This window comes from Bos indicus, chromosome 22 (genome assembly GCF_029378745.1).
Source record: "Bos indicus isolate NIAB-ARS_2022 breed Sahiwal x Tharparkar chromosome 22, NIAB-ARS_B.indTharparkar_mat_pri_1.0, whole genome shotgun sequence".
NCBI classification, from domain to species: Eukaryota; Metazoa; Chordata; class Mammalia; order Artiodactyla; family Bovidae; genus Bos; species Bos indicus.
Window position 1 is genome coordinate 4,994,911 of NC_091781.1, and position 121,896 is coordinate 5,116,806.

Genomic DNA, 121,896 nt, shown 5'->3' on the forward strand with positions numbered 1-121,896 from the left:
CAGGAGCACTGGTGTATCACTGGTAGTTACTGTGTTGGCAGCAGCATCCTCGAACACTAAAAAGCACGTTGTGTGTGTAAACACAGGAGTGAGGTTATTTATCTCTCTTTATCATTAGAATCAGACCTGCATACTCATTGGCTATTTTTCATTTCATATACGCTTAAGAACCTGAAAGTTAAATGCTTGAAAATGCACTGAATGCAACAGACTGAAAAAAATGTCACATTCATATGCCTGCAAAGAAATGTTTAATACGTGTGTTATTTTGATATTAATATATATATCGATATTGATAATATTGATATTATATAGACACACATGCATATGGGCTTCCCAGGTGGCTCCTGCAGTGCAGGAGACACGGGTTTGACCCCTGGGTGGGGAAGATCCCCTGGAGAAGAAAATGGTAACCCACTGCAGTATTCTTGCCTGGGAAATTCCATGGAGAGAAGAGCCTAGAGGGCTACAGTCCATAGGGTCGTAAAAGTCGGACACGACTTAGTGACTGAGGCACCACTACCGCCACACAGACACATCAGATCAGATCAGATCAGATCAGTCACTCAGTCGTGTCCGACTCTTTGTGACCCCATGAATCGCCGCACGCCAGGCCTCCCTGTCCATCACCAATTCCCGGAGTTCACTCAGACTCACGTCCATTGAGTCAGTGATGCCATCCAGCCATTCCATCCTCTGTCGTCCCCTTCTCCTCCTGCCCCCAATCCCTCCCAGCATCAGAGTCTTTTCCAATGAGTCAACTCTTCGCATGAGGTGGCCAAAGTACTGCAGTTTCAGCTTTAGCATCATTCCTTCCAAAGAAATCCCAGGGCTGATCTCCTTCAGAATGGACTGGTTGGATCTCCTTGCAGTCCAAGGGACTCTCAAGAGTCTTCTCCAACACCACAGTTCAAAAGCATCAATTCTTCAGCACCCAGCCTTCTTCACAGTCCAACTCTCACATCCATACATGACCACTGGAAAAACCATAGCCTTGACACAGACACATACATACATATATATGTTATAAAGGGCTTTCATAGACACGATCACATTTGATTCTCATGGTATAGATAGACACGGTTTTTTAATTAAACTTTTAAGGTAATTATAGATCCACATGCAGATATAAAAAATAAGGCAGACAGATTCCATGTATTCCAAACCCAGTTTTCCACTGGTGGTAACTAGCAGTTCAAATCTATACAGTATTTCAACTATGACACTGACTCTCATGCAGAAGCTGCAGAACATTTCTATCATCACCAGTCCCCAAATGTTGCCTCTTACTGGCCACATCCGTTTCATATAATGAAACCGGCCACATCCATTCCCCACTACCTTCCACCCTCCTTAACACCTGGCAACCACTAATCTGTTCTCCAGTTTTACACTTTTCTCATTTCAGGAATGTTATCCACAGATTTCCCCTGTTCTCTGAAAGCAAGGCATTCCTATGAAATGCTTATAGGCTGAAATGTTGTGACGAAAAGAGGCAATTACCTTAGGACACATGTTGCTAAGCATGCACAAGATAAATCAAGATAAAGCCCAGGGGTTCCTGGGCAAAGGGAACAGTAGCCTTTTCAACAAATGGTGCCAGAGTGTTTGGATTTCGTATGCAAAAAACAAAACAAAACTTTGACCTAACTCTCTTATAGGGCTTTCCTGGTAGCTCAGATGGTAAAAGAATTTGCCTGCAATGCAGGAGACCCCAGTATGATTCCTGGGGCAGGAAGATCCAATGAGAAGGGATAGACTACCCACTCTAGTATTCTTGGGCTTCCCCTGGTGGCTCAGCTGGAACTCTCTTATAAGAAAATTAACTCAAAATGAATCACAGACTTAAATGTAGAACATAAAACTACAAGAACTTTAGAAAAGTAAACAGAGGAGGAAAAATCATTGACAGCTAGCTGTAGATTAAAGTTCTTAGTTTTGAGAAAATTAAAAAAGAAAAACAGATACATTAGATTTCATCAAAATAAAAATCTTTGTTCTGTGAAAGATGCTTTAAGAAGATGAAAAGACAAGCTATGGGTAAGTAAAAATTTTATATTCCACACATGTAATATAGAACTAGTGTCTAGAATACAAAAAGAATCTGCAAAATTCAACAATACAAAGCCAAGAACATGAGAAGATGTTTTAGGAAGGAAAATGTTTAAGTGGCAAATAAGTCCATAAAAGATGTCCAACATCAATATTTATTGGAGAATTAAATTAAAGCCACAAGGAGCTATCACTGTATACCTATGAGTGTGGTTAAATAAAAAATAAGGGCAACACTAAATCCAGGTGAGGCTGTGGAGAAACTGGGTCACTTATACGTTACTGGTAAGACAGAAAATGATGTGGTCACTTTGGAAATCTTGGCAGTTTCTTAAATAATTAAACATACTGCTGCTGCTAAGTCCGACTCTGTGCGACCCCATAGACGGCAGCCTACCAGGCTCCCCCGTCCCTGGGATTCTCCAGGCAAGAACACTGGAGTGGGTTGCCATTTCCTTTTCCAGTGCATGAAAGTGAAAAGTGAAAGTGAAGTCGCCCAGTCGTGTCCGACTCCCAGCGACCCCATGGACTGCAGCCCACCAGGCCCCTCCATCCATGGGATTTTCCAGGCAAGAGTACTGGAGTGGGGTGCCATTGCCTTCTCCGATTAAACATACAGAGATCATATAACTGAGCAATTCAACTCCTAGACATTTTATCCAAGAAAATGAAGATACTTGTTCACACCAAAAAATGATACAGAACTTTTATAGTAGATTTGCTCATAATAAGCCCCCAGCTGGAAATAACACAGGTGACTTTCAACAAATGAAAACCACCTTTTGTTGGCCCTTAAACTGAATGAAGTTATGAAATGTAGAGATGATCTCTGACATTTATAATGGATGCCTGTATGTTTTTATGGTGTAAATAAAATTGCTAGTATGAAGTGACATTAGAGTCTGTCAATAAAGGAATTGTTTGTAACTTTACTCCCAGAAGATATTTTAAAAACTAAAGCTTTTATATGAATCTACTTTGGAACACAGCAAAATAGCTTATACTATATGCAAGTTTTATGACTATTTTCCTTGTAGATTTTCATAATTGAGATATTCTTACATCTCCATTTTTGCATATGGAGATAATGACTTGCTCCAAGTAATCAAGGTTAAAAAAAAAAAAAAAAAGGCTAGAATTTGAACTTAGAAGCCATGCTTTGCTGCCTCCTGTAAGATTTTCTAGAACAAATCTGGTTCTAAGTCATTTTGGGTATATTTTTGTGTTTCACTTGATCCTCAGAGGAAAATAGGATAGGGGTGCTATTAACTTGATTTTTCAGATGCTGGAAAACGTTCTGTAGAAACTTGCCTAATGATTGCAGGGTTTAACTGAACCCTGAACCAAATCTTGATTCCAAAGCCTTTAAATTTGACTTGAAAACTTCCCTGATTGGAATATGAGAATACCAAAAGATATAGTTGGATATCTAGCAATAATATTTGCCTCTTTTATTTTGTTGGCTACTTAACTTTGGTTGATCTCAAGTTGCGATCTGACTGGGGACAGAAGTTGAAACAGATTCAGATTTCAGATAAATTTATCAACTTTAAGTTAGCTTTAAGACACTGCTACCTTTTTTACCGAGTAAAAAAACAAAGCTATGAGTAAGTTTAATTATACGGAAACACAAGCAAGGGACTGGAAAACTGATTAGGAATTTTCTGAAAAGTCAAGTACTGATTTTTCTTTTCCCTGAAAAGAAACTATTTCTACTGTAAATTCTAATGCCAACTATGGTTTCTAACTTTTCTCCTTTTTTTACAGAAAACTGCATTTGCTTCCCAAACAACAAAAAAATGCAATGAGATATACACCTGATAAAAAGTATCCACAACTCCAACCTATCTCAACATAGTAAAGGCCATATATGAAAAGCCTACAGCAAACACGATTCTCAATGGTGAAAAGCTGAAAGCATTCCCCCTAAGATCAGGAACAAGACAAGGGTGTCCATTTTCACCACTATAATTCAACATAGTTCTGGAAGTCCTAGCTAAAGAAATAAAGAATCCAGATTGGAAAAGAAGAAGTAAAGCTCTCACTGTTTGCAGATGACATGATATTGTACACAGAAAACCCTAAAAATAGTATCAGAAAATTACTAGCACTAATCAGTGAATTTAGCAAAGTTGCAGGATACAAAATCAAAACAAAGAAATCACTTGCATTTCTATATACTAACAATGAAAAATCAGAAAGAGAAATTAAGGAATCAATCCCATTCACCATTGCAACAAAATAATTAAATATCTAGGAATTCACTTACCTGAGGAGACAAAAGAACTATACACAGAAAATTATAAGACACTGATGAAAGAAATCAAAGATGACATAAACAGATGGAGAGATATTCCATGTTCCTGGGTAGGAAGTATCAATATTGTGAAAATGACTATACTACCAAATGCAATCTACAGATTCAATGCAATCCCTATCAAATTACCAATGGCATTTTTCACAGAACTAGAACAAAAAAATTCACAATTCGTATGGAAACAAAAAAGACCCCGAATAGCCAAAGCAGTCTTGAGAAAGAAGAATGGATCTGGAAGAATCAACCTTCCTAACTTCAGATTATACTACAAAGCTACAGTCATCAAGACAGTATCCTACTGGCACAAAAACACAAATGTAGACCAATGGAACAAGATAGAAAGTCCAGAAATAAACCCATGCACCTATGGGTACCTTATTTTTGACAATGGAGGCAAGAATATACAATGGGTCAAAGACAGCCTCTTCAATAAATGGTGCTGGGAAAACTGGAGAGCTATATGTAAAAGAATGAAATTACAACACTTCCTAACACCATACAGAAAGATAAACTCAAAATGGACTAAAGACCTAAATGTAAGACCAGAAACTATAAAACTCTTAGAGGAAAACATAGGCAGAACATTCGATGACATAAATTAAAGCAGCATCCCCTATGACCCACCTCCTAGAGTAACAGAAATCTATACAAAAGTAAACAAGTGGGACATGGTTAACCTTAAAAGCTTTTGCACAGCAGAGGAAACTATAAGCAAGGTGAGAAGACAACCCTCAGAATGGGAGAAAGTAATAGCAAAGGAAACAACTGACAAAGGATTAATTTCCAAAATATACAAGCAGCTCATACAACTCAATACTAGAAAAACAAACAACCCAATCAAAAAGTGGGGAAAAGACCTAAACAGACATTTCTCCAAAGAAGACCTACATATGGCTAACAAACACATGAACAGATGCTCAACATCACTCATTATTAGAGAAATGAAAATCAAAACTACAGTGGGAGACCACCTCACACTAGTCAGAATGAACATCATCAAAAAGTCTACAAACAATAAATGCTGGAGAGGGTGTGGAGAAAAGGGAAAACTCTTGCACTGTTGGTGGGAATGTAAATAGATACAGGCACTATGGAAGACCGTATGCTGCTGCTGCTAAGTCGCTTCAGTCGTGTCTGACTCTTCGTGACCCCATGGACTGCAGCCTACCAGGCTCCTCCATCCATGGGATTTTCCAGGCAAGAGTGCTGGAGTGGGGTGCCATCACCTTCTCCGATGGAAGACAGTATGGAGATTCCTTAAAAAGCTAGGAATAAAACCACCATGTGACCCAGCAATCCCACTCCTAGGCATATATCCTGAGGAAACCAAAATTTAAAAAGACGTATGTATCCCATTGTTCATTTCAGCACTATTTACAATAGCTAGAACATGGAAGCAACCTCAGTGTCCATCAACAGATGAATGGATTAAGAAGTTGTGGTACATATACACAATGGAATATTATCAGTCATAAAAGGGAGCACATGTGAGTCATTTCTACTGAGGTGGATGAACCTAGAACTGATTATACAGAATGAAGTAAGTCAGGAATAAAAGATAAATATCATATTCTAACACATGTATATGGAATCTAGGAAAATGGTACTGAAGAATTTATTTACAGGGAAACAATGGAGAAACAGACATAGAAATCTGACTTATAGACATGGGGATAGGGGAGGAGAGGGTGAGATGTATGAAAAGAGTAACATGGAAACTTATACTACCATATGCAAAATAGATAGCCAACAGGAATTTGCTGTATGGCTCAGGAAACTCAAACAGGGGCTCTGTATCAACCTAGAGGGGTGAGATGGGGAGGGAGTTTCAAAAGGGAGGGGATATATGTATACCTACGGCTGATTCATGTTGAGGTTTGACAAAAAATGGCAAAATTCTGTAAAGCAATTATCCTTCGATAAAAAATAATTTAAAAAAAAAAAGTATCCACAATTCCATATTATCCTTCTTTTTCACTGTTCCTCATCTCCAAAAGAGGGAACAGAATGGGAAAGGCAGCATTTAGTTTTTCACGAAAAAACTATTATTGAAAGAGATTAACCCTGGAAATCATGCTTTTCTATTGTAGTCCTCAATGTTCAAGGATTAGGAAATAAAACAGCACACTATTACACAAATGTAACCAACCTATATAAATAATGAAGTAACTCTCACTGTCAGGCCTTGAGTATACTCCATACTATTTTTGATTTCCATAAGCCAAGGTATAAGTTCCTATGTCTTGAGAATGAATGATGGATAAAACTGAACCACCAGAAGGATTTTTTCATCATAGCTGAAGCCATTGTATCATGTGGAATTTTTTTTTCCATTTTAAGTAAGGAAAGGCCATTCTCAAGGACACATGGTCCCAAAACCAAAACCAACTCTCAGCATTTGTTACTGTGATATACACCCACTCCACCTCCTGTGACCATCTCATACCCTCACGAATCATCAGAAATGGCATTTGCTTTGCATCAAATCTACGACGCTCATTCCACAATGAAGAATTTAGAAAATGAGTGTTCTTCCAAAACTCTTTTAACTCTAGGTCAGACATGGCTTCCAGTTCATCTATACTGCTTAAAGGGCTTGTGTGCACCTTTGAGCAGAGTCCAGAGTACTTGTCCAAGAACAAGTTTTCTGACTTCTGCAGCAAGTGGTCTCTGAGCACCTTGCTTTTTTGGCCCTTTGACATACAGCTGCATTATGTGGTCAACCTCTGCAAGGGGCAAAAAAGTGAAGAGCTTCAGGGACCTGCTGCTGCCGCTAAGTCACATCAGTCATGTCTGTGCGACCCCATAGACGGTGGCCCACCAGGCTCCCGTCCCTGGGATTTTCCAGGCAAGAATGCTGGAGTGGGTTGCCATTTCCTTCTCCAGTGCATGAAAGTGAAAAGTGAAAGTGAAGTTGCTCAGTCGTGTTCGACTCTTTGCGACCCCATGGACTGCAGCCCACCAGGCTCCTCCGTCCATGGGACTTCCCAGGCAAGAGTACTGGAGTGGGGTGCCATTGCCTTCTCCTTCAGGGACCTACTATCCAATTGTTCTGCTGCTTGACAACAAATTAATACCATTTAAATGGAGATGTCTTATCTCTGTTCAGCCAAACAGCATTGCCAGCGGACTTTACCAGTTTTGCTTCAGTTGTAATTAGAGGAACAGAGATTCTAAATACATCTTCGCCACTCAACTTGCAGATGAACTTGGACCCAGATATGGTCCTTCCATCTTGATCATATCCACCCAGCTAGACCCGACATCCATAACGCAGGAACAGGGAGAAACCAGAGGCCTGGAGTACCTGATTTAAAAACTGCCAAACTCCTGCGTTTAGGGCTCTTGAGGCCAGTCAGCATGCTCCACCTGTGGAGGTGTGTGCTCACGAGGAAGTGGCCGCTCGCTGCCGCTAGTAAATCCACCAGGCGCTGCTTCTGGTACCAGGCGGAGTTTTCCAGAACAGCTGCTGGCCCAAGCCTGGAGCCGCTCCGCGTCAAGCGTCACTTACGTGCTGTGCGGCGCCCTGCTCGGGTCTCGCGTGAGCTCTGTGGGTCTTCCCACCAGTGTGATCACGTAGTGGCGAGGTCGCTGGGCTTGTCACACTCCCCAAAGTGCCGGCAGGTGCCCGACACTTAGCCAGTTCGCCGTGGGGGTTGAAGCCGCAGCGGGTGGTACTGGGAGAGCTTCCTGGGTCGAGGTCTAAAAGTTGGGGAGTTCTGACTTCCTGCGTCTCTCAGGGGTGAATCCCTTGAGCAGACCCAGAGCCTTCAACACCATCAGCAACCCCTGAGGGCCAGAGTGGGCGTCATGCAGCCCCCGGGGGGGAAGACACCTAACCCGGCGAGGCTCACAGATTCCCCCTCCAGCGCAGCACGTGTGCGCCATCTTGGCCACTTCACCAAAGGAATGGTGCCTCATGTGGGTTTATTTGTTAATTTTCTGTCTGTTTTAATTTTTATGTTATATTGGAGTATAGTTGATTTACAGTGTTGTATTAGTTCCAGGTGTACAGCAAAGAGAGTCAGTTATACGTATATATATATTCCTATTCTTTTTCAATTTTTTTTTCCTATTTAGGTTTCAGAATATCGAGTAGAGTTCCCTGCATTATACAGTAGGTCCTTGTTGATTACCTGTATGTGTGTGTGTGTGTGTGTGTGTGTGTGAATTCCAAACTCCTAATTTATCCCTCTCCCCAGCATAATGTCGTTTTGATGAGAAACAGATAATACCGTGTGTGTGTGTGTGTGTGTGTGTGTGTGTGTGGAGACTCTGCAAATTGGCAAATGCTACACCAATATTAAGGTCTAACTGAAGATTGTATTGTACACTTCATCCAGAAGTAGAATTTTATGTACAGAGTTGTTACTTTTCTGTTAAACATGTATGTAGAAGACCTGATTTGAAAACTTATAAAAGTCAGTGGTAAAACCTCTTGAGTTTCTCTAGTTAAAGAAAAATGTCTTAGGGAACATGGGTGTTCCCCTTAAGAGAAGCAAGTATGTTTTCTTGGAGCAGATGGGTGAGATGAAAGAGTCGAGCATAATAAAAGGTGTCTATAAAACAGTCAAGCAAAACTTTAAGTGCTGCGAAAAGAGCTCAAGGTTTTAATTGTCTTTCAGAAGTTTGTTGTGTGTGTGGAGGGAAAATGATAACGGTAAATTTCAAAGGCAGTCTCTCTGAATGACTTCCTGTGAAATCTGTAGAACTGGTAGCATTCTGATAGCCTCTAGGTGAGGAATGAGGACGTGGAGCAGATGTTTTAATGTTATTACGACTTGGCGATAAGCATTTGCCTTGGTAACTCTAAACAAGGACCAGTGAGTCTATGGTCAACTTCAGGAAGGAGGCAGCCCTTTGAAGTGCCTGCAGTGCGAGTGACTCATGCTTTCCCAGTGATTCAGCAGGTTAATAATTAATAACATGTGAGTCTTGTGCAACTGATTACACAAGAGCACTGCAGCCCACTGTGAATTCTTCACCCCTGATATGCTCAGGCTAAGTGTTTTGTTACCAAATATTCCCTGCAGTCATTCTTAGCCATTAATCTAAAGTTTCTTTGTTTATAGAATTGCTGTGAATGCACCAATTTATCATTGACAAATATTTGGTTCCTTTGGTTGATGAGACACGTTGGAAATGGATCAGAACTCCAGGTCTCCCCACCTCCTGGCTACCAGGTAATGCTTCACAATGAAAGTGGATCTCAGACTGAATTCTGCTATGTGTACAAATATTTGTCAGCAAACTAGCATTGGCTTCTTCTGTAGGAAGGGAAAGACTCTGCTCTCAGTCCTTTTGTATATCCTGAAAGTATTTTGCAGGAAATAGCCAGTTCAGGAAAATGTGACTGTTTTCTGGCAGTAGAATTCAGTTAATCTGAGGTTAAGGGTCAGACTCTCCCAAAAGCGGCAAACACAAGATACTGGGTGAGGCTTAAGGGACCACTCCTTTAAACCAGTCTCCATGTCCCAGCACCAGTTACTTCACCAATGAAAATTCATTTCTCATCTTTTGTCAATTGACAAAACTTATGGAGTTAGTGATAAAGATGGCTTGGGAATTCCCTGGTGGTCTAGTGGTTAAGATTCTACACTTCTGCTGGAGCTTGGGTTTGATCCTAGTTGGTGAACAAAGATACCACAAGCTGTGCAGCAAAAAAAAAAAAAAAAAAAGGCTTAAGTACTAGGAGAAATGCATGTGTGCCAAGTCACTTAAGTCATATCTCACTCTTTGCAACACTATGGACTGTAGCCCTCCAGACTCCTCTGTCCATGAGATTTTCCAGGCAAGAATACTGGTGTGGGTTGCCATTTCCTTCTCCAGGGGATGTTCCTGACCCAGGGATCAAATCCACATCTCATGTCTTCTGCATTGGCAGGCAGGTTCTTTACCAGTAGCACCACCTGGGAAGCAGCCTATGGGTGTAGTCATTTGATAAGGGCTTCCCTGATGGCTCAACTGGTAAAGAATCCACCTGCAATGTGGGAGACCTGGGTTCGATCCCTGGGTTGGGACGATCCCCTGGAGAAGGGAAAGGCTACCCATTCCATTATTCTGGCCTGGAGAATTCCATGGACTGTATAATCCATGGGGTCGCAAAGAGCTGGACAAGACTGAGTGACTTTCACTTTCACTTTCTTTTCTAAAAGCTACCATTACCCTCTGAATACTTTACCATACAGAATTTTTACCAGAAAATCTCAAATATGCATTACATCTAATTAGCATACAGGTGTATTTTATGTTCTAAGCTGTGACGTAGCATGCATTTGGAGTACAAATTAAATGATGTAGCTCTTAAAATGGTTACGTATTTCTCTGACCGCAACTAAATAAATCCTCCTTAAGATACTTAATTTTTTTTGTCATTCAACATGTACTGTTAAGTGATTTTGTACTTTTGTGAAATGAACAATTAGAACAGTTCGTTGTAAAGTCATAACTTATGTTTAAGGTTTTAACCTTCAAGTCCTGTAATGTAACTATTCAACTGAATGATTTTCAAGCTTGGAAAATGATGTCAAAATGAGAGGGAAGTTATCTTGCATTTCTTAGAAAGTAAATATAATCAGCTCTCTGTATCCACCTATGCATTTCAACTAAGCACAGATGAAAAAGGCTTGATATACAAAATTCCTGTAAGTTTAAAAAGCGAAACTTGAATTTTCCTAATCTACCAGCAACTATTTACATAGCATTTACATTGTATTTACAACCATTTACATAGTATTTACATTGTATTAGGTATTGTAAGTAATTGAAATAAGATTTAAATTATATCTTAAGGGAGGATGTGCATAGTTTATAAGCAAATATTTAGCAGTATTATGTAAGGGTTTTGAGCATCTGAGGATTTTGTATCTGAGAGGCTCCGGGAACCAATTCCCTGTGGCTACCAAAGACTGCTGTATTGTTAGACAAAAAGATTGTTAGACAGAATTGGTTAACATAATTGTCAAACACATAAATCTTCTCCCCTGGGTGAAATCTATCTTTTGTACTGTTTTCACTTTGGGAAGCATTTCTCAGCATTTTAAAAGGAAGCTTATGCTGGTGTTTAGATCTCTTGACAAGCATTTCTAGTCTCATTTTATCTTCAGGCATCAAGGGCACCATAGGTTCTAGTTCTCCAGTGTCACAATGTGCGGAGTGTCAGTTCTTGAGTGTTACATGGTACGGAATTGATCCATTCAATCAGCCTCTCCTTCACAGTATTTATTGAGCAACAAATATGGATCAGGCAAAAGAAGCTAAAGATTTGAAAAACACAGTCCCTGCCTTAAGAATGCCTCAGTCTGGCGGGGAGACCGGGAAGGGCTGGTGTGGTGGCAGTAGGTGACAAAGCTGCCGAGAGCCTGGGCTCGGCAGCCCTCGTGCTGGGCTGGAATTCTGGCTCTGTCGTTACTTAGTCTCCCTGGGGTTCAGTATCGCCACCAGTGAAATGAGTACACATCACATAGTAACGTGTGTGGACAACGTGTGTTGGTTATAGTTATTATTAAGTGTGGAGTGCTTGGGAGCTGCTTCCACAAAAAATCCCTGTGTATCTGAATCAATTCAGACACCAATTCCTTCCAAACTGAGCTCTTGGTTATGTTTCCTATCTAGGATTTCCTTCCACTCCTGATCATGACTCTAGTAAGAGTTGTTATTTCACACTGCTTTCCCTGACAACAGTCTTATGCTCTCAGATGCATCTTTCAGTTGTCCCAGTCGCTAATTTGAAAATCTTAAATAATTGTCTTTGATCATCTCCCTCCCCTGTTCAAAATCTCCTTCAGTGTCTATCATCGTCTTGAGTATAAAATACACTCTTAATGTTACATGGAAAATGGGGTCTCCTGGAGATCAAGTAGTCCTGGGTCCCTCTTGGGGGACCCCTTTTTTCCCTTAATGTGGTGACCCAAGGATGAAAGAGCAGATTGAACCGAGGACGGTCTTGGAATGTGGGACTGGAAAAACCAGACCCTTATTGTCCCTCCCTCCCCCACGTTGTAACTATTAATGGAACAGTGTAACCTGTCTCCCCTCCTACCCCATAGGGAAAAGGATTTGCCCTACTCTTCCCCTACCCAGTATACGTGTCTCATCCAATCAGCAAATGACCCGCAAGACCCCCTATCCCATTCTTTATATCCTGGGTATAAAAGTGGACTAAGGACCCCCATTCATCGTTGGTTCTCCCTTGAGCTGGCCCACTGTTCTAACAGCGTCTCCCACTCTAATAAACTATTTCCCTCTCATTCTGTCTCATGTCTAGAGATTGTTTTCCAACCCGTGCCCAGACATTTTTGGTGGCCCGTAGGGGAACCCTGGGGTCTCTTCCCCACCTCCTCACTTCTCCTTTCTCATGGGGACCCTCTGTGAACAGGCAAGTGCTGTGGAAGCAACTGAGGAACTCTGGCCAGGGCCACCCTCTGGTGTGCTCCAAAGGCCCACTGCTCACTGCGCCCAGTAGCTGCCAGGTGAGGGTGCTGGAATGAGGGTCTCTCCTTTGTCTTCTTCCAGCTGAGGACTAGGCTAAGCAAGTCCTCATTGTGTGGGCACGGGTCAGGCACTTAAAAGCCATTAGGGCACCTGCCACATGAAGACTCCCATGTGAGGATAAGGGGGACATGGAACGGATCAGGCCCCAAGGGCATCTGCCCCCAGCAAGACAACTTCCACGCACCGTGTCAGGCGCGTAGTGGTTGAAGCAAAACAGAGGCCTTCATCCCCTGGCCGCCGCCTCCCCACAGGGTTGTCAGGCGGGTTCCTCAGCCTCCTTCCCTGTCACTCTCACTTCTTTCCCTTTTCAGTCCGGATTGATTTACAGGAGCCCAGGTGTTGCCTCTGAGCCATCCCAAGAGTGCCCTCCATATTTCAGGGAGTCTCCAAATGGTGAGTCACCCCGTTGCTCCCCGGAATCTGTCTTTCTGTGCCCGGGTCACATGCTGCCCTGGCCGCACGGCTCTCAGGGGTCACCTCTCACTGTCGGACATGACTGTTGGGAGGGTCGGCCATTTTTGTGCCATTGGTCGCATGGAGAGATGACTGGGACAAAAGGGACGCCTTTCTGTCAGCTGGTGACTCTCGGTGCCCCCATTCTCTGGCGGTAGGCTAAGAGTGGGTTCTGGTGGGTCCTGGGAGCCTCTCTCAGACTCACCCCTTGGCTACATTCTCAGAAACCGGAAATTTTTGACCCTGCAAAAGGCCTGGCCCCAGTACAAACTGGAGGACCCGCAAAAAATGTCCTCTGAATGGCATGCTGCTGCTGCTGCTAAGTCACTTCAGTCGTGTCCGACTCTGTGCAACCCCAGAGATGGCAGCCCACCAGGCTTCCCCGTCCCTGGGATTCTCCAGGCAAGAACACTGGAGTGGGTTGCCATTTCCTTCTCCAATGCATGAAAGTGAAAAGTGAAAGTGAAGTCGCTCAGTCGTTCCCGACTCTTAGCGACCCCATGGACTGCAGCCTACCAGGCTCCTCCATCCATGGGATTTTCCAGGCTAGAGTACTGGAGTGGGGTGCCATTGCCTTCTCCAGAATGGCACGCTAGCTTTTGCCAAAAGCAGGGAAAGGACTCAGAATTTCCTTACGTTCAGTCCTTCATGGCCCTCACTCAGAACCGGATTTGAGGGACTCATGCCTCACGTCTATCAGTTGCTTCCCTATCTCCTGTCCCCCTCTGTCTCTCTCCATCAGATTTCCTTTCATATCCACATGCTCTCTAGGAAAGGATTCTGAAGTTCCCTTTGGTCCAGGTCTTAGTCCTATATTCAAAAGCCTGAAGGATCAAAAACTCTCCTAACATCCTAAAGAATTCCCTTCTAACTACTCCTGTTTCTCAGGGAGGGGAAGGACCCAGTTTCCCCAACTCCTGCAAATCCCCTTAACCTTCAGATTCTTCTGATGGGACAAGGACCTCCCTTCTCACCAAAGGGACAATCCAAGATTTTTATCAGTTGATCTGCCCCGATATCAGAGTTCATTTGAGCACTATTTGGTCTATAATTTAGGTATAAAACTATGACTACAGAAAGGAAAGATGATTTTTTGACATAGGATGGCCATTATATTCTTTAGACTCTGGAGTAAACTGGTTAAAATGAAATTCTTTTCTTGGAAACTGCAAAACCTGTTCTTTTTGCATATGCAATTAAAAACAGCTAGCTTGTTAAAAAGCCTGTCTAGGGAAAAGCTTGAAGTTAACCCTTTCCACATCCCTGAAATACACAGCCCACTTTGCCTGAGACCTCAGCCTTGAGCAAATTAAAACTTAAAAAAAAAAAAAAAAAAAGGCGGGGGTGGGGTGGTGGTGTCAAAAAAGACATTTTAAATATCAAGTGGGAAACTGTGAGATCTCCGTCTGTCTGTCTGGATTTATGTATGTCTCAGTGTGTGCCTTTTTTTTTTTTTTTATAATATTGCTGAAGTTGTAAATGAGTTCTAATTTAATTGGCCTAAAGAAAAATAAACACTTACAAATCAGACAATTCTAAATACAAGAGAAATTAACCTAAAGAATGTCAGATTCATGTGAACTGGAAAATATTCAGTATTAAATATCTAGTATTAATGTTTGTTTTGCTAATCTAATATAGCTATGTCTAAGAGTTATTAACATTAAGCATAATATTTTCATTGTGCCTAGGTTTAGTATAAGTTTCCTTCCACTCCTGATCGTGACTCCAGTAAGAGTTGTTATTTCACACTGCTTTCCCTGATAAGAGTCTTATGCCCTCAGATGCATCTTTCAGTCGTCCCAGTCACTAATTTGAAAATCTCATAATATTGTCTTTGATCATCCCCTCCGCTGTTCAAAATCTTCGCTTGGCGGTGGCACTCACTTCCTCTTACAGAGAAACTAGAGACTTTGGACTATTAATGAATACTGTTTGATGCCATCCTGAGATGTTCTCTAGAATTTTTTTAAAGAAATTATCATTGGTATTTATGTTCACCAATCTATAGAATGCTAACATAAAGGTCAGTTCTTGGTTGCTTAAGGAAAGTAGGATGTGTATTTTCAGTAAAGAAGGTGTGAGGAATGGAATCACATTTTATGAAGGGAAAAGGAAGTAGGTCTGACTTACAGGTGACTGTTTCAGGATGGGAGAACAAAGTAATGGGTGCAGAAAGTGATAAGATTTTATGGAAAGTAGACCCCAAGGCAAGAGTTTTGCACATAAATACAAGTTTTCTTGAGATGTTGAACTGCCTTTGATAATGGATTTTAAGTTTCTTTACTTCTGGAGTGATCTGTTCTATGTTTACCTTTGAAATCTTCTTTGTTACTTTGGCTAAGTGGATATATAGTTTCACAGTGATCTATATGATTCTATCTGACTGAGTGTTACAAACCCTTTTGCTATTTATTGACAAAACTTCCTAAATAACTTGACTTCTAGCTGACTTTGGGATGCTTCACAGGGCCCCTGAGACATCCCAAAGAGCTATTAGACTACCTGGGTTCATTGGACATGTTAAATTAAATGGGAAGTACTGTTGAAGGGATGATAAATCTTCTCAGGTTATACTGTATGGTTGATGTTACTAATACAGATATTCTGAAATTATGTGGAATTCATATAGATCTTATATGCCCTGATAAAATATGGTCAATTATAATTCTAGTTATCATATTAAAGTGTTACATATTACAGCAATGACTAGGCTACTTGGGCAATTGCAATTTAATCAGATTTTAAACTTGTCTTATAGGATTTCACTCTGATGCCTTTGCAAGAATACTGCTACTTCAAGATTTATGGAAAAGACTTTTCTGAGATTAACCAATAAACAAATTTTGCTTGTTTGTTATCTGATAAACTGGTAACAGACTGTAATTTAGTCTACTCTCTCTGGCGACCTCATGGACTATACAGTCAATGGAATTCTCCAGGCCAGAATACTGGAATGGGTAGCTTTTCCCTTCTCCAGGGGATCTTCCTGACACAGCGGAGGAAGATCTTCCTTCCTACCACCTGAGCTATGAGGGAAGCCCTATATGGTTTCTCTCTGATGCCTTTGCAAGGATACTGCTACTTTCAAGATTTATGGAAAAGACTTTTCTGAGATTAACCAATAAACAAATTTTGCTTATTTGTTTTCTGGTAAACTGGTAACAGACTGTAATTTAGTCTACGCTCTATGTTAAGAGAACAAAGTTTTATTAGAATGCAGCTTTCAATAACAGATTATTAATTTCTTTGCCTTTAAGTGATTTATATTTGTTTTTTAAATCTTTTGTTATTTTGGTAAAGTAAAGAAGCATTTTTTAAGGTTATGGTACATGTAGACAAAGCTCATTCTGCTTCCACAAAAAATAAGCCCTCACGGTTAAACTTTTGCTATCCTGATGTCCTTAAAACATGGCAACAGTCTACTCCTAAATGGGGGAATTAAAAATGGGTGAACAGTAGCTGTAAATCAAAGAGTCAGGGCTATGGGAAATCCAAGACAGCTGCTTGGCTTTTCCCGGCTCCCTGACAAACCTCATTTTTATTTGATGGGTTAAAGCCTTCCCTGGCTACAGGGTTAATGCCCTCATAATGAAAAAAATCATGTTTCACTGAATACTAAGTTTTGTACATTGTTAAACTAAGTTTCTAGTTTTGTTAATTAAGGTCTAGTGTTTACTAAGACTCATTTCTGAGACAGTTACCAATCTTCAGATAAAGATCAGATGCTCTGTGATGTACACCCAGGAGATTAACACCAGGCTATAGGCATTTAACAAGTGAAGTCAGATGACCTGGGGTATACTGGGCTCTACCTAATGAAGGTTCTTGACTTAAAATCTTGCTTGTGACCTTACTAATAACTGCTCACTATACTATTTTCTATGTCACTTGTTTCAGAAGATTGTTTCTTACATTACCAAATGTGTGCCTGAGCCTGTGATAAAATGCTGATATGCAGTTCCATATGAGATCAATGATTATAATAATATAACTCTAGATATGGGAAGAAGCAACAGCAGTATTTTCCTGGACCAAGAGGCTAGTAACACAGGAATGGTCCAGAGACTTGCTACTCACAATGCCTGGTCCAGTAGCAGCACACAGAGTGGCCTGCCAATGGAATCTTCGTTAAACCTGGGAATGAGCCTTCCTAGACCCGAGGGACACAGTAGCCAGGAAATGCCCCCAAAGCATGGTCAAATATGGGGCTGGGAAGGGACTGGAAGTGGGCATTCACCAGCTGCCTCTGCAAAGATTACATCATGACCACTGTAAGCTCCTGACCTTCAACACCCCCTGAAAGGAGCTCAGGGTGGAGATCAGAAACAAGGCACCCTGTGCTCTGGGAAAAACCTGGAAGAACCGGCCTTCGAATACTCAGATGTTTTCAAGTAAAGATTTTATGAGCCCAAATCTTTGCATCTTCTTGTACCTAGAGAAACACTAATGTCACGAACCAGGTCTGGGCCTGGTTCTCCTGGCTAGCCCTGAGCAGCTTTTCTATTAATCTTTGGGCCAAATATCTTTAACTTTCTTTCTAAGTTTGTTTCTTCTAGAATACAACAAATATCCAAGTGATAGTTTGACAAGAATATTCCCTGGCCAACACCCAGACAGTGCTGAAACAAGCCTCCTTATCATTCCATGGACTCTCATCTCCCTCTGTAAATGCATCCTGACAGAGAGCAGGCAAAGGGAACCCAGAGCCCCACGATGCTCCAGTACAGCTGAAAGAAGCCAGAGTGGTCATCGCCCCTTTTCCTTTGAGACTGGGTTCCCAAATGCCTGAGAAGGGAAATAAGTAGATAGTTAGAGATGAGCAGGGTAGCAAAAGGGGCATGTGGTGACCCAAGGACGAAAGAGCAGATTAAACCAAGGAGGGTTTTTGGAACAAGGAACACCTCTTGTTCCTGCATTTTGGAATGCAGGAATGGAAAAACCAGACCCTTCTCGTCCTTCCCTCCCCCACGTTGTAACTATTAATGGAACAGTGTAACCTGTCTCCCCTCCTACCCCATAGGGAGGAGGTGTTTGCCTTACTCTTCTGCCCACCCTGTATACCTGCCTCATCCTATAAGCAAATGACCCTCAAGACTCCTATCCCACTCCTTGTACCCCGGGTATAAAAGTGGACGAAGGACCCCCATTCAACATCTGTTCTCCCTTGAGCTGGCCTGCTCTTCTAACAGTGTCTCCCGCTCTAATAAACTTTATTTCCCTCTCATTCAGTCTCAGGTCTGGAAATTCTTTTCCAAGTCGCGCCTGGACCACGACACTTAATACTTATTTTTATTGTCTGCTCCGGGTCTCAGTTGTGGCATGTGAAATCTTTTACTTGGGGCACGTGGGATCCAGCTCTCCAACCACAGATAAAACCTGGGTCCCCTGCACTGGGAGCACGGAGTCCTAGCCACTGGATCGTCAGGGAAGTCCCCCCTTTGGGATTGTGAAATGCCTTATTAATGTGTGAAAATGGAGAACTGCTAAAACAAAACTCTCAAAATTTTGCTACATTTACATGGCTGCAACATATAATAAACATACAAATGCATATTCATATGTATTTATGAGAACAAATACATAAATATAATTGTGTAATTCACAAGATAATTGGAGAAATTCTACAGTTCTTAATTCATAGTTGATATGATTCGTATTTGGTACACAGATTAATAGCCATATGGTGACTAGAGCATCTTCCTCTTTCCTTATGATCAGTGAACTTCTCTGGTATTAGTTAGGAATGATTTTGTCTGGAACTAATGACTTATACAATATCAGTTTATTATGTCTCATGGTTCTGCCATCTGGACTGAACTCACTGAGCCTATTCCCTCTGCATTTTCTGGGGCTGGAACGTTCACGATAGCTTCATTACTCAGATGTCTGGTGCTTCTGCCAGGCTGCTTGGATAGCTGGTGCCTGGCTGGGGGTCTCTTTTTCCATGTGGTCTCATGTGGCTAGCTTGGGCTTCCTCAGAGCATGACAGTCTCCGGGTATGTAGACTTCTTAACCTGATGACTCATTTCTGAGAGAGGAAGTCCCCTTTGAGACTAGTCCTTGAACTGGTGGTGTGTCATTTCCATCATATTCTGTTGGTGAAAGTAAGATACAAAACCAACCCTTTAAAGGAGGGGGAAAATAGAATACAGACCCCATCTTACCTCTGGATGCAGGAAGCAACGTGTGGGTCCAGTGCGGGGAGGGAGGAGTCACAGCCAATTCTGAGGGCTTGGCTACCCCAGTCAGGTAACATCCATACGGAGGTAGCTGCCCTATTGACTCACTGGTTCTACCGTGATACCGTTGGCATCCCTCTCATTGTTGAAAGGTCGCGGCATCACCTCTGTGTCAGTCTCTGCTCATCAGGTCCAAAGGTAGGAGACGGAAGTGGTGAGGGGCATGTTGCTTTCTTTGGGCACTCCTCTGCAGTCACATAAAGAAAAAATCTTTCTCATAAGCCCCGATCGGATTTCTTCTTACATGTCTTTGTGCGAAATTGGATCATATATCTACCGTTAAAAAGGATGAGTCCTTTCCCTAAGTTGTAGTTAAAGTCACATCCTAATCAAAATTGGATTTCTGAGCACAGTATGGAAAGGGGAGAATAGATTTTGTACAAAGCAAGTAACAGTGTTGGCCACGTTCTGTAACTGCTTATATACAGCTTATATACTCCAACCAACATTGTAGAACAGTTACATAATTGCATATAACTTCAGATAACACTGTAATATTCACATTAGATATTTACCATCCACATAACAAGCCCCAGACCAGTGTTTGACTTTAAGAACTCTTTGCCTCTAGTGAGAAGAGCCATACAGATCTAATTGCAGGAGTAGCAGAATTGGGGCCAAAACATTCCATCTAAAATCCCCTCATATTTATAATCTAGTATTCTGAAATCTTTGCCTGTCCTTATGCACTCCAAGGTCACACATCTTGTCTTCATGCTGCCATTCCGTGTACCTGTAACATCTTACCTTATGCCTTCACCTGACCATCCTTCAAGATTCAGCTCAAAAGGGCCTTCTCTTACTCTTAAGCTAGATTGATGGCCTCTGTTGCCTGTCTGCTCCCCATGGTACTTGGAGCTCATCACCACTGTGCTAATCATATTATCAGATTTATTAATATTGTGTGTTTACTTATATATGTTTCACATTAGATCATAAAGACAGCCTGATGCCCTTCAACTAAAGCTAGGATTACATTTTCTGAGTCCTCATATCTTCAGTGCTTAAAGAGTATTTGGGTCCCAGAAAATCCCATGGAAGGAGGAGCCTGGTGGGCTGTAGTCCATGGGGTCGCTAAGAGTGGGACACGACTGAGTGACTTCACTTTCACTTTTCACTTTCCTGCATTGGAGAAGGAAATGGCAACCCACTCCAGTGTTCTTGCTTGGAGAATCCCAGGGACGGGGGAGCCTGGTGGGCTGTCGTCTATGGGGTCGGACAGAGTTGGACACGACTGAAGCGACTTAGCAGCAGTAGCAGCAGCAGAGAATCAATGCTGGTCGAGTAAATGGATGGACAGTAGGCTGAAATTCTATCCTGAAGGCAAGAGGAAGCCACTGGATAATTTTAAATGTGATTGTTATTGTTGTAATTTCGGTGGGGGAACATTTTGGTAGCAGTGAAGAATGTAGTAGAACGGGTGAGATTGAAGAGGTGAAAAGATTGGGAAACTGACATAAGACTCTATGAAGTAATGAGAGAGAGAACTAAAATAACGCCGGTGTTGAGGATGGGAGTGGAACAGACTCAGTATTTAGAAAATAAAAAGATCCTAATTCCCAGTTGGTTCTGGGGGGCAAAATAGGGGCAAACTCTTGGCTGATTTTTATCTTTCTGGCTTGGGTTACCCATGAAAGATAGAGCCTTTTCTTCATATTGGAAATGTACCACAGGACAGATATTCTGGAGTCCAATTTTAGAATAATGAGCGTATGGTACCAGTGGAACACCCATGAAGAGAGTCGAGTAGGCAGTTGGAATAATTGTAGCTTCAGTGAAAAATCAGAGCTTGATAATTAGATTTGGGAACATAGATTAGTAAAGTCATAGAAATAGCTGTGTTCCACAGAAGGAACGAGAGAAGGGGCAGAGAACAAGCATCATAAGAACCAGCACTGACCAGTGATGACTGGACGGAAACAAACCTGTGAAGATACTGAGAAGGAGCAGCTGGAGAAGCAGGCAGAAAGTGGGGTGGACTAGTTTGTTAGGGCTGCCATAGCAAAATACTGCAGACTCCATGGCTTACCCAACAGAAATCTATATCTCACAGTTCAACAGGCTAGAAGTCTAAAGTCAGGGTGGTGGCAGGTTTGGTTTCTGCTGAGGCCTGTCATCTTGGCTCCCAGGCAGCCGCCTCCTCGCTGTAAGTGCACATGGCTTTTTCTTTGTGTATTCACAGCAACATCCTTTCCTTCTGAGGACATTGGTCACAGGGGGTCGGGATCCTACCTTCAAAGACAGTCATGTTGTAGGGTAGGGCTTCAACCTGTGAATGTTGGGGATACAATTCAGTCAGTACCATGGGGATACAGAAGCAACACGGCAGTCAAAGGAAGGAGAAGATGTGCAAGTGTCTACAGCGTTAGACAAGATTCTGACTGAATTGTGCCTACGGGGTGCATTGGTTGCAGACCAAGATGTGAGTCAAACAAAAGGAGTTTCCACCGGACGGGGGGCGGGGGCTGCAGAGGCTGATTAATGAGTAAGAGACAAGGAAGCAACAGCAAAGGGTGGTGCTGATCCTTCCAGAGTCTTCTCAGAATACAGGGTGCAGGTAGATCAACCACCTGATCAGCTTACCCTAGAGTGGAGACTCCAGAGCTGGACAAGCCTCTTTCGCAGCCGGGCTCTGGTCCTTACTACTCTGCTGCTGCTGCTGCTGCTAAGTCGCTTCAGTCGTGTCCAACTCTGTGAGACCCCATAGACAGCAGCCCACCAGGCTCCCCCGTCCCTGAGATTCTCCAGGCAAGAACACTGGAGTGGGTTGCCATTTCCTTCTCCAATGCATGAAAGTGAAAAGTGAAAGTGAAGTTGCTCAGTCATGTCCAACTCTTCTCGACCCCATGGACTGCAGCCCACCAGGCTCCTCCTTCCATGGGAGTTTCCAGGCAAGAGTACTGGAGTGGGGTGCCATTGCCTTCTCCATACTACTCTGCAACCTTGGCCAAATACAGTTGCTTATGTGTGCTTACCTGCAAGGTGAAAAGTAGAGTAATACTGTGAGGACATGCTCCAGAAGTTAAGGGATTTTCTTTGGGTGACAGGGTTAAGGATCCTTTTCATTTTCTGCCTTTGACTTATCTGTATTTCAGAATTTTTCTACCTAAAATTAACATATATTACTTCTGTAATTTTAAAAGGTTTTGTTGTCTCCAAAAGAAGCTGTTCATGGTTTCTGTAAACGTGGCAGAATTGCAGTTTCTGTGAATATCTGGAGAACTGCAAACAAGGAAATGAAAATGGAGTCGAGAAAGATGCTCATTTTTCTCTTTAGTGAGGACAGACATGCACTGAATACTGTAGGGCACAGAGTTGGGTTCACAGCTGAGAAAAATCTGTGCTTGCAAAGATTTTGTAATTGATGGGTTAGAATTCCTCCAAATAAATGAATATGCTCCATGTCAAAATGGGACAAAACATTTTAAAAATAGGTCGTTGTTTAGTCGTTCAGTCGTGTCAGACTCTTTTGAGACCCTATGGACTGTAGCCTGCCAGGCTCCTCTGTCCATGGCATTTCCCAGGGTAGAATACTGGAGTGGGTTGCCGTTTCCTCCTCCAGGGGATCTTCCCAACCCAGGGATCGAACCGAGTCTCCTGCACTGGGAGACAAAGTTTTTACCACTGAGCCAGCAGGAAAGCCTGATAGGTTAAATAAACTAAATGCTCCTAGGGTTCTCCCTGGGGGAGGAGGGATGGCATTAGGCTCGGAGGAATCACAATGTTTCCTGGAGGAGGTAGCATCCTGGACGGACTGAGGCTGGGTGTCCCTCACGCGTTCACTGCTGTCTCAGTGCTATTGGTCACCTTCACAATGGAAGGAAAATTGGTCCAGAGGTAGGAGCTGAGGATGCAGAATGGCCAAGGTACGTGGAGAGGAATTTCCCTGACCACTGCTTTAGTTCCAGTAACCTCAACAGCTGCATGTCAGAAAGTTCAGAGGAGTGGAAAGTTCTTGCCTCATCACAGCTGGGAGATGCAAGACTTGCAGTAACCACATTTTGATCCAGTCCGGTTGTTTTCTGTGTTTATGTTCAGAGTTTGTAAAGCTGGAAAACGAAGATATGCAGGCTGTGTAACTTTTGTTCAAGTTGGTCTTCACTGTTTTTCAATTTGATCAGAACATAAAATGTTCCCCCTTGTTTTCCTTCTCTAACATAGTTCCTCCAGCCTTCTATTTATTTGTTTGTTTACTTGGCTGTGCTGGTCTTAGTTTCTGCATGTGCGATCTAGCTTCCTGACCAGGGGTTGAACCTGGGCCCTCTGTATTGAGAGCTCGGAGTCTTAGCCACTAGACAACCAGAGAAAACTCCCCCTCCTTGTTTTTCAAGCCAGGAGTCATACTTTTAGTTTTTGTTTCCATCTGTAAAAGGCCTAGTTTTTGCAACTGGATCTTAACTGCTTGTGTGAATGCACAGTAGATGACATTAAGTTAAATATGCAACTGTATGAGAGGACCATGGCTTAAGGGTATCAGACTGTTCTTACAGTGAGAATCCCCAAAGGAAGGTCATATTGACAGATATGTAAGATTGTCAAATTGCAGTATACGTGAGTTTACATGACTCTGATTTCACCTCAGTGGTTTCTGAAAGATGAGTCTGCACTTGGCAATGCTGAATTCAGACTCTCAATTTCACAGGGGATTGAGGATGACATCAGAAATGTTAAAGGCAAACAAAATTAAAACCAGCATTAATCATATACAATGACAGAGATCACCAGTTAAATATTCCATCCTGGATTCAAATACCTTAAACCTGGCCTCAATGTAGAATATCTGTTCATTGCATGCAATAAATATAGAAAAGAAGGCCTTTGGAATTGATTGGGCATTTATTTGCCTCACTGTGTTTCTGGGAGTAAGGAAGTGAGTGTATGTATACTGGCCAGAGGAACTTGGGTGAGTTTAGAAAAAAAGAAAAAAACAAAACCACATACTTCTCCATTTGTAAGAAAAGGAAGTAGTATGACATCATCCTCAGCTAAAATCTAGCTTGTTTATATCTCAGTTTGTTAGGTAATAGAATGCCTTGTCCCGAGAGATTAAATAGGATGATTAAGTACAGTTTTCTTCTGAATCTTGATTACCTCATTCATTTATTCACGTAACAAATGTCTCTTAAACACCTATTCTGTGCTAGGTCCTGAGTATACAATAGTGAGTGGAGGAAAAGATATATAATTCCTGTCCTTGAGAAATTTGGACATGAATTGGGAGAATAAAAAGGAAAAAAATGACACAAATTATTATAAAACTGCAGGTGTAGTAAGTGCTAAAAAGGAGAGGCCTATGGTGCCGAGTGAATCTATAATAAAATGGAGGGTGGGGAAAGCTTGCTCATCAAGGAAGTCAGGATTCACCCAGGGAGACCAGGAGCAGGCTGGGTGGAAGGGAGAACAGAGGAAGCAGAAGAAGGGGAGTGCACATCCCTCTGGTGGAGTGGGGAGGAACACACTCCGAGCAAGTTCTAGGAATTTAGAGATGCTCTCAGTGGAAGAGGAGAAACCCGAGAAGGTCACAAGAGAGGAATTGGCTCCAGGGCACCTTAAAGGAGCTTGGCTCCTATCCTCTAGCTCAAGAGCTGTGGGAGGTCTTCAAATGACTTTAATAGAAGGGTTGGGACAATCAGGTTTGCCTTTTGGAAAATTGACTTCCACTCTAATTTGAGAAATAGGGTGAAAAGGCCCAGAATGGCCCTGACTGGGGATGCATGGATGGGGAAACTCCTACTCAAGGGATGGTGGTGGCCTGGGCGGCGACTGCGGAGGAAACAGGAGAAACAGATTTTGAACTCAACTTTTCTCCATCACTCAAGTGGCTTTGGCAAGGCCGTTGGTGGGAAGGAAGATGCCCAGCCCTGCTGATTTCATCCCACTTCCTGCATCCTAAAGTCTAGAGCTAGGAAGTGGTCTTTTCCTAAAAGATGCATGCAGAGGCAGCTTCCACGCTGGGTGGAGCAGTGGTGGCAAGACTTAAGTTTATTCCAGGATCACGCAAAAGAACTCTTGAGATTGACAGGGAAGATGGCAGGGTTGGGTTTCCAGGGAGAGCTAGTTGCCTTTATTCCCAGTAAGGCTGGCCACCTGCCTCTGCAAACAAGCTTTCTCTCAGATAAAAGAGTTGTATTGTGTAACCTCCTGGAAGATCTCCTGACCAGAGGGCTGTACTGAATCTAAATCTTTCAGGGCTAGAAGTAGGGTGAGCATATCTAACCAGGACACATGGGGAAGAGAAGGGGGGCCTTCTAATAATTCAACTTTGAAGCAAATATACACCAGGATTGTTTGGGGGCAAACGACCACCAAACCGAGATGGGGAAGTTGGAAGTTCATCCCGTTCTGCTCTCTCACTCATGTCCCCTTTTGCAGGGAGGCGCTCAGGGTCCTGTCCTATCACAGTGCTGGAAGGCAAACCCTGGCACTTAGCTGACCCCAGGCCACTTTTACTCTCACACTTTCTGCCCTACCTGATACATTCTGAAGGTAACATTTCCCATTACAATGATCACTCTGTGATGGCTTGTATTAATTGCTCACTGAGTCACTCCCAGAAAGAAAGAGGCGATTCCAACTGGGAGGCATCACCCAAGAGCTCATCAGAAATAATGCCTCTTAAGACATGCTGAAGCAGAAGCCGCCTTTTAACACGATTTTCAGGGGCACACTGAAGTTTTCCACCTGCAGTAAGATAAACATTTTACAATGTGACGATGTAGGCAAACACAATTAATTGAAACAAAAGTCTAATGAGGAAATACTACTTTATTGGGGGGAAAAAAACTGTGCTAACAACTCCGATTTCAGCATCTACTCTTGCCACTTGAAGTTTGAAAACCCCGCTCTGAGGCACTTAGAAGCAGCCCGAAGAGGGTTGTAGGGAAGTGGGAGGATGCTGGTTGGGGGTGCTCTGGAGAGTGCATATACACCCTGCGTTCAGTGACTTTCTGGAACTTGTGCGCTTATTGCTCAGCAGTCCTCGGAGCGGGGAACGTGGAGGGCAGCGAGGGGCCGCTGAAAGTTTGCCAAAGCCCCGGAGGGGCCGGTCCCGGGGCCGTGATTGGCAGCTGCGAGAGAGGGCGAGGGCCGGGAGCCGAGCTGGGGAGCAGGCTCCGGGCGGCGAGAGGTCCTGCCCAGCTGTTGGCGAGGAGTTTCCTGTTTCCCCCGCGGCGCCCGGGCGAAGTCGTGAGTCACTCGCACGCCGGGCCCGACGACACTCCGCGCGCGCACCCGCCGGCCGGGCCGGCCTCCAGCTCCGCTCCCCTCGGCCACCGGGGCCCCCCGCGCCTCGCCCGCCGCCACCCTCCCCGCGGCCCGCCGCGCCACATCTGGCTGCACCGCTGCTGGGCGCCCGGCGCGGGTCCGGAGGGCGCGGAGGCGCGGCGTACGCGCTCGGGCCGGTCTATGAGGAGCGGCGGGGGCTGCCATGGGCCGGGGGCTGCTCGGGGGCCTGTGGCCGCTGCACGTCGTCCTGTGGACGCGCATCGCCAGCACGATCCCGCCGCACGTTCCCAAGTCGGGTGAGTGGCTCCCCGCCTGGACTTGGCGCCGGGGTCCCCGGGTCCCCTCCGGGCTGCGCTTGACAGTCGGCCTGGGAGGCGGGCCGAAGCCGGGACGTGGCCTGGGTCCCCGTGCCCCGGTGCCTTGTGCTGGGACGGGTGGGCTTTTCTTTCCAAAGGCCAGGAAAGTGGCTTCGGTGGGGGGCGCGCAGGGCGCCCGGTCCCCTTTGTGCGGGCAGGAAGGGCGCTGCGTCCCGGGCCGCCCCCACCCCCGGAAAGGGAAGTTTGAGAAGTTGGTGATCGGTGGAGGCAGGACGCGGCGGGCCTCGGAGTGAGCGGCGGGCACACCTGGTCCGGGCCCGGGGTGGCCCAGCTCCCCAAAAGGGCAGGGTCCCCTATTCTCTGCTCCTTCCCAGGGTCACATGCCCCCGGACCGGCCTCTTGGCCCGGAGTAACTAGCAAAGTTTCGAGGAAGAGAGCGATTGCCAAAGGAAAGTTGTCTGGTTCCACTTGGGGTAGGCATGGATGAGGCCAGAGCGGGGGCTTGTCAGGTGAAAGGCGGAGTGTTTACTGAGTGCCCGCTAGGTGCTGGGTGCCTGAGATGTTGCCCGGAGCAGGACAGCCCCTCCTTCCGGGCTTGAAGGCTCTCTGCAGTGGTTTGGTGGAAACAGAGGGGTTAAAATCTTAAATCCCCCTGCCCACCTGATCTTGATGTCTAGAGGGTTTTGCGAGGAGAAAAATGCAGAAATTGCGCTCTTAAGGATTTGTTATGGAAAGTATCCAATCCCTGAGACCTCGACAGTTAGAAATTTTGCAACTCTTAGCTACAGAACTGAGTATATGCATCTGGGATCTGGTAACAGACCCAGAGTCTTTGGACCTTCGTGGGCCTCAGTCTCCTCATCTGTGAAAGGACGTGGTTAGGTCTGGATCATTTTAGTTCCCTTCATCTTTATCATCTTATGTCTCTCTCCTTCCTTTTGATGACTTGGAGATGCCCTGCGTGGATTAGGGATGAAATGTAGAGGATCGGACAGCCCTCTTCACTCTTGAGGACACATTCTGTTTACCAAGGGCCAGAGGCAGACCACTTTTGGTTTTGTCTGGAAGAAATATGGAGGAGTTTCTACATAGGACATTCCATAGTACTTGAAGTGGATTGACAACTTTTAAGATTTATGTTTTATGTTGAAGGTGGCATGGAGATGGGAGTTTTTAATAGAATGAGGAAGAAGCAATATTGTAAACAAAAAGATCCTAACACAAATTTGAGTTCTACAGTTTACTAACAGTCCACTGTTTTATTCTTATATTGCAGTACCAGAATGTTTGACTCTCTGATTATACCCCAGACTCTTAAAAAACCAAGTTATATTTTGCTAATATTTTAAATGGCACCCTTAGTTCTCAGTTTACATTAGAAATCATTAAAACTTTTGTTTCAGTTTATGAAAGAAGGAAATTAGTGGGCCCTGATTCTGTTCGGGTTTGTTTACAAGGATCAGATTTATGATTTGCAAATTCCAGACTCAGTAGTTCATGAGTCAGTCTCAGTTCATCTATATACACACTTTTAAACAATTAGCTTAAAAGCCAACTGGCTTTTTATTTGGGCTTTTAAACAGCATTACAAAACCCACAGATTTCATATTTTTATGGAATTAAAGCCACAAAATGGTTTAACCCTTGTAATAGGTATTCATTTGAAGTTACATTTTTGAAGATAGTTAAAGGTCAAAGGTAGCTATAATCAAGATAGGAAACCTAATTCTACTTGTATTTAATTTTCCATGGAAGTCAGTAGTTTTAGGATTTTCCTAACATAATTAGTAACCTGTCGTGACATTTTTCAAAGTATCTTAATGCATAGTAAGGGAAGAAATAAGATTTTTTATAGCCTTCTCTTGGGTTACTTAAAAAAAAATTCCATCTTATGTTTAGGATATTGACAGGTGAGCCAAGGATTTCAGTACACGGACAGACATCACTAAGCTATATACTGAAAGGTATCTGAGTTTTTGTTTTTGACTTAGTAGACTCACTTATCCTAAATGCCTCAAATTAAGTAATTGCTCTTCGGAGGAGAACTTTAAATGTCTGAAAACTCTTCAGATCTGAAAAATATAACTTTTACTTTTCAAATACCTAACAGGATACCCTTGTAGAGGACTCAGTGTTGATGAAAATGTCCGTACAGATACATTTCTTTTCCCAAATCACTGCTGATTTTGTCAGGGTTCTGGAAACCACTAGGCCTAGAATTTGATCTATTTGCTTTTGTCCCCAGAAAGCACGTTTCTTACCTCTAGGTCACTTGCATTAATGGCATCTTATTTTTAAGCAATTACGGTTTTTATAAGATGCGCATCATGTTTTGGATTCCTGGTCTTTTTTTCAGGGTAGCACCCCACCTTGAAACACTGCTGTCTGTAGAACCAGCATCCCTGCTACATGGTCTCCATTTCCATTATCAACACAACTTAAAAAAAAAATTTTAAACCCTGTTTTTCCAATTAAGAATGACACTTCATTGGTGCTGTTGCAGAAAATGTCCATCACCCTTTCTTCCTTCTTAACAGTATTTATAATGTCATTTGGTGCCAGGCAGGTGGCTCAGACCTGGAAACAGCATCTTGAGTAAATAAGACAGGCCTGGTCTTTGCCTCTGTTGAGTCTAAGATACAGGAGTGTGTTGAGACCCAGAGAAGGATATATATTCTAACCCTGGGTCCTAGGAAGCATTATGGACCCTAGACCCCTTTGTCAGAAGCCCACTTTGGTGAGTGTTGAGTGTTTCCTTCCATTCCCTCCACTGTCCCTCTGAACATAGGTTTTTCTTTGATCCATGCTTTTCTATGCCTGCCTTGTTCCAGGCCCTCAGTTGGGTCACCCCACTTTTGTTCAAGCTGCTGTCTGGAACTCCTGCTGCCTTGGATAATTTACGGTCATCTTTTAAGACTTACCTCAAGGGTCATCTTAAGCAAACCTGCTTTCAGTGCCCTGGGTGGAGCGAAAGTTTCCCTCCAGGGGGCAGGCCTCTCTGGTAACAGCAGTAAGGCAGAATTCTCTATGGGACTCTCTCGAAGGCAGTGGGTTTGTCTTACTTGTTTTTCTGACTTCCAGGGTCTCCAGCAACACCTGGTGCATCACTTAGCACCCAGGAGACGCTGCACTGAGCCTCCACGTCATCCTCCGGGAGGCAGGGCAGGCCGGGCGGGCATGTTCACACCCAGGCAGTCACTGTTTATTGGGTGCTTGGTCTGAATGGTCAAATCTTTACTTTTAGTGAGAATAGTTTGGCTCTGATCTTAGTAGGCAATTTTGCTGTTTTATACTGTGTCGTTGGTCCTTTTATTCTGATGATCTATTGGAAAAGCTGCTTTTAACTTCTGACAAACATGGAGGAAAGCTAAACCAGCCTCTTTAGCTGTTCAATTGAATTTGTGTAGAGCATTCAAAGCCATTGCAAAACTTTTTCCAACTTTCTCCCAAAGATAGTTTCCACTGAATACTAGAAATACAAATCCATTCCCCCCCTCCTTTTTTTTTTTCTAGAAAATTGTCGAAAGGAGACTTTCATTAAAAATGAAGTGCAGAAATCTAAATTTAGCTTTGAAGTTTCTTTTTTCATCAGGGTCTTCTGTTTGGGTTTTTAAGCAGTGAAGCAGAGTCTGTCTAAGGGAAGTGTGGCCCTGGGGCAGCTGCTGTCTGCAGAAGAGCAGTGTCGCTCTTATTTAGGTCTGATGCAAACCACCAAAACACTTTAAAATAGGGTGTGGAGGAAATGTCCTTCCTGGCTGCAGCATGGCATTATTTAGCCAATTTCCACAGAAAAACATAACTCTGTCACCTTGTTGGCTCCTGCCCTTTGGGGCCTTTGGTGTAGCATTCCAGAATAACTCATGATTTTCAGTAGAAGTGATTTAACAGATAGGCATTAGCAGCAGGAACGCTCACCATGTTTCACACTCCTTCTTTCCCTTGTAATATTTTGCTCTGTATGCACTTGTGGCTTCTGACCAAGGTGGGATAACGATGATGGTCCTTCTTGCCTGGCATGTTATGGGGTTTGGGAAGCCAAGCAGGCACACTAGCTCATCTCAAGGACAAGTAAGGAGAAGGGAGAAGTAACATGTGAGAAGCTTCTCTGAGCCAGTGGCCTGACATTCCTATCTAATTTAATCCTCAGAAAAAATGGAGAAGCTAAGTTTCATTATCTTTATTTTATAAATGGGGAAGGTGGAGTCTGTACAAGGCCACTTGAAGTTAGCCTCTGTGTGTGTGTGTGTGTGTGTGTGTGCATTTTCTAATCGCGCCTTCCTTGTGTTCTGCTCAGTGTATCTGTGTGAACATGTGTGGAGATGGAAGTTACGGAGTGAGTCAAGTGCTATCATAGGAAAGGGGAATTTACCATCTAATATCCATTCAGTAGATGGGGAAACAGTGGAAACAGTGTCAGACTTTATTTTTGGGGGCTCCAAAATCACTGCAGATGGTAATTGCAGCCATGAAATTAAAAGACGCTTACTCCTTGGAAGGAAAGTTATGACCAACCTAGATAGCATATTCAAAAGCAGAGACATTACTTTGCCAACAAAGGTCCGTCTAGTCAAGGCTATGGTTTTTCCTGTGGTCATGTATGGATGTGAGAGTTGGACTGTGAAGAAGGCTGAGCGCCAAAGAATTGATGCTTTTGAACTGTGGTGCTGGAGAAGACTCTTGAGAGTCCCTTGGGCTGCAAGGAGATCCAACCAGTCCATCCCAAAGGAGATCAGTCCTGGGTGTTCATTGAAAGGACTGATGTTGAAGCTGAAACTCCAGTACTTTGGCCACTTCATGCGAAGAGTTGACTCATTGGAAAAGACTCTGATGCTGGGAGGGATTGGGGGCAGGAGGAGAAGGGGACGACAGAGGATGAGATGGCTGGATGGCATCACTGACTTGATGGACGTGAGTCTGAGTGAACTCCGGGTGTTGGTGATGGACAGGGAGGCCTGGCGTGCTGCGGTTCTTGGGGTCCCAAAGAGTCGAACACAACTGAGCGACTGAACTGAACTGAACTGTTTCATTCAGTGACTCAGAGACCATGATTTACTTTGCTCCTGTGATCTGCCTCCTTCCTAATTGTCATCTGATTGTCATCATACTACAGAAAATCAGGATAGGGAGAGTCTCTTTGCCCAGGGAAATTCAGCTGTCCCTAATAATAGTGTCCGAGTGGTGGGACAGCCTGCGGTGACCCGTCCCTTGACCACTGACAGTAGTTGGACTTGGGCCGACTGTCTCTCAAGATGTGCTCTGCCAACCCTAGGTTCCAGGCGTGTAGGACCAGCATCTGTGTACAGACCTCCAACAGCTGCTGGAATGGGTGGAAAGAGTAGGATTTTTCCAGGATCACAAAGGGGGATGACTTGATTTTTGGTGTCTCACTCATTGGGAAACTTATAGGCGGCTAATATTCTTTGCCTCCCAAAAGGATCTCTCTTTTACTTGCCATAATCAGCATTTTCAGTCTTGGCGCTCAACTGCCTCCTTGCCTGTGGTCAACTTAGGATTTCCTGCTTAGCCTCTTCAGGGTTCCTAGGTCTGTTCTCAGGGCTGAAGCTATAGATCATTAGAATGGACTTATCTTGGGGCAAGTGTGTGGGCTGGTGAGATTGTGTCTGGGGAAGGTTGCCTGCCCTTTATTTTATACAGCTCTTTTTAAAATTTATTTGTGCTCTTTTTTGATAAGATATTTGCCCCTCACCAAGTTTTTCTGCTTAGTTAAAATATAGGCCTAGTATACAGGCAACAGGAGCCTCTGCCCTGGGATTTAAAGGGCACTGCTTTTATTCTTCTCTGGTCAGGCCCCTGTCCATGGGATGAGGAAACCCCTGGCCCTGTGAGTCCAAAGTCTCCCATTTTATTTTTTAAAAATATTCATGTATTTAGTTGGCTGCCTTGAGTCTTAGTTGATGCACGCAGGATCTTTGTTGCATCACGTGGGAGTTTCCATTGCAGCGCGCAGCCTCCCTAACTGTGGCCCATGGGCTCAGTAGCTGTGGCGTGTGGGCTTTGTTGCTGCATGTCATGTGGAATCCTAGTTCCCTGATCAGGAATCGAACCCGCGTCCCCTGCATTGCAAGTTGGATTCTTAACCACTGGACTACCAGGGAAGTCCTCAAAGTCTCCCCTTTGTAAATCAGTTTCAGGTGCCTGGCAACCCAGAATATGCTGCTCGGACGGCTGTGGACCAGCTTGTACAGCTCGTGTGGATCTCTGGCCCATCTTCCTGTGGACCTTTGTAGCCACTGGTCTGTGGGCCTGAGAGGTGGCGAAGGCACAGCTGTGTATATATGGGATGTAGGGGGTGTGAACGTTAAAACTGGGGAGTTGACATGTCACAAGGTCTCTCTTGGTGCCTGATGGAGCAGCCAGTGGAAAGAGGAAGGTAGATCGTTGGCCAGGTCTGGGACGGTGTTTTCCCATTTCCTGGGCTGGATTCTGAGCAGGTCAAAAGTTTGAGAGTTGAACTTGGCCTTTTCTAAGACATTATCAAGGTGCATTTGTCAGCTGAGGCAGAAGGATCAAACCTGTTTTGCTGAACAGTTGGTTAGTGTGATCTGTAACTTTCAGTATTCTGACCTGTGATCTGTGGGCCACCATTAGTATGCTGCTGCCCTGGGTGTTCCGATGCCGGGGGTGGATCTGTACAAACCACATGCCTTTGCTGAGGTGTTAGGTATAAAATTAGTTGTTGTGGATTGTATCATATTTTCCCTGGAGTAAAGAGATTGCTCCTTAATGAAAAGGCTAAGAGTTTGGCAGTAATCATAGTATTGTATCTCCTTGAGGAAATTCAGTTTTTCATGGCTTGTCTTTTCGTGCAGGAAACTTAAGCTTTATTCATTTTACTTGTTCTAGCCAGGATTTCACTTACACAGCTTCTTTAAGATTTCCCAGTGTCTTGCTGGCGTTTCCTCTTGGACTTGGGAACATGAGGCACGGTGCAGCTTATCTGGATGTTTTCTTCTCCTATTGTAAATATTTTATTTGAGAGAGCTGTGGTCTTCTCAAGCCTTTTTAAGGAAACAGGAATATCAGTACAGTATAAAGAAATAAAAAGCCCTTAGGATACCGTACAAGGTATTTTTGTCAAAACTGTGCATTTTTGGGAACTGGTAGCTTCGCAGAATCAACATGAGTGTCTTTGAAGGAAAATAGGGAGTCAGGTGTGTGTTATCAACATTTTCCACTTGTTCTGTTAAAGGTGTAAATTGTGGTGGAGGATGCATTAGCTGTGGCAGAAAGTTCACTCCGCTGCTTTGTGGATGACTGCTGGTGGTCCTGAACTCTGCAGAACTTTGCTAAGGTAGCTTACAGTGGCTCAAGCCCCCGCAGTGGTGTTTCGTCTTGAGGAAGCTTCATGTGAGAGACTTTATGGGCAGGTTTCCTGATAACGTTATGATTTTAGTGACACTCATTGGACCACATTGAGCACTTACTGTGTATTATTTAACCTCCAGGCAGGTAAACTTTATAATGCTCGTAGTAAGTCTTCTAGAGATCAGGGAAATTAACTAAGGCCACTCAGCTAGCAAATGGTTAGACTGGGGTTGAACCCAAGATGGTCTGATTTGGGTACTTAGACCCTAAGTGTTATGCTGTACTGAACAGGCCACCTCAATTGATACACACCACTCCTCCTTTATAGCCTGGGTGCTGGAGTTCAGAGAAATAATGGTGATAGCCAACATTTTTCTAATGCTTTGGCCTTCTTTATATGTTATCCCATTTAATTTCTTTAAATAAAAGAATGTTTAATCCATACACCAGGTAGTCAGACATTAGGCCTATCTTGTGACCTTAATGAGAAAATGAAATATACACATCAGATGAAATAGCCCTGGCTGAATCATGGCCATCAAGGAGTTTAGGTATTCTGAACAAAACAGACACTTTATTTGGAAGGACTGGGGAAATTCAAGGATGAATTCAAGGATGTATAAGTAGGTGCAGGATATATATGGTGTGCCAAGGTGGTTTTACCATGATGTGGATAGAACTTAACCTCAAGGCTTCTCCCTGGTACAGGCCTGCCTTCTTGCTCTAGGAGGGACCCTGGCAATACAGTTAACAAGTGTCATCTAGGTAAAGAATATTTAAGACATCTTGCAATGCCCTGAAAATTACATCTCATCTGTAGAAGAAACTTGATATAGAGGCTTTCCCAAATTTAGAGGCATCTCAAAACATTCATATGATACTAATTACATGAGTTAATTATGAAGCCAAAATATACTTACAAGTTATTCAAGAATAAATTAAAAAATTCTAGGGGCTTCCCCAGTAGTTCAGTGGTTAAGACTCCATACTTCTGCTGCAGGGGATGCAAGTTCAATCCTGTTGGTGAACTAAGATCCCGCATGCCACACAGTGCATCCAGAAAGAAGGGGAAAAGAAGAATAAATTACAAATTGTGGTTATCAATTCTAGAGGAAGTATCGAGTTATTTTAAATTTTCTCTAACGAGATATTGCAAAATACCATTGGAAGAGATGATTAAAGACAATGCAACCAAAAACTGTAGTAGCATGTATCTGAGAGGTGTATCAAGCAGTTAATTTGTTTTCTTTTAAATTTTATATCTGTGGTATCTGCAGCTTCTTAAAATTTGGAATTTGTAAGATGCCACTCTAAATTCTAAATACTCACTTTCATACCTAAATTTCTGTTCTTAGTTTTATATTCTTTTTCCTAAGGAGTGCCCTTAAAATTGATAAACTTCAGCTTCCAGAAGACCTGACTCTGTGCCTAACGGTAGGGTTTGCTTGTTGACTTAGAAAATAAATTAAAAATTTTCCCCACCCCCAATCCCATATAAATACTCTGAAGTCTGCACTGTTACATTACCAGACCAAAACTTTTTTTCCCTAACATCTTCATCATTTTGCTAGTTTAGAGGCCCCATGCCAAGTAGAAAAAGAAGTTGTAAGTATGTAATTATCACAGAACCTTAATCTTGAATGATCTAAGCCTGCTTTGACCCATGGTTTTGAGATTAAGTCTCTGCCTAGGAGACCGCTGATAAAGATTCAACCCCATCATACTGGCCGTCAAGGTGTCTCGGGGCCTGGTTACCTTCTTTGGGCTCCCTGGATCTCATTTTTCTTCTATGTATAGTGACAAGAATTAAACTGGATAAGATTTGCAGCTTTTTCTGTCCTGAAAAAGCTGGGTGTTAGTAAAGGAAATCATCCATGTTGACTTAGAAAACATAATCATTAACTAATCAAAATAGAAAACTATTGAAAGTCATCCCAGATTGGAATAGACAAATAACACAGACATCCAGTTGGAGTTTGTTGGGAGTGGATGCTGTTAAAGAAAGAAGCAAGCCCCGGTTATTTTGGAAATCTCCTAGTGCAAGTGCCTGTGGAGACTTCCTCAGCAAAGAGCACGTTTCCTGCAGCTCCCGCTGTCTCCTCCTGGCTGAAGAAAGGCGGCCTGGGTTTGGGTGGGAGCGCCATTTCCCTCTGCTTAATTACAGTGTTGGCATCCTCCCCTTCCTCTGAGTTGGTGAGAAGGTCTGTGAATAGTTTTCCTAAGGTAGAGAGTTAGGAAATGCTTCTCTACGTCTAGGAAAAGAGAACCCTGAAGGAGCATCTGTCTTTTGGGGGAAACGAATGGAAACTTGTCTGAATATAGCTAGTCTTGTCTTGCCTTTCAAAAATTTCTCCAAACATTCTCAGAAAGGCCAGAATTTGCTTCATCCGGGCAGTTTTCAGATGCTCTTTTTGGCAGGGGCGTAGCTCCGAGTTCCATAATTGCATTTCTGTATAGTCAGCAGCGGAGGAATCTTCTGACTGTTGCTTTGGATGACTGTCTTGTTATCACAGCTTACATTTATGTTTTAGTCTCTCAAACCCATAATATTGAGCAAAAAAAGAAAGACCATATGATAGAATTTGCTTTCAAATATGTGAAAAGGCAAAAACAAAACAAAACACCCAATAGCACCATTTTGTATTCACTGTTCTGCAATACCTTGAAGTTCGTTGTTTTAAAATAGTCTCTAGCCCTCTGAACCCAGCCTGGGCACGCTCCTATCCTAGCTTCTCTCGTGGCCGCTTACTCGCTCTAATGCGCAGCGGGCCAGCCAGCCTTCCCGTCTGTTGCCCTCTTCTGTTGTCCGTCCCCTCCCCCTGCAGCCCTGCTAGCTCTCCTTCCTCACTCTCCAGGAGCCTCATTTCTCTTTCCACATCCACCTTTCATGACCTGTAGTGTGCCATGAGGCCAAATTCTTGAGGTCAAAAACGATGCCTTTCTATCGTCCCCTGCTAACAGCAACGAAAGATGCTCCAGTACTTTGCTACCCAAAGGGCGGTCGGGCTGCCAGCAGAATCTGCATCACTGAGGGCTTATGGAAAATGCGGAATATTCGACCCCTACCCATACCTACTGCCTCAAATCTGATTTCTGCATTTTAACGAGATCTCTGGGTGTTTCATGTATGTGTACATTAAAGTGTGAGAAGCACTGCTGTGATGTTATGGAAACCTTTCCCCAGGAGTATCAAGTGATCTGCAGAGATTTCAGTATGTCAGATCAGACTTTTTTCTGTCACTGGGGAAAATAAGGAAGAATTCAAGGAAGGGTAGCTGCCCATTTTATGGGGGTACTTTGACTCGTCCTTAGCTACAGGGCCCGTTTTAACCGAGGGTAAGTAATGCTCTAAGGCTAGCAGGAAAGAAAATTGCTGAAAGCAAGTCAGTTAATTGAGGTCTTAACCCATGTCTTTTGGGCTTCCCTGGTGGCTCAGCTGGTAAGGAATCTGCATGCAACGCAGGAGACCTGGGTTCGATCCCTGGGTTGCGAAGATCCTCTGGAGGAGGTAACGGCTACCCACTCCAGTATTCTGGCCTGGAGAATTGCATGGACTGTGTAGTCCATGGGGTCACAAAGAGTCAGACACGACTGAGCAACTTTCACTTTCACTTTACCCAGAGCATCCTTCATGCCTGTTTCCTCCACTGACTGTCCCAAGACCACCAAGTATAGCTCCTAGGGATCCTTTTCTCTGCTAAACTCAGCATTCATCATGTTTACTCTTTAGGCATTTAATCACAGAACACCTTGACATTTGTAGGCCATAATTAAGTCAGCAGCTATTATACGCTGGCTTGTCTTAAAATGTGTTGCAATCCCTTGTATATAAAGTATGTTTCCAATAAATTAATGAATTAATGTCTGGTTTTTCAGGAAGTGGTTCTACTTTTCAATATGGAAAAAAAATCTATTGTCTTGAGAAATGTTTTTGGTCAATGCTCAGGGAGGATTCCATTTTTCTTGAATCCCTCAACATTGATTTTAGACTGTTCTGAGAGCCCTATGACTGGCTTCTTCATTGATGAGCTTCTGTATTTTACTCAACAGAAGGCAATGTTTGTACCTCAGCTGCTTTTATCTTCCAATAGTTGTGGCTCCCTGTCAGTAGAAACAACTCGTTCTCATAACAACTTTTTGATTTTTCCAAATAATTTTATTTTCTGACCTTTTTTTTTCTTTTGACATCTTACTTGGCAAAAACAAACAAAACGTAGAAAAAACTTTCCATTGCAGCCTTGGCTCATGTTGCTTCTTTCCCATCAGATCTCAACTTATTTATCAGAGTAACTTTCAAATAGAGTCTCGTATAGTGTGTGTGTACACACACTCGTCACATCCAGCTCTTTGTGGCCCCATGGACTGTAGCCCGCCAGGCTCATCTGTCCATCCCAGGCAAGAACACTGCAGTGGGTTGCCACTTCCTACTCCGGAGGATCTTCCCGACCCAGGGATCCTGCATTGGTAGGCAGGTTCTTTACCACTGGTGCCACCTGAGAAGCCTCTGACTCTCTTAATTAATTAATCAGACACTATTTACAACAATTACCTAGTTACAAGAAATGCATTTTTGCTCTTAAATTATGCTACCATAGTGCAAGACTGAGCTCCTGTTTTCTGTCATCTGTAAGGCTCTCCTCATTGGTTTCCGCCCATGGACACCTCTCGTCTCTCCAGCACACAGTATGTATCCCATCAGTTAACTCTGCCCCGCAACTGTCATGTTGACAGGTGACCTGCTGGGAAGCCTTCCGTGGATCCTCTCCATGGGTCCAGGGTGACTGCAAGGTCCTTGCTTCCTTCCTGAGGTCTGGGTGCATCCCTGGTCTAGGGCGCACAGACAGGACCCGGCATCAGCTGGACGACCACAGGCCTGGATGGGACCAGCCTCTCCCTCAGCCCCGTTCTGCCCTCTTGCATCCTTAGGCCCTGATTTCACTCAGCTTCTCTAGCCCGTGACTGTTCTGCTCTGCAGTTTTCCCGTTCTCTCCTCATACCCAACGACACCTCTGTTCCTTTGAAACAATGCCTGGCCAAACCCCACTTCTCCTGTCGCATCTGCAGTCAGATTTGTCCTGTTTTTCCCTTCACAGTCTCTCCGTCAGGCCTCACGTCCTCTTGGGCAGCCCTGGAGGGAAGCTCCCTGTGGTTAGATGTGTGTGTGTTTTAAATCTCATCCTAGAAGGAAAACCCTTTGAGGGAGAGCCATCTGTCTGATTTTCCCCTGGTGCTCAGCATGCATCGTCACTGAAAAGATTGTTGGGTTTGAAATTCATTACTTCTAAAGGCCAGGGATGCTGCTTATAAATCTGACATGGCGGGTGGGGGGTTGACAAGATTTTGTTTTTTGCTCCCCCAGGGAGGCCTTCAGGGCTGGTTATTTATAGCCACCTTGCGGGTATGTGAGAGAGCCACGGGCTTGTGGGAAATCGCGCGCGTCCTGACTTGTGTAAGTGGCTCTTTACAGTGGAGGTTTCCTGTGTGTTCAGCCTGTAGTCTCTGTGAATCTGGGGGAGCTGCACTCTGTGGGTGGGAGGGCTGTTGTTTTTCCACCCATCACAGCCGCCTTTGATTCATTTATCTTCTTGTGTGCATCTTTTGTCAAGGGCCCGATGTGCTATGACTACAGAGGCCAGAAAAAGTCAAAGTAAATCATACCATCTGACGACTTAGGACAGTTGTTTTTTTTTTTCGCCAGTTCTGCCTTTCATTTTCTGACTCATAGCTTATTTCCTGTGTTGGGATGGTTGGAGAAGGGGCTGTTGAATGCTGGGCTAGTGGGGTGGTGGAGAGCTGCTGAAGACATCATCCTACCTGCCCAATGGAAAACATCCCGTCTGCAAGGGACTCCTGTTGGCACATTTGGAAAAGTCCTGTGGAAATAGCTCACGGGTAGGAGACAGGTAGAAAGGCTGCCTTAGGTGGGCACTTAATGGGGGTGGGTCTCCAGAGAAGGCCTGAAAGGTCTCAGCCCTGCCATCACCGTGGTCTCCACAGCCCCTGTGTCAGTGCTCCGTTGCTGGGGTGCCTCCTGGGCCAGCACAACTTCCAGACACTTCTCCCCTCCTTTCCAGCTGAGTCCTCACCCCTCAGCCCTCCTCTGTGGACATTCTGGAGTAGACTTCATAAAATAACATGGACATGGACTAGCAAGCCAGCCCTCCCTGCTCTATTGGTGGGGGGAAAGGAGGTGAAATAAGGAATTTGCGTCTTAATATTTCTGTGGCACTTACTAGACAGAGAATGCTTTTAATCTGATGTGCCGTTGGTGAGCTTTCGAAACTGATGAAAACACGAATATTCCAAAATGTGGGGATGTTTGTGGCAATTTTAGACTCACTTCTGTTTATTCAACACTTTGCAAAGCAGTTTGTCAAAATCAGAATGTGTCCCATTTCCAGTTTTGAATTAGAGGCCTCTTGTGTCCTCAGGGCCCAGTACGGAATCTGGTTTCCTAATAGTTCAGTGGTTACTTCTTGAGTGAGTGTTAGAACTCCAATGAACTTGAACCTCGAAGCCCCTCTGCTCTAAGCCTATTGGCTTTGCTTCTCAAGGGATCCCTTCTTTTATGTAAAAACAATGGACTAAATGTTAGTTGTCTGTGTCACTGACGTTCTGCCAGTCAAAGCAGTTTTGTTCTTCTCTGTATGTCTTTATTTATACATCTTGCTTTAAGTTCTGGAAAAGGAAGCCTCAAACAATTCCTGACCTCTGATACAATGGACTATTTTCCTGATGACCCGTACTCTAAAATAATTTATATTCCTGAAAGTTTTTGGAGGAAGCCCCTGAAAAATCTTGGCAAAGTCGAATTAATTGGTCCCGAGTCGCTTTTCTTAAATCATCTTCCAGGTTACACAGGCCGCCCATGGAAACTGCGGCCCTCGTGCTCTCTCAGCTGCAGTGTCTTGAAGCTATAAGAGAAGCACGAGGCTACGGGGAACTGAGGATTGTGCTGGTTGACAGCAGTCACAGAAACCTCAGGACACTATGGGCTCCTTTGCCTTTTATCAGCAGCGAGCAGGGCTGCAGGGGAAGGACCTGATTTCAGTGAGCGTTTCTGCCCACCGCCCTCTGTGTGCATATCTCTTGGGAACGTATACAATGTCTTTCATTGTTAAAATAGCTGTTAAATGAAAGTTTAAAGCTCAGCAAATGTTGTACAAATAGTCCTTTGCTTACTTGTCCAGGCAGATGGAAAACCAGTGCCAGGGAGACAGAAAAGAGAAGTGATTTGAATAACTTGAAGGAAATGGCAACCCACTCCAGTATTCTTGCCTGGATAATTCTGTGGACAGAGGAGCCTGGCAGGCTACAGCCTGTGGGGCCACAGAGAGTTGGATAGGACTGAGCACGCATGTACACGCACTACCATTGAGGCGAACTGGGGAGAGAAGACCAGTGGAAAAAATCTCGTCAGCTAACTTTGAAGAAAACGTATAGATCGTGTCTGATTATAACGGTGTTTTAATCATCCCATATGTTCACAGAATACTTCGGTATCTGTAAAACACTTTCCTTTGCCCATCACATGTAACCTTGGAGACAACCCTCCGAGATGGGTCTACTTATCCCATTTCACAGACACGGAAACGAAGGCCTAGAAAGATGAAACCCCCAGAGGCATCGTAAAGTATCGTTTGTCTTTCACCATTTTTAGTCATTATATTCCCTCGCTGCTTCATTTATAATTAAATATAAGAGCAGAACCCTGGTCCCATCGTGTTTTTCTGCTTCTATAACTGAATTGTAGAAAAGCGAATGGGAGGGTGGGTGTCAGAGGCCTCGTGTTTCTGCCTTAAACCTGAGAAGCCGGCTTTAGGAGTGGAGCATTCCCTCCTGCCAGACGTTTTTCTGAGGGTTTTGTCCACCAGTCTTACTGGAGTTCAGACTGTGTTGTGAGTCATTTTTCTGTTTCCCCTTTTCTTGTGGGGACAGTTTCTCTTTTTAACACCATGTGGTCTAGAGTTATGTCACCATTGTCTCGAGACAGATGTTGCCATTTAGAAGAGCCCGTGGCCATTGCCCTAGTCCTATAGGTCTGCCTTACCTTGAGCTTCAAGGTACATGACGTGGTCAGGAACGTGAGGGTCTTTATGTGGGAAGGCCCCGAGATCAGGGACTTCTGGGATCCCTTCGAAGATCTTCTTAAAGACAGATGTCTGGAAAAGATGGAGGGAAAAACACAGTTGTTTGGGCTGGCAGAAATGAGTAACATTAGACCTCTAGTGTTTAGTCACATTGCTTTGATAGGAAAGAAATCATACCTTGAGGAGTTGTGAAGACTGCACCTGTGATTATGACATCTTGAAAGGATTTGGTAAGAAATGGCCTCATTGGCAGAAGCCTCATTCAGGCTGCCAGCGCACAAGGATAGTTAAGAGAGTTCATAAAAAGAGAAGTTGGGTTGTGCTGTTGCTTTACTATATTTCGGTTAAGGAAATGCATAGAAGCAGCCCCATCTGTCCCACGGACCACTTTCTCTCCCAGCAGGTCCATCAGGAGGATTTCCCATACCAGGATCCCAGATGAGTCTGATCCTCCTCAGTGGATGTTTCCTAGAACAGATGAGCTTCTTTACATAATGACTGGGTTCATGAATTTGTATCATAATTGGAGAGACTCTCCCAACTATAATAAATTTCAGTGTTATCTTTATACACTTTCTTCTGTAAAGGGACTTGTAGTAAATCCTCTGGAATAATGCCTTTTATATAATCCTTTAAAATGTATCATTTTACATACTGACTCCTGTTAAGGCAAATGTAATAAGGAAAATACATTTTGAACATTTTAGAAATGGTCCTTTTTTGGATCTGTCATATAGATGGTGCTCAATATATGTTTGTTTAAATAGAAACATGTGCTCAATATGTGTTTGCTTAAATAGAAAAAAGAAAAATTTCATGAAGACTAGAAACAGAAATTACATTGCTGGGACATACTGACTTAAAACTTACCTTTTTTTTTTTTTGTATTTTATCTACTTAAGTATGTGATTTTTCTGAAGGAAGAGTTTATCTACAACTGTTACCTCTGATCTACGGAACTGTGTGTCCTGTTAACTTCTTTGCTAGTTTCTCTAAAGGGAGATATGCTTTCTCACGTTCGTCTCCTTGAACTCACTATTCGTTTTCCCTTATGGGGGTCAAAACACTTGAGAAATTCAGCTTTCTCAGGAAGCCTGCTCCTCAGACTTTTCAAACAGACCTTCCTTTAGGCCTATTGTCCTCTCCATGATTGGCAGAGGATTTCCACCCTTTAAATGATAGGAACTTGTGAAATCTGCACTTAAAAATTAATCTAAAAATGATCTTCCTGGAAGGAATTCATACAATAGCAAATAAGTGCCTTGAGGCCGTTATGTTTATGATCCCTGCTTCATCCTAAAACGATTTCTTGAATCACGTATGAAGATTGCTTAGGTTGAACTTGACCCTGCCTGTGTAAACATTTATAATAAGGTTCAGTCTGAATGCAGTCTGTGGTTTTCCTGACAGCAGGCCAATGGCTGGTGGGCCTGGCCGCCCATGTCCAGGGGCACCATACCCCTGTCCTTACACCTTAAGTTTGTCCCTGCTGAGGTCTTCATTCTGTATAGCATAAATCCTCCCTGAACAGTATTTAAATTCCGGCTGCACGTTAGAATTATCTAAGGAGTTTTAGATGCCTGAACCAAACCCCCCAAAGTTTGACTTCTTTGCCCTGGGGTTAGGCCCTGGCATCAGTATTGTTTTGAAAGATCCCCAGATGATTCTCATGGGGAACCCAGAGTGAGAAACACGTGTTTAGCCTTACCCAGCTGGGCTGCAAATGGAGAATTTGACCAAGGGATTTACTTGGTCTCCCAGCAAAGAAGTACCATTTTTTAGGTTCAAAATCTCACATTTTCTGACTTTAAATCCAGTGTAACCGATAAGAGCAAAGTTTTATTATAGAGCTGAAGGAGGACCCGAGTCCCTTTACTTTTGGAAACTTATCTGCAGAGTGGGGTAAATATAGGCCCATGTCACCATAAAGGTGGTGAAAAGTCAAGGCCAAAGGAGGCAGAACACTGTGGATTGGGGTGGAGATCGATGACTTCCAAAGGAGGAAATGGTTGACCAGGCACCACCATCCCCTTGTCAGCCAGGGTCAGACTTGTGAGCTTGCTTCAAGGAAACGGCCAGCTGGGAAGACGCCTGCCTGTGATGTATGCCCGCCAACCACACCGAGGTCGTTTTCCAGCTCCCTGACCGTAGCCAAGGCGGGCCTCAGCCTGCTGTGGGCACCAGGCCTCCTGGGAGAAGTCGTTCTCCTGGTCCCAGTCACCCTCCGAGCTGCTGGCAGGGGCACTGAACTTTCTGTGGGGCCAGGGCAGGCTTCCTAGGTGGTGATCCCTTGGCACAGCCAGGAGGCCTTGGGGGAAGGTAGAAAGGCCTGGGGTAAGAAAAGCAGAATAAATTAACATATCAAAGGGTTTCTGATAAGGGGTTTTTGAGCAGGAAGTTAATCAGATTATGAGGGCCTTCATGCCAGGCCAGGTCCTTTAGGCTTAATTGTTTTTGTTGTTTAATCACTCAGGTTGGACTCTTTTGAGACCTTGTGGACTGTAGCCTGCAAAGCTCCTCTGTCCATGAGATTTGCTAGGCAAGAATACACTGAGTGGGTTGCTGCTACTGCTAAGTCGCTTCAGTCGTGTCTGACTCTGTGCGACCCCATAGACGGCAGCCCACCAGGCTTCCCCGTCCCTGGGATTCTCCAGGCAAGACCACTGGAGTGGGTTGCCATTGCCTTCTCCAAAATTGGGAGAATGGGTTTCAATGCTCACAGTACTGAAAATCTGTTCCCCAGCCCTAACTCTTCCTAATACATATATATATATATATATATATATAAAATTAAATTTCTGGTGAAAAAACTAAAGTAGGAGTCAAGAAGCTTTGGATTTCAATCCTGTCTTCATCAATGCTTTGCTATTGTAGCCTTAGGTAATTTACAGGAAACTCTGCAAGCTTGTTACGTCAGCTACATCATACAGGTATGAGAATGAAAGAGACAATGTCTGAGAAGAGCTTACAATTCCTTTTAAACTAGCTGGCTTAATATAAGGATTCACAAGATAGAAGAAGCAAACAAAAAAACATTATTAAACATCTCCATCATCATCAATTATCATTCCAGCCCCACCTCCCTCCCTAACTGCACTTCCTCAGTCTGAAGTATTAGATTCCAGAACACAACAGAGGTATTTGCTCTTAAAGTGCAGGTCTATGCATTCCTGCCATGCCTAGCACCTACTCCGAGAGTATGCGGAGTGTTCCTTGGTGATGAGGCAAGCCTAGAAAGAACATCCCACTTCTTGCCCCGGGGGATCCTCAAGATTCCACGGAAAACAATCCCTTCCCTTCTAGGTGGGTATATTTCTCATGAAACACTGGATTTGTCCTGTCTTCTCCAGACTGTCAAGCAGCCGAGTACAAGATGCAGGACTTGGGCATGTATTCCTGGATGAGAAAACAACGTGGGAAGGAAAAGAACCACCACTGCTCAATTAATGCCCTAGATCACGAGGCTGCTCCCACTCAAATCAGGCGGCAGCACCTCTGCAGTCATGAGAAAGAAACCCGGAGGGAGTCACCAAGGTTGCCCAGCTCAGCCGGTGAGACGCTGGAGGGGCGAGACGCAGAGATGGGAAAGGCGGAAGCTCCTCCACGGCTAGGGCCTTGGTAGGACCAGCATGGGTTTCTGGACAACCCTGACTTCCCTTCCTGCAGGGGATGACTCGCTGCCCAGACTTCACCCCCATGCCCGCCCCACTGGTTTTAGAAACAGACACCTCGGACACTGGCTGACATCCCACCACAGCTCAAGGAGGCTTTAGAGGATGCGATTCAGGGACTTATTTCTAATGGTATTGCTAGGAGCCCTAAGGAGGTCTCGCGGTCCCCAGGAAGGCAAAGAGGAGATACCCAGGGTCTGGGGCTCTATGCACCAGCCTCTCTTGAACCAGAGCAGTCCTACCCTTACACTTTATATACTGGATTCCACAGAAGAGCTCAGTGAGGAAAAAAAAAAAAAAGGGCATATTGCTTAAATAAACTCTCTAGGTCAACTTCCTCATTATACAGAGAAGACAGAGGCCTGCAACAGCTAACCAACTTTACCAGAACCAGCTTCCCCAAACAGGGCTTATTCCTCTCCCCTGGAATTGCCCACTGCCCATCACAAAAGGAGACTCAGCGAAGCCAGGTGGGGTCCAGGCCAGTGACCTTAAATGCAGGGTCTATTACCTAATCGGGACCAGGAGGTTCCTTTAGCGGGCCCCCGACTTCCCAAACAGAAGAATACACTGAGTGGGTTACCATGCCCTTTTCCAGGGGATCTTCCCTACCAGGGATCAAACCTATATAGGCAATTGGATTCTTTTACTGCTGAGCCACTGGGGAAACCCTTTGGCCTAATTGGTGACTGGCAGATTATAAGTAGGGGCATGTCGTCCTCAAACCATTGCAAGACCAGGAGGGCGTGGTGTTCAGGTAGTGGGCTCCTCTCTTCCTTTCCTGTCACGCGTGTGCGATGAGCAGAAGGCAGGGAGCCCATCACAACCTCCCTGCATGTCAAGTTAGCTCCTGGACCCTTGTTTCTGATCCCATGGTGAAATATATGTCTTATGGTTTTACATACATATTTTTTAATTTAATTGAAGTATAGTTGTTCTACATTTTGTGTTAATTTCTGCTGCACAACAGAATGATTCAGTTATACACACACACACACACACACATATATATTCTTTTTCATTAAAGGTTTATCACAGGATAGTGGCCCTGAGCTAGGTGGCGCTAGTGGTAAAGAACCCGCCTGCCAAAGCAGGAAACATAAGAGATGCGGGTTTGATTCCTGGGTCGGAAAGATCCCCTGGAGGAGTGCATGGCAATCCGCTCCAGTATTCTTGCCTGGAGAATCCCATGGACAGAGGAGCCTCCCGAGCCACAGTCCATAGGGTCAGAAAGAGTGGGACAGGACTGAAGCGACTTAGCACGCACGCACATGCTGTAGGGCCTTGCTGTTTACCATCCTCTATATACTAGTTTGCCTCTGCTCATCACAGACTCCCAATCCTTCCCCCCCCAAACACTTCATAATTTTTTAAAACAGTATTTTCTTCATGACACCTCCAAAGATATATAGGGAAGCTCTTAAGAGGCCCAGAGCCTTTAGTATCCCCACTTACCCTTGGTGGCTCAGGCTGTAAAGAATCCGCCTGCAATGCGGGAGACTTGGTTTCATTCTCTGGGTCTGGAAGGTACCCTGGAGAAGGGAATGGCAACCATCCAGTATTCTTGCCTGGGAAATCCCATGGACAGAGGAGCCTGGCGGGCTACAGTCCATGGGGTCACAGAGAGTTAGACACAACTGAGTGACTAACACTTACCTTGAGGTTCCACATAGACCTCACATCCCTCACAGCCTGCTGACTCCTCTGAAATACAGTGTGAAAAAAACAAGGGCACAGATTCATTCATTCCAAGGGAACACTTTCTTTTACCAGGCCTCACTCATATTTTCCTGGCATGTCTGCACCACAGGTACCTTAAACGTATGCTTCATACCTTTAGAAATCTAAAGAATGTAGCGTTTCAATTGAGGAGTGCCTCAGCGGAATCCTTTTCTACCTAATGCCATTTGAAATGCCTGTGCCCAGAGGGGTTGGGTTGATTGGACAACATATATAAACCTCTGCAAGGAATTCACTAGGTGGAGAAGGATGCCAATAGCCCAGAAACGTGGTATCCCGGGAGCTTTTTATTTCATAATCTTCATGGCGTCATGGAGACAGATCGTGTAGCCATCTTGGTAAGCAGCCCTGCTCCGTGGGGCTTTCTGCAGTGGCGGCCTTACCTTGTATCTATGCTTGCTGTCTTCTGTGATAACCATTAGCCACATACGGATGGCTTGAAGTGTAGCAGCTACAGCTAAGGAACTGAATTATAAATATTATTTGATTTCAGTTAAATGGACATATCCACATGTACATAGAGCTGCCCACTTGGCTGCCATAATGGACAGGACAGTTAGTGCCTTCAAATTCCCCTTCTCCTCAAGTCACCCAGTGAGGGCAATCAGGTCATTTCTTAGCGGGACAGACTGAATTATTTGCACTTCTCCATTCCTGTCTTTTGGAATTGGTTAGAGGCTGTCTCTTTCCTGGATCCATGATATCCTAATGTTTATGGAAATACTACTCATCAGCAGTAACACTTGAATTATAATACTTTGCTATAAGAGGATACAGCCAGCCCTCTTATTATCTGTGTGTGGTTTTTTTATTTGTTTGTTTTAATCTTTAAAGGACTGGACAAACACTATTGTCTTGTAGGAGAAGAATATGCATAATATCTCTGCCTAGGGACAGGTAGAGACTGTAAAACATTCCTCCTGGGAAACCGAGTAAAGAGAAGTTAAAGAGGCAGGTAGAAATCTCAGGGAGAAAACTTTTCCTGAAGGAATGCTTTTCATTGGGTTCCTCTTCCTTCAAAAGACTCCAGGAGAAGAAACTTCCCTGAGGGCACTGGAATTTTCCCTTGTGAATAAATACTCCCCGCCTTGGTCACCTCTCTGCTATGTTCTTCTGGGAGCTCCCCCTTCTTTGGCGTGCTGTGACTTACACCCTTATAAAGACTTTGGAAAAAAAAAAAAAAAAGGCTAGTATTTTTCCTGAAATGTTCATTTCCTTGCTGTAGGCTTATGTGGGCTTTGAGTGGAAATGTGATCTGTGCGCCTCACTCTGCATTTGGTCTCAGCCATTGAGATGGGGTTTAATAAGAACTGTTTGATACCTTAGAGTCAGATGGGCCTTACTTTGTGAGCAGAGTGTTGTCTTAGACAGAGGGATTTGTATCTTGAGAGTGGCGCCAGCTGACGTGAGTCCTCCCAGGCACCAGCCTGTTGCAAATCTGGTTCGGTCCGTGTTTTCTCACTTCTGGAACCTTCTGCGGCTGCCACTCACAGCTTGTGGGTTTACTCTGGAACTCTAGCCTGTGTCCCCGACTGTCTTCTGTCCTTCCCTCAGCTGTAATACTGCACACGGGCAGTCATTTAATACAAATTTAATACAAGTCACATTTCTTATGAAGTCAAGATGAAGCTTTAATTTCCGAGGACATCTTAGCCAGTCAGCACATCTCTTTGGGGAACATCTTTTCTGTTCTGTCCTGCTTCCCCTTGCATGTCCCTTGGAGTCTTTGGTTTCAGAGCTCCTTGGAAGATGAGACACCCAGGTCTTTTGGGATTTCTTTGTATCAGTGTTGTCCTGTAGACCTTTCTTCTGTAATGAAAAATGCTCTAAATCTATCCTGGCCAAATGCGACTACTAAGCCTTTTGAAAATGGCTATCGCTGCTTGAAACTGGAGATTTGATTCTATTTCACTTTAGTTAGTTTAAATGGAAATGTCAACTCTCTTTGACTTCTTTTTTTAAAATTTTATTGAAATATGGTTGATTTATAATGTGTTAATTTCTGCTGTTCAGCAAAGTGACTCAGTTATACTTGTATATACATTCTTTTCCATTCTGGTTTATCACAGGATCTTGAATGTAGTTAGTTCCCTGGGCTATACAGAAGACCTTGTTGTTTATCCTTCTTTGACTTCTGAACTGACTTCTTTATATTATGACTAATGTTGACCAACCAGATCTCAAGCTTTTCATTTTCTCTCAACTCTGCCCTGACTGTCCATACCTCCATGTCTGGGTCCAGTACATCTTTTTGTTTCTATTGTCCTGTTTTCTCTGTGAGTATATTTTTATTCCTGCTCCAGAAAGTATGTATTAATTTTTTACAAGTAAGGAGAATTTATCAGGAGGGTAGAAGGTTTCTCTTGGAACCTAAGGAAGGCATATGAAGCTTGCCTTTGAGAACTCAGGGAAATGGAAACCTGGAAGGGGCCTACTGCGTGCCAGGCAGTGTTCGTAGTCTGGAGCACAAAGTCCACGTGTACCAGTGAGCAGACGGGACTCTGCTGCTGTGTCAGGGATGGTGAGTTCAGGATGTGGGCAGAGCGATTGGCATGTCCTTGTGAGCAGAAGGTAGGTGTCTGGAACAAGAACATTTTGGTTGGAGGCAACAGCCAGTTCCGATGCCCTAAAACCAGAGGCCGCTTGTCACCTTTCCCCCCGCCCAACTGCCTGCTGGCTTTCGTATTTACTTCTCTTTTTACATTTATAGACACATCTTACGTTGTGCTCCATAGAAATGGAGCCAGACTGCACCAGCACTGGCGTAGGTAAGAAGATCCGACCAAGGTGGTGAGGGGGTTCCCTTGTAGCTCAGTCAGTAAAGAATCTTCCTGCAAGGCAGGAAACCTGGGTTCAATTCCTGGGTCAGGAAGACCCCCTGGAGAAGGAAATGCAACCCACTCCAGTATTCTTGTCTGGAGAATCCCATAGACAGAGGAGCCTGGCAGACTCCAGTCCATGGGGTTGCAAGAATCAGACACGACTTAATGAGTAAAACCACCACCACCAAGGTGGTGAGAGACCGTGAAATGGAGTAGAATGTGCTCTCTCAGTCTCCTAGGAACCATGCCGCTTTTTACACACATTGGCCTTTGCTCCAGCACGGGGTCGGTTGAATGAATGAGACTGAGTGCAAATCAAAGACACCGAAGTCAGCTGCTTACAAGAGTTTGCATAAAACTCTTCTGAAGAACTATAAACTTCACTGTAGTCAAGAACTGTAGCTTGACTTCCTAGTCAAAGGTAATTGACAACATTTTGAAGTTGAAGTTGCATGCTCCACCCTTAGCCCTTGTGGTGAATGTTACTTCACCATCGCCCATCGTTGGAAGCATCCCCCTGGATCCCAGGCCCGAGTGATAAGATGCACTTCTAGGGCCTTGTGGTTCTCCTTTTTCCTGGTTAAAATGACTGTTGGATGGATAAAGAAGATGTGGTACACACACACACAATGAAATACTGTTCAGCCGTAAAACAATGAAATCATGCCTTTATAGCACCATGGACGCTACTGGAGATGATCATTCTAAGTGAAGTCAGAAAGAGGAAGACAAATGCCATGTGCTGTCACTTACGTGTGAAATCTGAAATACGACGCAAACGAGCATAGAGTCTGTGAGGCTCAGACTGTGAGATCAGACTTCGGTTGCCGAGGGGGAAGTGGGGATGGGCGTCTAGACGGAGCAGAGGCAAACGATTATATGTAACGTGGAAAATCAAAAGCGCCTGCTGTGTAGCACAGGGAACTATGGAAAAGAATATTCACAAACTGTATCTCTGGATAACTGAATCACTGCAGCAGAAATTATCACGACATTGTAAATCAACTATACTTAAAGAAAATAACTTTAAAAAGTAAAATGACTATTGGGATCTAACTTGACCCTCCTGCAACCTGTTGACAAAGATCATCATGTAAATGCTGCTTTCTCTTCTCACCAACTGCGGGGCTCTCGGGACTTGCAGGGGTGGGGTGGGGCTTTTAACTTGTCACTTGTTGGAAGATAGCATGATGTGGCTCACAGCTACTTACCTGCACAGAGCCTTTCACACTATTTACTGCAAGTAACAGGAAGGTCATGGCAGCCCGGGAAGGGCAGAGACCTGCCTCACTTTCTCGTCCAGTTGCGCCTTGAGAAAACAAGCCAAGTTGCCCAGTTTAAGGGCAGATTCTCATTTTGTTTCAAATTTCCTACCCTTTGTTGTCCTTTCTTGAACTTAACAATGCTTGAAACTTGTTTCTTTTCAGTTTCACTTCCTCTGCTTGAAGGACGTGAAGAGGGGGGTTTCAAAATGGGTGGCGTTATCTTAGAAGCCAAAGTGAACCTGAGCATGCTTTTTCCTTTTTCGATGCCAGCAAACCAAGGTTTGTTTGGCTGCTCTTAATCCAGTAAAGGTGCCCCACTCGCCCTTCCCTCGCCCATGGCCAAGTTCTTCTAGAATTGGGTCCCTGTTCACATAACACTGAGACTCAGAGTGCTCTTTACTTTCATTTCCTTAAAATTGACTGTATTTTCTTTTCCTTAATTTGCATTTTGGAGAGAATCAACCTTAAACAGATGGCATAGTAGTAGGAGCTTGATTTTGAATTTTGGCCTTTAACTCAGCCAAGACTTATGGAGCCCCTGATATATGGCCCACCTGGGCTGAGGCTGTCTGTCCTGGAACAAGACAGGTGACATTCCTGCCCTCATGAAGTTGCCAGCCTCTGCCTACCAGCCTCAGCTAGGTACTTAAACACTTCCCTCATCTGTAAAGTGAGAACATCAGTCTTTCATAACTACATGTCACACATAAGCAAGGCAGTGAGCAAGCAAAAGGGTCAAGTGTAACCATTCCTGTTGTTATCAGTTATCATTCAAGCTGAGCTGGGGAAATGGATCTGAGTAAACTGTTAGCAGTAAAAGTCTCTGTTCTAAATTGGAACTTCCTCCTCATCCCCCATAGTTGGTGGAAAGGCCTCTCTACGGGCTGAGTGGAAAGTGATCCTCTGTCCCCTGACAGCATTTTCCTTCTTTCCAGTCTCGTGATGTGCGGCTGACACTCTGGTTTTGCTCTTAGAAGCCCGGGTCAGCTGCCCTGATCAGGTGTGTGTCTGTGCGCATGAAGGGGGGATGCGGGTCCTTCAGCAGTGTGCTGAGAAGTGGCCCATGGTGGGTTTCTCCATCTGCAGAGAATACACAGCAAAGCGAGAGTCCTGAAGCCGTTTCTCTCGTGAATGGAAACATGACATCTCATGGCATTTAAGTAGGGCTGCCAGGTCAATGCTGGGACATGTTTGAATTATTCAGCTTTCATGACTTTGGGGGTGGAACTGTGAATGTTTTCCAAAATGAAAAGGACTTGAGACATCGTTGTGCTCAGCACAGTATTTGACTGGTCCAAGGATGAGCTGTGTAGACTGGTTGGGAGCCTGGAGCCCTGCCGTGGTCTTCTAGAGACTGCTCCACTCCCTGCCTGGCCGGTTCTCCAGTGTGATTCGGGGAGCAGTAGCCCCTCGTGAATTTTTACGTGATGAAATGGACTCAAGGAAAAGAGGTTAAGAAATAGTGTTTTCCATATATCTGAATGGCATGGAGCCCCTCTTAGCTAGACACTTAAAAATCTAGTCAAGTTGTTGTCTGTGTTCTCCACTTTTCTGTCCGCTGTGAACCTAAGTGTCCCGGGTCTTTTGATTGAGAAGGAAAGCCAGCCATAACTGTATTTCAGCATGTTAGAATTCCAGAATCTTAAAGTGCCTCCTTGCCTGCCCATCTCTGAATGTTGAAATTCACTCATTTTATCAGCACGTTGCCAGATAACACACTAGGTGACTCAAAGCCAAAGCAGACCAGCTCTGGCTTGTTGAATGTTTTGCAAAGGTCAGCAGAGGATTGGAAAACTTGACCTTCAGCTTACTACCTATTTGCCAGATCTAAGCTGGTTGTAGACAGTATTTTAAAACCACATTTTTTGTTTCTAGAAGGATTGTTAAAAGACCCTAAGCACTCTTGGAAACCTTTTGGTAACAATGATTGTTTCCATTCTATCTCTGAAAGCTTTGGGAGCATCACAGTAACAAAAGTTATGATATTTCGTTTTGTCTATTCACTCAGATGTCCTGAAAGATTTCTTGGAAGTCATCAGGCTGCTGCATCCAGCTGATAACTGGGAATAGACTTACCAGACTCTTCGTTATCTTTGTCGCTGGCATGCCTTTCCTGTAATTTTCGTAACGGAGAGAGAGCATTGCCTGCTCTGTTCCTCTTCTCCCCAGAGAGTGCTTGTATGGCACTTCTTCTGTCTAGATGGCTTTTACATGTATGTCAAGCCTGTTTTCTTTCCATCTTGACCCTAAAAAGTACCATTTCATAGATCAAGAAATGGAGGTTCTAAGAAGTTAAGTGGCTGACCCCCAAACCTGAACTCACACTCACGTTTTTGTCTTGAAAAGTCTTGGACTTTACCAGCCTGCCCTTATTATAAGCAAAGTAATTGCAGAGAACCAAAGCTGCCTTCTAAGAAGCTTACTGCTCCCCCACCCTCTACCTGCTCCCCTCAGCTCCAGCTGGCCGCATTCAGGGTCTTTGCCTTCAGCTGGAATGAGCGTACACCTCTGCTCTTAGACCTGTGTAGCAGGAATCTCTGTTTTATTGTTCAAAGCAAGAAAGATGAGGGCTTACATATGACCTGTGGCTTTGTCTCTCTTTGACTGTCTCTCATTGACCTTCCGTAAGTTATTCACCTCTTCGACCCTTAATTTCCCCATCTATAAAATGATGATGAGAAAATTCCATGGCATTTGTGATGAGTAAATGAACTAATCATCACAGCGCTTAACACTGGACTATGCATTTGGCTTGCATCCAGTAAATGGTGATAATAGAAATAATAGTATTATTATAGATCAGTTCGCATAGATCTGATTTCTGAAGCAGAAAATGTCCCTTCTCCTTGAACTGAAATGTGAGTAGCCAGAGCAGAGAAGCAAATGCATATTGGAAAATATCCATAGTAGGGAGTTCATCACAAATTTTTACATTCCTGTGAAACCTCTAGTAATGGAAGAGAGAATTGAATGGACATGATAAACACTCACTAATGGAAAACATTTAGATGGCTGCAGGGTGGGGCAGGGAGGCCGGAGCCGCGGAGCAGCAGCTGGGAGGAGGCGCAGGCACAGGTGCTCTGCACCACCTCGAGGGTGCCGACCCTCCCCTCCAGATAGCGGTTATGTGAGGGGAGGTGGCCCATTGTTGCCCCTTCTTTTTATTTTCTTAAATTCAGTTAGAAATCCAGCTTTTCATGTAACATCTCCTCATTTTCAGACTTGGTTCACATCTGAAACAGAACTTAAGCCATATCTGGTTGCCATCCCCACCTCCCGCCCGATGTGGTGATCTCGGCTGCGGCATCTCCTAGCCTGGGCCAGCCCAAGGCTCCCTCGTTGCCAGAAACCCAGCCTCTCAAACCAGACTCACCATCTAAAGGAGTATCTCTCCTGAGTGTAGTAGCATTTCCGGCCCTTTTCCAGATCACAAATATGGGAATTATCTGCTTTGACTGATATTTTCACATACGTCATAAAACTGTAATTGAAAGACCTTTCCAGCACTGGGCGCACACCAGGACACTGAAGCACATTTTGAAAGAGAGTTAGGGAAAAACGGCCACAGAAATTTAGGAATGAAAAGCCGGATCTCACAGGAAATTGATACTCAGACCAAATTCCTTGCTTAGTTGAAGCAAACAGCTTAACCCAAATACTTATTTTTCTGATGGTCAGATAGTTGCTACCTTTTAAAAAATCCTTTCCTACCGGGATTTTGTATTAATTCTGGCATTTTGCTTTCAGTTGCCTCAGCATTTTGAGTTAAAGTATTGTTTAATTCATAAATAAATAACTTAATGGAAAAGCATATCTTTGGGTAGACTATTTCAAAGTTCTTTTGGCAAAAATCATTTTGTGCATGTTTTTAATTTCCTGTCAGATCATAAACATCTTGCAGAAAGAACCGTGCTGTATTCTGTCCAACCTTTCCATAAAAGGTTAATATGAAGGCTCTTCCAGGGCAGATAAATAATGCATGTTTGTTTATGTTGGCTAATTTTTCTGCTAAGTAATAAATGATTTTAGCTGAATTGGAATGTGATAACACTCCATAAATCCCGTGCTCATTATCTTGCCTCCATCAGACTATTTACCATGTTGTTTTGACTGTCACTAAGAGAGTTAATCATCTTTTATTTTCAATAATCTCTGTGTTATTTTCCTTGTTGCTACAGCCCGTCGTCAAGTCATATCACCTGAAGGAGAACTGTTTTCTCCGTTACTATTACTTTCTGTAACGGGCCGACTCTAATGGCCTTCCTAGCAGGATGGTTACGACGTTGCTGGTCTGTGAAGTGGCGCCACAGCCTGCTCTTCCCTCGGTGAACGACCCCATGTGCACTGATGTGGGCTCCTGCTCGTCAGCTCGTTCCCTCTTTTCCTCAGCCCCAGTGCCGGCATGCTCTTGGGTTTTGGCTCATTTCAAAAATTCTACAGTTAGGATTTATGCGCTACAGATAAACGCGCTGTTAAAAATCAGCTTTCTCAGTGATGAACTAAAGTTGGCAAGTTTGGCCGGTGGTTTTTGTTGCAGACTGCTCACCTCTGCCCAGCCTTCTCAGAAGAGTGTTTTATCCATGAGATCTCTGTTAAAGTTGGGAGACCTAAAAGTGTTGCAGCTCTCTGAACAGGCAGAAGTGCCTGTATTTTGAAATACTGCCTCTGGCTACAAGACAGATATTTCCATCTGCAAGAGTCATTTTAAATGTTTGCGTTTTGTCACCTGATATGTGACCTGATTCTGGGACATATATCAGAAAAAAAAAGCGAATTCAGCAGCTTGTTTGAGAACTCAAACTGTACTCCATTCCTCAGTGATCCAAGAAATTCAGGGATAAGCAGAAAACAGAGCCTGCCTGCTTGGAAATTATTTGGAGTTCTTGGGGCTGGGGAGTATAAAACAGGGAAGAAGCAGGTGAAATCCCTACTCAGTTGTTTTACGTTTGCCACTCTATTCAGCTCTAGCTTGTCTTAAACATATATTATTAGTTTTATATGTATATAACTCCTTTAATAGTTCCTTGCAAATCAAAATTTAAAAATCCTAGTTCAAAGGCACAATCAAGTTTTCAATTTAAAGCACTCTATGGAATTAATCCCTTTGAAAGATCCCGTAATTCCTTAATTTGCTTGTTTGGGGAATACAAATTTATGTTTATATGGCTTAAAGCCATCCATAGATCCATAGTGAAGTGTTAAACTCATGAGCCAAAAAGGCTAAAAAAAAAGAAAAGAAATCCTTAAAGCTAAGTTCCCTCGGTTGAACAAGTCAGAGGGTGGAGAATTATTACAGACATAAACACACACACACACACACACACACACACACACCCACCCACCCACACATACCCTACCACCTTCCAGGGCTTCAGAGAAACACACACACACACACACCCCCTACCACCTTCCAGGGCTTCAGAGTTAGCTCCGTAACAGTGGCATTAGACTGGAGTTGTATTAGGAGGGCAGAGGGCCTGCAACTGTCCAGATTCAGGGGTTTATTCACCAGCTCCTGATTTTTAAGTTTTTAAACCAGGCTTGAGTTTCTTCAGTTCACTCTTAGAGTATTGTTGTTGTTCAGTCGCTCAGACATGTCCGACTCTCTGCGACCCCATGGACTGCAGTGCACCAGGCTTCCCTGTCCTTCAGTGTCTCCCAGAGTTTGCTCAGACTCACATGCATTGAGCCAGGGATGCTGTTTAGCCATCTCACCCTCTGTCGCCCCCCTTCTCCTTATGCTTTCAGTCTTTCCCAGCATCAGAGTGTTTTCCAATGAGTTGGCACTTCACGTCATGTGGCCAGAGTATTAAAGCTTCAGCTTCAGCAACAGTCCTTCTAATGAGAATGGAATAGTCCTTTCCTGTAGTCTCATAATAGATTAGGTAGACAAAATCAGATTCTGTTGTTGCCTGTTGTGCTTCTGCTGGGACATTTTTTATGCCTCCTCACTCTCCTTGTCTTTTGTAAATCTAGTTTTGGTCAAGCCATGCTATGAGCTGTGTAAACCTCGGACATCCCTGTGGCTCTCCTTCTCTCCATCTGTCAAAACAACGATTGTTGTTGAATAATTCTCTGTCTCCAGAGATCCTGCCCATAGATTGTCTGGATTCCGCACTCTGCTCAGCCCCTCGTGGTCTACGCTCTGCTCCCAGTCAGAGTGCCTTTCTGTCCTCTCACGCCTCTGAAAACCACCCATCCTTTAAGAATAAGCTCCTCCATGAATCTGGCTACCCCTGTATCAGCTTTTTGTCCTTTTCTGACCTCATGCTTGCACGGAAAGCAAGTTGGTTGCATCTGATAGCTTTGCCTTTCTATCTAGTACGTAAGCCACAGGAGGGCAGGGACCCACCTAACGTTTAAGTCTCTTTCTGTGTGGAGAGGATTTCAGAGACCTGATGAATCCCTGGTTGTTGACCATGTAGGCAGCAGTTTCAATGTGGAAAAATAGGTGTCTTTTCTTACTAGGCTTTTGACTGCTAGGAATGATCTCCTTGCCTCTTCAAGTAGATTTTAGAGTATGGATTAGGTCATGCTTGGAGGGTCCTCAAGGAGTATTATCATTGCAAAACATATTTGCGTGAGAAACATGGATGCCTTCAGGCTAGTGTCTCTGAGTCTTTTCTGTGAAGACTCTGGCCTCCCAGTTACCTCTGTGGTGGTTTTTCCAGAACAGCTCCTGGTGCCCAGAGACCTTGGGGGACTGTCGTTGGAGAAAAGCCCCTCCTCTCCCGCTTTCAATATACTTATCATTACTTAAGGGATGAGGGTTAAAATACAATTTTAAAACTAATAAAGAAGGTATTGCCTTGTGTTAGAAGTTCCGAGTATGCAGCAGATGTTCAGAGAAGGAAAATCTTTCTCAACTATCTCTGGCTTAATTATGAGGTGTCTTTTTGGTGTATTTATTTACTTATTATAGCAATTGGCCAAAGGCTTTGACTCACTGGGGAATGTCTCTCTTTTCATTATGAATATGAAGGGTCCTGTGCGGTTGTTCGGTGCTTCGTTCTGGGCTAGAGAACGCGTGTGACAGGCCCCTAGACTGGTCCCACTGGTCTCAGGGGCCCTGGATGTCTGTTGCCTGCATCGCAGACCATGGTGGCTGGCTGCCAGATGGTAGCCTCTGTGTCTGACTCTGAAACGCCAACTGCAATTGAAAACCTTCTTGCCGAGAACAAGTCTTTCCATTCCGGGACCATATGGTGATCAGAGCCTCTGGGCCCACAATCGTTTATGGGGGCAGGCTCAAGAGAAGAGCAGATGGGAAGAACTGTCATAGGAGAGCGTGGCTGGAAAAATGGTGAGGAATTGGTATTCAATTTTGCTAGATCCTGAATGAGTGGAGACAGGGGACTCATGGCCAGCCACAAGCTGGGTTCTCCACAATTCGGCCCGAAGAGTGACCGGGCAGCTTCAGCGTCAGCTGAGCATGGGGTCAGTGCCTACCTGAGAGGAGGGGCGGAACCTGTGAGTGCTTGGCGGGGCTCCAGTGCTGGGTCTCTAATCAAACGGGAGCCTGGGGCTTGCTGTGAAGGTAGAGGATTGACGGCTACAATCAGCTGACCTTCCGAGAAGTATATTACCCTCAGTCACGTGACTGGGCGTCCTCCAGTCAGTTGGGTGGCCTTACATACAAGCAAGAACTGAGGTTTCCTGGAGAAGGAATTCTGCCTGAAAACTGCAACACTGGTTCCTGCCCGAGTTTCCAGCTTGCCAGCCTGCTAGAAATTCCAGACTGGCTATCCCCGCCATTGCATGAACCAGTACACATAGAAAACACACCCGGGTGGGTTTAGCATGTCCCCAGGGGATTTGTGTGCTTATTAGTGTCAGAGGAGCACTGCTGTGAGTCATAGTGGTTCTGTTCGCCAGTTGCCTTGGATTATTCTTTGAGATGCTGCACTTGGTTATATCAGTTTTAATAATCCTTGCTATGAAATTTATAGCACAAAGCAAGACATACACAGGTGTTTGTAGAATAAATGAATTTCTAAGTGCCCTCAAAACATGCTTTAAAATGACAGTAGATAGATGCAGGAATTCAAAGCTACCCAAATGCATTTCTGCCCAAATGTTTGGGATTATTTCTGGAATTTTGAGACTTTACCTAATAGTTCAGCTAACGGTAGACACCATTCCAAAAGGTATGCAGTCACAGTTTGTATGCAAAATCCTTAATATTTTTATGGAATAATCTAACCCTTATTAGGCTGCTCATCTTTGACCTTCAAAGACAACAGCGCTGCTGCTCAGTCACTTCAGTCGTGTCCAACTCTGTGTGACCCCAGAGATGGCAGCCCACCAGGCTCCCCCGTCCCTGGGATTCTCCAGGCAAGAACACTGGAGTGGGTTGCCATTTCCTTCTCCAGTACTGTTCTAGAAATAGACACAGCTAAGCATTTACTTTATTCACATTCTTAAGACCTGGCAGCAAGGTCTCTAGGCAGCAAGTTTGGGGAAAACGTGCTCTAAAATGAGGAAGGCGATGTGATCGAGACTGAAGGTCTTGCCATGAATCATGGGTCTATGTGAAAAGAAGTCCATGTGACCGTCATGTGCTGAAGGGAGGCCGCCTTCGCTCACTTCCTTTGCTGGGTGGCTTTCTAGGTGAGAGATCTTCTCATTCTGGAGAATGCTGCATGCTGGCTCAGTGTGTCCGGCTCTTTGCGACCCCATGGACTGTAGCCCACCAGGCTCCTCTGCTTGGGGCTCTCCAGGCAAGAGTACTGGAGTGGGTTGCCATTCTTTTCCCACGGACTGGAATGCACAGAGGCAGTCGTATGTGGAGTGAATGACCATGTCCCCCTGCCCCCACTCCTTCCCCCCGCCGCTCTTGCCTCCCATTCTAATTAGCCTTGAACTGTCCAGCAGGTTCTCAGTGACCTGTGACGACTCTGGAGTGGGCCTAGGTTTCTTCACCTGGGACTACGGCCCTTCAGGGAATAGTGAAGCGATGAACCAAAGTTTGTATGCATTTCTCTCTACCCCCTCGCTCCAGAGTGAGAGCAGAAATCTTTTATCACTATTAGGTGGCCCCCAACAAAGGTGTGAAGAGCGCTGTGTCCCTGCACTTACCTCTCTGCCCCACCAGGGCTCCTGTTCACAGAGGACAGTGCTGGCTTTGAGCAGAGGTTGGAAGTTCCTTGCTGGCAGAATGCTCCAGGTCAGGGGCCTCCTGGTCAGCTAGTAGGGAGTGGCTGGTAGGGCTGGGGGCATGGCAAAGACTCTGCCCTGTGTCAAGGCTTTCAAACTGAAAAAGAGAAAAAGCTGCCAAGCTAGAAAGTCCATTCACCTCAGCAGTGGTAGCTTTTACTGTCACAAAGGGGAAAATGGGGCCTCCTTGCGGGTACTTAGGAGGCTCTGTGATAACTGAACACCTTGACAAACAGGTGGGGTGCACACAAGCTGCCTCCCTCCACGGGCCGTGCCTCCAAGCGGGGGTCAAATGGGCCTTTCACCTCTCCCCAGAGTTCACCGGTGCGAATTCTCACGTTTGGCCTCCCCACCGGGCAGCCAGGCTAGGCAGCTCCCCGAGGCCCGGCCCCCTAACCCTGCAGCCTGCCGGCCCTTCTTTCTTCTTCTCCTCTTCTTTCTGTTTTCGGGATGACACTTTTTTGTCTCTTCCCTGTGGACTGTTTTGCGGGCATCAGATCTAAAGCACTTCTTCTTGTCCACACATCTGTGGCTGCTGCCGCCGCTTTCACCAGCAGTCACGTCTGACTGTCTTGCTCTCCCATCACTTCTCACTGTCATTTTGACACATTTCTTAGCTTTTTGCTAGAAAAAGATTTGCCGGCGCAGGAAGGACTCCTTTGCATCAGCAGTGTGTCAGAGTGCGGATCTCGTGGCTTTGGTGCGTGTTTTCCTCCGGCTCTGCTGAGAGGCTCCCCTCCGCTGTCACAGGCGTTATGTGTGTGTGCTGTGGACGGGGAGGGTATCTCTGTGCCGCTTTGTTATGTACCTGTTATGTCATTATGTCGGTGTCTCAGCCTTGGCTGCGTGTGAGAATTGTCTGGGCAGCTTCTAAAAGTCCTGGTGCCCAGGCCACCCTCCAGAATAATTAAATCAGCATGTCTGCGGGGTTGCGGAGTATTCCATGAATTTGTTAAGCACCCTAAATGATGGATGGATTTCAGCACGGGCCCCAAAGTTGATAACCACTAATGGAGGCTAAAATCCTAAAATGCTGGAAGGCTGAATTCCAAGTCCTGGAGGCTTGATGTTATATTTAAAAGCAACAAAGCTTTCTAACCAGCAAATAGATGTTTGTCTGAAGCTACTCTATTAAAAAAAAAAAAATCAAATAAACAGAAGACAGCCTGGCTTTTTTTTTTCCTTGCCCATGTCTTTTAGGGAAGCCCGAAGGGTTAATTTAGCTGTTTCACAAATGGATCCAAATCTAACCATTGTAGGGGGAAAAAAAAATACATATATATATATATATGTATTTTTTTTCCCTGTTGTCTTAGTCTCAAATGGAACGCAAGATTCAGAGAACATTGCAGCCTGTATTTTTAGCTAAGTTTAGTTAGAGCTCTTGGTCCGGGAGACATTGAGAATTTCAAAATAGTTTGTTACCTCAAAATACATTTCCTGAAATGGACTTGAGGCCTGAGAGGGATGAATGGGTTTTTTTTTTTTTTTTTTTTTTTTGCTTCTATATTTATTGTACCACAAGAAAGCAAATCTTAAATTTATGTAAGTTTTTATTTTTAGAGACCCAGGAAACAGGTGCTTTGCCCAAGCGACAGAAGGCTGCGTGGCAAAATGTCAATGGCAGACTAGAATTCACGGGCAGGGAGCGGTGGGGGAGGGCCCTGAAGCTGTGCATCTGGCCTCAGGCCAGAGCATCCTTAATGCAGGGGCGGACCATGAGGGCTTGCTCAGGCCTGAGAAGCACCATCCCACCTCCTGAGGGCGGGTCTGGTCCTGTGCCCCTGTGCCCGGGCGCCCTGTCTTTTCTCGTCTAGCAAGAAGGGGCTTTGAGTTCACGTTTGTTGAGGATACCCCGGGCTCCATCTCCCGGCTCACACTTTCAGTTGCCAGCACTGCCACTGGCAGAGGACCTCACAGAGGAAGAAGAGGGGCGAGGGTGTCATGCCTCGTCAGCGCCCCTCAGCGTGACGTGTGCTGCAGGGACAGTTTGCCTTCAGCGTGTCACTGGTGGACGTGAAGGAGTCTCACGTTTGCTCGCACACTCTGCCCGGGGTGAGTGGAGAGCGCTGTGTCCCTCCCTGCCTGGTGCAGAGCCAGATGTGCACCTCTGTGTTTGCTCCTTCGTGGATTAGCTGGTCACCATTGAGCAGTACACGTTTTGGGTGGCATCTGAGCGATAGCCCCTCTTCTTGGCCCTGGAGAGGCAGCGTGGAAACAGGCAGAGAAGGCCGCTTGGAGCTTGCGTTTGGTGTGGATTGGAAGCCACTGGGTGGTGGGGAATGTGCAGAAGATCAGACGAAGCCCTATGTTGATTGCCTTAGGACCACGCGGTGACGTTTAACAGAGGCCAGGAAGGTGCAAGAGGGCAGGTGAAGGCCAGAGGAAGGGCAGGACCTGAGGCAGGCGGGAGCCTGGCTTCCCCCTGGAGAGGCCCTGGTGTCCTCGAGGGGAGTGAGTGAAGAGAGCGGGCAGCCGGTGGTGCTGGGAGGGCAGAGGGCGGAGAGGGGGCAGGCAGCAGAGCCTGGAGCTGGAGCTCACTGGCACTCACGTGTGTGTTGTGTGTGTGTATGTGTGTGTGTTTGTCTGGGAGACACACTTTTATCAGCTGAGTTGGCTCAGGGCAATAGGGAGAAGTCAGAGCCAGGCTTTTGCCAAGAAGAGCATCACCCTGATGCTCTGGTGAGTGTAGGTCAGGAAGGCAGCGGCCAAGTCTGCCCTCTTTCCCAGGGTCTGCTCTGAGCCGGCTGACCCTCTTTGCAGATGCGGCAGCTGCGCTCTGCGTGGCCCCGGTCTGCCCGCCGCCCTCTCGTCGGGCTCCCGCACCCTCTGTGCCTGCCTCGCTTTTGAACTGCCCTGCCCTGGTCTGTTTTCATCTCCACCCATCAGCTAAACTATCACTTCCTTTAAGAGCACGTGCCACAGCACCCAGTACCACGTGGTAGGCCGACCTGCCATCTGTCTCTAGATTGAGCGCAGAGGTTTTGGTGGAAGGAGTGCCTTACGATGGTCGCTGACAGAGGCAAGAAGTTGCCAGGCCTCCCCCAGCCGACCCCACCCCTTGCTGGCTTCCATGACAGCCTTCTCCTTTGCTGCAGAGGTGTTGGCAGCCTCTCTCCACGTTCATTCTTAGTGGCCCCGGGTTCATCTGGCATCGCGTCGTATCGGGACTCTGTTGGTAGCGGGCTGCGTTGGCTCACTGTGTGGTGCGTCTCTCTTCTCTTTGCAGTTAACAGCGATATGATGGTCACTGACCACAACGGTGCCATCAAGCTGTCACAGCTGTGTAAGTTCTGCGACGTGCGGTCGTCCACCTGTGACAACCAGAAGTCCTGCTGGAGCAACTGCAGCATCACGGCCATCTGCGAGAAGCCGGAGGAGGTCTGCGTGGCTGTCTGGTGAGGGTGCCTCTCAATGCTGCTCCCTCCGCCCCTTACAAGCAGTGCGCGTTCGTGCACCTTCGTGGGATGTTCGTGGGATGTGGAGTCACGTGTCTCGTCTCTTCCGCATCTGTCCCGTTTCCCCCACTTCAGACCCTCTCTCTCAGTTACGCAGTGTAATTTCTCGAGATACTCTGTACACTTTCAAATACACACATGCCCCTTCCTTGCGTCAAGGAGAGGGATTTGCTGCTTGCCAGCCACTTAAGTGACCCCCCCTGGGGACCCTGCAGTGATGCCCAGAGCTCTGTTCTGAGGCGGACTCCTCCCTCTCTCACAGAGATGGATGCTGGGCTGCTGCAAGAGGGACACACTTGTCAGAGATGGAGCAGCGACTCAGGGCGTCAGAACATAACCCGTTCCTTAGTCAGAAGCCTGGCCACCGCAGCACACCACCGCTGGCCAGACTCCTCGTCTTTCTCTGGGAGCAGATTCTCTCTTCCCTCCCTTTCCCTTTCTTTCTCTTTCTTCTTCCCTCCCTCATCCTCTCATTTTTGCTACGTACGCACACAAACACACACACAGAGGGAATCATTTGATTAGCACGTAGTTATTAACACATATTATGAATTAGAGGTATGAGCCAGAGATTAAAAAAACAGTGATAATTAAGAGAGTCCTCACTTTATATTAAAAAAAGTATACATTTGTTGATGAAACGTAACATTTTGAAGACTTATATGGATGGTTTCAATGTATCAGCTATTGTTTTTTAAAGTAAGCTCTGTATCTCCTGGCTGTTAGCAAATGAGAATATCCACCTGGTTATCTTTGCCTGCTCCTTTGAGCAGGAGTCTCCAAAGACTTTCTCCAGACCATGTGCCCTCAGCCTGGACAATAGATCTGAGAGCCTGGCACATTTCCTTACCTACCGGGGCATGAATCAGGTTCTTAAGAGCTAAAGGAATGTTCACAGCCAAGACCTGTCATGGTGGCTCGCCATTACCTGCCAGCTGCATTGTGTCCAGCTCTGAGCCCTGCTTTTGCAAAAGGGTTTTGACAGAGGTGGTGTTCGAGGAGAGGGACACGTGTGATGGGAGGTCCAGAAGCATGCCAGCCGAGGGCTGGCAGGGGCAGGGAGCCAGGTTAGTCCAGTAAAGAGGACGTGGGCTCTGCGGAGGGAGCGGAAGGGCTCTAGAGTGGGAAATGCAGTAAATAAATGGTTGTGCAGAAGCCTACAAGGCTGGAGAGACACACAGCTTTTTGAAGGGGATGGACAGACACACCTGAGCTCAAGGTCAGCTGAGGTGTTCTCTCAGTCGTGGTTTCCTGCCAGTGGGGCAGGCGCCCTTCTCTGGAAGCATCAGACCAAGGTCAAGCGGGGGGGAGTGACCACTGGTCAGGTTCAGGGCAGAAAGCTTCAGATCCCGACTGGGTGACCCCAGGCTCCTCCTCCGTGTCTGTTCTCTGCTCACCTTTGCTTACGTAGCCACTGGGGATGAGAACTTAACTTCTGCACCAAAAGCAGACTTTTTCATTCAGGGGCATTTCCCTACCCCTAGTCCAAGTGCAGGGGGTAGAATGTGAACCGCGCGCTCCTGGCATTGATGCTTTGCTGTCTCTGAAGGTAGGAGCATGGGGGCCGCTCTGCCCCCTCCGTGTTTCAGATGTAGAGTAAGCACAGTGAATGTTGTTTCTGCCTGTCTGCAGAAAGACACATCCAGAGGTGAAGAGAGGGGGTGCCAGTGCGGGTGCTCTCCTGTGCACCACCACCCCCCACCCTCCAGGGAGGGCCCCGACCCTGCACTTACCAAGCTGGAGTCGCTCTGTGTCCAGGGACCAGCTGCCTAGGACTGGCTGGTGCAGGGGCCCCAGTGCTTGACCACATCGCCTCAACTTGGGACGGCTCCGATGGGCCCTCGCAACCCCCAGGCGCCCAGAGGGCAGCTGAGGCCTATCGCGAACTCCTTGCCCACTCTGTGCAGATTTGCTCCCTGAAGGGACATTTCCCCAAAGCACTTGCACAGAGCTCTCACAGCCTCAGAGCCTGTGTGCCTGGGCCCTCACACTCAGACACAAGTCTATGTTAGAAGCAGCTGGGCGGGGGAATAGAAGACTGCTGTCTGTGATCCATTTCAGTCTTCTTTTCATTCATTCATTTGTTGAATTAATGCCAGTTGTGCACTCTCACCCAGTGAAACGCTTAAGTCCTTTTCAAGGATAGAAATATTTTGGAACCAATATTAATTTGATTACTGTGGTTCTTTTGTCATGGATATTGACAGTCTCTTCAGTTGCAGGACAAAGAAGTCTGTGTTTATTTCCCTGTATTTTTCCTTTCTGTGCTTCAGTGAATCCAAAATGTTTTGCACAGTGGGCCCTGTCTGTCCGGGGGGCGCTGTTACAACACTGAGTGGAGGAAGCCCTTAAGGACCTTATGGAGCCTCAAGTTTTTTTGTTTTTTTTTTACACATGTCTGTAAGTATGTAGTGAAGGAAGTGAAGTCTCTCAGTAGCTTCCGACTGTTTGTGACCCCATGGACTGTAGCCTGCCAGCCTCCTCTGTCCATGGGGTTTCGCAGGCAAGAAAACTGGAGTGGGCTGCCATTTCCTTCACCAGGGGATCTTCCCGACCCAGGGATTGAAGCTGGGCCTCCCGCACTGCAGGCAGCTTCTTTACCATCTGAGCTAACAGGGAAGCCCATACATGATTGCGTATATCCTATACGTACGCCTACTCTTGTTTAGATTCTTTCTCCGTATAGGTCATTACAGAGCGCTGAGTCAAGGCCCTGAGCTACTCAGCGGGTCCTTGCTGGTGTCAGTCACGTATAGTAGCGTGTGTACGCAGTCCCCGGTAACACACATGTGTTTTCTGCATCCGTGACTGTGCTTCTGTTTTGCCTCGGGTACTGGGGTTGAGCCCCCTCCCTGCGGTCCCAGTTCTGCGGTTAGTGGCGGTGGAAGGCGAGGGCTCAGAGAGAACCACCCCAGGGCTCTGGAGCGGCTTTTCTTCGAGCTCCCAGTTTCTTCCTTGTCCCATCCCAGGGCCTCTGGAAGCTTTGCAGAGGAGCAATACCATGCCCTTCCCTGAGAGCCTGGGGGACTCGGCGTGCCTTCATTTTGTTACCAAAATCAAACACAGACCCCCCCAACACAGACGAGCACACACCTGTGTGCTCACCCACCTGTGTTCCCCCCGAGAGCCCTTGAGCTCTCTCCACAGCCCACAGCCTATGGGGTAAGGAGGGCCTCTTGTTTCATGGCCACTGTTTTCGTCAAGACCTCCCAGTAACTTGGGGGTTAAGGAGAGGATTTTTTTCTACTGTGTTTTTCAAAAGTATTTTTTAATTTTTATGCAGTTTTTAAAGGTTACCCTCCATTTCCAATGATTAGAAAATACTCCTATATTCCCATCCTTGAGTGTACCTTACACCCAGAAGTTTGTGCCTCCCACTCCCCCCACCTCCTCACTGATTTGTTCTCTTTGTGAATCTGCTTGTGTTCTGTTGTTTCTTAGATTCCACATATAAGCGATATCATACAGTGCTTGTCTTTCTGTGTCTTATTTCATTTAGCATCATTTCCACCAAATCCGTCCACATTGCTGCAAATGGCAAACTTTGGTGGGGGAACCTCCTGGCTCCCTGCTGAGCTGGGCTCCAAGCGTGCGGTGCGCAGGGACACTCGGTTTATGGTGTCGGCACGGAAGGATGCCTTGTGGATCTTTCCCACATTGCTCTGTATTTTCCCTCACGTCCCTTTCTTCATGCAGGAAACCGCAGTTCTTCATCTAGAAGTTTCTTCTGTCTCCAGCCCCACCAGCTGCTGGCTGGGATGGTGCCCTCACTCACGGAGCCCTGGGCCCAGCAAACAAAAAGAGCAGAACCGCAGCCTCTTTGCCAGACACACTCCCTGAGAATAACTTAGCTAGATTCTGTCCAGCAAACTAGGGATGTGTTGGGAGCCTCACAGGGCAGTCAGGAGGGAAGGTTTAGAATCACCCCCAGGACCTAGCCATGTCCTTTTCCCCACACTCTCCCTCTAATGATTGAATGAGTGAATTAAGGCTTTGAGTGTACTTTCCCAACAAGTTAGGCCCCGAGACAACCCTCATGTTATGATCCTAAGTGGGCTCTGAGATAAGCAAAGGGAAAAGTGGAGTGGGTGGGAAAGCATGGGAGATGCTGGGCGAGCTGTCAGAGATGGAACTGTAAGTGACGGGAGGCAGTGCCACTTAGAGATGACGTCCTGAGGTTGACACGGCCCAGACCGCCTCCTTGGGGTCACACTCACCTGCCTTCTCTGCACCCAGGAGGAAGAATGATGAGAACATCACGCTGGAGACAGTCTGCCACGACCCCAAGATTGCCTACCATGGATTTGTCCTGGACGATGCTGCTTCTTCAAAGTGTATCATGAAGGAAAGAAAGGGGTCCGGAGAGACTTTCTTCATGTGCTCCTGCAGCTCCGAAGAGTGCAATGACCACATCATCTTCTCCGAAGGTGAGTGTTCTTCCCGAACAGTCTGCAGGCACAGGTACGTCCTTCCACGGCTGGTGCTGGGAGCGGGCTCACAGGCCCCCTTACTTGCTGGAAAGAGGGGCTTAAGGGGTAACAGGGTCGGCTCTGGTCTGTATCCAGTCTGGCTCCTGGGAGCCACATTATGATTCTTCACCGAGGTTCTCCAGGCGCAGGGCCTGGAAAGGCAGTAGCGGCATCACCTGAGAACGTGAAGAAGTGTGGGTTCCAGGCCCCAGCCTGGCCGTGGAACCGGAAACTCTGGGTGCACGTCCAGCAGTCTGCATTTAAACAAGCCTTCCGGCTGATTCTGATGCTGCTCAAGTTTGAGAACGACTGGTCCAGCGGTGAGCGGAAGCTGTGTGATTTGGGAAGAGCCATGCTTTGAGTCAGCTCAAGTGGTCGTGTGCACACACTCACTCCGTGGATTTGTCTAAAGGGCACTTACCCTTTGTCACTTTTGAGGAGGACTGCGGTGCAGAGGCAGTGAGGATACCCCACACTCGGAGCCCAGCTCAGCCAGTGCCCGCCGGGGAAGTGCAGCAGCTGGCTCAGTGTGGAAGGAGGGCACCCACGTTTCCTTCAGTGTAGAAACATGTTCAGTGATTTTAAGGACAAAGCTAGTATATGTCACTTATCAAATATACAGACAATCCAACAGTATATAACAACTGTAAAATGGAAGACCTTCGCCTGTTCCCTTCCGCCCAGCCCAGCAGATGAGCTGTATCGATGGCCTGTTGGATGCACCCCTGTCTCTGCCTTTCATCCATATTAGCCTTCCTTCCATCCCCTCTTTCCCTATTCTCTCCCTCTGTCGTTCCTACTTACCTTCCCTCCCTCCATCTGCCCATCCGTCTGTCTGTCCACTGTCCCATCTGTCCATCCGTCTTTCCATCCATGTGTCCATCTGTCTATTCATCCATCCGTCTATTCATCCGTCCATCTGTCTGGCCATCCATCTGTTATTCTGTCCATACATTCACCCACCCATCCATCTGTCTATCCATCTATCTGTCCATCCATTCATTATACCCACTCATCCATCTTTCAGTGCAAATAGTTAATCATACTATAAATATTACCTGGCGATAATTTTTTTTCACTCAGCCACTTTTATTCCTTTTCTAAACAAGATAATATATATAGATGTATTGTAACCTGTTAATTGCTGTCTAGAATTGTATAGGCATATCTTCTACAAGTGACTTAACCATTCATTCCCTTGTTGATAGATTGTTTTAGATATCTCCAGTTTTCCACTTAGTGGTACACTGACTATCTTAGTAAAAACATCTTACACATTTGTGCTAATGTTTCTGCAAGAGAGACTTCTAGAAATGAAATTTCTGGATCAGAGATATGCACAGTTTAAATTTGGATAATTCTGTTAAATTGTTCTCATGGCCCTCCCTCAAAAATACATAAGCATATGAATTTCCATCTACTTTCTCCAACACTGGAGAGTATGTCTTTTAATTTTTCCAGGCAGTAGTGAAATTAATATTCTTTTGGTTTTAGGATTGTAAATCAGAATAAGGAAAAGTTATTTTAGCCCTCCATAGGTCCAATTCAACAAACAATCCTTTGGGAACCCAGGTGCTGGGCTGGCACACTACCCCTTCTGCCATGTGTGTGCCAGCTACGGGGCACGATGAGCCTCTGCTTTGTGGTGCCCGTGGGCGGGGCAGGCCCCTCTTTCTCTGTGTCCTTTAGCCAGTTTCCCTCCCTTCCTGTTCAGCTTCCTGTCCAAGTGAAGTTCTCAGTGTACAAGGCGCGCATGTGCACTTCGTTAGCACAACACTTTTCAAAATCACTCCCCTCTCCTACTTGTTCCTCCTCCAACCATGCCATTTTGTTTTTTCCTTATGTAATTTAAGTTAGGAGACATGCTGCAACTAGATTTAATCACACTAAAACATGGCAACCCTGGTGACCGGGTTCACCCTGTTAACCTTCCCCAAGTACTTCACCTTTAAAAAGAAGGCCCAGGCTAAGCCAAAAGAATCAATCCCTAATAGTGGAATATCCATTCATATTTACTATCATCTGTGAAACTTTTCTCTCCTTTTGCATTCTGGCTTATCCACAATGGAAGAATTTATTTCTTTCAAAGGTGACAAAAGTTGACAAATGGCTTGAAAATTGGATATATTTTATATGTGTGTGTGTGTACTCCTGTAAGCTCTTAAGGTGTTTATGACTTCAGTTTTCAGTGTATTTCAACTCATGTGATAATCATGGGCACACGTTCATGTTTTCCCTCTTATTCATTATCAGACTGTTTGTTTCCTTGTGAGGTGAGATAATCAGCATAAAGGCAGTTTCTCATTGTACAATTCAAGAAATCCAGCACAGCTGATGACTCAGATATCTGAGTGATTTCAGAGTCTTCTAAAATGCTCAAGGGAGTATGCTTAAAAATAAGTCTTTCCTCTATGGTGAGATATTTTCCTCACCTACAACATCAGGTATTAGAACACTTTGGGATCGATTTCTCTTATTGCCACTATCTGTTCTTTATACTAAACAATGACAACTTAAAAAATTAAAGTATAATTGACCTACAATGTGTTATTAGTAATTACTGCTATATAGCAAAGTGACTCAGTTAATCACCCTCCCTCCCCCCCCACACATTCTTTTGTATATATTCTTTTGTGACTGATCATAGGGGATTGAATACAGTTCTCTGTGCTCTACGGTAGGACCTTGTTGTTTATCCGTTCTGTATATAAAAGCATACGTCTGTTAATCCCGACCTCCCAGTCGATACTCTCCAAACCCCTTCTCCCTTGACAACCACCAATCTGTTGCCTGTGCTCATGTTTCTGTTCCATAGATAGCTTCATTTGTGTCCTATTTTAGATTCCACATATATGTGATCTCATACAGTATTGTCTTTCTCTTTCTGACTTAGCATGACCATCTCTAGGTCCATCCAGTTCAGTTTAGTTCAGTCACTCAGTCATGTCCGACTCTTTGCAACCCCATGAATCGCAGCAGGCCAGGCCTCCCTGTCCATCACCAAATCCCAGAGTTCACTCAAACTCACGTCCATCGAGTTGGTGATGCCATCCAGCCATCTCCTCCTCTGTCGTCCCCTTCTCCTCCTGCCCCCAATCCCTCCCAGCATCAGAATCTTTTCCAATGAGTCAACTCTTTGCATGAGGTGGCCAAAGTATTGGAGTTTCAGCTTCAGCATCAGTCCTTCCAATGAACACCCAGGACTAATCTCTTTTAGGATGGACTGGTTGGATCTCCTTGCAGTCCAAGGGACTCTCAAGAGTCTTTTCCAACACCACAGTTCAAAAGCATCAATTCTTCAGTGCTCAGCTTTCTTCACAGTCCAACTCTCACATCCATACATGACCACTGGAAAAACCATAGCCTTGACTAGACGGACCTTTGTTGGCAAAGTAATAATGTCTCTGCTTTTCAATATGCTATCTAGGTAGGTCATAACTTTCCTTCCAAGGAGTAAGTGTCTTTTAATTTCATGGCTGCAGTCACCATCTGCAGTGATTTTCGAGCCCAGAAAAATAAAGTCTGACACTGTTTCCACTGTTTCCCCATCTATTTCCCATGAAGTGATGGGACCAGATGCCATGATCTTAGTTTTCTGAATGTTGAACTTTAAGCCAACTTTTTCACTCTCCTCTTTCACTTTCATCAAGAGGCTTTTTAATTCCTCCTCACTTTCTGCCATAAGGGTGGTGTCATCTGCGTATTTGAGGTTATTGATATTTCTCCGGGCAATCTTGATTCCAGCTTGTGCTTCTTCCAGCCCAGCATTTCTCATGATGTACTCTGCATATAAGTTAAATAAACAGGGTGACAATATACAGCCTTGACGTACTCCTTTTCCTATTTGGAACCAGTCTGTTGTTCCATGTCCAGTTCTAACTGTTGCTTCCTGACCTGCATATAGGTTTCTCAAGAGGCAAGTCAAGTGATCTGGTATTCCCATCTCTTGAAGAATTTTCCACAGTTTATTGTGATCCACACAGTCAAAGGCTTAGGCATAGTCAATAAAACAGAAATAGATATTTTTCTGGAGCTCTCTTCCTTTTTCCATGATCCAGCGGATGTTGTCAATCTGATCTCTGGTTCCTCTGCCATTTCTAAAACCAGCTTGAAGATCTGGAAGTTCATGGTTCACATATTGCTGAAGCCTGGCTTGGAGAATTTTGAGTATTACTTTACTAGCGTGTGAGATGAGTGCAATTGTGTGGTAGTTTGAGCATTCTTTGGCATTGCCTTTCTTTGGGATTGGAATGAAAACTGACCTTTTCCAGTCCTGTGGCCACTGCTGAGTTTTCCAAATTTGCTGGTGTATTGAGTGCAGCACCTTCACAGCATCATCTTCCAGGATTTGAAATAGCTCAACTGGAATTCCATTACCTCTACTAGCTTTGTTCATAGTGATGCTTTCTAAGGCTCACTTGACTTCACATTCCAGGATATCTGGCTCCAGGTGAGTGATCAAACCATTGTGATTATCTTGGTCGTGAAGATCTTTTTTGTACAGTTCTTCTGTGTATTCTTGCTACCTCTTCTTAATATCTTCTAATATCTTCTGCTTCTGTTAGGTCCATACCATTTCTGTCCTTTCTCGAGCCCATCTTTGCATGAAATGTTCCCTTGGTATCTCTAATTTTCTTGAAGAGATCTCTAGTCTTTCTCAGTCTGTTGGTTTCCTCTGTTTCTTTGCATTGATCACTGAGGAAGGCTTTCTTATCTCTCCTTGCTATTCTTTGGAACTCTGCATCCAGGGTGCTGCAAATGGTATTATTCATTATTTTTTATGGATGAGTAAAACTCATTTATATATGTGTACCACCTCTTTATCCATTCATGTGTTGATGGACGTTTTGGTAACATTGCCAAACTAATCAGTCAACCAAGAAGGATACAGTTGATCTTAAACCTGGTCATTTAGAAATGAGCTAAGTAAGGTTTACTGAGTCCTTTCATGTGACAGAATTCCCCAATGAAATGGAAGTGTTTTTCCATAGTGATAGTGAAGACATTTGTGTGTGTGTTTGTGTGTACTCCACAGACTTTGTGCCAGCATGGAGCTCCACGTAGAGAAGGTGAGGTGCCTTTTCAGGAATATTTCTTTGGTTTTTATGATAATGTTCACGTTACTTTTTCTGTGGAATTGTAACCATACTATTGCCTAAAGCAGGAAGATACGTAGGAATGCCTTCAGGATGCATTTCACAAGATGCTGTTCTGAACTGGATCTCCAAGGGAGCTGTTGGGTAGCCTGAGGAACCCTGGACAAGGAGTTCAGTTCAGTTGCTCAGTCGTGTCCGACTCTTTGCGACCCCATGGACTGCAGCACGCCAGGCCTCCCTGTCCATCACCAACTCCTGGAGTTCACTCAGACTCACGTCCATCGAGTCAGTGATGCCATCCAGCCATCTCATCCTCTGTCGTCCCCTTCTCCTCCTGCCTCCAATGCCTCCCAGCATCAGAGTCTTTTCCAATGAGTCAACTCTTCACATGAGGTGGACAAAGTACTGGAGTTTCAGCTTCAGCTTCATTCCCTCCAAAGAAATCCCAGGGCCGATCTCCTTTAGAATGGACAAGGAGTAGAGAGGCATTAAAGGGGTTTGCCTGCATCATTTTGCTCCTCAAGTGTCTATTATGTTCATCTGCGGGGGTAAGAAGGTAACTCGTGGCCGGTTGAAGGAGGCGTGCCTCTGCCCTACCTCCAGCCCCTGTGGCTGGATCCCTGGCCATCTCATTCTCCTCCTGACTTAGAGCTGAACTTCTGGAAATGGAAAGGCCCCTTGGCCATTCGGGAAAGGGCATTAGCAGTAACCTCAAGCCTGGACTCTGAAAAGTTTGGTTTCAAGGCCAGAGGCCCACCCCCTTCTTAACTGGCGTGCAGCATGCCCGGAAGCCAGGCTGTGAAAATTCCTGGAGCAGCAGTAGCAGTGGCCTCTCTCCTCTCTGAGTAGGAGCCTGGTGCGATTGGTCTGCCTGTGCTGACTGCGTTCAGGCACACTGCTTTGTGTCCTACAGGCATAACTTTTTTGACATCATACTGTACCAATTTTTCAAATTTACTCAGGTATATTTACCAAATAAAGTTGTACGTATTTAAAGTGTACATCATGGTGACTTGATACACATATACTTTGTGAAAGGATTTCCACTCCCCACCCCTCCACCTAGGCAATTCACATATCCATCACCTCACATATTTGTCTTGTGTGTGAGATCATTTAAGTTCTACTCTCTTAGTAAATTTCAGTTGTATAATAATGTTATCACCTGTAGTCACCATGTTTTACACCAGATCCTCAGTACTCACTCATCTTAGAGCTGACAGTTTGTACCCTTTTAACAACCTCTCCCTATTCCCCCATCCTCCAGCCCATGGCAACCACTGTTTTTTTTTTTTTTTGCTAACTTTTTCACATTTATTTTGCTTATGTTAAATGTGTGTATTCTTGGATTCAATTGGACCTAAATTTATTTCTAATGTGGTTAAAAAGCACTAACTATAACACTGCAATCTGCAACCATTTTTCTCTCTGTTTTTATGAGTTAGCTTTTTTTTTAAAGATTCCACATGTAAATTATACCATGAGGTATTTGTCTTTCTGTCTGGCTTATTTCTTTTTTTTTTTTTTTGTCTGGCTTATTTCATTTCGCATAATGTCCTCAAAGTCTGTCTGTAATGTTACAAACGGCAGGATTCCCGTCTTTTTTGTGGCTGAATACTACTCCATTGTATATACACACCACATCTTTATCCATGCATCCCTTAACAGACACATGGGTTGCTTCCATGTCTTGCTGATTATTAATGATGCTGCAGTGAATATGGGAGTACAGGTATCTCATTGAGATCCTGTTTCTATTCCTTTGGATAAATACCCAGGAGTGGAATTGCTGGATCAAATGGAAATTCTGTTTTTCTTGTTTTGAGGAACCTCCGTACTGTTCTCCACAGTGACTGCACCAGTTTACATTCCCATCAACAGTGTAGGGGGTTCCCTTCTCCTCATGTTCTTGCCAGCATTTGTCATCTCAGTCCTTTTTAGGGTCATAACTTTTTTTATGCTGAAATGAAGCCCATGCAGTTAGCTCATCCAAACTTTTCATTTTACCCACAAAGAAATGGGTTTTTAGAGAGTGATGTAAATTTCCCAAGATTTCACAGGTGGGTCTCCACCTTTTGTCTATGGGAGAGTTGGATAATTTGGTCTGTTTTTGAGGGAATACCATCAACCTCCCATGTTTGGGGGGTTGCTTGTTAACAACTGCCTCACCCCGTGCAAGGCTGTGGATACACACCTGGTCACTGAACTGCATCCAGACTTCCCATTCAGCCAGTCCGAGGCAGGCAGCTCAACCAGAGGCTGTATCGTTCATGGGCTTGTGAGAGGACTGATCTTCACAAATGATGACTAGTGGGATGCTCATCTTTTGAGACGATCGTGGTCTCCCCAGTGAGATTTTCTGGGTTCAGATCCCAGCTAAGCCATTTATAAGTGGTTTGTCCTTGGATGAAACAGTTGCAGTTTTCCCCTCTGAAACATGGGGATAGAAAACAGTGCTCACTTTGAATAGGATTTCTGTGAGGATAAACATGTTTATTCATGTGTGGAACGTAGAATAAGGCCTGGCCGAGAGCAAGTATGCGATACGTTCTGGCTGTAAAGAGTCACTGCTGTTTCCTTTGATCCATTTGGATCTTGTCTTTGGATTTAGCCAGAGGAGTGAGGCGCTTTGTACCAACGTCGTGTTGCATTCTCCTTCCAGAAAATTCCTTCAATACGTGTATAGGTATTGTCCATCATCAGCAGCAGCCCTGGGAATCAGAGGAAATCTGTCAAGAACGCTGTTGAGGAAACTATTCTCTGCATTGTCACCTTGCTGAGGAAGCCGGCAGAAATTTCTCTCAGCTCTCTGCCTTGGAAAGATTATTCCCTTCTTGAGGGTATATTTGCTTCTGATCTTCAGGACAGCTTGAAGCATAGAGAGCTTCAGATAGAGCAGGGATCAGCAAACTTCTTTGCTAAAGGACCAGTTCCTGATTATTTGGGGCTTCACAGGCCAGAGAGTCTCTGTTGCAGCCACAGGCAGTATGTAAACAAGTTGGACACGGCTGTGTTCCAATAAAACTTTATTTACAAAACACGGCTTCAGGCCAGCCCCTGATGTGGATATCATGTTTTACTGTATTTCTCCCTACAGTGCTGACTACCAGAAAAGCTTGAGGCATGCTCTGGCAAGTATGTTGGCGTGGACTTTGTGGACTGACATCACCCGTTTGCCAGTTTTCCTACATCTACTGTCCATTTGTCTTGGTTCCAGCTCCCATTCTTAATTTCTCTTGGCCTTTCCCCTGACTGCATCTATCTCTAGGTTGCATGAGATTTTATATTTTTATAGGATGGAACTGTCAGTAAATACGTCAGTTATATCTAATTAACTTAGAAACCGGGGCTCTAGAAACCACTCTGACTCAGAGTTCACCAGATGTGGTTAAACAGCGATGCAGCCTCCACGCAGCGACGTGAGTGCCGCCGGCCGCCCGCGAGCTGCCTGCAGGCCCCGAGGTACCCCAGAGGCCGAGTGCAAGGGGCAGGGGCTCCTGGTAGCCACAGTCTCCTTCTCTCCTCTCATTGTTGTCGAGTTTCTTTTAAATGAAAACAGACTCTTTGGTTTGCAAGCCTAAAGCTGGCAGGAAGACAGATGACTTTTTTTTTTTACAGTATCAGACACGCGGTTTCCTGTCTCTGTTTAACTTGCTAGCAGATCATCTCAGCCAGCTGGGTCCCCGTGGACCTGTGTGACCTTAATCCTGTCGCTTCCCGCCACCCAGCAGACCCACTCTGGGTGTGGACCACGCGCCTTGCGCGCTCTGTGGACGCGTCTTGGTTTGTGAGGCAGGGAGCGCTGGGACGTGCTGCCTCCTTCCTCTCCAGTCCCACTTTGCGTTCCTTCTGCTCCAGCATGCAGGGGCTGGTTCCGTGGGGAAGTGCTGAGTTTCTGCCGGTAAAGCAGCAGCAGCAGAATGCTGGTGCCGGGCGGCCCTGGGTGTGCTGCTGCCCGTGAGCGCGCCCTCGCCACTCAAAATAGCCGGCTCGCCAGCTGGGCCTTTTTGTTTCAAGGAAAACAAAGCAGATTTACTTTCTGGTCTCAAAGCAAAAGGAAAAATATAAGTGTGGAAACCCGGTGGAGAAAAGTTGTTAGATGAGAAAGACAATTATGGATTGAAGTTCCACGTCTCGTTCCTGGGAAAAGAAATCAGTTATTTGAGGTGATGACTCAGTGCTGAAGGAGCCTTGGGTCATGAATGACTTAGAAGCACCCCCCCGAATCCCAGAGTACAGCCCTTGTCTGGTGAAGGAGATGATAAAGATCGTACGTGCCGGAGGGTACGGTGACTCAGTCCAGTGAGGCTTAGCGTGTATTTGAAGTGTCTTCAGGCAAAGCAACTGGCTTCTGTAGGTTTTTTTTCCCTTTTCCCTGAGCAGCAAAGTAAACAAAGATGCTTTGAGGCCATGTGTGGTTGCCGGCTGTGAATATTTCTACCCTGGAGCCTCATTCTGACGTGAATCACAGCCGAGTGGAATCCATTAAGGACACAGTCTGTCTCGAATCCCAGCCCCTGGATGTGAGTGACCAGTGAGATGCTTGGGCCAGTGGGGCTGGCCTTGTTACAAGTCTCTCCTCTCACAGCCGCCGCCTCGTGTTCTGTAAACAACACACAGATGGGTGACGGTGAAAAGGGTCCAGGAGACTGTTTGCTCCTTTCCAAGTACCCCAATGTCCCACCAGTGGAAAAACACTGGAGTTAGCTAGCCACTGGGAAACTGACCCTCATTTCCGCCCGTTCTGAACCCCAGAGGCTGTATTTACCTCTAGTTGGACATCTGGCTGACTGGTTTTTTGGAAAACCTTTTCTGATCCTCAAATAACTCTTGCTCATTGCTAATTATGTAAAATTTCAATGTTCACAGCAATAATTATGCCTTACAAAAGCTAATATTAACTTTTAAAGAAACAATACATATTTGCTTCTCTACTTTAAAAAATATATATACACCTCTGTCGCTGGCTCCAGTGTCAGGAACAATGGATCCTACAAGCAGTGATTAAATTTCTTTTCACAACTTCTTTTTTTCTGGGGTTGTATCCTAGCCTCCTGTCAGGCTGAGGTCGGTCTCGGCCTTGACTACACATTGGAAACACCTGAGAAGCTTTAAAAAAATGACTCATTAACTGGGTCTTAGCCCTGCAGTTTCGGACTTAATTGGTCTGGGGCCTGGTGTCAGGATTAAAACAAAAAACAAAAAACCCAGCTCACCAAGATATTCTAATATGCAGCCAGTGTTGGAAACCACTGAATTCAAGACAGTTTGTTCTGCCAAAGGGATTTATATTTTTCATCCTGTTCCCCATATAACCTGAAAGAGGATGGGGACAATTAGAGTGGCAGCCACCACAGGAAGTGGCCAGATTCAGCCCTTGAGGCTGGAGGAGCAGAAGAACAGCAGGCCGCACACCGGGGTCAGCCCTCCCCTGGGAACAGCAGGACACCTTTACGGAGGCTATCACCAAGCTCGCCACACTCCACAAGCAAGCACTTCAGAACGAGGCCCGGGTGGGCACCTCAGAACCGGTGAGATGACACATTCCGGGCAGGTCCATCTGCAGCCCTGAGGAGAGACGGCAGGGGTGGGGGCCGAAAACCAGCCAGAGCGTGCTTCAGGCGGAGCCAGGGGGAAGGCAGGGGGTGGCGGTGTTTTGGTAACGAGACAGGCGTTGGTGATGTGCACAATTGATGTGCTTTTCTAAAGCCTTCTGGCCTCCCTGTTGGAGAAGATAGTGGGGTCACTCCAGCCCCGTCTCTCTACCTTCAGGTTTCCCGAAAACGCGAAGGGCCCTGAGACAGGGTAGATGATACGGCCCAGACCGTTCTTTTCCAGCCAAGGAACAGAATGAGAGAATCGGGGCACCAGCGGGGAAGGGGGCCTACACCCAGCCCAGGCTGAGTGAGCGCCCGGAGGACTCTCGCCTGGACAAGGCGGTGAGGAGATCCTGCTCCAGAACGCGCGGTCAGCCCGTGGAGGAAAGACGGTCATGAGAGGTGTCCGTGTCGCGGGCAGAGCCTGGCTCCTTGTAGGCTCTGTCTCCTGCGGGAGGGACGAGCAGCACAGGGGCAGGAATGCTCCCGGCGGGGACGACCCGGGCTCTGCCTGCCTGAAATGACCACTTGGGAAACTAAGCCAAACACACGTATGAGACGAGGCCTGTCAGTTCACACAGGTGATGGCAGGTAAGCAGCGTATCAGAAAGCGGGCTTCGCATCTGCTCAGCGGGTTCAGAGGTGAGTTCAGGTCATTCTGAAATTGGGGAGCTGGTGAAGAGAGTGAAAAGGAGGCAAGAGCATACAGGCCAGGAGTTGTCTCCACGCGTTGCTGAGAGCGGCGGGCGTCCTGCGCTACTGCATTCCACGTGGTAGAGCTGGGTCTGGTGAAACGTCAGAGAATCTTGAGGAACAAGAATGGTTTCGGAGGACAGATCACTTTATACTCAGAAAAAGGACCCAGTGTATATGGGGTGCCTGCTTCTTGCTGGGCGGGCACATTTTAGGGTCTGATAAATATGAGTGTGATAAGTAGGTCTTTTCAGGAGTGACTGAAGAAAATAGAGATTTTGAGCCTGAAAAAGATGATTTAGGGAAATGGGCTAAATGCCCAGCAACAGTTTGAGAACTCCTATCCCACAGAAGAGGGAGTCATTGTGTCGTCTTTTGCTTCAGAGAATAGCAGGAAAGCTGGTAAGTGGGCTTATGGGAAGCCCATGCCTGATTATAAAGAATGTGTTTTAGAATAACCCAGTGTTAAGACTTTCTCCTAAGATGTCTGTCAGGGTGTAGAGTATGGGGTGATTTACAGAGGAATGGAGTCCTGCTGTGGTTACCTTTATGGCAGGTTTCCTCTGCACCTCTCAGGAGTGTTCTGAAGAGGTGTCATCCTGAAGTAGACTGCCTGAAAGGCCCTTTTTGGGGGAGAGAGGAAGGGAAGAAGTAAATAATGGAGACTGTGGAGTGGGATGTGAGGAGGGAGGCAAAAGCTTACTTTTGAAATATGTACAGTTAGAAGAAAACAATCACATGGGCTGGAGAGAATTCCATCATTTGGGGAAAAAGTATTCTCGAAGTCTGTCTAGTGTCACACAGTGCTGTCCACGTGCTGGAAGTTTAATTAAGCCCTGCATAAGCTCCTGGCCTTCTGTTGTTTAATTTAGGTGGTTTTTTACTATTTGGCTGAATTTGTTTACTTTTTCTTGAGATGATGGATAGGGAATTATCTGTCTCTCTCTCTGCACTCCCCCTGCAGTTTTTCTACTAGAACGTTCTCATGGGCCATTTTCTCACTGGCTGGCAGAGTATGGTTGTCCTAGGGCTTTGCCAACAAGTCCTGTCTGTGGCAGACTCCCAAGGGATGTTCACTGTAGCTGCTACTGCTGCTAAGTCACTTCAGTCGTGTCCAACTCTGTGCGACCCCGTAGATGGCAGCCCACCAGGCTCCCCCATCCCTGGGATTCTCCAGGCAAGAACACTGGAGTGGGTTGCCATTTTCTTCTCCAGTGCATGAAAGGGAAAAGTGAAAGTGAAGTCGCTCAGTCGTGTCCGACTCTTAGTGACCCCCTGGACTGCAGCCTGCCAGGATCCTCCATCCATGGGATTTTCCAGGCAAGAGTACTGGAGTGGGGTGCCATTGCCTTCTCCGGTTCGCTGAAGCAGTGCTTCTCAAGCCGGACTGTGTAAGTGAGTCTCATAGAGGACTCTGTCATGCGCAGGTCTGCTGCCGCAGTGGAGCACAGGGCTGAGGTGCTGAGTTTCCCTAAGTCCCCAGGTAGTGCCTGCTGACTGCACTGGTCTGAGGGCATACCCTGAATAGCAGCGTTCCAGGAGATTCTTTTTGTACCATGCCATCAGTATTTTTAAAGATGAGAAAATATACAAAATTTTGGAACTCCCAAGTTAGAAAGTATGTATATATAGTAACTCCCGGATTAGAAAGTATATATGTAGTATGATGGATGAGGGTGTAAGGGAGAGATGGGGCAAGAACAGAGGAAAGCTAACAGAATGTGGATGTCGCAGAATAAGGAGGCAGTTTGCTTTGCTTTTTACAAGGGCCTGTATATTTTCCTCTAGGGATCCGTGTCCTCTAGGGCCCAGGGCTGTGACTCAGTAATGCTTCCCTTGTATGTTGAGTGAGCACACTTGGAACTTAGCCAGTAAATGTTTACGGGATGTGGGCACCTTTTGTTCACTTTCAACATCTTCTTTATTATAACTGGGTCCAGCATCACTAGATATGTGGTAAAACTGAGTTTTGCCTCTGGGAAAACAGAATTCAAACCAGACAGACAAAAAGCACCTGCCTCTCTTCTCTTAGTATATCCAGACTGACTCCCTCCATAGCCTTCTACTTGCTTTTTTTTTTTTTTAATTGAGGTATGGTTGATTTACAGTACTGTGGGTGTTTGAGGTGTGCAGCAGAGTGGCTCAGTTATATATACATATATACACACACATACATTCTTTTCCATTGTAGATTATTACAAGGTATTGAATATAGTTCCCTGTGCTATATGGTCCTTAATTGTTTACCTGTTTTATATATAGTATCAATTGTTTGTACCTACTAATCCTATATTCCTAATTTATCCCTCTCCCACACTTTCCCCTTTGGTAACTGTAAGTTTATTTTTGAAGTCTTGGAGCCTGTTCCTATTTTGTTAATTTGTTCATTTGTATCAGTTTTTAGATTCTACCTGAAGTGATATCATATAAAATTTGTCTTTCTCTGTCTAACTTATTTCACTGAGTAGGATCATCTCCAGGTCTACCCATATTGCTGCAAATGGCATTATTTCATTCTTTTTAATAGCTGAGTAATATTCTATTACACACACACACACACACACACACACACACATATATATACGGCATGTCTTCTTTTACTGTTCATCTGTTGATGGACATTGTGGTGGCTTCCATGTCTTGGCTATTGTAAACAGTGCTGCAGTGAACATGGGACAACATATTTCTCCAGATACATGCCTAGGAGTGGGATTGCCAGATTGTATGGTAGCTTTGTTTTTAAGAAACCTCCATACTGTCCTCCATAGTAGCTGTTACCAATTTACATTCCCACCAACAACAGTGTAGGATGGTTCCCTTTAATCCACGTCCTCTCCAGCATTTATTGTTTGTAGATTTTTTTGATAGTGGCCATTCTGATCAATGGGAGGTGGTACGTCATTGTAGTTTTGATTCGCTTTTCTTTAATAATTAAAATACTGATCATCTTTTCATGTGCATTTTGGCTATACATATGTCTTCTTTGGAGATATGTCTATTTAGCTCTTTTTTTTTTTTTAGAATTAAAAAAAAAATCATTTATTTTTGGGAGTCCCAATCCCTGTGCTGGGTCTTCTCTAGTTGGGGTGCATAGGCTTCTCTCATTGCAGAGAACTGGCTCCAGGACACGTGGGCTTCCACAGTTGCGGCTCTGGGGCTCCAGAGCACAGGCTCTGTAGTTGTGGCATGCAGGCTTAGTTCTGCGGGCTGTGGGATCGTCCTGTGTCAGGTTGAACCCGTATCCCCTGCATCAGCAGATGGATTTTTTTACCACTGAGCTACCAGAAACACCCCTGCCTGCTTTTTTGATTTTTTTTTTTAATATTGAGCTGCATGAGCTCTTTGCATATTTTAGAGATTAATCCCTTGTGGGTCTCTTCATTTGCAGACCTTTTCTCCCGTTCTTGGGTTGTCTTTTTGTTTCTTTTGCTGTGCAAAAGCTTCAGAATCCCAAGTTCTTAAAAACCAACATCTACCATGCTGCTTCCTCTAAATATACAGAATAATAACTGTCAGGTTTTGGTTTTGTTTTTTTCTTTCCATGCTGCATGGCTTGTGGGATCTTAATTTCTCAACCAGGGATAGAACCCGGACCCTTGCCAATGAAAGCACAGAGTCCCAAACACTGGACTGCCATTGTAGAACCTACTTTGATTATTCTTAGGGGTTTCTATTGCCTGATAAAATATTACTAGTTTAAGTCTAGAACTTTTTTTTCTAGACTTCTATTGACAATTTTTTCTTCAAATTGTCAATAACAGCAACTTGTAAGTGTATATTAAGAAAATCATGAAATCGAATCTCAGCTCAATGTAGTGTCTGGTTTAGAGGCAAAGAAGTAACATGAAAAGTACAATACCTTCCTTAGATTGTAGACTTGGAAAGCTCAAGAGAAGTTTCCTTCCAAGGGCTGCAAGGAGTTCAGGATTTGAAATTCAGTCACTGTTGGGTAATGTCCTGCACAAAAAGTGACCTTAAACCCCAGGCAGCAAACACAGCGGGGCAGAGAGATGATTTGGGGATATACAGGAGACTTGGGATAAAAATTCTCAAATAAGCTGTTTTAACAAAATGTACTTTGTGTTGGTCTCTTTGGAAATAATAGGGTTTTTGGACTGAATGAAGAGTGCTTTTAATATTGTGAGCTTGTCTTCCTGATGCCAATCATCCCTTACATAAAACTGTATCATCAGAAAGGCAGTTGCCTGTCAGTGGCTCTGTCCATACAGTAGATGAGCAAGCCCAGTGACATCTGGAGACTGAACAACACTGATCAGGTGTAAAGGACCAGGTGAGATGAGCCTATCTGGGTCGACTTTCTTACCCGGCATGGCACATTCCACCATTCTGCCTCCCAGTGCTGGTTGCTTGGGATGTAAGTCATGTTGAGTAGAAATAGCTCTAGTTGGCCTCAGTGCCTGAACCATTTTTCAAAGGATTGCATTTGAAATATCCCCATTAGAATAAGGTTTGCTGAAGATTGTTGGTATGTATTCCTTATGGAGGCCTTTTGCTTTATCATATACTTTCTCTGTATCTACCGAATGGATCATACATTTTTTTTCTCCTTTAAATTATTAGTGTGGTCAGTAATAGGAGTTGTTTTATTTGCATATTTGTTTTTAATTTAAAATAATGCTTTTATAGCTTTGGCTGGATTTGGATTGCTAACATTTTTATTATTGGTGCTAGTGGTAAAGAACATGAATGTCAACGCAGGAGACATAAAAGACAAGGGTTTGATCCCTGGGTGAGGAAGATCCCCTGGAGCAGGGCATGGCAACTCACTCCAGTTATTCTTGCCTGGAGAATCCCATGGACGAGGAGCTTGGCAGGCCATAGGGTCGCAAAGAGTCAGACACGACTGAAGCAACTTAGCACCGCTCAACACACCATTTTTATTTAGAATTCATTTTTCAAATCGTAGTATGTGAGAGAGATTGGTCTGTAATTTTCATATATTCTCTTTGGTTTTGGTTGTCCTGTTTTCAAAGAATGAGACACAGTGCTTTTCCTATTTACTGAGTTTGGGTGACATTGAAATGACCTGTCCTTGGAAGCTTGGTGGCTCTCAGCTTCATCTGAGATGGGTGTGTATTAGGGGCTTTGAGGGGAGCATTGTTGCTCGCATGTTTTTGGATACTTTCTTCCTGTTTCTACTGGGAAAACGAAGCTTTCAGATAAGCTGAGAGAATGCAGCAATGAGCCCCTGTGTACCCTCCCCTTGTATTTACCTCCTTCTCATCCCCGTGTGTATTTGGGGGTGGGGGTGTATTACAGTCACAGTTCAGCTTCCCCAAAGCAGTGAGGGCGTTGCTGACCCAGTCAAGGACCACCTTGGCCCTCAGTTGTTTTGACTCTTCCGTGTGTCTCTTGCTTTTTGTGACTTTGACTTTAAACAGGTGGACCACTGATTTCATAGAGGCACATTCCGGATATATCTGATGATTCCCCACTTGTTTAGACAATGGTCAAACATTTCTACGAGAAGTCCGCTGGCATTTTTATTGTAGGAAGTTTAGGGGGTTGGCAATTCTGCAAAAAACAAACTCTGACATGTGCATCCAGTCATTGGTACTAAGAAATTTGACAGTGAATCATGGGTTTTAAAAAAGATTCAAAATTACAGTTATAATCTAGGAAGATTTTTAACTACTCAATTACTTTAATGTTTGTAAGACTATTCAAGTTTTTCTTGGCTCAGTTTTAGTAAATTACACATATTAATTTTTAGGACATTGACCAGTATTGTTTAAGTTTTCAAACTTATTGGCAAAAAGCTTTTCCACTGCCTGAGATTCTGTGTCCTCCAGGCCTCTGTCTGCCCTTCGCTGCGCGTCAGTGTCACCGAGGTTCACCTGCTGTGTTGGTCACTGCAGCAGAGTCTATCCAGAGTGTTGCTGATCCCCCCTGTGTCTTTGTTTTCCATTCCTCTGATTTCAGTGTTTCTCTTTACTGTCTTTCCTTCTCTTTGACTGTATAGTCAGTCGGGTCCTTTCTCTAAAAGTTCACGTTGAACCCTCTGTTGGCCAAAAATCCTGGGAGCTATCATCAGCATCCCTCTTGAGGGACACTCCCCCTGCAGCTGGCCACTGCCTGCCACTCCAGCCTCCACTGTACACACAGGATCCCCGTGTGCCTGTCTAGGAAGTGACCTGCCACGCCAGCCTCTGCTGTACACACAGGATCCCCATGCGTGTGTCTAGGAAGTGACCTGCCATGCCAGCCTCTGCTGTACACACAGGATCCCCGTGTACGTGTCTGGGAAATGAGACCTGATTCAGACCTAGCAGCGTGGCTACAGGACTTCAAAATAGTCCACATGAAACCAGTGCTTGGCATTTAGTAGGTTCTCAGTAAATGAAAGCTGTAGTTTTAAATATCGCCATTAACCCAGTGGCTTTAGACAGGAAATTCTCCCTTCCCCCCAGCCTCTCTCTCTCGAGCACAGCTTCCTTGTTTGGCTCTCAGCCAGTTGCGTATATATCCTGTTGCTTTAGATGAACATGTTAGCATGTGAAAGTCTCTGTGGTTAGGTGTCACTGCCGGCTTCAAGAAGCTCTGTGGTTGTCTTGCCGTGTTCACCAGTGCACCGAGGCGTATAGATAGCGAGCATCTGATAGCCCTTTCTGTTGCTTGGGTCATTTCGTGCCTTGGTAAATTTCTGCCCAGACTGCTTCACTGAGTCAGAGGAATTGCAGAGCCAATTCAACTAGTGAAGTAAGCACACATCTCTCACAGTTAGCTCTGTTGATTTGGTTTTTATCAAGATGCATTAAACAATCCATATAGGCATTTTTACTCTTGACCTTAATTTAATGTCTTTTTCTCTATGTGATTTTTTTGAAGAAAAAATAAATTATAGAGATTCAGTGTTAAGTTCCTTTTGGCAAGCAGCGATGGATTTGGGCCTCACAGAGGACTTGAAGGAGCTTGGGAGTGACCTCTTTTCATTGTGGTGTGTGTGTGCGGGATTAGGCCAGTTGTTTACTTTTAAATTACTCGGGAGGAACCTATACCAAGGAATTTCCCCTTGAGGTTTTCTGCCAGTTTGTATGTTTTTAGGGCATACTAACATTTATCTTTGACGTTTGTCCTTAAAAAATATTTATTTATCAAGATTCTGACATTTGCAAATGGCTGTTTATTTGCAGCTCACTTGGGCTCCTGTATGTGGGACACATTTGGTTGGAAATTTTGGGAATTATTAAACAGCCTGCTGGGGCCATTGCTGGGGAGACAGCTTGGTGGTGTGGAGAGAACACGCGCTCTGGAGCCATCAGACCTGAAGGAAATGGGACCCCCTCAGTTCCTCCCCTCCCCACCCCCACACTCACTCTGCCTTCCCTCCTTTCCACCTTCCCCTCCCTTCCCTCTCGTAGCCCCCTCTGTAAACTAGGCAGTGAACAGAAGGCTGCTGGGGGAGTAAAGTGAGATGCTGCTGATACAGTGAGGGACCCGGGACTCAGCTCAGTAAAACCCATGAGGGGTTGGTTACCTCCACCGTTCTTCACAGAGTTCAGAGGAGGGTTTCCCATCCTTTTCCACTGCAGAGCTCCCCTCACAAGGGCAGAATCTACCCTTATCCCTGGGGCGTACAACACACCACCCCAGGAGGACCACTCTGGCACCACTTCTCCCTTACTCAGTTCCTGCAGAAACAGAGGCATCTGGAAGTTTCCACTCCAGGAAACCCGGGCAGGGAGACCAGCACTCGATGCCTTCTCTCTGGTGCTGTGCGCGCCATGCACGCTGGGACGCCTAGCAAAGCCTGCGGATCTCTTCACAGTGATGTCCTTAAATGCCTAAAACAGCACACACGGGAATTCAAAGAAAATCCAACCTAGAGTCATACAATTAAACCATACAAATGATTTAAGAAATCTGTGCTATAGTAATCTTTGCTTCTTCTATAGTAATGGTTTAAGTAACAAGATCTAGCATCAGATGGAACAAACTGAAATGGCTAAGTGCTGAATATAAAGGATTCGTTGAGGCCTCTGCAAGAAATGTTAACACAGCATAAAATTATCTGTGGTTTCTCTTGGTGACAAAGTCATGGCATGGCTCATGCTGGGAAATGTGAAATTTTAGTTAAAGATTAGAGAAAATAAAAAGATGTCATTTTGCCCATGTAAGCTTCCAGGCCCACTGAATTCTGTCTCTGGAGCCCAGGCTGAGTCACCTCTGTGTGCGCCTGGGAGGCATCCCCTCCTTTGTAGGAACCCCAGAACTCGGTGTGGCCACCGTTGTCCCTTGTTGCAACAGGGGAGTGTAAAGTGAACCTCAGGTTCTGAGCACTGGTTACTTGTGTGTCCAAGAAATGGGTGATGGAGAGTACTGATCCTTGATCTCGGGTGTCCTCGGCCTGCAACAGCTTGGAGCGGGGCTTGGGTTCCCATTCAGAGATTGGGGCTGGGTTGCAGCGGTGGAAGTACCGGATCATAGCCACTAGGTCAGTGGTCACTGACAAGGGCCCTGGCCCTTCTGCTCTGCAGAAAAGAACTTCCACGGAGATGGAACGTAGTGAAGCAAGTAAAGTGTTTTATTAGCAGGAAAGAGTATGGTATGCGTGGATAGACACACAGGCAGACTCAGAGGGAGAGTCCCTGAGTCGCGTCCTCATGGCAGTTTAAATCATTTATATGGGGCGTTTTTTTCCGGTTTTCCTTTGGCCAGTCATTTTGATTTGCCTGGTTCACAGTCCGTGTTTGGTATATCTCAGGATCCTCCCAAGTGTGCGCACACATCTCTTAGCCAAGATGGATCCTACCGAAGAGGCCTCTGGGTAGAGCATCCCATGACATTGTTCCCTCTCCAGCCTGCAGGGAGCTTTTCTGTGCATGTGTGGTCGGGGAGGTTTCCTGACTTCCGGAATGAGAAGTATGTGGTTTGAGCGGGGCCCAGCCTTCTCCCTTAATTGTCCTGCTATTCTTGTCTTGGAGTTTTAGTCAATAGAGAATGAATTTCCAGTTGCTTTATCCTGCAGGGGGGCCCATCTGCCTCCTCCCTCAGTAGTTCAGCAATTATGTCTTGAGTTCTGTACAAGCTGTGTCCTGTGATGATGGGTTCTGAGAGAAGAAAGCAAAAAGGTTTAAGGTTCTTCCTTGTGTAAGACTTCTGATTCCCAGACAGGAGAGAGATGCACAGTGGCAGGAACATTGGTTCTTCGTTAAGAACCGAGGGGAGCAGTCTACACACCCAAATGTGCCCCTTTGGACGCCCCGGGATCACTTAGTGGACGGCCTGCAGTCACTTAGGCCAGCCCCAAGTGACACAGCCACTTCATCCAATTGAGCGCTTGTATAAAGGCATTCTTAATTGGCTCCCAGTGATGTGAAGTTTAGAAACAGCATGGCATGGGGTTACGAGCGGGCGTCTCTAATCAGAGTTTGAGAATCTACAGAATGGGGTTTATAATAATAGTAGTATCTATCTCATGGGGTTTTCTGTCCATTAAATATAAATATTATATAAAACTCTTGGCACACAGAGAAGTATATAATTTGTATTCAGTTTACTCTTCTATGTGTAATTGGGGGTTGGCAGGAGGAAATACTCCCTGCTGGTCCCTGAGTAAAGGAGAAGCTGATTGTACCCGCTATACCCACAGCTGCTGGTTTCTCTGGGAGCAACTCAGGGGTTAACTCTGAGAGGGTGTGGGTGGCTTCTGTTTAGATAAAGCCACATCCCAGAGCTTCCTTTCAGCCTGATTTGCTATTGTTAGGGTTTTTCACCACCTCTTTGAAGTTTTAAGACTGACAGATGTTAATAGATAATTCCCTCCCCACCAAATTTTTATGTGTAGGTTTTCAAAAAGAAATCACAGGAAATTTGAGGGGAAGGTAACATTTGGTTTCTGATATTGAAAGGGGGGTTTCTAGAGTCTTCTTTAATCGGTAAATTTCAGATTTCTGTTTCTGTGTTTCCTTTAACCTGAAAAAGACTAGAAATCAGCAAGGAATATTCTTTTTCATAAATGGACAGGAATTGGAAAATAAAATTATCAGTGATACATGAACAGTTCATTTGGATGTTTTACCGCCTTTAGTGAATTGGACACACAGCTAAATAATTATGCAATTAATATTTAGAAATTTTTCATTGAGTTGTTTTCTCATCCATAAAAGAATATTCACATTGGAGCAACATGATGGCTCTTTAGATTTCCCCGGTGCATTGCAGGTTGTTAAAATAGCACCAGTAGAAGGGGGGCGAGCAGACTTTTTCTGTAAAGGGCCCGGTAGTAGATGTTTTAGGGCCAGAAGTGATCTCTGTTGTATGAACTACTTAGTGTCTTTTTTTTTTTTTAATTTAAACAGCCCTTTAAAAATGGAAAATCCATCCCTCTTGAGGCTGAACAAGAGCATCCCCTGTACCCTGGGGCCATAGTTTGCTGACCCCTGCTGAACAGCGTGGAGAATGAGAGGGAGTTTTTTAAATTGAAGTCTAGTTGATTTACAGTGTTAATTTCTGCTGTACAGCAAATTAACTCAGTTGTGCTGGGAGGGATTGGGGGCAGGAGGAGAAGGGGACGACAGAGGATGAGATGGCTGGATGGCATCACCAGCTCGATGGGCGTGAGTTTGAGTGAACTCCTGGAGTTGGTGAGGGAGGCCTGGCGTGCTACAATCCATAGGGTCGCAAAGAGTCGGACACGACTGAGCGACTGAACTGAACTGAATACATATATATGCACATTCCAATATGTATATATAAAGGAATATATATATACATATATACATTCCCTTTTTCATATTCTTTTCCATTATGGTTTATCATAGGGTATTAAAATAGTTTCCTGTGCTAAATAGTAGGACTTTGTTATTTATCCATCGTATACATACTAGTTTACACCTGCTAACCCCAAACTCCCAATCCATCCCTCCCCCAACCCTCTCCCTCGGGCAAGCACAAGTCTGTCTGTTATGTCTGTGATTCTGTTTGTTTCATAGATAAGTTCATTTGTGCAATATTTCAGATTCCATATGTAAGTGATAACATATTGTATTTGTCTGTCTGACTTTACTTAGTGTGATAATCTCTAGCTCCATCCATGTTGCTGCAAAAATGGCATTTTGTTCTTTTTTATGGCTGAGTCGTATTCTGTTGTCTATATGTACCACATCTTCTTTATCCAAGAAGGGAAGGACTTTGTCTCATTAATCATTCATCCAGCTTCTACCCTGCACCAGCTGCTTAGTAGAGTGTGGTGATCAGGACCTCTAGATTTACCCCTGTAGAGCTTACTTTCTCATGGGAGGAACAAGCAGAGAATTAAACACATTTATTTATAAGACATCTTATGTTGTTACAGACAGGTGTCCACTTGAAGAAAACATTCCCATTGGATAGTCCAGATAGTAGAGGTGGAGTTACAGGGGAGGAATGTTATTTTCTGCAGCATCTGCTGCGGTGTCTGATGCTGATACTGCATCAGTATCATTTTATCTGTCCCCTCAGTCTTGATCTCGAGGCTCATTCTTTGCTGGGTAACAGGGACCATCCATGTCTCCACAAGAGTTTCTATTTCTCCTGTAGTTCAATCTTTTCCTGCAACCATTTTGTCCCATCACACTTCAGCCTCTGGTCCCACCTACCCTGGGGTCCCATGCAGCCTGCCAGTGTGAGTAAGAACTTAGGTTTTCAAGATTCAATCACCACATTTTTCCTTCTTCCTGTTTTTAAAAATTTTATTGAAGTATAGTCAATTTACAATGTTAATTCCGCACAGCAAAGTGACTCAGTTATATATACATATATGTGTGTGTGTTCTTTTTCCTACTGTTCTCCGTTATGGTTTGACACAGGATGTTGACCATAGTTGCCTGGTCTATAGCAGGAGTTTGCTTATCCCGTGTATAACAGTTTGCATCTGCGTAACCCAGACTCGCACCCCAGCCCTCTCCATCCCTTCGTGGTAACCCTGTCTGTTTCCGTGTCTGTGAGTGTGTTTCTGTTTTGTAGGTAGGCTCATTTGTGCCATACTGTAGATTCCACATGTAACTGATGTCATATGTTTGTCTTCGCTTAGTGTGATAACCTCTAGGTCCATCCGTGTATCTGGCAGTGGCATTATTTCATTCTTTCTTACGGCCGAGTAATAATCCATGGTATATATGTACATCTTCATCCATTCATCTGTTGATGGACATTTAGGTTATTTGTATGTCCTGACTATTGTGAATAGAGCCAGCAAAGCATTTTTAAAGGCCAGTGAGGAGGGCCTTGTTCTCAGCTTGTAATCAGCTTGTTCTCAGTTCTGATTGGTTGATGGTGAATTTTGATTTCCCAGCTAAGTTTTGAGGGAAGAGTAAAAGACGTTGACTAGATGGCCAGATGGACAAGCACACCCAAGCATCCATGCCTGGAATAAAAACTTACCATACCGTGTGCATTAAAACTGTGCTGATGGTAAATCCCACAGTGCCTGGGGTGTGGACCACTTCTTCCCAGGGCACACCTGCTGACCCGCTCCTTCTCTGTGTTTCCACTTCAGAGTACACCAGCAGTAACCCCGACTTGCTGCTGGTTATCTTCCAAGTGACAGGCGTCAGCCTCCTGCCACCGCTGGGCATCGCCATCGCAGTCATCATCACTTTCTACTGCTACCGCATCCACCGGCAGCAGAAGCTGAGCCCAGCCTGGGACTCGGGCAAGCCGCGCAAGCTGATGGAGTTCAGTGAGCACCTGGCCATCATCCTGGAGGACGACCGCTCCGACATCAGCTCCACCTGCGCCAACAACATCAACCACAACACGGAGCTGCTGCCCATCGAGCTGGACACCCTGGTGGGCAAGGGGCGCTTCGCCGAGGTCTACAAGGCCAAGCTGAAGCAGAACACGTCTGAGCAGTTCGAGACCGTGGCCGTCAAGATCTTCCCCTACGAGGAGTATGCCTCCTGGAAGACGGAGAAGGACATCTTCTCGGACATCAACCTCAAGCACGAGAACATCCTGCAGTTCCTGACGGCCGAGGAGCGCAAGACGGAGCTGGGCAAGCAGTACTGGCTCATCACTGCCTTCCACGCCAAGGGCAACCTGCAGGAGTACCTGACGCGCCACGTCATCAGCTGGGAGGACCTGCGCCGGCTGGGCGGCTCGCTGGCCCGCGGCATCGCGCACCTGCACAGCGACCACACCCTGTGCGGCCGGCCCAAGATGCCCATCGTGCACAGGGACCTCAAGAGCTCCAACATCCTGGTCAAGGGCGACCTCACCTGCTGCCTCTGCGACTTCGGGCTCTCACTGCGGCTGGACCCCACCCTGTCAGTGGATGACCTGGCCAACAGTGGGCAGGTAGGGTGGCCCTGCCCCTCACTGCTGCAGCCCTCGCTGCTGCGCCCCTCCGGCTCGCGCTCCTTCCGCCCTGCACTCTGACCTCCCCCAGGGGATCCACTCAGCCCTGGAAGCACCCTGCTCTCCTGCCAGGGTGCCTCCCACAGCCAGCAGCACTTCTCTCTCTGGCTCTCAGACCCTTCCCAATCTAGCACAGCCATTTTCTCCTTGAGTCAGTCTTCATTTCTCGTCCATTTAGACTTTTTTTCTTTGCTTCAAGCACTGCTAGTATCTCTTTTTCCTTGTACTCAGCCTCTTTCTGCTCTGTACTTTTGGTCCTTATGTTGCCTTTTTTTTTTTTTTTTACCATTTTAGAAGGTAATCTCCTTGAAGTCCAAATCCACATACATTTGGTCACATCCAACACAAGGCCTTGAACAGGCAAAGAGACCAATAAGTATCTACAGAGTGAGTGACTGACTGGGTGAAGGGAGAGTTCTTTTGAAACATCTCACAGATTAAACTGGAAACCTTTTTTGGCTAAGGAGCTATTAGAGACTGACTAACGTTACCACTGGGTGCCCCAGGTGGCACTATGGTAAAGAACCCACCTGCCAATGCAGGAGACAGATAAGACTTGGGTTCAGTCCCTAGGCCAGGAAGGTCCCCTGGAGAAGGAAAAGGCAACCCACGCCAGCATTCTTGCCTAGAGAATCCCATGGACAGAGGAGCCTGGCGGGCTATAGTCCATGGGGTTTCGAGTCAGAGACGACTGAAGCGACTTAGCATGCACACACAGCGTTGTTGTCATCCTTTATAAAAGATGGGCCCCGTGTTTCACACACCAGAAGCTTGGCTGTGACTGAGAGCAAAGTCTTGGGAGCATCGTTGCCTCCTCTGACCAGGCTGAGGGTTGTGCTTTTGGAGCATCTCGTCACTGCTCAGGCAGCCCTCCAGGGGTGCACATCCAGTGAGGAGATGAGCACGTTGAAACTCAGATGAATCAATGTGCCAGGGTGACCAGTCGTGGAGTGACTTATTAAAAAGAAACTTGTCTTCTAATGCATGACAATAAAAAGCATTATTTTGGAGTAACATTATCAACTCACTTGACATTCCCCTGGATCCTTGGGAAGGTAGGACGTCGCTGTTATTTAGTCAGTCTATACAAGCTGCATTATCACTCACTCAAATGATTTTTTCCTTAGAAATATTTTTTTCTTTTTTCCTATGTATCACAGTGTTTTCATACTGTCAGATAAAATCACACAGCATGCCTATCAAATTTATAAAATGACCAGATTTGAGCTTGTAGTGGAAATACTTCCGTATAGTTCGACTCAGCAGAGCTTTTATGTAATTATATGACATCCTCGGCACACTAGAACGTACCGGGGGGTGAACAAAGGAGACTAACGCAACCCTCAGGGGACAAAAAGAATCCTGGCGGTTATTATTTTCACCTCGTATCTTGGAGTTTCAAGAATGAAAAGATATTTAGTTTGGAAAAACACTGAAAGTGTCCATCACCAGTGTGGTCTCAGGGTCTCTGCAAAGACGTTACTGCACACGTGGTATGATGATCTTGTGTCCTGAGCCTAGACACAGCAGGTCTGGGCTTTGCCATTTCCTTCTTTTGGCATTTGTTCTTTATATTCCTTCAAGGTTTTTCAGGGAGAGACAACCTATTTTTTAAAAAAATTACATAAGCTCTACCTTTCTACGCAGGTCTCATTATCTTAAAAAGCATTGTGGTTTTTAAAGACCAACAACTACTCACGTAGGGGGCCAAGCGTCAGCTGTATTTTGAAAGCAGACCTGCAGTGGGAGTTGGATGACGGGCCTCCGTGTGTGTTCTTCTTTAGGTGGGAACGGCGAGATACATGGCTCCAGAGGTCCTCGAGTCCAGGATGAATCTGGAGAACGTGGAGTCCTTCAAGCAGACGGATGTCTACTCCATGGCCCTGGTGCTCTGGGAGATGACGTCTCGCTGCAACGCAGTGGGAGGTAGGCATGGACCACCATCCTGGTGGACCTCCAAATGATGCTGTGCTCATTGCTTCAGCATGAGTTCAGGGATACGGAAGAGCTGTGTGAGATCTGGTAGGACACAGATATTCCAGCATGATGTGGAATCATGCCTTGGTTCTGTAGCTGCAAGCCAGGTTCAGGGCATAAAGCATTTTATCTCCTTTCCTGAAGTATATAATTACTTTTCCCTGGACCCATTTCTCCATTGATATCTACAGATCTAGCAAGAGAGGAACACTAATAATATTTATAAGAATTCATTTCTTCTTTGATTCAGAAAATTACCTGATTTTTTAAAAGGTTTTTCAGAATTAAAAGGTCCAGAAAATAGATTTTACTTAAAATTTACTTTTATGGACTTAACTTTCCTTTGCTGGAGAAAACAAGCAGAATGGTTTGACGGATTTGTTTAGGTTTTGAAAAATCTAGAGAAGAGAGGTTATTAAGGAATGTAGCATTCTTCAGGGGTACCGGGGATGTCATGTTTTAGAGGGCATTGTCCCCTCATCTTCCTGGAGATGGGCATGGCTGATGTCCACACCAGTTCATCCTTTTCTGGGCCTCCTCAGAGGTTTACAGTGGTTACCGTCAGGATCTGAGGTCTCACCTTAGAAGTGTGTATATCCTAACCTGGTCCTGGTAGGATGCTAAGTCAAGCCAAGCTAACTCCAATTTTATGTTTAACCCTTTGTTTCATAATAATTTTAGACTCACAGAATCATTGCGTGAGTAGTACAGGGAGTTCCCATATGCTCTTCACCCAGCTTCCCCTCCTGTTAACATCTTACCTAAACCAAGTCCCCAGAATTGGGGAACAGGATTCACTCGGGATTCCACATTACCTTGGTGTCCAGGCCACCTCAGTCTCCTTCAACGTGTGATGGTCACTCAGCCTGTTTCTTTCGTGACCTTGGCAAGAATTCAGACCAGTTATTTTATAAACAGTCTCCCACTGTGGGTTGCTCTGATGCCTTCCTATGGTCAGACTGGGATCGTGCCTTTCCAGGCAGGAACGCCTCAGAAATAGTGCCATGCCCTCAGCACCGCACACGGCTGGTGTGCCAGCGTGCTTGCTGGCCCGTCTCCTCACACGCTGAAGGCGGCGCCAGCTCTCTCCCTGGGGAGACACTACCTTTTCCATGTGTAATTAATACATATCTTGTGGGAAGGTGCTTTGACCTGTTTCTACTAAACACCTGTTTAATAAGGAGACTAGACCTGTTTTTTAATAATAATTTTACCTGCTGATTTTTAGGGTCAATTAATAGTTCTTGCAGATGATTATTACTGTAACGTTTGCTTAATGGTGATTTTCTATTTTTCTTATCCCTTCTACATATTTTTCATAGATGCTTGGGAAATATCTGTCCTTTCTCTCACCAGTCCCTGTTATTTATTCATTTTACTCTGTGTTTACATGAGTATGGGATTGTGGGTATTTTATTCCGTGGATATTTAATGTTATCAGTATTTGTCACTTAGGTCAGTTTTGGGCACTGGCCAGACTCTCCAGCGTTTTGCTCCAGGTGGGTTAGGTTGTCAGCATTGCTGGCTCTGATCATTCCTCCTGCTGAGAACTTCCTTAGCTGACTCTCCAGGATGGGCTAGGCTGGGAGCCTCGCTGTCCCATCACCCACATCCCTGGGTCCCTGCACAGGACATAGCACTTCCTGTCTGGCTAACCCAGTTATTTTCTGGTTTTCTGCATGAGATGTCTTCCCCCACAGTATTTCCAAAAGTAACTGAATTTTTCCTTGCACAGTGAAATTTGTTTAACCAAGTTTCAGTCACCGAGAATCATCTTCTGCTTGAAGCTTTGACAGTTCCAAAATGAATCCTTAGACCAGACCCGTGTGAACCGTGAAAGAGGAGACAATGCTGCTGTTACTGTCAGAGTAAATTCACCTAGATTTCGGTATCTCTCTTGTCCTTTCAAAACGGCTCATCGTTCTATAAACATGCTGGAGCCTGTCTCTGCTGTCCCCTCTGGTAGTGCCACCAGCTTCTTAAGGCCTGATCTGCGCTCCCTGCTTCCACAGTTATCAGGGACTGAAGCCCTTTCCTGTTGATATCTGCTGAGTGTGGAAGAATTCCGGCTAGTGGGGAAGAACCGAGTTCACCAGCTTTTACAAGATCTAAAAACGGATACAGTATAAACAAGTTTTCCCAAGGAAGGAACAGGGTCCTATTTGTTCAGTAATCCTCATAACCTTTAGGATAAGAACAGACGGCTTTGGGGAACCGGAAAAGAGGCCATCCCAGTTCTCATTTTGTTTGATCTTAAGCCCACAGTACGGTTTCTCCCATCAGGCTGCAAAATCAAAGTGATTTGTCTATCCTCACTGTGGCCCAGCAGACAGCCCTTCTCTTTACTAAGTGTGTGAACTCACGTGTTAATAATCCCTTTCTTTTGCCTACTTTTAAAAGTGTTATTATATTTGTTTTTTTGTTTTTTTGTTTTTTTGCATGTATGTGTGCGTCAAAAACTGTAAAGGCAGATTTTCAGCCTAATCTTAATTTCAGAGACTTTTATATTTAAAGATCTTCTTAGAAGATACATAAAAGTCAGGACCTTTTAAGGGGAGTTAGGATGTGTTGCCTCTTCCCTGTTGTACAAACACAGATTTCCATAAAGAAGCTTGCTGTCCACTGATGAAACAGGCTTTTTCCCCCCTTTCCTTTTTAAATATTTGCACTTTCAGACACATTTCTTTCTTTACACATAAAATAGGTAATACCACTCTAGTGGATATTAGGCTTTAATTTATACAGAGGGCAGGATATAAAAGGCCTTCCTGAAGCTTAAACTTCTTTGTATAACTTGAAATACAACATAAGAAATTACTATCTTTTTCATGGACAGTCTCATTTCAGAAAAGGAAATGTGGAAAATGCTTACCTCAGTGTGGTGAGTTATAGACTGGTATTTTATTTCACAAAATAGATCCACTGATATTCCCTCCAAGTTATTCTGAGGAGCTGGACATCTGACTGAATGAAGCAGGAGTCTAGGCATCAAGGAACTCTCTTGCAGGGGGAGAATGTGAAACCCCAGCTTTCTTGCCTGGAGAACAGGACCCCATTCTGTTCTCAGGGCTGAGCCCAAATTTTTGGCCTGGAGGCCCAGGCGCTGCCTGCTTTTTTCTGCATTTATCACAGGACTCAGTACTAGACTTTGTCTTGCGCTGTTTACGAGGCCTGGAACACTGAAGGAGACTTTTTTGCAGGCAAGGCAGGGAGCACCAGACTGAGTGCCCAGGTTGGCTAAAGATAGTGTGACAGCAGGGTCAGGCAAAGGGTTAGATCAGCTCTTGAGGGAACAGTGAGCCTCAGAAGTGTCTTCTCTGTGCAAGCAGCAGAGAGGGAACATGATCAAGAGAAAGCATGACACTGGAGAAGCCACGTTCTTCTCACGTGAGAACATGCAGACATAGTAAGAGCACCCTTTGGAAGCAAGCTGGTCCAGCTCCCTTACCACAAGACATAGATTGTCATAAGTGAAGAAGGTGGTCAAAAATGAAAGGCTTTCTGGTGGAAGTAGGTTTGGTCCAGATGAAGAAGGCCACAAGAAATGATAGCTACCATTACATAAGCAATAGCATTATGGAACAATTCATCCCACTTACCAAGGGTTCTTTGAAGGGTGTGCTGTTACTAGCCCCATTTTACAGGTGGGTAAACTGAGGCTTCAGGAAGTACGATAGTGGAGACAGAAATCAAAGCCCTGTGGTCTGACTCTGGCCCACAGGCCCTAAATGTCCTACTACAGGACTGATAGCTTATTTAGTCTGTGGCAGCTAGGATTACCATTATTACTGTGGAAGGGGTAGTCAGTCCTACTCTGTATAACGGCCTTTGACTTGAAGCCTTTCTGAAAGCACCTGGCGGGAACATGCAGCGGTGGCCTCGCTGCAGCATGTTCCCGGCGGTGGACTTTGTGAGTCTGTTAATGGAATCCCAAAGCTGTTAAATGCTGTAGCGTGTGTACCTCACATGCCTCGGTGCCTCAAAGTCTGAGATAACTTCTTTACCTTTTGTCTCTGAAGATGTATCAATTCATTATTTCTTTCACCCAACCTGTATTTTTTGAGTACCTTCTGTGTGGCAGGCATTATTCCAAATGGTAAGGGTGCAGAGACTCTCAGGAGATGGAAAACTAGAAGGTAGTGAGCTTCCCCCCTTCTCACAAAAACACCAAAATCACAACTAACTGCTGAAAGCCATCAGTAACAAAGAAATGGTGGAACCTACCAAAAAAGACATCGTAGGTCCAAAGACAAAGAAGAGCCCATAACAAGACAGTCAGAGGGGTGCAGTTGCGATAAAATCAAATCCAATACCTGCTGGGTGGGAAACCCACAGATTGGAAGGCAATTATATTGTGGAGGTTCTGCCACAGGAATAAACGTTCTGAGCCTTACACCAGGCTCCCCAGCCTGGCGGTCTGTCAACGGGAGGAGGAGCCCCCAGAACATCTGACTTTGAAGGTCAGCAGGGTTTGTTTGCAGAACTGGGGAAAACAGAAGCCCCACTCTTAGAGGGCACACACAGAGTCTTGTGCACAGCAAGACCCAGGGGGAAAAGCAGTGACCTCCTAAGAGCCTGCTGGTATTAGACGGTCTCTTGCAAGGCTGGGGTACAGCTGTGACTTACTGTAGGGACAAAGACACTGGTGGCAATACTTCTGGGGAGTTCTCATTGCTGTGAGCCCTCCTAAAGGCCATCATTTTTTCACCATGACCTGGCCCCACACAGCAGCCTATAGGCTCCAATTCTGGGATGCCACAGGCTAACCAACCAGAAGAGTTGACTCATTGGAAAAGATTCTGATGCTGGGAGGGATTGGGGGCAGGAGGAGAAGGGGACGACAGAGGATGAGATGGCAGGATGGTGTCACTGACTCAATGGACGTGGAGTTGGTGGACTCCCGGAGTTGGTGATGGACAGGGAGGCCTGGCGTGCTGTGATTCATGGGGTCGCAGAGAGTCAGACACGAATGAGTGACTGGACTGAACTGAACCAACCAGAATGGTGGGAACACAGCCTCACCCATTAGCAGACAAGCTGGTTAAAAACTTCCTGAGCATGTGACTGCCCAATAAACACACCCGTTGACACAGCTCTGCCCACCTGAGGGACAAGAACCAGTTTCATGCACTGGTGGGACGAAACCAATCCTGCCCAGCAGGATGCCAGCACAAGCATCTTATACCAGCCTTGTCCACCAGGGGGCAGACAACAGAAGCAAGAAGACCTACAACCCTGCAGCCTGTGAACACAAACTGCAATCATAGAAAGGTAGATAAAAATGAAATGGCAGAATATGTCTGAGATGAAGAAACAAGATAAAACCCCAGGTGACCAGCTAAATGAAGTGGAGATAGGCAATCTACCCAAAAAAGAATTCAGAGTAATAACAGCAAAGGTTATCCAAGATCTCAAAAAAATAATGCAGGCACAGATAGAAAAGATGCAAGAAATGCTTAAAACAGAGCTAGAAGATCTAAGGAATGAACAAGCATAGATGAACAATAAAATACTGAAATGAAAAATACACTCAAATGAATAGAATAAATGAGGCGGAAGAATGGATAAGTGAGTTGGAATACAGAATTGTGGAAATCACTACTATGGAACAGAATATAAAGAGAATGAAAAGAAATGAGTCTGAGAGGCCTCAGGAGCAACATTAAATGCACCAACATTTTCATCATAGGGTCCCACAAGAAGAGAGAAAAAGGACCTGAGAAAATATTTGAAGAGATATCAGCTAAAAAATTCCGTGACGTGGGAATGGAAACAGTCACCCACGTCCAGAAAGCTCAGAGAGTCCCAGGTAGGTTAAACACAAAGAGAAACACTCAAGATTCACAATAATCCAATTGACAAAAATTAAAGACAAAGAAAATTTTAATAGCAACAAGGAAAAATCAACAAATAGCATACAAAGGAACTCCCATAAGGTTATAAAGCTGATTTTCAGCAGAAACTCTTAGGAAGTGGTATAATATATTTAAAGTTATGAAAGGGAAGAGTCTACAACCAAGAATCTACAAGCAGGAGTCTACAAGCAAGGTTCTCTTTCAGATGCAATTAAGAAATCAAAAGTTTTACAGACAAGCAAAAGCTGGAGAACTCTGCACCACCAAACCAGCTTTGCAACAAATGCTAAAGGAACTTCTCTAGGCAAAAAGAAAAAAAGAGCCACAACTAGAAACAAGCAAATTACAAATGGCAAAGCTCACCATTAAAGGCAAACATACAGTAATGGTAGGAAATCATTCATACTCAAATATGATGTCAAAACCAGTGATTGTGAGACTAGGAGAGCACAAATGCAGGATATTGGAAGTGTATTTGAAATGAAAAGGCAAGCAACTGAAAACAATCTTGTTTATGTATAGACTGCTGTATCCAAACCTCATGGTAATCACAAACGGAAAATCTACAGTAGGTGCACACGGAAAAAAGCAGCCGAAACACAACACTAAAGTTGTCAAATCACAAGAGGAGAGAAGAAAAGAGAAAGGAAAGAAAAAAACCTACAAGAAACAATTCCAGAACAATTAATAAAATAGCAAAAAAAGAACATATACATTGATAATTATCTGAAATGTAACTGGATTAAATGCTCCAACCAAGAATAGACTGGCTAAATGCTTACAAAAATAAGACCTATATATGTGCTGTCTACAAGAGACACACTTCAGACCTAGGGACACATACAGACTGAAAGTGAGGGGATGGAAAAAGGTATTCCATGCAAGTGCAAATCAAAAGAAAGCTGGAGTAGCAATACATATATCAGACAAAATATTCTTTAAAGACTGTTACAAGATACAAAGACGGATACTACATAGTCATCAAGGGATCAATCCAAGAAGAAGATATAACAGTTGTAATATATTTATATATGTGTAAATATATATGCACCCAACATAGGAGCACTTCAATATATAAGGCAAATACTAATAGCCATTAAAGGAGAAATCGACAGTGATACTCTTTGATCAACGGATGGATCATTCAGAAAGAAAATAAGGAAACACAGGCCTTAAATGACACATTAGACCAGAGGGACTTAATTGATATCTATAGAGCATTCCATTAAAACTGCAAAGAACAGAAACACGTGGAGGCTAAACAGTATGCTGCTAAACAATCAAGGGATCACTGAAAAAGTCAGAGAGGAAGTCAGAAAATACCTAGAGACAAGCGAAAACCCAAGCATGACGATGCAAAACAGATGCAGCAAAACCAGTGCTAAATGGCAAGTCTTATCTCAGGAAACAGGATAAATCCCAAATAAACAACCTAAAGTTATACCTAAAGCCACTAGAAAAAGAGCAACAAATAAAACCCACAGTGCAAGCAAAGAGATCGTAAAGATCATAGCAGTAAAAAAAGAAACAGAGACAAAGAAAACAATAGATAAGATCAGTGAAACTAGACAGCTAGTTCTTTGAAAAGATAAACAAAATTGACAAACCTTTAGCCAGACTCATCAAAAAAAACCAGAGGGCTCAAATCAATAAAATTAGAAATGAAAAAGGAAGAGCTACAGTGGACATCACAGAGTACAAAGGATCATAAGAGACTACTACAGCAACTACATGCCAATAAAATGGACAACTTAGAATAAATGGACAAATTCTTAAAAAGGTACCATCTCTCAAGACTGACCCAGGAAGAAATAGAAAATATGAGCAGACCAGTCACAAGTATGGAACTGAAACCATGATTTTAAAATTCCCAACAAACAAAAAACACTCCCATACTCACCCTGTGAGGCCATCACTCTGGTACCAAAACCAGACAAAGATATCAGAAAAGAAGAAAATCACAGACCAATATCACTAGTGAACATAGACCCAAAAATCTTCAACAAAAATACTAGCAAATCAAATCCAACAATACAGTAAAAGGCTCATAGACCATGATCAAGTGGGATTTACTGCTGAGATGCAAGGTTTTTTTTTTTCTAATATCTGCAAATGAATCAGCATAATACACCATGTTAACAAACTGAAGAATAAATTTGTTTCTTATAGTAAACACTCATACCATGATATAAATAAATCATCATACCATATGATCCTCTCAACAGATACAGGAAAAGCTTCTGACAAAATTCACACTCATGTATAATGAAAATCTCCAGAAGGTGGACATAGAAGAAACATAATTCAACATAACAAAAGCCATATATGACAAACCTACAGTCAACATCCTACTGAATGGTGATAAGCTGAAAGCATTTGCTCTAAGATCAGAACAAGGTACGGATATCCACTCTCACCAGTTTATTCAACAGTTTTGGAAATCCTAAATTCACTGTAATCAGAGAAGAAAAGAACTAAAAGGAATCCAAATTGGAAAAGAAGTAAAACTATCACTGTTTGCAGATAAGATGATACTACAGATAGAAAATCCTGAAGATGTTACCAGAAAACTGTTTGAGCTCATCAATGAATTTGGTAACATTGCAGGATACAAAATAAATACACAGAATCTGTTGCATTCCTACACACTAACACCAACAGACCAGAATATGAAATTAAAGGAACAATCCTATATATCATTGCATCAAAAAGAATAAAATACCTAGGGATAAATCTACCTAAGGAGGCAAAAGACGTGCACTCCAAAAATTTTATATGTGCCGATGAAAGAAACCAAAGGTAACACAAACAGATGGAAAGAGACACCATGTTTCTGGATCAGAAGACATATTGTCAAAATGACTATACTATCCAAGGCAATCTACAGATTTCAGTGCAGTCTCTATCAAAGTACCAGTGGCATGTTTCATAAAACTGGAACAAAAATTGTTTACATTTGCATGGAGACACAAAAGACCCAGGATAGCCAAAGCAATCCTGAGGAAGAAAAACAGAGCTGGAAAAATCAGGCTCCCTAACCTCAGACTATACAACAAAGCTACAGTAATCAAAAAAATATGGTATTGGCACAAAAACAGAAATACAGATCAACAGAACAGGAGAGAAAGGGCAGAAATAAACCCATGGTCAATTAATCTGTGCAAAGGAGGCAAACACATACAATGGAGAAAACACAATATCTTCAATAAATGGTGCTGAGAAAACTAAACAGCTACATGTAAAATAATGAAATTAGAACATTCTCTAACACCATACACAAAAATAAACTCAAAATGGATTAAAGACCTAAAGGCAGGACAGGATAATACATAACTTTAGCAGATAACATAGGCAGGACACTCTTTGACATAAATCACAGCTGTGTCTTTTTAGATCCATCTTCTAGAGTAATGGAAACAAAAATAAATGGAACCTAATTAAACTTACGACTGAGCAACTGAATTGACTGAACTGACTGGATTAAACTCAAAAGCTATTGCACAGTAAAGGAAACCATGAACAAAGTGAAAAGGTAACTCACAGAATGGGAGAAAATATTTGCAAACCACGAGACTGACAAGGGATTAATCTCCAAAATTCACAAACAGTTCATGCAGCTGAATATCACACAAACAGCCCAATCAAAAAATGGGCAGAAGACCTAAATAGACATTTCTCTAAAGAAGCCATCAGATCAGATCAGTTGCTCAGTCGTGTCCGACTCTCTGCGACCCCATGAATCGCAGCAGGCCAGGCCTCCTTGTCTGTCACCAACACCCAGAGTTCACTCAGACTCACGTCCATCGAGTCAGTGATGCCAGCCAGCCATCTCATCCTCTGTCGTCACCTTCTCCTCTTGCCCCCAATCCCTCCCAGCATCAGAGTCTTTTCCAATGAGTCAACTCTTCGCATGAGGTGGCCAAAGTACTGGAGTTTCAGCTTTAGCATCATTCCTTCCAAAGAAATCCCAGGGCTGATCTCCTTCCGAATGGACTGGTTGGATCTCCTTGCAGTCCAAGGGACTCTCAAGAGTCTTCTCCAACACCACAGTTCAAAAGCATCAATTCTTCAGTGCTCAGCCTTCTTCACAGTCCAACTCTCACATCCATACATGACCACAGGAAAAACCATAGCCTTGACTAGATGAACCTTTGTTGGCAAAGTAATGTCTCTGCTTTTGAAGATGCTATCTAGGTTGGTCATAACTTTCCTTCCAAGGAGTAAGCGTCTTCTAATTTCATGGCTGCAGTCACCATCTGCAGTGATTTTGGAGCCCAGAAAAATAAAGTCTGACACTGTTCCCACTGTTTCCCCATCTATTTCCCATGAAGTGATGGGACCGGATGCCATGATCTTAGTTTTCTGAATGTTGAGCTTTAAGCCAACTTTTTCACTCTCCACTTTCACTTTTATCAAGAGGCTTTTTAGTTCCTCTTCACTTTCTGCCATAAGGGTGGTGTCATCTGCATATCTGAGGTTATTGACATTTCTCCTGGCAATCTTGATTCCAACTTGTGTTTCTTCCAGTCCAGCATTTCTCATGATGTACTCTGCATATAAGTTAAGAAGCCATAGAGACGGCCAAAAAGAACATGAAAAGATGGTCAATACTGCTAATCACTCAGTTCAGTTCAGTCGCTCAGTCGTGTCTGACTCTTTGTGACCCCATGGACTGCAGCACACCAGGCCTCCTTGTCCATCACCAACTCCCAGAGTTCACCCAAACTCATGTCCATCGAGTCAGTGATGCCATCCAGCCATCTCATCTTCTGTCGTCCCCTTCTCCTCCTGCCCCCAATCTTTCCCAGCATCAGGGTCTTTTCCAATGAGTCAGCTCTTCACATCAGGTGGCCAAAGGATTGGAGTAATCACTAGAGAAACACAAATCAAAACTACAAAGAGATAGCACCTCACACCAGTCAGAGCAAACAATAAATGTTAGAGAGGCTGTGGAGAAAAGTGAACCCTCCTAAACTGTTACTGGGAGAACAGTATGGTGCTTCCTTATTAAACCAAAAATAAAGCTACCATATGATCCAGTGATCCCAGTCCTGGGCATACATCTGGAGAAAACCATGGTTCAAAAAAGTGTGTAACATCCCAGTGTCCATTGCAGCACTATTTAAAATAGTCAAGACATGGAGGCAACCTAAATATCCATTGCTAGGTGAATGGATAAAGAATATGTAGTTCATATATACGATGGAATAATACTCAGCCATGAAAAAGAGACACAATGCCATTTGCAGCCACATGGATGGACCTGGAGGTGATTATACTAAGTAAAATAAGTTCAGACAGAAAAAGACAAATGATATGTTGCTTATATGTGGAACCTTAAAAGATACAAATGAATTACAAAACAGACGCACAGACTTAGAAAAACTTACAGTTATTAAAGGGAAAGGTGATAGAGAAGGATAAATGGGGAGTTTGGGATTGAAATATACACACTGCTATATATCAGATAGATAACCAAGAAGGACCTACTGTATATTACAGGGAACTCTATTCAATATTCTGTGCTAACCTAAATGGGAAAAGCAATTGAAAAAGAATAGACACATATATATGTATCAATGAATCACTTTGCTGTACACCTGATGCTGGTACAACATTTTTAATCAACTACAGACCAATATAAAATTTTTTAAAATGCTGAGAGTGCAGCAGTGAGAAAAATCTTTGTCCTCAAGGGACAGAGCGTCTAATGAAGAGCTAATACAGCGTGCTGCAGTCCATAAGGTTGCCAAAGACTCAGACACGACTTAGTAACTGAACAATAACAAAATATGCTAGAAAGACAAGTAATATGTCAGTATCAGGGCTGGGGATGATGGTTGCAGAAAGAAAACCCAAGTTGGGCATAGCTAATAACAGAGACTGTTATTTCAGAGACTTAGGTCATCTGGAAGTATGCAACAGAAAAACCAAGAAAACAGGTTTTTCAGAGTTGTTTGAGGAGGGAACGAGATGGAAGGAGCTGGCTGGTGTGTTATTGTTTTATAAAGGAGTAAGTCATGAACTCACCATCTCTCCAGGACAAACCTGGAGACTGGCTCTCTTACAAAGAAATCTCTGTCCTGGCTTTGGTTCGTCTGGTGTCCGTGCAGGAGTCTGTGTGTAATGTGTGGGAGGCAGAGGAAGGCGGGTCCTTTCAGGGCTCCCCCTCTGGGAGCACGGCAGGCAGTGTTCATGTCACCCAGCCACACTGGCCCCCAGGCCGCCTGACTTTCAGATCCCTAGCCATGTCAGCCTTTGAATAGCAGCTGACACACAGCAGCCAGCTGAGCAAGTATTTTCACAAGACGATGAGAAACAAACTCAGCCTGCTGCAGCCTGTGAGGCAGAAAAAATGAAAGGAAAGGAGTGGGGTGGGGGCAGGGAAGAGGGTGGGAGAGGAGTGAAGAGAGCCTGGGATAGCAACCTTCCTCTTCCTGCGTTTTGAGGCAGGATAATTTGGAAGGAAGACAGATATAAAAAGGTTCCGCTCTGGGGAAAACTGCCAACAATTTTGCAGCTCTGTGAAGTTGGAACCACGATCAAAACAGCAGCTGTGGACCAGATGCTGACTTTAAGAGGAGCATCCCTATTGCCCAGGCCCCTCTGAGCACCAGAGCTCGAGATGCGGACTTTTCTTCTGCCAGCCTCCAACCAGATAAAGAGATGCCAAGGGGTGGGGATGAGGCCCTGGCCCTCAGGGGAGCCTGGGATGGGGGTGGAAAGAAGAGCAGCGAGGTCTAGAAGCTTCCTAGAGCGGCAGCTATTTGAAGCCTTCAAGGAGATCCCAGGGTCCCTGGTGCACCTAGCCCTGGGAGGTGGCGGTGGGGGCTGATCTCAGCAGGTGGTCCTGCTGGGGGAGCAGGGTGTCAGCCTGGGGACGGACCAAAGCCTTGGGTCGGCCGGACTCTTGAAGAGGAATCCAAGTTCAGCAGTCTGTAGGGAAAAGAAGGCAGGAAAGGCCTAGGAGAGAAGGAACAGGAAGTGAGACAGGCCGTGGAGGGAGCTGGTGAGCCCCAGGCGGTCACCTGGGGAACAGCTGAAGCATGATCCTGCTGAGGACTGGGGACGCTGGCGCAGAGCGCATACAACACCTCAGCATCACACCCCTGACTCCGGGTTTATCTTCCGTCTGCTGTCAGTTGACAGTTAGTGTACCTTCCACTGGCATTTGTGGTTCTGCATTCCTGGCTCTAACCGCTCACGGATCTTGTGTTGAGTTTATGACCCACAGCTGCTTGACTCACGGATGCAAAGCTCACGTATCCAGGGGATCGGGTGGGAGACTGGGCGTCCGTGGGTGTTGGCGTCTGCCTCTGGTCCTGGGACCGGCCCCTGCAGGTACTGAGGGAGCTCTGTGCTGAGTGATGGTGGCGGCACTCACGCTCTCTCTTGTGCTGTGGATATGGAAACTGAGGCACAAGGTGGTGCCCTCTCTCTTCCAAGTCCTCACCTCTAGTTTGTGATGGAATCCAGGCAGGCACAACTAACCATGTCCCTGCTTATGATGCATATTGATAGCACTTTAAGTGCTAAACTTAACCTTACTCTTTAAGCTCCTTGATTCTTTTTTCATAGAGGTATTTCTTTCTTTCTTTTTTTGGCCACAGTGTACAGCACACAGAATCTTAGTTCCCTGACCAGGGATCAGACCTGTGGTCCCTGCAGTGGAAGCAGAGTCCTAACCACTGGACTGCCAGGGAAGTCCCCGAGTTCTTAAAAGATGAGACTCTCTGACCTACCCTTTGACTTGCTTTCTCTGCTGTTCTTCACATTATTTAATCGAGGGCACAAAGAGGAAAATGCCACAGTCTTACTTTTCCCCACCTGCACTGCCACCAGCCTGATCCCAGGACTGATCCTGATCCAGACATGAACTGCACCACAGTCATGTCCTCCAGAGGAAGACACTTAAGACTGTTCACACTCCCATGTTGTCATTGGCTTCAGACTGCCCCTAGGGCTGAGGCTGTCATGTTCTAGAAATCTCCAGGCCAGGAAGCTCCTATTAGCCAAGGGCAGTTCTCCATAGAAGGGAGAGAGCGTGTGCCCTTACGACCCAATGCCTGCAGCAGCTGGGGGCTAGTGCCTATGGCTCAGTAAGGGGGGTTTAGGCAGGCTGCCAGCCACACCTGCTGTGGCAGCCAAAACGGCTGGAAAGGCAGAGTCAGCGGACTGATACATTGTCTAAGGAGCAATTTATATCATACGCAGACCCCGTCACATCGCATTATATTATACACACCTGAGAGTGTGGCACCAAGAGAGCACCATCATTTGATCAGATTGGGTTACAGGACAGCTCTGGAGTGGGGACGTGGAGGTCATCCAGTTCAGAAGCCCGTTCAGTTTAGAGAAGAGAAGGCTGAGGTCAGAGTAAACCCTAATGAGAACAAACTCTGATTCTCAGTTCTCAGCTCTTGATTGAATCCAAGCCAGCTCATATCTATTGAAAGCCACCTATGTATAAGACATAATTTCAGGAGGGAATTAAGACACAAAATTCAGTCTGTGTCTTGGTCCTGAGGAATTTACAGTCTGGTAAAAATGTAAGGGAATGGAAGAGAGAAATAAGACATCTAAGTACTATCCAAATCAACATTCAGATCTCACCTCCAGAGTAGTACAGATCCAGGGGCTGCAGGCTCTTGAAGGCAGACGCAGACACACAGTAGGTTGTTTATGCTCGTCTCAAAGTGACGAGGGGGTATGAGGAGGGTGGGAGAAGCCTCCATCCCACTAAGGGAAGAAACAGTAGCCTGCCAGCCTTCTAGCTGGGTGAGGCTGAAGAACATAAATATGCAAGAGGGCTCTGGGAACGGGGGAAAGTCAAATAAACAAGAACAAGCCATCTCTTTTCAAAATGTCATTTTGCCTTAAATGCTTCTTAGATTCTAAGCCTGTAGGGGCAATTTATTGAAAGTTTCACTCATTAAACAGGGTTATTTTGAAGTAAAGGCCAAAGGTTGTATTTATTCTGGAGGAAACTGTTGAGTCATGCCCACTCTTCCCTTTGGGCCCAGACATGTTTCAGTGCTGTAGTGCTTTTAGTTTCTAAATTGTCCTGCGACCCACTGATGTGGGTATTGTCCCACCCACTTAAATTAACAGCCTTTCTAATCTTCACCTTGAGTTTATGCATGGGCCACTTTGGATAGGACCTAAGATTCATTCATTTGTGATAAAAACTCGCAACAAATATGATACAGAGGGAACACAATTCAACATAATAAAGACCATTTACAATAAATCTACAGCTAACATTATACTCAGCTGTGAAAAGCTGAAAGGTTTTTATCTAAAATTAAGAACATGACAAGTATGCCTACGGTTGCCACTTCTACTTAACATATTATTGGAAGTTTTAGGTACAGCAGTTAAACAAGAAAAAAAGAGGCATCCAAATAAGTAGAGAAGAAATGGTCACCATTTGCAGATGACATGATATTATATGTAGAAAACCCTAAAGACACCACCCAAAACCCAATGGGACTAATGAGTGAATTCAGTTATGTTGCAGGATGCAGGATTAATACATAGAAATTTGTCGCATTTCTAAACACTAATGATGAACTATTGGAAAGAGAAATTAAGAAAACAATTTGATTTACAATCAAATAAGAATAAAATACCTAGGGATAAATTTAACCAAGGGTAGAAGACTACCTGTACTCTAAACACTATAAGACATTGAATAAGGGTAAATGGAAAGATATCCCATGTTCATGGAATAAAAGATTAATATTGTTAAAATGTTCATAATATTCAAAGCAGTCTGCAGATTTAATGGAATCCCTATCAAAATACCCATGACATTTTTTACAGGACTAGAACAAAATAATCCTAAAATGTGTATGGAACTACCAAAGACCCCAAATAGCCAAAGTAATCTTGAGAGAAAAAGAACAAAACCGGAAGAATCATGCTCCCTGACTTCAGACTGTACTACAAAGCAGCAGTAATCAAAATGGTGTGGCACAGGCACAAAAATAGACATGCAGACCAATGGAACAGAATAGAGGGCCCAGAAATAAACCCACACACTTGTGGTCAACTAACCTACAACACGGGAGGCAAGAATAGACAATGGAGAGAAGACATTCTCTTCAATAAGTGGTGCTGGGAAAGCTGGACAGTTACGCGTGAAAGAGTGAAATGACGTTTTTTCATACTACATGCAAAAAAGTATGTGTGTACACACACACACACATTATGGAATATTAGCCATAAAAGACAATGAAATTTTTCCATTTGCTATGACAGGGATGGAGCTAGAGGATATTATGCTTAGTGAAATAAGGCAGACAGAGAAAGACAAATACTGCTTGATTTCACTTAAATATGGAATCTATAGAATGAAACAGAGGCAGATAAACTGCTGCTCATTGCCAGCAGGGTGAGGGGTGAAGGGAGGGGAAATGGGCGAGGGTGATTAAGAGATACAGGCTACCAGGAATGAGATAGATAAGTTATAAGGATACAATGGACAGCATAGAAAACATAGCTCGCGTTTACAACTGTATACAGAGCACAGCCTACAAGAACACTGAGTTACTATGTTGTATACCTGAAACTGATACAATATGGTCCCCCTGCCAGTGCAGGAGATCTAAAAGATGCAGGTTCGATCCCTGGGTCGGGAAGATCCCCTGGAGGAGGAAATGGCAAACCACTCCAGTATTCTTGCCTGGAAAATCCCATGGACAGAGAAGCCTTGTGGGCTCCAGTCCACAAGAGATGGACGTGACTGAGCAACTATACTTCAATAGGAAAAAATTAGAAGAAAATAAGTGACATGAATTTCCCTTAAAAAAAGAAAAGAAATGGACCTTAGTTGAAACCTGAAACTCTGATGAAGGGTTTACATCATCCTTCATTATTTTCTTTTTAGCAAGTATCACTGAAGGAAAATTACATTTTTAAATTGTTTGTTATCAATCTCTCTCCTCCGTCAGCTAACTAAAACAGCATTTCTGAACCTCTTTATCATTATTACTATTGAAAGGAGACTTTGTAGACTTCTTTTTTTTCTTTAATCACTACTCCCCACGACTTTTTATTCCTGTGGGAAAATATACATGATATAAAATTCACCAGTTTAGCCATTTTTAAGTGTTTACGATTTTTAAAAAAGTGGTGCAGTTGGGTAGCATTAAGTACATTCACAATGGTGTGTAATCATAATCATCATCATTATCCATTTCCAGAACTTTTCCATCTCCCCCAGCTGAAACGCTGTACTAGTGAACAGAGTCTCTCCATCCCCCAACAATGTATATTCTCCTCTCTGCCTCTGTGAAGTAGCCTAATCTAGGTACCTTACATAAGGGGAATCATAGAATATTTGTCGTTTAATGTCTGGCTTATTTCATTTGGCATAATCTGTGTTGCAGCATCTATCAATTTCATTCCTTTTTTATATGGCTGAATCTCTGCAAGAAATTTAATACCACATATTAAATCTATTTATGTGCTGTGGACCTTTGTAGGGCCACAAACCTTTGTAATATGGAAGATTTTTCTACCTCCTAGGAACCACGATCCTTAAAGCCTGTATCCCCTGACCCTGTTGATCTTGTTCTCGGATCTGTCTCCAGCCGTTAGCACTTCACGGTCACTGAACAGTCACGTGTTGACTACTTCAAGGTCCTTCTATGACCCTCCTTATAATTTTATTAATCCAATAGAATTAAAAACCACCCCCAGCATAATCACAGGCGAATCCTGACAGTATCCCAACCGTGCATGCCCTTCTCAAGGCCCTGTGTCCGCCTGCTCTCTCCAACAGAAGTGAAGGACTATGAGCCTCCGTTCGGGTCTAAGGTGCGGGAGCATCCCTGTGTGGAAAGCATGAAGGACAACGTGCTGAGAGATCGAGGCCGACCAGAGATTCCCAGCTCCTGGCTCAACCACCAGGTGAGGAGGGACTGTCGTATTCACCCAGAGGGAGAGGGACAGCTCAGGCAGCAGAGAAGTCCAGGCTGATGGGCATCAATCGGATGTGTTCCGTGATTCTGCTTGGTTTTCTTCATAAAGGAGTTTCAGTAAAATGGGATGACCTTGTTACTGTATGTCCCACCACAAGTAAGAAAGGGCTCACACAGAACATGTGACGGGCACCTGTCATATGGTCTAAGACCCCTTGGTTCTGAACTAAAATATTTTGTTTACAGCCTCTGCCACTCATCCTTTCCATAGGGAGTTTGTGTTTTGTTCTCTTCTGGGTTCCAAATGTTTTCTTCTGGGAACCTTCAACATTGGCAGGAACTACTTGTGAGAAAGAAGGGATTGTCTGCCAGCTGGCCTGCGAGGGGCTGCTGTGTGCTCAGGCCACAGCAGGCCTGTCGGGGAGGAGGCCGGGATGAAGAAAGGCAAAGAAGAGCAGAGGGCAGGGGAACAAACAGGAAATCTGTCTTTCCAGAACCTCCTGACACGCGGTGGATGCGGCCGTCCATCCGCAGCAGATTCTTTGCTCTGGGGGCATTTTGATGGGGCAGGGGAGGGGGGAGGAGGGCCCGTGGGCTGCGGGAGCAGGGATGGTCTGACACAGCAGAGAGGAGCTCTGGACCACACCCCCGTGCTCCCAGCCCACGACACCCTGTCTTTCCATTGACGTAAACCTTTTATGGCTGCCTTTGGATGAATTCCCTCACCCAGGGAGGGCTGGGCTAAGTCCTAGGTTTCCTAAGGGTAAGGCAAATGCAGATGGGAAGCCGAAACCACAGTCAGGCGTGGCAAGGAGACAGATGGAGCAGGAAGCCTGGTATGTGCCTGCCTGGCTGAGAGCCGCTTCAGCAGGCAGGCCCGCTAACATCGGGGAGAGCCTGCAACAGGCTGTGGACCCAACCGTGGGGGCCTGGGGTTTCTCCCCGGGTTTCAGTGGTTTCAGCAGAGCCTCTTTGACTTTGAAAATGCAAAGCTGTTTTGTGTTCACTCTAAACTCAGAAGGTGCAATATTGTTTCCTTCAGCTCTGTCGCCTCCTCTGCTATACAGTTCTTATAATGAATAGCCATTATTCATGATGATAAAATTCTGGAAAGAATTTGCATAATACATTTTTTTCTCTTAATGAGATTTGTTGCCCTATTGATTTCAAGTTAATGCTTAATATTTAATTTAATTTACTGCCTGTAATTACAGTGCCAAATAAAATAAATGTTACGTGTGTACCAACAATAACACTCCACTCTTAACAGGGCCATCAATCAATACCATCAATTAGGGGAATTATACAATTAATCCAACATCATGGGCTCACTCAGGGGGCAGGAAGGGAGGGCAGGTCCTGGGTGTGGGGTGCTGTTGCTCAGACTGCAGACAGGAAAGTGCTGCTCTCAGGGAAGGGCTGGAATGGGTCCATCCCCTGGGGCCACCCATGTGCGGGCCCCCCAGTGACAGGGTCGGGCTCTGAGAAGCACAGTCTGTTTCCACTCTTTGGGCTACGTATTTAGTCTGTGTCTGCCTTATTTCCAAAAAACAACTTGAACTAACAAAAACATTTGCAATGCAAAATGAGAGTTAAAGCTGTGAGAGAAGACCCTTGTCGTCTGTTGTGGACAGCATTTTCTGGATGGGCCTTTTCTGAGTGGGGCCTTTAGGGGGTTAGGTCAAGCCCCCTGATACAGCCTGCAGGACATACGAAGACAGCTGTTTGCCAGGGTCCAGGCTGAAGCTGGAGAGGAAGGGCCTAGCAGAGAGTGTCCTTGAAACTGCTGGAAGATGGGCTTGGATCCTTACAAAGCATGTGGACTTGACTAATGCAACCAGACTAATGCCCACATGTCACTCCAACCGGGATAGTCAGTCCTATTGAAATAGGAATGCTGGTGGCTCAGATAATAAGGAATCCACCTACAGTGCAGGAGCCCCGGGTTCGATGCCTGGGTCGGGAAGATCCCCTGGAGAAGGGCATGGCAACCCACTCCCGTATTCTTGCCTGGAGAATCCCCAAGGACGGAGGAGCCTGTTGGGCTACAGTCCATGGCATCGCAGAGTTGGACAGGACTGACTGTAACACACACATATGATTCCAGCTCTGACTCTCTGCAAAAGGCAATACCATTGAGACAGTTAAGAGATCAGTGGTTGTTGGGGGCTCAGGAAAGGAAGGAGGGCCTACGAGGCACACACAGAGGAAGTTCAGGGCAGTGACCTTGCGGGGGCTGTAATGATGGACGCTTGGTCAGAACCCTGATCCTGTACCTCACCATGAACCTCGCTCTGGCTGACTGTGGTCAACGGTGATGTTTCGTGTTGCTTTACTGGTTTTAACAAATGCCTCACACAGATGCAGGGTGTTGATGCGGGGCGGGGGGAGGCGGTCTGCATGGGGGGAGGGGGTATATGGTATGGAAATTCTGTAATTTCCATTCGATTTTGCCGTGAACCTAAAGCTTCCCTCAATAGTAGAGCCTGTTACTGCGCCCCCGCTCCCTGGAATAGAGAGGTAGGAAATGGCAGTAGGAGCCCAATTCATGGGAATTTTCAGAACGGGGATGCTGCTGTCCCCGGAAGCCTGCTGGGGACCTTGTGCTGTGTCTCCGCTTCCCGGCTTCCTGTGAGCAGGAGCCCCCGAGTGCTGCGGTCAGATGGCGCCGGGGGGCTGGCCTGCAGGGGGCACAGGGCGGGGGCTCCCCCACCCCCAGGAGCTTTCCACCCCTTCTCAGGGGCCTGTGGACCCTCTCCCCCTGCAGGGCATCCAGACGGTGTGCGAGACGCTGGCCGAATGCTGGGACCATGACCCCGAGGCCCGGCTCACGGCGCAGTGCGTGGCCGAGCGCTTCAGCGAGCTGGAGCACCTGGACAGGCTCTCCGGGAGGAGCAGCTCGGAGGAGAAGATCCCCGAAGATGGCTCCCTCAACACTACCAAATAGCTCTTCCCGCGGCCGGCCCAGCGCGGCCGCCCTGTGGCCAAAGAGCAGGGTCAGCAGAAAGCTGCCCCTGACGATGCTTCCTGGAACCCGGGGTGCTCCCTCCCCCGAGCTGGGAGGGGGTGGCAGGAAGCAGCTTCTGCCTTTGACGTTGTCATAGGATAAGCTGTGTTAGCACTTCCTCAGGAAATGAGATTGATCTTACAATAGCCAATAACATTTGCACTTTATTAATGCCTGTATATAAATATGAAATAGCTATGTTTATATATATCTATATATGTCTATATATACACAGCCATACTTGTGGAAAGAGATGAGGACAGAGACCACACGTGCCCAGACGTGGGCTGGATGGGCAGCCTCAGCACTTGGTGGCACGCGTGTGCTGGGCTCGGGGCACACGGGGAGGGGGTCTCTGCCTTCAGAGAGAGGCTCGGGTCTAGGAGCCTGCTGTGCCGCATTGCACTTGCTTTTGCAACGTAGTAACTCCCTGCACTGGGTCCTGTCCTGGCTGTGGAGCCAAGTGGAGCTGCACTGTCTGGGGACCAGACCCCAAGGTCCCCACGTCCCATCATCTCTCCTGGACTCGGCACTGAGCGTCACACCCACGTTTGGTTTGTGAACCTCTGTCCTCAGCTAGCTCAGAAAGTCTCATCGCGTCAACGTTTTAAGTCCCATCTTTTACCTCCACAAGCTACAGAAAAATCAGGACATGTTTTCCCTACCCGTGAAATTGCCACACCTTGTACTAATGAGAAAGTGTTCTTTTTAAAAAAATCCCCCTCTCCACCTATGTTACTGTTCCCCATTTCCTAAAAGGGCACAGATCTCCCTTCCAGGCTCTTTATGTTCAGTTTTTCATCACGCTCGGTTTCTGTCTTCCGCTTGCCATGCATCACTGGTAGGTCTCAGGTTCCAGGGGACTTGAGCACGTTTTGGCCACGTGGACAGTATTGAAGCAGCATTGCGCTGCCACAGTCAGGACTGTCCAGGCACTCGGAACGTGTGTCTTGCTTGGCCAGCACAGTGTTTAACAAAATTGAGCCACTTTTTAAATATCTGGAGATTTTGCAAACAAATTTTGGATCCCCGAGTGAGACTAGATAGCTGATGGCTTACAGTTCTCGCTGTCCCACGTCATTCACAGATGATGGTGTAGACACACTTAGAAAGCTGCTCTCTTCCCCTGTGAACATTCGTGTTTCCCCCTGTTCTCACCCTAGTTTGGGAATTAAACCTTCTTTCCCCAGCCAAGGTTCCCTGCAAGAAATGTGCATTCACGCAATCATTCTCTGGCTATAGAGTGTCGTTTTGATTCCCTTCCTGGGGTTAAAATTTGAAGTTGGCCTTTTTTTTTTTTGGAGTGACAGGGACTGCCTCTGGATGGTCCCTATTAACCCAAATCTCTTTTGCTTGTATATTAAAGAGTGTTCCCCTTTGCATTCAAAGGGGGAGACCTTTACTCCAAGAAGTTGTTGTCATGGTTACCAGTCTCTTAGTCATACCCACCTTCCCAATGTTTGCAGAATTTGAATGTGGGATGCAGGAGTCCCATCTACAGTTAGGAAATATGTGTCCATGTGGGTAAGAACAAAGAATGAGCTTTAATCCTCCATAAGAAACTTGGTAATCCACAAACAGGTGTTAATGCTGCAAATAACAAGCTCTTTTGTAAACATGATTTGAAGCTTATTTTCAGCCAAATAGGTAGGAATATTGGAGAGGGACTGGCAATGATCAGATCAGCTCTGCTTGGGTTTTGGAAGCCGCATCTCATTGGGGTTTTAGCAGACATGCTGAAGTTGGGATTAGGTGGAATTTTTAGGAACCTTTCTTGGTTCAAGTGGACTGAGAGAGATTAGGCAGTTTGGCCACAATGCCATGGAAGTGCCCAGAAGTCCCGTGCACTTTAGGGCTGGTGATGCTGTCCCAATAGCTGTTGCTCATTGACCTCTAGTGGTGAATTTCTAGAATACTGGTCCATTATGGGAACTGCCAAGATTCAAAAGAGCTTTATCACTTCTGGGTCATCATCAGCATAAACTGGAATGTAGATGATACTGTGGCTTGTTTTATGTGTGTTTTTTCCTTATTCAAGAAAAAGACCAAGGAATAACATTCTGTAGTTCCTAAAAATACTGACTTTTTTCACTACGTAAAGGGAAAGTTGTATTCTTTTATGGAACATTTCAGCAATACTCATGTATTAAAATAGGAATGTGAATGCTGTGTACTCTTTTTATATCAAATGCGTCAAGCACTTATTTTCATTCTATGCATTGTTTGTCTTTTATATAAATAAAATGTTTATTCGATTGAATAAAGCAAAAGTACTCAGGTCAGCTTCCTGCCTCCTGTTCTTGTTCATAGGAGCCCGCAAGCCTCATTTGGTTATTTTGTAGTCTGCAGAAAAATCCACAAGACAGATCCTCTCCAGCTTTTCCACGTTCCCTGTCATCTTCACCTGACTGTGGCAGGTCCCTATTTCTAAAAATCAGTCACTTAGTACGGACATGTGGCAGGTGCTGGTGGTGGCTTGCTCTTCATCCCAGGGTCAGCACGGCGTCGGTCTGCATTTCCAAACAGTACCGTGTCTATCGTTTCCCCCTGGCTTCTCTTGGGGCGTGGCTTCTCTTGGGGCGTGGCTTCTCCTGGGGCGTGGCTTCCCCTGGGGCGTGGCTTCTCCTGGGGCGAGGCTTCACCTGGGGCGTGGCTTCTCCTGTGGCGTGGCTTCTCACAGAGCTTGGCTTCTAACCGGGTGGCACAGCCTTGGCCCTGCACATGCTTGCTTCTGCCCTCCCTTCCTCCTCACAGTAACGGGCTGCCACCATCTTTTCCTTCTCCAGGTGTCATGCTTCCTGCCTCTTCCTGTCTACCCAGCCACCGCATCTCGCTTGGAGCTTTTTCATTGAGGTATAATGGATATACAACACTGTATTAGTTTCAGGCGTACAACAAAATGATGCAATATTTGAATGTATTGTGAAAGGGCCACCATAATAAATTTAGGTAACATCCATCATCATAGTTAAAAAATTTTTTTTCTTATGGTAAGAACTTTTAAAACCTACTCTTAGCAACTTTCAAACATGCAATATGGTATTATTATCTATTGTTGCCATGCTGTACATTAGATCCCCGGGACTTATTTTGTAAACTGGAAGTTTATACATTTTGACCCCGTTCACCCATTTCATCCACTCCCACCCTCTGCCTCTCTGGCAACCACAAGTGTGTTCTCTGTAGCTCAACTTTTTTTTTTTTTTTCAAATTCCACACATCAGTGAGATCTCAATGGTATTTGCGTTTTTCTGTCTGACTTATTTCACTAAGCATGATGCCATCAACTTCCATCCATGTTGTCACAAATGCCAAGATTTAAATTTTCATGACTGAAAATATTGTTGATATAAGTGCCACATTTTTTAATCCACTCATCCATCAGTGGATACTTAATTTCATATCTTGGCTTAATGCTGCAGTGAACATGGGGCACAGATATGTTTTCAAGTTAACGTTTTCATTTTGTTTGGATAAATACCCAGACGTGGAATTGCTGGATTGTCTGGTAGCTCTATTTTGAAATTTTTGAGGACCCTCCATATTATTTTACATAGTGGTTGCACCGATATGCATTCGCACCAACAGTGCACCCAGCCCCAGAGCTCTGACAACCAAAAGCATCACCAAACATTGCCAGATATCCCCTGGGGACAAAATTGTGGCTCCCAGCTGAGGGTCACTTAGGTGGACGGGGTCCTGTCCTACTGTGGGCATTAGTTCTAATGCTATCTTAATAGTAGCTTGGCAGTTTTAGAGATTACTAATTTTAGCGGTTACCTGCTCCTCCATTTACCACCTACGTGACCTGAGTAAATTACTTAATCTTCCCATGCCTCACTTAATCATGTGTACAGTGGAATTTTTACAGGCTTCGTCTAATACCAGAGACCACTGTGGTAAGGAATACTGGTAAGGCGTTTGGAGTTGCTATTGAAATTGGAAAGCCCTCAGGGCATATTGGCCAATGTTAGGCTGCTTTAGTGTGCCAGGGCTGTTTTCCAGAGAGGCTAGGACTGAGATACACGTTAGGGTGTGCTAACAGCACAGAGGAGAAATGGATGTGCCACAAGCCTGGAGCACAGGGCAGCTCCTGTCCTGGGTGCACAGCGGTCATCTGGGGAGGGTGCCCACTCACTGAGCACTGGCCTGGACTTCCTCCCTGAGGTGGGTAGTGCCCATTTCCCAGGTGAGAAATGCGCCAAAGACTCCGGTAAGAAGCTTGAAGTCTCAGAGAACTTGGTCTGCTTGCGGAGCCAAGTTGTCCTGGACCTCAAATCTGGAATAATCATTTGGAGTAATGCTTGGTTCTTTTCTGTACTGTCTCCTGAGGGCCGGCCTGCCCAGTGGCATGACAGGGCCACATCACCACAAAACGTCCTGCCCCTTCCTCACAGCACCATCGTTCTCATCCCCCGCCCTGCTCCCCTGGGGCTGCACGCACAACCAGGACAGGGAAGGTGTGCGCGTCCTCGTCTGTGCTGCCAGACAAACTTCCTCTCGTGTGAGAAGTGCTGCCTAAGTTCTGGCTGAGAGCAGGACTGGGGGACGAATGTGCACGCTCCTTCATAAGGTTTCAGACTGTGCCAGCCTTTAAAAACATTTTTTTTTTAGTGTGTCTGTTTATTTTTTAGCAATGGCAACCCACTCCACTACTCTTGCCTGGAAAATCCCATGGATGGAGGAGCCTGGTAGGCTGCAGTCCATGGGGTCGTTAAGAGTCAGGCACTACCGAGCTACTTCACTTTCACGCATTGGAGAAGGAAATGGCAACCCACTCCAGTGTTCTTGCCTGGAGAATCCCAGGGACGGGGGAGCCTGGTGGGCTGCCGTCTATGGGGTCGCACAGAGTTGGACACGACTGAAGCGACTTAGCGGCAGCAGCAGCAGAAAAAAAATTAACACATTCAGCCTTAGTTCAGTCGCTCAGTCATGTCCGACTCTGCCACCCCATGAATCACAGCACGCCAGGCCTCCCTGTCCATCACCAACTCCCGGAGTTCACTCAGACTCACGTCCATCAAGTCAGTGATGCCATCCAGCCATCACATTCTCTGTCGTCCCTTCTCCTGCTGCCCCCAATCCCTCCCAGCATCAGTCTTTTCCAATAAGTCAGCTCTTCGCATGAGAACAACAGACTGGTTCCAAATAGGAAAAGGAGTGCGTCAAGGCTGTATACTGTCACCCTGCTTATTTAACTTATATGCAGAGTACATCATGAGAAACACTGGGTTAGAAGAAGCACAAGCTGGAATCAAAATTGCCGGGAGAAATATCAATAACACATTCA

At 45.1% G+C, this 121,896-nt stretch overlaps 1 protein-coding gene and 1 pseudogene across 1 annotated transcript; one reads left to right on the forward strand and one right to left on the reverse strand.

Moving 5' to 3' along the window:
- Positions 1-6,660: 6,660 nt before the first annotated feature.
- Positions 6,661-7,639, reverse strand: LOC139178708 (tyrosine--tRNA ligase, mitochondrial pseudogene; annotated as a pseudogene).
- Positions 7,640-26,395: 18,756 nt separating this feature from the next.
- TGFBR2 (transforming growth factor beta receptor 2) lies at positions 26,396-118,888 on the forward strand. Its single transcript, XM_019984582.2, has 7 exons — positions 26,396-27,077; positions 64,398-64,566; positions 68,863-69,053; positions 92,981-93,780; positions 95,625-95,766; positions 113,461-113,588; positions 116,367-118,888. The coding sequence occupies exons 1-7, from the start codon at positions 26,984-26,986 to the stop codon at positions 116,544-116,546; spliced, it is 1,704 nt and encodes a 567-aa protein (XP_019840141.2). The 5' UTR covers positions 26,396-26,983; the 3' UTR covers positions 116,547-118,888.
- The last annotated feature ends 3,008 nt before the right edge of the window (positions 118,889-121,896 follow it).

Coding starts and splice junctions, on each gene's coding strand:
- TGFBR2 (XM_019984582.2), top strand. CDS start 26,984: ATGGGCCGGGGGCTGCTCGGGGGCCTGTGGCCGCTGCACGTCGTCCTG. Junction 93,781..95,624: donor ACCTGGCCAACAGTGGGCAG/GTAGGGTGGCCC, acceptor GTTCTTCTTTAG/GTGGGAACGGCGAGATACAT. Junction 113,589..116,366: donor GCTCCTGGCTCAACCACCAG/GTGAGGAGGGAC, acceptor CTCCCCCTGCAG/GGCATCCAGACGGTGTGCGA.